Source organism: Echiichthys vipera (assembly GCF_963691815.1).
Source record: "Echiichthys vipera genome assembly, chromosome: 15".
In the NCBI taxonomy this organism is placed as follows: Eukaryota; Metazoa; Chordata; class Actinopteri; order Perciformes; family Trachinidae; genus Echiichthys; species Echiichthys vipera.
The window spans coordinates 1263279-1385414 of NC_139840.1; the positions used below are offsets into that span (position 1 = coordinate 1263279).

At 44.3% G+C, this 122136-nt stretch overlaps 9 protein-coding genes across 9 annotated transcripts; 4 read left to right on the plus strand and 5 right to left on the minus strand.

Annotated features, from left to right (window-relative positions):
- Nucleotides 1-15225: 15225 nt before the first annotated feature.
- Nucleotides 15226-23712, plus strand: vcpip1 (valosin containing protein (p97)/p47 complex interacting protein 1). Its single transcript, XM_083928145.1, has 3 exons — nucleotides 15226-18003; nucleotides 20428-20514; nucleotides 21084-23712. The coding sequence occupies exons 1-3, from the start codon at nucleotides 15342-15344 to the stop codon at nucleotides 21860-21862; spliced, it is 3528 nt and encodes a 1175-aa protein (XP_083784271.1). The 5' UTR covers nucleotides 15226-15341; the 3' UTR covers nucleotides 21863-23712.
- A 5566-nt stretch (nucleotides 23713-29278) lies between these two features.
- Nucleotides 29279-32368, plus strand: dusp28 (dual specificity phosphatase 28). The gene is made up of 3 exons (XM_083928165.1): nucleotides 29279-29359; nucleotides 30687-31100; nucleotides 32252-32368. Exons 2-3 carry the CDS (start codon nucleotides 30750-30752, stop codon nucleotides 32351-32353), a joined length of 453 nt encoding a protein of 150 aa, XP_083784291.1. The 5' UTR covers nucleotides 29279-29359; nucleotides 30687-30749; the 3' UTR covers nucleotides 32354-32368.
- A 4331-nt stretch (nucleotides 32369-36699) lies between these two features.
- On the minus strand, nucleotides 36700-43902 carry proca (protein C (inactivator of coagulation factors Va and VIIIa), a; the record flags this gene model as incomplete). Its single annotated transcript, XM_083928563.1, has 8 exons — nucleotides 36700-37283; nucleotides 39506-39623; nucleotides 39804-39922; nucleotides 40555-40692; nucleotides 40823-40933; nucleotides 41008-41032; nucleotides 41932-42089; nucleotides 43833-43902. 8 exons carry the CDS (start codon nucleotides 43900-43902, stop codon nucleotides 36700-36702), a joined length of 1323 nt encoding a protein of 440 aa, XP_083784689.1.
- A 6084-nt stretch (nucleotides 43903-49986) lies between these two features.
- Nucleotides 49987-54463, plus strand: LOC310957545 (uncharacterized protein). Its single transcript, XM_083928157.1, has 4 exons — nucleotides 49987-50447; nucleotides 51956-52036; nucleotides 52446-52526; nucleotides 53486-54463. The coding sequence occupies exons 1-4, from the start codon at nucleotides 50078-50080 to the stop codon at nucleotides 54433-54435; spliced, it is 1482 nt and encodes a 493-aa protein (XP_083784283.1). The 5' UTR covers nucleotides 49987-50077; the 3' UTR covers nucleotides 54436-54463.
- A 5152-nt stretch (nucleotides 54464-59615) lies between these two features.
- Nucleotides 59616-84119, minus strand: saga (S-antigen; retina and pineal gland (arrestin) a; the record flags this gene model as incomplete). Its single annotated transcript, XM_083928161.1, has 15 exons — nucleotides 59616-59733; nucleotides 61953-62015; nucleotides 62396-62410; nucleotides 63957-64034; nucleotides 64175-64312; nucleotides 76419-76491; nucleotides 76590-76674; nucleotides 77479-77614; nucleotides 77771-77838; nucleotides 77924-77983; nucleotides 78801-78851; nucleotides 80415-80563; nucleotides 82181-82225; nucleotides 83039-83099; nucleotides 84072-84119. 15 exons carry the CDS (start codon nucleotides 84117-84119, stop codon nucleotides 59616-59618), a joined length of 1188 nt encoding a protein of 395 aa, XP_083784287.1.
- On the minus strand, nucleotides 69212-70513 carry LOC310957798 (nuclear factor 7, ovary-like; the record flags this gene model as incomplete). Its single annotated transcript, XM_083928531.1, has 1 exon — nucleotides 69212-70513. One exon carries the CDS (start codon nucleotides 70511-70513, stop codon nucleotides 69212-69214), a length of 1302 nt encoding a protein of 433 aa, XP_083784657.1.
- A 5030-nt stretch (nucleotides 84120-89149) lies between the features above and the next one.
- Nucleotides 89150-96818, minus strand: cldn15la (claudin 15-like a; the record flags this gene model as incomplete). Its single annotated transcript, XM_083929198.1, has 5 exons — nucleotides 89150-89231; nucleotides 90623-90736; nucleotides 93333-93414; nucleotides 93566-93730; nucleotides 96602-96818. 5 exons carry the CDS (start codon nucleotides 96816-96818, stop codon nucleotides 89150-89152), a joined length of 660 nt encoding a protein of 219 aa, XP_083785324.1.
- A 2331-nt stretch (nucleotides 96819-99149) lies between these two features.
- Nucleotides 99150-114720, plus strand: crfb16 (cytokine receptor family member B16). The gene is made up of 7 exons (XM_083928738.1): nucleotides 99150-99417; nucleotides 100122-100248; nucleotides 109083-109273; nucleotides 110727-110851; nucleotides 110949-111096; nucleotides 112095-112246; nucleotides 113620-114720. The coding sequence occupies exons 1-7, from the start codon at nucleotides 99333-99335 to the stop codon at nucleotides 113707-113709; spliced, it is 918 nt and encodes a 305-aa protein (XP_083784864.1). The 5' UTR covers nucleotides 99150-99332; the 3' UTR covers nucleotides 113710-114720.
- Nucleotides 114721-118701: 3981 nt separating this feature from the next.
- LOC310957830 (uncharacterized protein) lies at nucleotides 118702-120171 on the minus strand (the record flags this gene model as incomplete). Its single annotated transcript, XM_083928564.1, has 1 exon — nucleotides 118702-120171. One exon carries the CDS (start codon nucleotides 120169-120171, stop codon nucleotides 118702-118704), a length of 1470 nt encoding a protein of 489 aa, XP_083784690.1.
- Nucleotides 120172-122136: the final 1965 nt, after the last annotated feature.

Sequence of the window (122136 nt, forward strand, 5' to 3'; positions counted from 1 at the left end):
CACATGAACGAACAGCAGAGCGAGCTGCTCGGACGCAACGACGGCTACAAGATGATGAGTCAGCGGCACTGAAGTCTGATTGTTAATAATGGAGACGTTTATTCCTTTTTTAATCAATAACAAATGTCAGGATCCAGGTCCTGTCGGTCTTAGAATAGGAAAATGACTGTTGGCGTTGCTGAACCTTCACAGTAACAGGTTTCAGGTGCAGCTCCAGGTGGGTCGTCGCTGTGGCTCTGTGGGCTCAGGGTGGAGAGACGAGGCTGTGGTCGGTGGTTATTTGGGCTCTGTCTGTGGGTTCGTGCTCTGCAGCCGTTCTCACAGAAACGACGCAGAGACGGTTACAACCAGAAGCGTTCCAGGAACTCGTGTTTGATTCCCGCGCTCACTTTCTCACTTTCTCACCTCTGATCTGATTAATCTGCTCAAAGCCTCAAAGTAAAGTGTTCAAACTGCTGCAGTCTGAGCTGATCCCACTTTATGAACTCACGCTGAAAACAAAATAATAATAATAATGAGAATAATACCTATAAGTGTTTATCTAATCGTTGTTTGTTGTATTAATCGTTGTTCTTTTTGTTTTCTCCGTAGTTTCCTGTGTTCCTGTTTCCTCGTCCTGTTCACTGATCGTCTAGTTTTGAGTATTTCTGTATTTCCCTGTCGTTATTTCACCTTTGTTTATCGTTTATATTAAACGTTTTGTTTGTACTTTTAACCCCGTGTCTGTTTCTGCATTATGGGTCCAGTTTCCCAGTGTTATTTCCCCGCACCGTTCATGACACAACTATAGCAAAAGAAACGATTAACACAAGACAAAGCAACGCGGAAAGGGAACCTGATCATAAAGAAGGTACCCAACCAAGCGAGAGGCACAAACCACGAAATAGCAATAACAGTCTGGCACCGGACGTGGGTCACATCCGGCTCTTTATCCATTTGCGTTAACGAGGAGACGAGCCACAGCTGGAGGAACCACGCCGACCAGCAACAACACACACACACACACACACACACTGGGAAAGACACAAGCAGGAGAAACAGACCGAGGGAGACAAACTTACACAAAAGGACAAGGGAAGAGGCCGACAGGACCTGGATCCTGACATTATTGATTAAAAAAGGAATAAACGTCTCCATTATCAGACTTCAGTGCCGCTGACTTGTCATCTTGTAGCCGTCGTTGCGTCCGAGCAGCTCGCTCTGCTGTTCGTTCATGTGTGTAAACAGCAGAGTCATCAGCGTAGAGTTTGACTTCCACACTGACACAGTTACGACCTGCTGCAACACACGCCTGCTGACTTTTATATCTGTGTTTGAATAACAGTGGATTTATGCAATGATTACATCTCATATTTGTATTTGTTTTAGTACATAAATGTGTAAATTTGTTATATTTGCTTTGTTTTTGTTTTACTGCAGTAACCACAGCAACTGCAGTAACCACAGCGGCCGGCCTACCCGTCCAGGAGGAAATAACAAAACGCAAAGTTAACAAATTAATCTCTAAACTATGACGCTCCGTGCAGGAGGAATGACAAAAGACTAAGTGAACAAAATAAGTAATTAAACAAGGAATACAAACACCTGAACGTGGAAACAAAGAACTCAAAGTCATGAACAAGACTGTGGAAAAACGCTGGATACATTCGACACAAGGTACGAAATAATCTGGTACGCAACGGGGGAAGACACGGACTATACACACATGAGGAGGAACCACAGGTGGAAACAATCAAGGATCAGGGGAGGACGTCAGACCGGTGACACAAGAGAAAGGGCAAGTGACCTGGAACCAGAGGAGAGTTACCTTTCAAAATAAAACAGGAAATTCACAAGACAGAAACCCAAAGACAGGACAGACCTCACCGCGGCGTGACAGTTGTCCCTGTTTATGCATCTGTTTATAACAAGAAGAAAAACACTCGTAGGTGTCTGAGGTGATTCTGTGTCTGAACATTTGCTGTGAAGCCGAACTGAAATCCATTAAAAACACTTTGATTTCTCACTTTATTGAGAATAAAATCATTTGACAAAGCTGCACCACTCTGCATCAGGTATTAAGAAAGAAACAGAAAGAATAAAATACATATAAACTATAAACAATAACACATCGAGCAGACACTTGATGATTCAGGTTAATTCTCTGTTATTGTGCAACTCCATTAAAAGAGGAAATAAGCTGCAGTTTTAAAAACATAGAATTTACACTTAGTAATATAAATGCACATAAAGTATTTATATGTTTAGAATGAAGGCGTCTCACCTGCACCATTTTACAGTTTACTTTCACTTTTCTTGACTTCTTGTCGGAGGTGGGATAAGTTTTGAACGTGAGCAGAAATCTTACTGAGACACATAAGATGTTAAAGTTCAGGGTTTTTGGTTGTTGGTAAATTAATTTAAAAATGAATTGTTCTCCCGTGTGTGCGTGGGTTTTCTCCGGGTTCTCCGGTTTCCTCCCACAGTCCAAAGACGTGCAGGTGTTCGGTTCATTGATGACTCTAAATCACCCGTAGGTGTGAATGGTTGTCTGTCTCTGTTCGTCTCTATGTGTCCTGTGATAGACTGGCGTCCTGTCCAGGGTGGACCCCGCCTCACGCCCGATGTCAGCTGGGATCGACCCCAGCCCCCCACGACCCCGACAGGGACAAGAGGATGAAGATGAATGAAAGAATGAATGAAAAGAATGATGTATGTGAGCAGTGCAACACCCACATTTAAAGAGGTTACTCCCAAACAAAAGACACAAAGAGGAGGATGTTGAAAATCGATCAATAGAGCAATATCAAGATCCTTACGTTATATATTTTTATATTATGTCAAAATTCTCAACTGTAAAGATAATTTATTATCCTTTGTTCTGTCAATTAACATCAATTGTGACCGTCTCCATATCGGGATGTAAAACATTTGGGGGCTCGTCCAGGATCTGATCCCAGGACCTCTCACAATTATAGGAGGATTTAAACTGAAGGAATGCAGGAAATGAAGCGTTTGATGCCCAAACTGTTCTGGTGGAGTAGCCGCAAAATGGGGATGAAGGACGTGGGTTGACCGTCGGGGATGAAGGACGTGGGTCGATCGTCGGGGATGAAGGACGTGGGTCGATCGTCGGGGATGAAGGACGTTGGTTGATCGTCGGGGATGAAGGACGTTGGTCGATCGTCGGGGATGAAGGACGTTGGTTGATCGTTGGGGATGAAGGACGTTGGTCGATCGTCGGGGATGAAGGACGTTGGTTGATCGTTGGGGATGAAGGACGTGGGTCGACCGTTGGGGATGAAGGACGTTGGTCGATCGTCGGGGATGAAGGACGTTGGTTGATCGTCGGGGATGAAGGACGTGGGTCGACCGTTGGGGATGAAGGACGTTGGTTGATCGTTGGGGATGAAGGACGCGGGTCGATCGTCGGTGATGAAGGACGTTGGTCGACCGTTGGGGATGAAGGACGTTGGTCGATCGTCGGGGATGAAGGACGTTGGTTGATCGTTGGGGATGAAGGACGTGGGTTGATCGTTGGGGATGAAGGAATGCTACGAAGCTGATTGAGATGTGTGTGGATGTCACACCTGCCCGGGGAGCGTGGCTCAGAGTGGGGTAACGCCTTGATGTGTGCTGCTTCATCAACCCCCCGGGTTCAGGAAATGAAACGTTTGATGCCCAAAATGTTCTGGTGGAGTAGCCCCCCAAAAAAAGTTGATCAGTTCAATTCAAATGACTTGAATGAGGTGAACTGATGAGACGTGACGGTGAGGAACAGTCAGTCAGCACGTGTGCAGCAGGTGGACGCTCCTTTGTTTCTGAGGATCATCAGCAGAGAGACTCCACAGCAGAACAGCAGACTCTTCACTATCAGCACCAAGTACAGCACACAGAGCAGCTTCACCCGGTACTCATACGACACAGGAGGAAAAGTGGAAACCACTGAAACCAAAACCAGTGAAATGATTGTTAGTATCAAGGAGAAGTGTCGGTCCTCGATGTGAGTGTTCAGTGTTACACGACAGCAACAGAGGAGCTTTTATTTAAACACACTGGAACTCAACTCCTACGGATCAACGCGCCTCTGGTGCAGTCGGTGTTGTCAGTACGCAACCTCAGAAACAAAGGTTGCAGTCGGCCATTAAACAGCAAGACGATGCTGCTCAGTTAAACCAGGAAACTTCCCCAGAGTCCAGGACAGTAACCTGTTAAACACCTCCCTGCTGCTGGATGAGGGTCAGGGACCAAACACACACTTCTGTGTGTTTCCTTTGAAAGGTGACATCCTGTGGTTCCTGAACATGTGCTAGTTTAGCATGTGGCTAACACACAAGCTAAACTGCGTCAGATCAAACGTGGCTAAAAACATGTCTGGGTCCAACTCTGAGCCGACCCATAGGTGGGTTTCAACGAGTCCCTGTGAACAGATTCTGCATAAGAAAGCAGAATCTGCAGCAACGACACGAGACTTTGGTGTGAAAGCGTTCTGGTTTGCGTTTGTAGTGCGAGTCGTATCGACCAATCACGCCTGAGCTTGCTTCGGTTGCAGGCAGGTAAAAAGTGCAATTACAGACGCACTGATCATCATCTGACTGATTTATCTTCCGTCAGCTTCCTGTTATTATTTATCTGCTTTCATATTCAGATATTTGTTTGAGACATCGTCTCTAAACGCCGTTCTCACGCCTCGGACCGTCAACACTGACCGCGGCTCTGAACAGGAAGTCCTGGCTCAGATATCCTCTGGCTACACCAGAGAGATGAAACATCAGCCGTTTGCTCCTGAGGAAGAATTTGTGACTTTAAGCAGCGACGGTTGAAGGGACGGCGACAGCGTCCCAGAAACAGGGTGCTGTTGTAGTCGATACGGCAGACCAGCCGTTCTGCCGTAGAGACAGTCGGGCAACAACGCCAAGAACCCGTTGGGATGTTTCTGGAAGTCCCTGTTGTCTTCAGACAGACGCTGATGGGTTCAGAGATTCAACAGTTTAGTATTTGATGTTCTTTGGGGGAGACCTCAGAATATTACCTTGCTCTGTTTGGGCCTCCACTGTGCCGCCCTCGTGCTGGACGCAGCAGAGGTATTTATATACGCTGTTCTCCGGCTGATGGGTCAACAAGATGGCGGCGCTGCGTCCCGACTCGCTGAGCTGCAGCTGCTCTCCCTCAGCAGGACGCAGCTCCTGCAGAGGACCGTTGTCCTTTCGTCGTTTCCAGGAGAACCGCACCACAGGAGGGAACATGGCTGAGGCCAGACACAGCAGGGAGCTCTTCCCCTCCCGGTGGTCTCTGGGTGCCGCTGGGTACACGCTCACCACGGGCGTCTCCACCGTCTCATCTGAGGTTCGACAGCAGCAACAAGCAGCACAGACACACATTCACACAGTGAACAGCAGCTCACAGCGCTGCATTCAGTGTGATCCTGAAACTACGTGATCACTGAACCTTCATCGACACAGCAACGTTCACTGAATACAGCGGAGTCGTCTGCATACGAACACACTTCAGCTCATGACGGCAGAACTAGATGATGAGTTTGGCTGTTCTTCATTTCAATCTCCACGTATTATTAGTACTTATAGAATAATATAATATAATAATATAATATAATAATATAATAGAATAATACAATAGAATAATATAATATAATAATACAATAGAATAATATAATAAGATAATATAATAGAATAATATAATAGAATAATATAATAGAATAACATAATATAATAACATATGATTTAATTTGTCATTCAGTCGGATTTCACAAAAATAAGTAAAATACTAATATTTTCATTTACAGAATGGATAATTTATATTTATATTATATATTTAGCATTGTATATTTTGCATGTAACCATAAAAAACAAACTAATAAATCAGTCAATCAAAGGGTTTTAACAGTTCATTGTGAGAGCGAGAGCCCGTTCATCGCTGCTTGCATCTTTAACTTGTTAAAAGTAAAAACTTATTCATAATTTAAATAATTATAAATGTTATTTACTTTATTATAATTAATAATAAACTTTCCCAAAACAATTCTATACACAATTCAAACGTGAATAAATGCTAGGCCTATATAATAAACATAATATTAAATTATATAAAATAAATAAATACACCGGAGTCGTCTGCATACAATCGCACCAAATCTCATTTCAGCGAGTTTGGCTGTTCTTTATTTCAATCTACACTAATTATTATTATTAATATTAATATAATATTTGTGTCCATATTTACCTTCACAATAAATACAATGGTCATTTTAATCATAACAATGTTTTATATTTTCTTTATTTACATCTTTATATTTTATACGTAACATTAAAAACTGATTAATCAGTAATTTCATCACTTTTTTCATTAAAGGTTTTAACTTAATTACTTTTTATAGTTTGTTGAAAATGAGTAAAAACTGATTTGTAATACAATTAATAAATATAATACAGTTTGTTATACTTTTATATAAACATGAAGTTTGCTTAAATTATTAATTTAACTTTTCCAAAACAGTTTTAAACACAATTCAAATATTAATAAATTCTAGTCCTAATTAATATAATATGTCTTTATACTGTGGAAAGTTGTTTTCCTATAATCTATTAGTGTTAATATACATATATATTATATTATATTAAACATATTATAATAAGTAACAGATTTTATATTTGCCGACGTATTTTTCACTCAAACTCAAAAGAAACAATAAGAAACGATTGAAACAAAAGAAAGACTGTTGTTTTTATGATTACACATATTTTATATTATGACCATTAACCTATTTATGTAAAACCATTTACAATATGTTTGGATATATTTATATGTTTTATGTAAAAAGGTGATAAGGTTAAAATAAATCCTTCCTTTTGTATGAAACATTATATTTGTTAAAATAACAACATGTGCAGTAAATAAAATATTTACCACAGTTTATAAATGTATTTTCCCGTAAGAGACAAATTTAATTTCATATAAATACAAATGTCATGAGGTGAATTTGACCATTTAAAGATTATTCATGCAGAAACGTGCTTTTCAAAATAAATGTACTGACAGATATTAGATCATATTAAATATCATTTATGAGACGGTGCAGAGTGACTGAGAGGATCAAATGCTGTATATTTGTAACATTTCTAATCTGTTGAATTTGCAGAAATAAAGAATAAAGTGAGTTTTAAACATCTTTGCAGGAATAATGAACATTTTTAACGTAACACTCTCTGCTAATTATCAACAAACTAACATGTAACTCTTCAATAACTTGTTTCTTTAAACGAATAAAGTAAATAAATGTTTATTCTTACCTGAAACAAACAGTTTAGTTCCAGAGCCAAAGATCTTGTAGCCTCGTCCGTCCACAGTGAAAAAGAGTGATACAAAAACCTGCGTGCTGCTCAAAGTGTCCGCTGAGGTGAACCAGCGTCTTCTTTCAGCTCCATGACGTTTTTCTATCATGTTTTTATTTATTCTCAGCATTTTGAAGCGATGTTCATGTAGCTTTCGTCTGTTGGAGAGCTGAAAAAAATAGACCATTTGTGTAACGGTGCTTACACACTGCAGGTGACCTCACTAACTATCAGCTCAAAGCATGCTGGGATACATGGCGAGCGGACCAAGCTGGCAATGCAACCAAGAAATGGACGCCACCACGTGAGTGAGTCTGCTCAGTTTTGTTCGGGCGGTATCGAAGTCTGGCTCACACACAAATCTGGAGTCAGTCACAGCTGTCAATCTTGACGTTTCAGCCCGTTTTCATAGTTTAAATTAACTGATTAAACCAAACGTGTCGGACAGGTAGTGCGTACGTGCTCAGTGGTCTGCTCCGGCTCCACACACTCACACACTGCTCTGTTCGCCAGACCCCGCATCCTCATTGATGCTTTGTAGCGTCCGACCCCAGTTCGCAGGCGGTTCAGCCGAGTCCTTCGCCGGCGTGGCAGGTCCTCTCCTTCAAGACCGCCTCCAGGGTCATGGATGTAACGGTGGGTTTGTGAAGTGCCCGCTGACTCCCACTCCTGCTTCCAGGCTGCCGCCAACCGCGCCTCTGTAGACAGGTCCTCAGGGATGGACCGGAGCAGCTCTTGTGCCGCCTTGTTGTACGGGGGGCGGGACTTCAGTCTATGAGGAGGCCGTGCTGTTGTGGTGGTTATGGTGCAGGATATGCCAGTTGTGTCTTTGGCAAGAGCAAGGGCAGCAGGCTCTCGTCGGAGGCTGGCCGGGGTAATTCCCGCTAGTGTTGGCAGATGGGACACAGGGGCAGGTTTCAGGCAGCCAGTTATGGTCCGAAGGGTGGTGTTTATGGCAGTGTGGACTTCCCTGCCGTGTGGGCTTCTGCACCAGGCTGGGACACAGTGTTCAGCTGTGGAGAAGACAAGAGCTTGTGTTGATATTCGAAGCACCTTGGCAGTTACACCCTAGCTAGTAGCAGCGAGACGTCGAATTAGTGCAACCCTTGATGACACTTTGGCCGTCACTTCTTCAAGGTGGTGTTTTGAATGATAGAGATCTATCCAGGCGCACGCCAAGGTACCGCGGGGCTCGCTGGGATTCAAGTTGCTTGTTAGCGAATGTGTCCAGTTCCCATCTGGCTTCACTGTGGTTCAAGTGGTAAGATGCTGAAACTGTCTTTGCCGATGCTGATCTGTAAACGCCGCTCACGCAGGGCGGCTGCCAGGGTGTCCATGTCCTGGTTTAGGCCGGCCTGCATCTGCTTCCATGTCGGTCGTCTCATCATAAGGGCCAGATTATCAGCGTAGCCATATTTCCGGGATGTTGTCTCTGGTATGTCGTGGATGTAAATGTTGAACAACATCGGTGCGAGGACAGACCCCTGCGGAACACCAGTCCTCAGCCTCCTAAGCCTGCTGCATCGACCGTCACTGGTCTTTTAAGTGAAGCTGCGGTTCGTCACCATCTCCATGATGAACTTCACCGTGTGCCGGTCGGGAATGATCTTTAACAGCTTTAGGTGGAGTCCACGGTGCCAGACGGTGTCGTAAGCAGCGGTGAGACCCAGCAACACTACGCCAGCCTTCTGTTTTTCCTGAAAGCTGTCCTCGATGTCTTGGGTGAGCAGTGTCTCCAGGACATTGAATGGGACGCAGAGCAGAGAGATGGGTCAGGTGGATCTGGGGTCTTCAGCAGGCTTGTTTAGTTTTGGAAGGGCTATGACGGCAGCGCGGTGCCATATCTTTGGGAGCTTGGACCTCCGGAGGCGTGCTGAGTAGAGCCATGCAGATGTTCTTGCACTCTGGTGAATCACAAACTCAGGGTGGATGTAATCACGGCCCGGTGCCTTCCCTGGTTTGATCTGACTCAGGGCAGTCTGGAGCTCAGCTGTTGTAAATTCCCCTGACAAGTTGGCGTCCACGCCAGCCGCTCTGCACGGGGAGGTCACCTGGTGTGATGTTGTATGGACACAGTTCTTCTCAGCATCAGGGAAACAGCCGTTCTTAAGGAGCTGGGATGTGATGGCATTTGCTGTTATTGGGCCCCGGGAGGTCGATGGTGTTCTGCCTGTCAGCTGGTTTAATTTCCGCCACGCCTCGAGGTTGGAGTGGTTGAAGTCAAATGACTGAAGTACTTCAGTCTACCTTGACCTTAGGGTAGCATCTAGCTTCTGCAGGAGCACCGTCACAGAGTCATGAACTTCCTACCTGGAGCTGCCTGCTGGTGGGAGTGCAGGAGGTGGCTGCATTCTTCATCCCAGCTCGGGATGTAGTGAGCGTTAAAGCCACGGGGGATGGTTTCCCCTGCTGCCCTGAGGAGGACTCTGCAGTAGGCTGCGTAGCCGGGGTCCACGTCGGCGTTGTCTGGGTCTGGGAGGCAGGATGATGTTCTTTCTGTCTCCTCAGTGAAGGACTGAGCCTTAGGAAAGTCCCATCTCCTGACAGGTCTCCTGCTGCTGGCTGCACCAGGGATGGGACCTTTATGATGGACGGTCGAAAGTGTGAGCAGGGGAACCTATCCAGGACATGTCTCTCTGGCTTTTGAGCCGCGTGACACACAGCGAAGGCCAAGTCCGGGTTGGTGTGGGTATTACAGCGTGCTGAAAAGAAGGTTGGAGGTTCTTTGGTTTCAAACAGCAGCAGCGCGTTAATGTCTCTCCATTTGGTGTAGTATGGCTTTAACCCTGGTCTATGTGTTGGCAGTTGAAGCCCCTGCGTCGATGGCGGGTGCAGGTGCCGATGGGAGTGATGCCATGGTCAGCATTGACGGTGGGGGCTTGTAGACATTGACAACCGATGTGGTCTGCACCTTAGTGGACAGCCACTCGATACTAGAGCCTGGTGGAGAGTGGCCAGTGGCTGTCCAACTAAGGTTGTTCCTTACAAAGGTTGCAGGTCCACGCTGTTTGCTGTGGGTGGACACAGCAAGCTGGAAACCGGGCACTTTGAGGATGTTGTCACTGTCACAGTAGCCTGGCGCAGCAGCTCCAGCTGGGCCAAGGCCGTTTAAGCAGCTCTGCTGGACATTGAGGGGACACTGGTCAAGTCCCTGGAAAAGACGCTGAGTTGGTACGACAAGGTCACAGATCATTTTCTTAAAGGAACAAAGGGAAGAATTTACATCTAAACAAACACATTTATGATGGAGGACGAAAAAATGAGCTTCTCCTTCAAAGAGCAGCAGCCGCCGCTGCTCAGATCTGCCTGATTCACGCTGTTTTATAATCATTAATAAATGCTGACACCAGTGAACACACTGAAGCTGTCAGTTCAGTGTGTTTGAGGTGAAACGTGAACCTGGGCTGTGGTTCACTGCTCTCTTCCTGTCACAAACACGGGCTCACATCTGCTCATGTGTTGGTTTTTGTTCAGGCTGCTCGGATCATTTCTCACTGTGGTGAATCCAACAGGAGCAGAAGTACGAGGCCGAATGGATGAGTCTGACTTTCTGGATCTCCAAGTCACAGCCGTTTGTTTTCATCACAGCTGAGAAATCAGCTTCCTGAGGATGATTGAACCTGTTATATATCTCCCCATCCCTCATATCTATAAGCAGGAACACTGTGAATGTTTCTGCGTCTTTCTTCTGGTACCAGTAAACAAAATCACACTGATCTGTGCCTCGACAGCTGAAGGAGACGCTCTCACCAACTCTCCTGGTCAGTGTTAAATCCTCCTGAGTCAGCTGTTTGGCCGTGGCAGCCGGCGCTGTAGAGAAACACACAGGTGGATGAAGGTGAGTGTGACAGTTGCTAAAGGTGGAGGATGCTGGCTCCTGATTGGCTGGAAACACTCACCTGAACACAGACAGCACAGAGCAGCAGCTGCGAGGAAAAGCATTTTGTGCAGCGGCGTTTCCTCTGGTGAACCCGGGGAGAAGTGGCGCTCTGATGCAGCTGAGGCCAAACAAGGACGAGCTGTGACATCAGACGAGGGCCACGTGGTTTCTAACAGGTCCTCAGATCTCCCATCAGCCCCTGCAGCAGACAGATCAGGTGGATTCATTGTTGTTAAGGCTTCAAAGCAGCGAACTCTGCTGTGTTTTCATGTGGATATGAAACAGTGTCGTCAGCATAGAGTCGGGTACTGAAGGATCTACGACGTTAACACTGAAACACTGAGTGGAGCGGGAACACGACCGTTAAGGTGACCACTAAGTTTAGGCAACAAAAGGCGACGGTTAGGTTTAGATGTCAAAAGGTGACGGTTAAGTTTAAGGAACAAAAGGTGACGGTTAAGTTTAGTCACTAAAGGAGACGGTTAAGTTTAGACGACTAAAGGAGACGGTTAAGTTTAGACTAAAGGAGACGGTTAAGTTTAGACGACTAAAGGAGACGGTTAAGTTTAGACACTAAAGGAGACGGTTAAGTTTAGACACTAAAGGAGACGGTTAAGTTTAGACTAAAGGAGACGGTTAAGTTTAGACGACTAAAGGAGACGGTTAAGTTTAGACTAAAGGAGACGGTTAAGTTTAGTCACTAAAGGAGACGGTTAAGTTTAGTCACTAAAGGAGACGGTTAAGTTTAGTCACTAAAGGAGACGGTTAAGTTTAGTCTCTAAAGGAGACGGTTAAGTTTAGACTAAAGGAGACGGTTAAGTTTAGACACTAAAGGAGACGGTTAAGTTTAGTCTCTAAAGGAGACGGTTAAGTTTAGTCACTAAAGGAGACGGTTAAGTTTAGTCACTAAAGGTGACGGTTAAGTTTAGTCACTAAAGGAGAGGGTTAAGTTTAGACACTAAAGGAGACGGTTAAGTTTAGACGACTAAAGGTGACGGTTAAGTTTAGACACTAAAGGAGACGGTTAAGTTTAGTCACTAAAGGAGACGGTTAAGTTTAGTTGACTAAAGGAGACGGTTAAGTTTAGTTGACTAAAGGAGACGGTTAAGTTTAGTTGACTAAAGGAGACGGTTAAGTTTAGACACTAAAGGAGACGGTTAAGTTTAGACACTAAAGGAGACGGTTAAGTTTAGACACTAAAGGAGACGGTTAAGTTTAGTCTCTAAAGGAGACGGTTAAGTTTAGACACTAAAGGAGACGGTTAAGTTTAGTCTCTAAAGGAGACGGTTAAGTTTAGACACTAAAGGAGACGGTTAAGTTTAGTCACTAAAGGAGACGGTTAAGTTTAGACACTAAAGGAGACGGTTAAGTTTAGACGACTAAAGGAGACGGTTAAGTTTAGACACTAAAGGAGACGGTTAAGTTTAGTTGACTAAAGGAGACGGTTAAGTTTAGACACTAAAGGAGACGGTTAAGTTTAGACACTAAAGGAGACGGTTAAGTTTAGACACTAAAGGAGACGGTTAAGTTTAGTCACTAAAGGTGACGGTTAAGTTTAGACACTAAAGGAGACGGTTAAGTTTAGTCACTAAAGGAGACGGTTAAGTTTAGACACTAAAGGAGACGGTTAAGTTTAGACACTAAAGGAGACGGTTAAGTTTAGACACTAAAGGAGACGGTTAAGTTTACATATTTAATTCAAACGAGGAAACAAAAATAAACTTTATCTTCTGGTTTTTTCACAAAGACCATTTATTTATTTAATGACTATTAAATAAAATAAATAATAAATAAAAGAAAATAATAAAGTTGTGTTTGCTCTTTAACACAAACATGTGTCTTTAAGGTGTTCGACAGACGTAATAAACACCACTAAATGAGCTCCTCTTCTTCACTTTAATGGTCTTTAGCTCACGCTGGATTTCTGTGTTTGCTGCCGTTGAACGCCACAGAGACAGAGCGCCACCGTGTGGTCGGCCACAGGAGGCGCAGGCTCGTCCACAGCATGAAGACGCTTCACGTTGTCGTCCAGTGACAAACATCTCCGGCTTTATTATTGTTTTTAAAACTTTTAAAAATAAGGAAAACACTTTTATTACTGTTACTAATAAAAAACAGTTAACAAATAAATAACTGTTTCTACAGAAACACAACATTATTTCTTTGTTTGGTCGTTATTTTAAAAAACTACTTTATTAATTTGAGATTAAAGACATTTGAGAAAATTTCTTATTATTTTTAGTTACTAATTTAAAATACTGAGTCTTTATTTTGAGATTTAAGATATGAATTTTGAAATGATCAGTAATTTAAGTCATTATTTTAAAAAACTACATTATTCATTTGAGATGAACAGTAGGTTAAATACTTATATTGGTTTATTATATTATATATATATATATGTGAACACTACATTATTAATTTGATGTCATGAGTTTTAGTCCTGATTGTATTTACGTATTTATTCCTGTATTTATGTTATTTAGACATTTATGTATTGATTTATTTATTTCTGTATATATTTTATCCAAACATGTATTTATTCCTGTATTCCTATATTTATTTATGGATTTATTTCTATATTTATTATTAATTTATGGATTTATTCCTATATTTATTTTATTAATTTATGGATTTATTCCTGTATTTATTCCTGTATTTAATTATTTATGTATTTATTCCTATATTGATTTATTAATTCATGGATTTATTCCTGTATTTATTGCTTTATTATTCGTGTATTTTTAAAACCATGTATTGAGACTTAAGTCATGTTTAACCCGTAAACTTCTGTTGTTCGTGTCGTTTATTTAAGAACCTGTTTGATGCACAAATCAGTCAAATTATTTGTTATTTTATTATAATTATAAAACTTTACGAGAACAAAAGGCAAAAAATACTTTTAATGCATTTTTTGGGACAAAATTTACAAAATACTTTGGAAAAACAAACTTTCGGTTCAGACCGTGTGTTATAAAATTTCAAGATATGAATAAATTAATAGTTTTAAATTTTATATCCTTTAAGAAAATATAGATTTAGATCTGATTTTTAAATTATTTATAATATTTGATATTTTTTAATTAATTTAATACTGTTGGATATGGATTTATTTATTTCAAAATAAATATTTTACATTTAAATATGTTGACTTCCTTACTCAAGGAAATGTCGCTTCGCTGTGTTGCATTCTGGGTAATGTAGTCAAATGAATGACGTTGCTGATTATAAAAACTTAACAAAAGATGATTTGTTTACATTAAATAAGTCACGTTTTCTTCCTTTAGTGATTGTGACACAAAGAAGTTGTGAAAAGTCGCCATTTTGATTTTCGTGTGTAAACATTTAAAGTGTTTAAAACAGCGGAACTACAACTCCCAGCCCTCTTACGTGATGACGTAGTTACGTTTAGCAACGGTCACTCAGTTGCTAACGGGAGAAAAACATTCACTTCCGTGTTGTTTTTTTGTTTTTATACATTTATTTTTATCCTATTTTTTTTAATTAACGGTTTTTTTAAATGCGCATTTAAATCAAAATTAATTTAAAATGTCGGAACAACAAATAAAAATAATAACAATAAAACTAAACACAACACAACCATGAACACACAGATCGATCTAATGTGTCATAAACTTATAATATTTAACGGTTAGTGTTTAATTAAGTTGTTTAAAATTGTGTATAGTTTCAAAAATATGTATTTAATTATTTTAATATACCGTGTTGACTTCCTTACACAACGAAACGTCGCTTTACCGCGTTGCATTCTGGGTAATGTCGTCAAATAACGTTGATGTCGCAAATTTAATTTAGTTAACAAAATATTATTGTTACATTAAATAAGTGAAGTTTTGTCTTTTGGCGATTTTGACGTAAAAAAGTCGTGAAAAGCCGCCATTTTGATTTTCGTGTGTAAACATTTAAAGTGTTTAAAACAGCGGAACTACAACTCCCAGCCCTCTGACGTGATGACGTAGTTACGTTTAGCAACGGTCACTCAGTTGCTAACGGGAGAAAAAAGCAGCCGCTTCCGTGTTGTTCTTGTGTTCTTGCGGTAAATAAGAGTGTTGTGAGGCGGGTACCATGGTCCTGTGAAGCGGACACACACTGCCACACTCCCGCCCGACGACATGTCGCTGCTGCAGGGCTCCAAGAAGAAAGACAAGCGGGTTTTGTCGGGGAGCTGCCCGGACCCGAGGTGTCAGGCGAGGCTGTTCTTCCCCGCTCACGGCTCCGGCAGCATCGAGTGCACCGAGTGCGGGCAGCGCCACGAACAGAAGAACCTGCTGAACGTGGAGGAGGTGACGGATCCAGATGTGGTGCTGCACAACCTGCTCCGGAACGCGCTGCTCGGCGTCACCGGGGCCCCGAAGAAAGGCACGGAGCTGGTGAAGGTGATGGGGCTCTCCAACTACCACTGCAAGCTCCTGTCCCCGGTGCTCACCAGGTACGGCATGGACAAGCAGACCGGCCGGGCCCAGCTGCTGAGGGACATGAACCAGGGCGAGATGTTCGACTGCTCGCTCCTGGGGGACCGGGCTTTCCTCATCGAGCCGGACCACGTCTCCACCGTGGGCTACGGCAAGGACCGGTCAGGGAGCCTCATCTACCTGCACGACACCCTGGACGAGGTGAAGAAAGCCAACGGCAACAGGGAGTGTCTCATCCCGGTCCACGTGGACGGGGACGGGCACTGCCTGGTCCACGCCGTGTCCAGGGCGCTGGTGGGCAGAGAACTGTTCTGGCACGCCCTGAGGGAGAACCTGAAACAGAACTTCAAGCAGAACCTGGACCGCTACAAGGCCCTCTTTCAGGACTTTATCGACGCCGCGGAGTGGGAGGACATCATCAACGAGTGCGACCCCCTGTTCATCCCGCCCGAAGGCGTGCCGCTCGGGCTGCGCAACATCCACATATTCGGTTTAGCCAACGTCCTGCACCGACCCATCATCCTGCTGGACTCGCTGAGCGGGATGAGGAGCTCCGGGGATTATTCCGCCACCTTCCTGCCCGGGCTGGTGGCGGAGGAGCAGTGCCGCGGGAAAGACGGGAAGCTCCACAAGCCCATCTGCATCGCCTGGAGCAGCTCCGGCAGGAACCACTACATCCCTCTGGTGGGGATCAAGAACGCCGTGCTGCCCAAGCTGCCGGCCCGCCTGCTGCCGAAGGCGTGGGGCGTCCCCCAGGAGCTCATCAGGAAGTACATCAAGCTGGAGCAAGACGGGAGCTGCGTGATCGGCGGCGACCGCAGCCTGCAGGACAAATACCTGATGCGGCTGGTGAACGCCATGGAGGAGGTGTTCATGGAGAAGCACAGCATCCACCCGTCGCTGGTGGCCGACGTGCACCAGTACGTCTACAGGAGGACCGGCGTGATCGGCATCCAGCCGGAGGAGGTGACCGAGGCGGCGAAGAAGTCGGTGATGGAGAACCGGCTACACCGCTGCCTGATCTGTGGCGCCCTCTCTGAGCTCCACGTCCCGCCGGAGTGGCTGGTGCCCGGCGGGAAACTCTACAACTTGGCGAAATCCACTCACGGGCAACTGAGGCCGGACAAGAACTACAGCTTCCCCCTCAACAACGTGGTCTGCTCCTACGACCCCCAGAGGGACGTCCTGGTCCCGGACTATAAACTGAGCTCCCTCAACACCTGCAACTGGTGCCACGGCACGTCGGTGCGCCACATCCGCGGCGACGGGTCGGTGGTTTACCTGGACGGGGACAGAACCAACGCTCGCTCCCAGGGCGGGAAGTGCGGGTGCGGCTTCAAGCATTACTGGGAGGCGAAGGAGTACGACAACCTCCCCGAGGCCTTCCCCATCACGCTGGAGTGGGGGGGCCGCGTGGTGAGGGAGACCGTGTACTGGTTCCAGTACGAGACCGAACCGGCGCTGAACAGCAACGTGTACGACGTCGCCATGAAGCTGGTCACCAAGCACTTCCCCGGGGAGTTTGGCAGCGAGATCCTGGTGCAGAAAGTGGTCAACACCATCCTGCACCACACCGCCAAGAAGAACCCGGACGAGTACAACCCGGTGTCCATCGACGGGGCGCACGTCCGGCGCCTCACCGACGCCGCCGAGACCACGCAGGCAGCGGACCCCCAGCCGCCCACGAAGATCATCCTGACGGGTCAGAAGGCGAAGACGCTCCACAAAGAGGAGCTGACGATGAGCCGGGCGGAGCGCGGCGTCCAGCAGAGCATCAGCGAGCAGGCCCTCGTCACGCAGAAGCGACGCACCGACAAGCTGAGGCAGGAGCAGAAGGGCGCCGTGCGGGCGTCTTCCCCCGGCGGCTCTCCGGAAACTTCCTCCTCCTCCGCTCCGGCCACGCCCACCAAGTCCTCCTCTCCTTCCTCCTCGTCCAATAAGGAGAAGAAGATCCGCGTGACCACGAGCGACGGGCGGCAGGCCATGCTGACGCTGCCGGCCCTCACCACCTTCTCAGAGCTGCAGAGGAGCATCGCCGGCCAGTTCGGCGTGGCGCCGGCGCAGCAGTGCATCCGCTACGGCTTCCCGCCCAAGGAGCTGGTCGCCCCGAAGGACGGCGAGGAGAACGAGCCGACGGCGCTGCAGCACGGCGACAGGGTGACGGTGGAGATACTGAGGGGCCCCGAGGACAAGAGCCCCGCCGCCGCCGCCGCCTCCGTGCCCCGGGCCTCCAGCTCGCACTCCGTCCTGCACTCGGCCAAGAGCGAGGACGCCGTGACGTCCGGCAGGGTGAGCGGCCGCGACCTCCAGGACAGCATCGACCTTGAGATGTCCTCCCTCTGTCTCCTAGCAACGCTGATGGGTAAGAGTCAGAATGTGGGACACGTAGGCCACGCCCCTCACCGTGTCCCCCGCCGTGTCCCCCGCGTCACGTCCCTCGCCCCCGCGTCACGTCCCTCGCCCCCGCGTCACGTCCCTCGCCGAAAATGAAGTTTCCAGTGAAACATTAATAAATAAATAAATCAAAAGTTCGTTAACGTGAAACAGAAAAAACCTGAATAATAATATTTAACGTTTATTTTTTATTCATAAATCAACATTTTTTTAGTCTAAAACTTCTTTAATGTTTAATTTTCACATTATTATTAATAATAATAATTATAATTTATTTAAAAAGCACCTTTTTAAAAACAAATGTTTACAAAAATGAGACTAAATTAATCTGTGAAAAGTTAAAAAGAATAAAAAATAAGAAATTAAATCTTTGTGTTAATATTTATTGAATTTTATTTAAAACTTGTATTTTTACATTTTCTTAAACTTTAAATTTAATTTAACTGAAAAACAAAAAAATGTAAATAAAATAAAAGATAAATCATAAATATATAAATATTTAAATAATATTATTAAATATTTAAAATTCACATGTTATTTGATAAATCACTTTTTTATGAAAATAATTATTTAATTGTTTCATTTTCACTTTAGTCTGAATATTTGTTTTATTCTGACTTTGGAAACATTTATTATTAATTATTTTGTTTTTTAAATTTGTATTTTGACATTTTCTTAAACTTTAAATTTAATTTAACTGAAAAAATATTTAAAAAAAGAAGAAAATAAAATAAGAGAAATAATAAATAACATAAATATAAAACAAAAACAATATTTAACATTTATGTTTGTAAACATAAATTTGACTTGATAACATTTAAATTAAAAACATAATTTAACTGAAAAACTTAAAAAAATAAAATGAGAATAAACAAATAAATGTTTAATTAAATAATTATTAAAAATAATAATCATCTCAGTTTGCAACGAGTGTGTGTGTGTGTGTGTGTGTGTGTGTGTGTGTGTGTGTGTGTGTGTGTGTGTGTGTGTGTGTGTGTGTGTGTGTGTGTGTGTGTGTGTGTGTGTGTGTGTGTGTGTGTGTGTGTGTGTGTGTGTGTGTGTGTGTGTGTGTGTGTGTGTGTGTGTGTGTGTACGTGTGTGTGTGTGTGTGTGTGTCTGTCCCTGTGTATGTGTGTGCGCGTGTTTGTGTGTCTGTGTGTGTGTGTACGTGTGTGTGTGTGTGTGTGTCTCTGCGTTTGTGTGTGTGTCTGTCCCTGTGTGTGTGTGTGTGTGTGTGTGTGTGTGTGTCTCTGCGTGTGTGTGTGTACGTGTGTGTGTCTGTCCCTGTGTATGTGTGTGCGCGTGTTTGTGTGTCTGTGTGTGTGTGTACGTGTGTGTGTGTGTGTGTGTCTCTGCGTTTGTGTGTGTGTGTGTGTGTGTGTGCTGACTCGGCGCCCTCTCACCTGGGTCAAAGGTCGCGGCTGCTGCAGAAAAACACTCGTCAGCGATTTTAAACTTCCTGTTTGTTCAGATCAGCTGTGAAAAGCACAAACACGGTCACTTCCTTTAGATTCTTCACAATAAAAGCCCTGCTGCTGTTTTATGGCGGTGAGCGTGAGGGTGAGCGTGGGGCTGAGCGTGGCGGTGAGCGTGGGGGTGAGCGTGGCGGTGAGCGTGGGGGTGGGCGTGGCGGTGAGCGTGGCGGTGAGCGTGGGGGTGAGCGTGGGGGGGGGGGTGAGCGTGGTGGTGAGCGTGGTGATGAGCGTGGTGATGGGAGTGAGCGTGGTGGTGAGCGTGGCGATGAGCGTGGTGATGGGAGTGAGCGTGGTGGTGAGCGTGGCGATGAGCGTGGTGATGGGAGTGAGCGTGGTGGTGAGCGTGAGGGTGAGCGTGGTGATGGGAGTGAGCGTGGTGGTAAGCGTGGTGGTGAGCGTGGTGGTAAGCGTGGTGGTGAGCGTGGGGGTGAGCGTGGTGGTGAGCGTGGTGATGGGAGTGAGCGTGGTGGTAAGCGTGGTGGTGAGCGTGGTGGTGAGCGTGGGGGTTAGCGTGGTGATGGGAGTGAGCGTGGTGGTAAGCGTGGTGGTGAGCGTGGGGGTGAGTGTGGTGATGAGCGTGGGGGTGAGCGTGGTGGTGAGCGTGGGGGTGGTGAGCGTGGGGGTGAGCGTGGTGGCAAGCGTGGTGGGGGTGAGCGTGGTGGTGAGCGTGGTGGCGAGCGTGGTGGGGGTGAGCGTGGTGGTGAGCGTGGGGGTGGTGAGCGTGGGGGTGAGCGTGGTGATGATGATGGGGGTGGTGATGAGCGTGGTGGTTGGGGTGGTGATGAGCGTGGTGGTGGGGGTGAGCGTGGCGGTGAGCGTGGTGGTGACCGTGGCGCCCCCTTTGTGTAACGGGAGGAAACAGAATGATCTTTAACGCCACAGGATTAAAAAAAGGCGTTTGTCTCCTTCTGCTCCAGGTGAGGACGTGTGGTCGTACGCCAGGAAGCTGCCGCACTTGTTCCAGCAGGGCGGCGTCTTCTACAACATCGTGAAGAAGGACATGGGTAAGTTTGGGTTCTCCCGACGCTCCGACACGCCCCTGAACGCCACACCTGAGATCACCTGAGGCGTTCAGGTGCTTAAACGCAAACGCTCTCGTGTCTGATCTCGTTTGTTCCGCAGTTTAATGCAGAAATACGCGACTGTTTGATCTTCGTTACATCGTTAAAGTGATATTTACGTTTACGTTCACACATCCGGAGGTCAGAGGTCAGAGGTCAGAGGTCGGCGTTCACGGGTTCCTGCGGCGTCGTTTCCAGACTTTCATCTCACTTTCTAAAATCAAACACATTAATAAAGAGGAATCAGCCGCAGTCACCTGTGGAAGACATGAAACTTATCCAGCTGCTGTGTAATGGTGTGGGGTTACCATGGTTACCGTTCACCGTGCATCACGTGTCGTTGAGTCAGTCGCCTTAAAATAAATAAAGACGGTTGATGAACGAACTACGCTTCAAGTCTTTCCACGTCTCAAACACGAGAGAGGCGGCAGTTTGAAGCCGAACGCGGCGTCAAAATACCTTTTTTTTTTTACATATTAAGCGTTTAATAAGTCGTGTTTCTCGTGTTTCAGGCCTGATGGACGGGAAACACTGCACGCTGCCTCACCTGACGGGGAAGACGTTCGTGTACAACGCCGCAGAGGAGCGTCTGGAGCTGTGCGTGGACGCCGCCGGTCACTTCCCCGTCGGCCCCGACGTGGAGGAGCTGGTGAAGGAGGCGCTGGTCCAGCTGCGCTCGGAGGCGGCCACCAGGGGCAGCAGAGAGGGCAGCCCGTCCCACGGCGTGCTGCGGCTGGGCAGCGGCGGCGTCGTCCGTAAGAAGGAGCAGCTGCAGAGCGTCACGGCCTTCCAGGGCAAAGGCCACTCTCTGGGCAGCGCCGGGGGCTCCTCCCCTCCGGAGCACCGGCCTATCACGCGCCAGCACAGCAGCGGCGTGGACCTGAGCGCCAGCGTGTCCAGAGGACCGCCCGACCTGTCCGACATCCCCGAGGACGCCACCAGGGAGCTGGTCCGCATGGCCCCGGGCTTCGTCACCACCAAGGACGGCCGCGGCCTGGACCCCGGCCTGATGGAGCAGCAGCGGAGGAAGCTGCAGGAGATGGTGTCCTCCATCCAGGCCTCCATGGAGCGCCACCTGAGGGAGCAGCAGGGCGCCGACGCCGCCGCAGGGGGCGGGGCCAGCAAGGAGCGGACAGGCGGGACAAAGACGGACGCCGGCCGACCGACGTCCACCGTCGACCACGAGCCTCCAGCCGCTGCCGGCAAACCCGACAGGAAGGCGGAGGAACAGGAGGCGATGGAGAGTCAGGACGCCGAGCAGAACGCCACCGAACCCATGGATCACTCCTGATCCCTCCTGACCCCCGGCACCGCCTCGCCCCCCCGCGCCGCCGCCATCTTGGGGTCGTCACGCCTCAGGTCGGATCTGAAAGCTTTTTGGTCTTCATCGTGTTTCGTCGTCTTTACCGCATGACTAAAGAGCGAGCCGAGCGTCCTCGCCTCTCCGCAGACGCCACAATCCCACGGGGCGAGATGTTGTGACGCCTTCTCTGCGACGCGTCATCGACACACGCCACCCTGAGGCCGCCGCCATGTGCGTGTCACATCCCGTCACCGAGTCCTGCTTTTTGAGTTCTTTCTCAGTCGATGACGCAACGTGTCGCAGAGTCGCCCGCAGACGTCTGAGAGGAAGGCGGCGCCCGAGGGTTCACGCGGAGACGCTTTCCTGTAGATAGAAGAACCCCGTGAGTCTTAATCCGCCGGCGGGAGGACGGTTGCTTGGCGCCGGCGGCGTCACGTCCCACAAACATGCTTCCGTCAAAAAGTGCACGCTCTGAAACGTGCACCAGCCTCCGTACGCATCAACGCCTTCATCGCCCTAATCTGCTTCCCCACCGTCCGTCCGTCTGAGGAGCGCGGAGAAACTCTGGACCCGTGTTCGCCTGAACTTTGACTCTTCGACCTCGTTTCCTCCCCGACGGACGCCACTTTAAGCTCCTTGTGTCAGAGGCGGCGCCGCTTCAGCCCGACCCGACGCACCTGCAGGTAAAACCAGAGTTGTGACGTGAGAGTGAATAAAAACACACTGAAGCTCGTTTATGACGTTTATTTTACGAATGTTTGAGAGGAAAAGGGATTTTGGTCGACGCGGCGCTCTAACGGCGCTCTAACGGCGCTCTAACGGCGCTCCAACGGCGCTCTAACGGCGTGAATGAGGCGTGAACCGCGCTCTCTGAGGCTCTCTGAGGCTCTCTGATGAATGTTTTTGACTCTGACAGAAAACGACTCGTGCAGATCAAACGGAGCTTAAAGGGGAGTTTCTGTGTTTTCTCACCTTCTAACAGGAAACTCTCCTTTAAAGCCGCGTTGGTCCGCAGGTCAAGTGCCTGAAGACGCTGCACGTGGCGCCGGCGTGCACGTGGCGCCGGCGTGCACGTGGCACCGGCGTGCACGTGGCACCGGCGTGCACGTGAAATAAATCTGTTCAAACGTCCGGATCGACTCTTTGTGACGAGTAAACGTTTAAAGAGGAGCTGAGGCCGAAGTTCAGCTGCAGACAAACAAACAAACAAACAAACAAACATTAAAACAAACAAACAAACATTTAAATAAACATATTTCTAAATAAATAAATTAATAAATTTAAATAAACAGTATATTTCTAACGAGGATCAGAAACACAAAGATAAACATCAGAGAATATCAGAAATAAACAGGTTTTATTGTTTATTATATAAATTATATTAATAAGGAGAAAGATTGTTAAAGATTTATTTATTTACTTTTGGTCGTTATTAAGAAACAAAATCCCCTAAAAATAAATAAATTAGACGGTAAATAAGGTAAAAAATTACAGATTAAAAACATTAAATGGAAACAAAAAAGGGGATAAAATAAAAAGATGTGCTCATAATTAATGAGTTTATGAGTTTTTGGTCGTTATTAAGAAACGAAAGTCCCAAAAAAGAAATAAAGTAAGTGGGTAAATAATAAATAATTAAAAAATATATGATGATAAAATAAAAAAACACTAATTAAAAACATTAAATGGAAACAGAAAAGGTCCGTTATCTCAATAAATAAACTTTATTCATAAACAAAATCCCCAAAAATAAATAAATAAGTTGTTAAATAAGGTAAAAAACAAGTGAATAAATCTATAATAAAAAAATATATAATAAAATAAATTAAATACATTAAATGGAAACAAAAAAAGGGATAAAAATAAAAAGATGTGCTCATAATTAATGAATTTATTTATCTCAATATTAATATTAATAATAATCAGCGTCTTCTGAGCACATGTTGAAGCCAACACTTTTATATTTTTACAGAAATAAATAAATAAAATATTAAAGCAAACTTTAACAGAGGTAAATAAATAATAAATAACAAATAAATAAATAATAAATAAATATTAAAATAATAAATAAATATTAAAGCAGACTTTAACAGAGGTAAATAAATATTAAATAAATAATAAATAAATAAATATTAAATAAATGTTAAAGTGAGTGACTCTGCGTTAACGTCTCGTGCGGAGGAACTGAAGCAGCTTCTTCTCGTTTACTCGCTGATGAAAAGTCGATCTGACGTTTTTAAATCACTGAATTATTTTAAAGGATGAAAAGTTTTGTTTTGTTTGAATAAGAATAAAATGAACCGTCGTCTGTTTCCTGCAGCGGCTCCACGTTCACACACTTCTGCTGCTGTTTGTTCATAAAACACTTAAAAAAACATTAAATTTAAGCTTTTAAACATGTTTTTTTTTAACGTGGAGGAAAAAGTGACGAGGCGTCACGTCTGAAACCAAAAACACGACAAACTGAAGCTGCTCACGAACACGAAACACGACATTTATTTTCTTATTTTTGCAGAAATCGACTTTTCTCTGAATCAGAAGTTTCACAAAAGCAGAAAAAGTCGGAGAAAGTTCGAAACTTCGTGACGTTTGTTGTCGTTGTTTTGCTCCGAAGCTGCGACGACACGACGACGAACGAGTCGAGATGAAAGAAATATCAAAGGACGTGATGTCATCGTGTCTTCGCTGTGATTGGTCCGTTTCTAAAAACACTTCATGGGTCTGATATTTGTTAAAGTGTCGGGAAACTTTTGTTTCTTTCTTACGCATCAAAACTTTACAAACTGCTGCAAAACTTCACACAAATCTAATTTAATGAAATATAAAGTTTTTGAGTTTTTTTTATTCAATAAAAAATCCCAAAAATATTAAACGGCCGGTGAACCGTCGACGCTCAGATGATTGTAAAGACTCCATTTCCCAGAATCCTTTGGGGCTTTTCTCACTTAATCCGGCTGTTAAGTCGTGACGTAACGCCCTTTCAAAATATGATTCCCGGGTCCAAGCCTTTTATTTCTCCAGCGCCGCAGCGCCGTGTTCCCCGTTGTTTGAACAGATCTGAGTTTTTAAAAAACAACGTAATTGTCATTTTACCTCTTTCTCATCATTTAAAAAGGTGTTTAACAGACGAAAGAGGTGATGTAATGGTTCACATGTTTGACCTTTGTGTCTGTTTGGTTTCAACGGAGCATTTGGACCCAGAAATCTTATTTTGAAAGGGTGTTACGTCAGACTTAACAGTCGGATTTGATCTAAACCCCAGAACACGCTCAAATCTGTTCTCACGTTAGCGTAGCGTAGCGTAGCTTAGCTTAGCATAAAGACTGGCAACAGGGGGAACAGCTAGCATTACGGAGTCTTAGGGGCGCAAAACAGAAATAATAAATCTGTAAAATAATAAGAAAATAAATATGGAAATACTTAAAATAGTAAATTTAAATAATAAATAAATTTAAATAATTGGAAAAATAAAGACAAAATAAAATAAGAAACATAAAAGAAAAAATAAGTGAATACAAAAATTATATAAAGAGAAATTAAGACATAAATATTTAGAGAAATAATAAATCTGTAAAATAAGAAAATATACGTGGAAATAAATAAAATATCACATTTAAATAATTGGAAAAATAAAGACAAAGATATAAAACTAAAAGAATAAATAAGTGAATACAAAAATTACATAAAGAGAAATAAAGACATAAATATTAAGAGAAATAATAAATCTGTAAAATAATAATAAAATAAAATAATACATTTAAATAATCGGAAATATCAAAATAAAATAGACATTTGTAAAAGTAATATTTAAAAGAATAAATGAATAAAAAAAGACACAGAGAGAAATAAAGAAATATAAATATTAAGATAAATAATAAAAAAACCAAAAGGGAAAAAATAAAATACTTTATATTAAATTAAATATAAATATAAAGAAATAAATTAATTTATAGGCGAAATACAAGTGAAAATAATTAAATACGTATAATTATTCTTTTCTATTTTGTTATTTCCACATTATTTCTTATTTATTCTCCGTATTTTCTGATTATTTAGTCTTTGTTCTGTTTTTGTGACTCCGTAAAAAAGACAAATCCCCACGGTTTGTTTTTAATCGTTACAAAAACAACACGTTTGCGTTTTACGGAGGTTTAGCGTGCCGGGTTGATGCTAAGCTAAGCTAAGCTAAGCTAACGGATGACGTCACAGCACAGAAACACCAAACTTCCCTTTTTTAAAACGACTGAAAGTCAAATTAAGCTTTTTGTTTTTCGACGTCGTCGTCGTTGGAGCCGAGCGTCCGCCTTAAAATCTGTTGATTCTACATTTGAATGAGGTTCTTTTGTGTTTTACTACAAAAACTTCATTTATTTTGATTTAATTCCATAAAAAAGAAACTCCACGCGTGAATCTTTATGTTTTTCGAGCTGAACAAACGTGAGAAGTGTTGGTCGGTCGGACGCCGCTGCTGTGACACGCTGCTGTGACGCGCCGCTGTGACGCGCCGCTGTGACGCGCCGCTGCTGTGACGCGCCGCTGCTGTGACGCGCCGCTGCTGTGACGCGCCGCTGCTGTGACACGCCGCTGCTGTGACACTGACAGGAAGTGTCCCCGCTGTATAAACGTATATAAACGTATATATTGTAGAATATTTGGAGCTGTACAGACAGACACACACACACACACACACACACACACACACACACACACACGGTTCTCTCTGGTTTGCTAATGAAATGTTGACGACGCGGCTTCGACGTCGCTGTTTGCATGTGATGAACTTTCAACCCCAACAATAAAAATCACTTCCTGCACTTTGTTTCTGGACTTTGTCGGATTTTTCTGTTTGTTTGTTTGTGTTAAAGTGTGAAAGCAGCGTCTTCTCCTGCACTCAGGGCGCCCTCCCACTGTTCCTCCGTACCGTGCCCCAGCACGTGTCACGGCTAAAGTCTGGTTCCTTTGACCAGTGTGAGTGCAACCGTACCACGTCTAGGAGCGGCACGCTTGCCGTCCACGGCCCGTTTGGGAGAGGTGGGCTTTAGTAAAGCACGTTTGCACGTGTACGAGCACGAGCGTGCGCACGTGTACGAGCACGAGGCCTACGGCGGCTCTGAGGTCATTTCCTGTGCGCCTGTTGGGACATAGAAAAAAGAAGGAGGGACCATGCGCGGACATTTCAAACAATGGCGGTGAAAGGTTCACGTTGGTGTGATGCGGAGGTGGAGTGTTTACTGCAGATTTGGTCGATGAAAAGATTCAAAAACAGTCGACAAGACGCACAAAAACTCCGAGGTCTACGGAAAGATCTGGAAACAAAGCCACGCATCGCCATGACGTCATCAATGCGTGTGACGTGTTACGGCGTGATGACGTATAGGCAGCAAGAAGCATTCTCCGAGGCCCAGGTAGTGTGAGTACAAACGGGCCTGGAGGGGGGGACAAGGACCCTAAAGCACGGGGCACGGGACGGAGGCACAGTGGGAGGGCGCCTTTACACTCATCAATAACCATGGAGACAGTTTTTCTATTAAGGTAGAAATCCTGGAGAGGCGCTAACAGCCGGACGTGGCTAACAGTGATTAGCTCGGGGCAGTACGGTGAAGGCATTCAAAGGTCTTTTTTAACCACTAATGCTGCTGAAAATAACAGCAAACCTCTGCAGCAGCATGATTTAAGAGACGAGGGATGAAAGCTTTTGAAAAAGGGTTCGTCTCACAGAACGGTGACGACCTGAGGGCGACACAGGAAATTCACTTAAGAGTCCCTAAAAAAAAGGTAGGAAGGAACTCTGTCCACAGCTTTGACGTGGAGGGTTGTTTCTACAGCTGTTGCATCTAAAATCATTTAGACGCTCCTTAGTTTTAGACCCGTTGAGGTGGAAGTTTCCCCGTCTCCTGCTTCAGATCCCTGAAGAAGGGTCAGCGGTGTGAGGGGGCCGCGTTTATGAGACGATGTCCGGGGAAAAACCTCAAAAACATGTTGATTTGTCTTTGAAAGATGAAAACGAGACGCTGCCCTTTCCACTCATGAAGCAGTTTCTCTCTCCACATTTCTGCTGAATGTCAAAGATGAACGATGAGTTTAGTTCCTCTGATGAAGCAGCTGAGATCAAGAAGATCCACGGGCATCAGCCAGACGGAGGCGGCGTCCTCCTCACTCCAGAGGGTCTGAAATGGAAAACGCCAAAGTTCACGTTGAACGAGGACTTTGGGTTCATGGTTTTAGCAAAGATCTGGTTTTAAAGTCTCTGTACGGACGTTAAAGTCTCTGTACGGACGTTAAAGTCTCTGTACGGACGTTAAAGTCTCTGTACGGACGTTATAGTCTCTGTATGGACGTTATAGTCTCTGTACGGACGTTATAGTCTCCGTATGGACGTTAAAGTCTCTGTACGGACGTTAAAGTCTCTGTACGGACGTTAGAGTCTCTGTACGGACGTTATAGTCTCTGTACGGACGTTAAAGTCTCCGTATGGACGTTAAAGTCTCTGTACGGACGTTAAAGTCTCTGTACGGACGTTAGAGTCTCTGTACGGACGTTATAGTCTCTGTACGGACGTTAAAGTCTCCGTATGGACGTTAAAGTCTCTGTACGGACGTTAAAGTCTCTGTACGGACGTTAGAGTCTCTGTACGGACGTTATAGTCTCTGTACGGACGTTATAGTCTCCGTACGGACGTTATAGTTTCTGTACGGACGTTAAAGTCTCCGTATGGACGTTAAAGTCTCTGTACGGACGTTAAAGTCTCTGTACGGACGTTAGAGTCTCTGTACGGACGTTAAAGTCTCCGTACGGACGTTAAAGTCTCTGTACGGACGTTAAAGTCTCTGTACGGACGTTAGAGTCTCTGTACGGACGTTAAAGTCTCCGTACGGACGACAAAGTCTCCGTACGGACGTTATAGTCTCCGTACGGACGTTATAGTCTCCGTACGGATGTTAAAGTCTCCGTACGGACGTTAAAGTCGCTAAAGATCTGGTTTGAAAGTGGTCTCGTCTTCACCGGAGCCGAACTGAGGACGTTTGAAAGTCCTGGTTCTGATCTGAACCGTCGTGACGCGGCCGGAGGCTGACGTCTCATCACAGCGCTCGTTTCTCCTACTTTACAGTTTCAGTCACAGTGAAAACGGGGACATTTCTGGGGACAGGTCGCTGAAACCGGGGTCGTCTGGTCGCCTACAGCAGCGTCCTCAGAGAATCTGACCACGTAGCTGCTTTGCCTCACGCTTCGTTTATGTGTTTAAAATAAAAAGTGATAACAACGAACTCCAGGGTTGATCAGAGTCCCGTCTCCTCACTTGGTCGTGAACGTGAGCAGCACTAGGACCCAGGGCGGCCGTCGCTCTGTGCACTAAATATATAAATATATAAATGTAGCAGCTGGAGGGCTGAGGAGAGCAGTTGGGGGTCATGAGGAGACCTGAACAGACCGGTTCGAGCACGGCCGTCCTCCCTCTGCAGGACCGAGCAGGACGCACTTCTGCAGGTGAGTCCACGCGTCCTCCTGTGACGCGTTCACTGCACGTTTGTTTGTCTCTATCGTTGTCTGAGGTCACTGTGTTTATTGTTTTATTTACTTTATTATTCACAAAACTTCTGAAACGTCATGTTTTGATGAGCCAGCGTGTGTTCAGGTTTATTTCACGGCTGCAAAAAATAATAATAACTCATTTAATCACGTTTCAGTGAAGGTTTGAAATCTGTATTTTGCACAAAAGTACAAAAACAGGCTTTTCCATGATTCATTAATTTATTCAATTACCAGAAAAATGATTCATATCAGGAGAGAAGAGTCAAATTTAAGCACATTCAAGCATTTAAAGGTGCTTTTTGAAGCTTTTCCAGCTCCTTCTCTGCTAAATTACACACGTTTACACAGTCAACACAGTTTAATGGTTATTGCACTTTAAATCTGATGTTAATCTGATTTAAACAACCAAGATGAACTTTCGTTGACAGCTACAGAAGTTAGTAAGTCGGTTTTGTTTCCTCACGTTTAAAACTTAAATTTCAAACCTTAAAAACACCAAAATTCAGGGCGCCCTCCCACTGTGCCTCCGTCCCGTGCCCCGTGCTTTAGGGTTCTTGTCCCCCCCCTCCAGGCCCGTTTGTACTCACACTACCTGGGCCTCGGAGAATGCTTCTTGCTGCCTATACGTCATCACGCCGTAACACGTCACACGCATTGATGACGTCATGGCGATGCGTGGCTTTGTTTCCAGATCTTTCCGTAGACCTCGGAGTTTTTGTGCGTCTTGTCGACTGTTTTTGAATCTTTTCATCGACCAAATCTGCAGTAAACACTCCACCTCTGCATCACACCAACGTGAACCTTTCACCGCCATTGTTTGAAATGTCCGCGCATGGTCCCTCCTTCTTTTTTCTACGTCCCAACAGGCGCACAGGAAATGACCTCAGAACCGCCGTAGGCCTCGTGCTCGTACACGTGCGCACGCTCGTGCTCGTACACGTGCGCACGCTCGTGCTCGTACACGTGCGCACGCTCGTGCTCGTACATGTGCAAACGTGCTTTACTAAAGCCCACCTCTCCCAGACGGGCCGTGGACGGCAAGCGTGCCGCTCCTAGACGTGGTACGGTTGCACTCACACTGGTCAAAGGAACCAGACTTTAACCGTGAAACCTGTTTGGGAACGGTACGGAGGCACAGTGGGAGTGCGCCCTAAGATTCAAAGATTCGGTTCAGTTGCAGACGACCAAAGAAATTCACTTTAATCGTCAGGCGGCAGGTCACATGACTGGTCACATGACTGGTCACATGACTGGTTTCTGTAATCCGTGACTCTCTGACCAGGTGGCAGTCACCCGTGAACCCCAGCGCCTGAGTACGGAGGCCTGCGAGGGTCACTTCTCCAGGATGCTGCAGCTGTGTAAAGTCACCAGCGCTCTGTTCATCAGTAACGCCCGTTCCGCCTGCAGCGACCAGCTCCTCCAGCAGGAGGCGGTGACGCTCTGCATCAACGTGTCCAAGCAGCAGCCGTTTCCCTCCGACGCCGCCGCCGTCACACAGTTGCGGATCCCCGTCTACGACGACCCCAACGAGGACCTGTACGCTCACTTCGACCGCTGCGCCGACGCCATCCAGAAGGAGGCGACCCGCGGAGGACGCAGCGTCGTGTACTGCAAGAACGGACGCAGCCGCTCGGCCACCGTCTGCATCGCCTACCTGATGAAACACCGCGGACTGACGCTGACCGCCGCCGTGCAGGTGGGTGAAGGGCGCACATGTCGGGTTCAAACGTCACAGCCTAGCGTCACTACTGTTGCTATGGTTACCAAGCCTGCCATTAAGCTCAGTTCTTTTAAGATTTCTAAGGTGCAGCCGACGGTGCGGAGCAAAATGTTCTGGACGTTCAACCAATCAGAGCGACGTGACCTCCAAAAGGGGCGTTCCCACCCCCCACGGTAAATACGGATACGAACCTTTACGTCCGGTCCCAGAGGTCGCTTCGTCCGTCAGTGGGTCCATCGCCTCTGAGCTCACAAACGTTCGGCTCTCTCATCGGCAAAACCAACAAAAAAAAACTCGCCATTAAGGCGTCGGTTCTCTCTAGTGGTCTCAGACGCCACCGCCGTGTTCGCTTTTTGCGCCTTTTTTGCCGATTTCGGACGACAAACGGCGAAATCTTCTCCTCTACAGGCGCCATGTTTGTGATTGGCGTTGCCGGTAGTTTGCGACACTGCTCTGCCCTTTAGAGGATGAGTTGGTAACCATAACAACGCCGAAACAGGACGTAGGTGTGAAGGGGAGAGCAGGAGACAAGGTTTGGAACAGACGGACAAGTTATGTCCCGATCCAGAGGGATGAATCCACCTGAAACCAAAATATGACCACTCACGCGGCTCCTCCTGCCATGAGACGCCTTAGACTCACCGTCTCGTGTCTTTGCGTTCTGCCGAACCACAACGCTCTCAAAGGCTGCTGTGAAAAATCTCTTTGTTCCAGCATAAAGGTGAAAGCATTGCTGCATAAATACAGAAAACGACATTAAAACAAACCCTGACTAAAGGTTGAAGTGAAATCTGAGCACCGTGGTGAAAAGAGAGAGGTCAGAAATATCACTGACGGGCAGAACTGCAGCAGAACGCGGCGTCCAAGGTGTCTGTGTCCAAGGTGTCTGTGTCCAAGGTGCCCCGGAGCAGGACGCTGACTGGACTCTGCTCCTGCTGTGCACGCTTCAGTTCACTGATGCAGAACAGTGTCGTCTTTGTTTAGTCCATGTGAACATTAATGCTCATCATTTAGAGTGACCTCCCCCTGTGGACAGAGTGTTTCCACCTCCTGTCGTAAAGATCAGAATTAAATATCTACGTTTATTTACATTTATATTTAAATCAAAACTTGTTTCTTTTCCCCAGAAAGTGAAGACGGCTCGTCACGAGATCGATCCGAACCCCGGCTTCATGTCTCAGCTGCAGAGATACGAGCAGGAGCTGAAGACGAGACAAGGACGGACCTGACGGACGCTTTCGTCTCCGTACGGACGTTATAGTGTCTGTACGGACGTTATAGTCTCTGTACGGACGTTATAGTTTCTGTACGGACGTTGTAGTTTCTGTACGGACGTTGTAGTGTCTGTACGGACGTTATAGTTTCTGTACGGACTTTATAGTCTCTGTACGGACGTTATAGTTTCTGTACGGACGTTATAGTCTCTGTACGGACGTTATAGTTTCTGTACGGACGTTATAGTTTCCGTACGGACGTTATAGTCTCTGTACGGACGTTATAGTGTCTGTACGGACGTTAAAGTCTCTGTACGGACGTTATAGTTTCTGTACGGACGTTAAAGTCTCTGTACGGACGTTATAGTCTCTGTACGGACGTTATAGTTTCCGTACGGACGTTATAGTTTCCGTACGGACGTTATAGTTTCTGTACGGACGTTATAGTCTCTGTACGGACGTTATAGTTTCCGTACGGACGTTATAGTTTCTGTACGGACGTTGTAGTTTCCGTACGGACGTTATAGTTTCCGTACGGACGTTATAGTTTCCGTACGGACGTTATAGTTTCTGTACGGACGTTATAGTTTCTGTACGGACGTTATAGTTTCTGTACGGACGTTAAAGTCTCTGTACGGACGTTGTAGTTTCTGTACGGACGTTGTAGTTTCTGTACGGATGTTATAGTTTCTGTACGGACGTTATAGTCTCTGTACGGACGTTATAGTTTCTGTACGGACGTTATAGTTTCCCGTACGGACGTTATAGTTTCTGTACGGACGTTATAGTTTCTGTACGGACGTTATAGTCTCTGTACGGACGTTAAAGTCTCTGTACGGACGTTAAAGTTTCCGTACGGATGTTATAGTTTCTGTACGGACGTTATAGTTTCTGTACGGACGTTATAGTTTCTGTACGGACGTTATAGTTTCTGTACAGACGTTATAGTTTCTGTACGGACGTTATAGTCTCTGTACGGACGTTATAGTTTCTGTACGGACGTTATAGTTTCTGTACGGACGTTAAAGTCTCTGTATTTAGTTTTTAACTTTACAAAACTGTAGAAAACAAACAGCAGTAGAGAGAAACAAAAGATAAAGAAAGAAGGGAAAGTTGTTAAAGTAAAGAAAGTGAAACCATGTGAAAGGTCGAGTCAGGACTCAAACCTGACACTGGGACAGGAAGGGGTTTACGTCTGTTCATGGGTTCGTGCAGACGCAGTTTCCCATTTGAATAACCGATTAAACCTCGCTGAGCGACGGAGGGAGGTTCGGTCGACCACCACCATCCCAGGTGAACCCTCAGTAATCTGACACTTCTGACGTTCAGGTGACACAGATGGGAAACTCTGGTGTTTGAACTCTTGATCTATAGAAAAGTGAGCGTTCAGAGTTCTTGGTGAACAGAAGTCGTAGATGGTTGAAACCTTTACTTGCCCGTGGTGGTGAATGTGGAGTCTGGCTGGGAACCGCAGCGAGTGACGACCCTCCTTCTCTCTCAGCAGCTGCAGCACCTCACGGAGTCTCCTCCGCGGTGCAGTCGGGGAAGATTAGGATTGGGTTTTTGAGCTCTGCCTCCTGAGCCGCAGGATCCTCGTCGTCCCCCAGCATTTTCTGGGACGCCAAACATTCTTATATTGTTGTGCCTGGAGGTGGGTGACGGGTGCAACTGTCGGGTTCAAACGTCACGGGCTAACACAGCCTGGAGCGTCACTACTGTTGCTATGGTTACCAAGTCTGCCATTAAGTTTGGTTCTTTTAAGTTTCTAAGGGGCAGTCAACGGTGCGGAGAAAAATGTTCTGGACGTGCAACCAATCACAGCGACGGAACGTGACCTCCGAAAGGGGCGTTCCCCTTTTCCCCTAGTTAGGTCCCGTGCGGATATCATGCGGAGTCGTCGTCCCCCAGCACTTTCTGGGACGCCAAGAATTCTTATTCTTGTGCCTGGATCTCCCTTCAAGATCCCAAAGCCCGGCCCGTAGCTTCTGATTCTCTTGCTGCAGTTCAGTGAGCGAAGTTTCCACTGCGTGGTTACGTTGCTCCTGGCTCTCGGTGGTACTCGTCTCTGTTAGCTCCCGCTGGACGCACAAAACTCTGCTCGAACTTGTCAAACCGCTAATTAAATGACTGCAAAAGCATATTTGACAGTTTACGCCAAGCAAGTGGAAGCTCGTCTTCATCTATAGCTGGTGACTTGCCTGGTGAATTCTTGCTAGCTTGATCGCGGCTAGCATAAGCTGCGGTGTCGGCTAGCTGGCGGCTTGCTCCATTTCCCGCCTTGTGCAGTTTTACTGGACATTTCGGCGTTCCACTAAGTGGAGGTGTAAACATGGAGTAAAGTCAGACAAAAACAGCGAGTTAAGCGGTTATGAACAGAAAGATTTGGCGTTCTGTGAGGAACCCGTCTACACCGCTACGTTAAGGACGGCCTTGAGAGTCTAGAGTTCAAAAGGACGACAGACGCTACAGTCTCACGTCACCTGATCAATAAAAGAGCAAAGCTTCTGAGAATTGTAGTCAAACGTGTAACGCCTTCTGCTTAACGCTCACAAGTCGGATTTAGCGCCACGCTAAACACGTCGTAATGACAAACGGCGGTTCAGCCAGTTAGCATAAAACCAAACCTGCTTCAGCTCGGACACGGGACCGGAGCAGAACTGGAGCCACTGTAGAAGAAAAGACAGCACAACGTTATAAAAGCCTTTAAAAGTGTTCGTTTGTAGTTTGAACTTAAATCTAACAGTTAAATGAACTCAGCTCAGGTTTAAGAAACACGTTATTTAGTTTGTTTAAACGCAGGAAACAGATCTGAGTGTTTATAGGAGCTCAGAGACGTGACTCAGAAACGTTCGTTTAAAGCTGTAGATAAATAAATATATTAAATATTCAGTGACACTGTGACAGATGTTGTGTTTCTGGTGACTGTGTGAATCTCAGGTGTGTCTTCTTCTGTTTGTGGTGCAGCATTAAAGCAATAACAGAGTCAGTATGTAAATAATATATAAATATAAATATATATAAACTGTATATAGATAACACAACTCCTCTGTTCCGTCATTATAAACATTATAAACTGTATTAAAGTTTTAACTCTGGAAAAATGAAATAAAGTTCATGTGTTCATCATTCAGTGATCAGCTCTGTGGGAGGTTTAATTATTAATAACAACAATAATAATAATAATAATAATAATGATACAAACCTTTATGGTGGAGGAGAAAACCTCTGCGTCATGTGCTCATTTGCATATTTGTGATGTCATCGTTGCGTTAAGCTTCGTGGTCGTACGATCGACAGAGACGTCGTACGGAGCGGAGGAAAACACGTGTTTGATCTTCAGGGACGGGAAAAAATATAAATAAAATAAAAGTTGACGGCGTAACGAGTAATCTGATTACTCCTGTTATCGTTACCGTCTGAAAACGGGGAGTGTTCCTGTGAATACGAGCTCGTTGAAGCTGCTTTCTTCAGACTAATTCGATTTCTAAGCGTTTCTGAGGCGAGACAAACAAATGATGGTGATTGGCCGAGGGAGAGCTTCATGATCAGCCAATCAAAAGCTGAGTTGGGCAAAATCGAAGCAGGCGTGGTTGCACCATAGACCATAGAGTCTCTGACCAAAAAAGGGCATGTATGTGACGTTGGGGGGAGGGGCGTACGTCCATCTGGCTGACTTTTGGGGTTGTGTGTGCAACCCAAGCCCCGCCCACAGACAGAGAGACTTCCTGTTTGATCCAATCAGGAAGCTCGGTCAGCGTCAGTTCTCTGAGTGTCCACTAGGGGCAGGTTTCATAACAGAGCAGTTTCTCATTGAGCCCCATGTTAAACAGGCCGTTTACACAGCATCATTAAACCTGTTTAAGGACAAAAGAACATTCTAGTCTGTGTGTTTAGCTCAGATCTCCATGACAACACTGAGGGGGAGGGGCTAGTTTTTATTTTATTAGAGGTTAAAGTGTATGAATAATTAGGGGCGTGGCCTCTTGAGTGACAGCTAGCCTCTGGCCCTCACTTCTCCTCAGAGGTAAACATCAGCCAGATGGACGGACGCCCCTCCCCCCAACGTCACATACATGCCCTTTTTTAGGTCAGAGGAAATGAGGCGGAGTCAAAGACAAGATGGAGACTCCTGTAGGCGAGGACGACTGGATCGAGTTAGAGAACGGACCTGACGGAGACGCTGCGTCTGTTTTTACACAGTTAGTAAGTCAGTAAAGTAAATTTAACGTTTTACAGCGGTTCGAGGTAAAGTCGGTCTCTGAGGTGAAAAAGGAAACCGAAGCGTCTTGAGACAGAATCAGTTTATTTAAAAAGGTTGTTACATCTCGACTGGTTCATCAGACGGATCAGCTGTTGTGGGTTCAGGGACTCGGGGGTCGGGGGTGGTGACCTCTGTCCCAGTCCTCGCGCACTCTGTCGATCCACTCGTTGTAGTTGGACACCTTGGTGTAGATGCCCAGCTTGTCCTCGCGGCCGCAGCCCTCGCCCCAGGACACCAGGCCGATCAGGAACCACGTGTCCCGGTACAGAGTGACCATCGGGCCGCCGCTGTCCCCCTCGCAGGCGTCCATCCTCTTCCCGAGCACTCCGGCGCAGAGGACGTTGTCGGAGATGTTGTTGGACATCTGGCGGGAGCAGATGGCGTGGTCCACCAGCGGGATGTGGATGATGTTGAGTGCGGAGCTGTACGCGGTGCTGTCCAGGTCCTCCTTCCCCCAGCCGGTCACCACGGTGGAGGTGCCGTTCAGGTGGAGCACGCGCTCGGCCATGGCGCGGCTCGGCAGACAAACGGGGACGATGTACTCGGAGAGCGGGGCGGGGGTCTCCAGGCGCAGCAGGGCGATGTCGTTGTCCACCGTCCGGCTGTTGTAGCTGGGGTGACTGAACGTCTTGACGACCTTCAGCGTCACCTCGGTGCCTTCGTCTCTGTGGCGCTCGTAGTCGCCTGAGGACACAGTTACAGGACGGCCGTGACTGTCTCACTTTACGAGGAGTGCTTTTCCTACGCGTCACAGGAGAACGAGTCTGTCGTACATTAAATACAGAGGAGTCAAAAGTATTCAAATTTATTACTCAGGTACTTACTAGAACTAGTAGATACTAGAGTTAAAAAAGACTAATGTAGAAGTAGAAATATAGATACTAGAGTTTAAAAAGACTAATGTAGAAGTAGAAATATAGATACTAGAAGCCTGTGGATGTTCTCATGTGTCCAGGTCGTCGTCCTCCTCAAAGCAATTTCAGTCCAAAGCAACTGGACTTGGTTCTTTGTCAGGAAGACGTTTCACCTCTGATCCAAGAGGCTTCATCAGTTCATGTACGCATCTGACCAGGACCAGGACCAGGACCAGGACCAGGCTGGGACTGGACCAGGACCAGGACCAGGACCAGGACCAGGACCAGGACCAGGACCAGGCAGGGACTGGACCAGGACCAGGACCAGGACCAGGACCTGGACCAGGACCAGGACCAGGACCAGGACCAGGCTGGGACTGGACCAACTAACTGGTGTGGAGATCAAGGTATTTTCGTTAGTGCTCTATTGAGTCTGAACGACAGTAGAGCACTAACAAAGTCGAAACGTACTGCCCACCAGTCCCAGCCTGGTCCTGGTCCTGGTCCTGGTCCTGGTCCAGTCCCAGCCTGGTCCTGGTCCTGGTCCTGGTCCTGGTCCTGGTCAGATGTGTACATGAACTGATGAAGCCTCTTGGATCAGAGGTGAAACGTCTTCCTGACAAACAACCAAGTCCAGTTGTTTTTGACTGAAATTGCTTTGAGGATAGATACTAGAGTTAAAAAAGACTTCTGTAGAAGTAGAAATATAGATACTAGAGTTTAAAAAGACTTCTGTAGAAGTAGAAATATAGATACTAGAGTTTAAAAGACTTCCCCCCCTTGAAAGTCAAGTAAATTTTATTTAATCGTGTTATTAAAGTGGCCGGTGAGTGTATATGTTCCAATGCAGGTTACTGTCACACAGGCAGAGGGCGCTCTTATGCCGCCCAGGCTCCGGTCTGTCCTGGACCAGGTCCCCCCCCCCCTCTCTACGACACACTGACCCAGCAGAGGACGCCTCGCACCACAGAGCGCCAACGTGGTCATTAACCTTTACAACTCATCCTCTAAGGGCAGCGGTGTCAAACTCACAGTGGCCAAATTTAAAAACTGGGACAAACTCAACATGAAATTAAAAACAGGCTGCAGATGATCATGTGTCCCTTCTCTCCAGATGTGTAACGCTGAACCTTTTGCTTGTTCTTGTCCTGGTGTTTCTTATGTTTCCTACAGATTGGACAGATTGGACAGAGTTCCCAATGCATTTGCATGTATGGAAATGTTATTTTCATGTTATTTTGAACTGTAATTTACTTTTTCCTTTAATGAAATGTCTGTTTTTGCTAAAAATGAGACTTAGGGCGCGCTCACACTATCCTCCCGGACCGAGACCCGCACTTTAGGGTACTTGTCCCCCCTCCCTCTCCCCCCGCGCCCCAGCCCCGTTTGTACTCACACTGCCAGGGCCGGCCAAGGCTTCTTGCTGTCCATACGCCTTCAAGCCGTAACACGTCACACGCATTGATCGCGTGTGTGGCTTTGTTTCCAGATCTTTCCGTAGACCTCGGAGTTTTTGTGCGTCTTGTCGACTGTTTTTGAATCTTTTCATCGACCAAATCTGCAGTAAACACTCCACCTCCGCATCACACCAACGTGAACCTTTCACCGCCATTGTTGTTGTTGTTAAATGTCCGCGCATGGTCCCTCCTTCTATTTACATGTCCGAACAGGCGGACATAACGCTACTGCCGTAGGGCTCGTGCTCGTGCTCGTACACGTGCGCACGCTCGTGCTCGTACATGTGCAAACGGCTCCGCTAAAGCCCACCTCTTTCAAGCGGGCCGTGGAGGGCCAGCTGGCCCCAGTTGAGCGCGGAGCGGGTGCGCTCACACTACTTAAAGGTACTAGGCTTTAGCTGAAAAAACGGTTTTGGCCGCGGCCAAAAGGACAGTGTGATCACGCTCTTAAATATGTGTTTGTATGCATTTTTCAGCTGGTGCGAATACGTCCCTCCAGTAAAGACACATTTCCACTGTAAGTGTTCGACCCCCTCTGCTTAAATGAAGTAATGAACGGCGTCCTGAGGCGTGGAGCTGCGGCGTGAACACTCACCCAGTCGCACTCTGAAGCGGAGGCTGTTGTGGAGGCAGTGAGCGGCCGTCAGGACCCAGCTCTCGTGGATCAGGACGCCGCCGCAGTGGAAACGCCCTCTGGCGTTCAGTAACAGCGCCTGCACAAGAACACGCTCTTTACTTTTGGAGATTATCGGAGATCACATTTGGAGATTTCTGCAAAAACTAATAAATAATGTTTTATATTCGTTAAATCGTTTGAGCTGCAGGAGAACAAGAACATTAAAGAGTAAAAGAGTTAAATGTGGAAACAACGTGACGCGGGTTCGATCCCTCACCTGCCACGGACTCTCCCCCTTCGTCCCCACCTCCCCCCCGACCATCCAGGGCAGGAGGCCGTCCATCGGTTTGGTGTAGGACGACCTGCCGATCAGCAGCTGCCCACAGGAAGAGTGGCCTGCAGTGAGAGCGCAGCTTTAAGTGGACGTTAGAGAGAATGCAGCTTTAAGTGGAGTCTCCTCCTGCTGGACATTAGAGAGAATGCAGCTTTAAGTGGAGTCTCCTCCTGCTGGACATTAAAGAGAATGCAGCTTTAAGTGGAGTCTCCTCCTGCTGGACATTAGAGAGAATGCAGCTTTAAGTGGAGTCTCCTCCTGCTGGACATTAGAGAGAATGCAGCTTTAAGTGGAGTCTCCTCCTGCTGGACATTAGAGAGAACGCAGCTTTAAGTGGAGTCTCCTCCTTCTGGACATTAGAGAGAATGCAGCTTTAAGTGGAGTCTCCTCCTGCTGGACATTAGAGAGAATGCAGCTTTAAGTGGAGTCTCCTCCTGCTGGACATTAGAGAGAATGCAGCTTTAAGTGGAGTCTCCTCCTGCTGGACATTAGAGAGAATGCAGCTTTAAGTGGAGTCTCCTCCTGCTGGACATTAGAGAGAATGCAGCTTTAAGTGGAGTCTCCTCCTGCTGGACATTAGAGAATGCAGCTTTAAGTGGACATTAGAGAGAATGCAGCTTTAAGTGGACATTAGAGCGAATGCAGCTTTAAGTGGACGTTAGAGAGAATGCAGCTTTAAGTGAGCATCCCTCACCTTTGGGGTCACATTTCTTGGCGTCCACGTTGAGTTTGTAGCCGGTGACGCAGCTGCAGCTCCTCGTGGCGCCGCCGGCGTCCGAACAGTCGTGGGCGCAGCCGCCGTTGTCCAGCGAGCAGTTCGTGGCCGTTTGAGCTGCTCGTCACAGAAACAGTGAATTAAAGGTCCTCTGGGAAACAAACTTAAAGCTCTCTGATGTTTTTAAACGTTTATTCGTATGTATCACATGTTGTCGTACGGAGGCCTGAATAAAAGTGTGACTCACGCTGGTCGCAGTATTTGCCCTCGTAACCACGGTGACAGCGGCAGGCGTAGTCCTGGTACAGGTCGACGCAGGCGCCGTGCACGCACACGTTGGACGAGCACTGGTTCCCGTCTGAAACACAGTCAGCGCACGTGAAAACACAACTTTCAACCGTTACAGCTTTGTTCGGCCCGGCGGCGTCTCACCTGCGTACACCGTCCAGAACTCCAGCTGCAAACACAGAGACGCACGTCAGCCGCGGGGTTCGAACACACGGCTCATTCATTCTGCACACATTTAAAACCATAAAGCATCTGTTTGTGGTGGTTTTGCATCTATTTTTAGTCATTTTGCATCTATTTTTAGTCATTTTGCATCATTTTGTGGTGGTTTTGCATCTATTTTTAGTCATTTTGCATCTTTTTGTGGTGGTTTTGCATCTATTTTTAGTCATTTTGCATCTTTTTGTGGTGGTTTTGCATCTATTTTTAGTCATTTTGCATCTTTTTGTGGTGGTTTTGCATCTATTTTTAATCATTTTGCATCTTTTTGTGGTGGTTTTGCATCTATTTTTAGTCATTTTGCCTCTTTTTGTGGTGGTTTTGCATCTATTTTTAGTCATTTTGCATCTTTTTGTGGTGGTTTTGCATCTATTTTTAGTCATTTTGCATCTTTTTGTGGTGTTTTTGCATCTATTTTTAGTAATTTTGCATCTTTTTGTGGTGGTTTTGCATCTATTTTTAGTCATTTTGCATCTTTTTGTGGTGGTTTTGCATCTATTTTTAGTAATTTTGCATCTTTTTGTGGTGGTTTTGCATCTATTTTTAGTCATTTTGCATCTTTTTGTGGTGCTTTTGCATCTATTTTTAGTCATTTTGCATATTTTTGTGGTGCTTTTGCATCTATTTTTAGTCATATTGCATCTTTTTGTGGTGGTTTTGCATCTTTTTTAGTCATTTTGCATCTTTTTGTGCTGGTTTTGCATCTATTTTTAGTCATTTTGCATCGTCCTGTGGTGTTCTGACTGTAACACTTTGCTTTAGACAGATTCCCGTCTGTGACCTTGAGTTTATTCTTATTTTTCTAACTCAAACTTGAATCCTCGTGGTGTTGGAACAGAAACTTCTTACCGTCGCTTCCCTGGTTTGGAAAATCTCTCGAGCTTCTTCAAAGTCACATCTCTCCTCCACGCACTCGCGCTCCTGTGACGGAGGCTTCAGCTCCTCCAGGAAGTGGTTGGCCCGGCGTGAGCGGAGCAGCATGTGGGCGTCCGGAGGGTCGGAGAACACTGCAGCGACAGAGACGACACGTGAACCACGATCCAACACGGATCAAAGCCGTTCAGTTATTTATCTAAAGATATAAATGTGAACTTTGAACTCTAAAGTCTTTATGGAAGATTTCAAAGCCTCATTTTTGTGACTTAAGTTTCAAATTCTTTTTCAAAAATTATTAAAAATTATTAAATATTTTTTTTAAATATGAAATAAAATAATTTGCATTAAATTAACGTGATTAAAATAAATCTAAATAATTATCCAAATTTAAAATGATAAAGAAAATACTCAAAATAATTAAAAATAAATTAAAATGATAAAGATTTAAATAATTAAACAGAAAAAAAAAAAATCTAGATATTAAACATAAATAAAAATAATACAAATCTAAATAATCAAATATAAATTAAAATGATAAAAAATAAATATGAATAATTAAATATGAAAATAATAAAAATCTAAATAATCACACAAAAAAATAATCAAAATTAAATCTACATAATTAAACTAATTTTAATAATTAATTTTAAATTATTAAAAGGAAAAGAATCAAATCTGGACCCTTGAAACAGTTTTACCTGAAAAAAACCATCAGAATATTTTCACATTCATTTTCTTTCATGTTCATTTTTAACATTCATTCATGATACAGGTGATGGTGTTACTGCCTGACGCACCTCCACCAGTGCCTTAGAGCAGCTGTGCTGTGACACCTCACAGAACACCTGTATGGGCCTAATCGGCTCATCAGCTGGGGACCACCAGTGATCAACGTTTCGCTCCTTTAACCCCAGAACGTCCACTGGTGGCGGAGCGACGCCCCGGCTGATGCCCTGGTGTTACTCGCCCCCCAACTCTTGTGCTTCCTCCTTAGCCACAGCCAGAAGCTGCCTTTCTCCGCCTCCTCAGCTCTTTCACGGCCTTCCGATGCCTTGCTCCTGTGCGTCCCATGTCGCGGAGAAGGTGAACAGTTGAGGAACCTATGTAGCCCCTGCACCCCACTTCCACAGGGCAGATAACAGCTTTCCAGCCCGCCTCCCTGCATTCTGCCGCCAGGTCGGCATACTTGGGGCTCGCTTCTGCTCGTTAGCAGCCTCCAAGCCCCCTTCCCATGGGGCCGTGAGTTCGACCAGAAGGACTGTCTTGCAAGCCTCCGACCACATGACGAGGTATGGTCGGAGCGATGTTTCCACTATCTCCCTGGGGAACTGGAGCTGCTTCCCCAGGTCGACCCTCATGGACCACTCTTTGCCTGATGAGGAGTCTTGCTGTGTCCTTCTGGCGGGAGGGTCTGACTCTCTGTCCAGCCCTGGCAAACTAGATGGGATGTCTGTCCGGGGCGGAAGCTGTTTGCCTCCCGTCTGCATACCTCGGTCACCTCTGCCAGCTTTTTCAGCACCAGGTCGTGTCGCCATGTGTAGCGACCTTGGGACAGTGCTATCTTGCAGCCGGACAGGATGTGCTGGAGGCTCGCATTGATGGTATTGCACAGGAGACAGGTCTCATCGGCACCGAACCATTGGTGGAGGTTTCGGGGGCACGGCAAGGTGTCATACGTTGCCCTGATCAGGAAGCTGAGCCTGGCTCGGGGGATCTTCCACACATCAGACCCCGACATAGATCTGCTTGTGAGACCTTCCCATGACGTCCAACGACCTTGCTGGCCCTGGGACACCGCTTCGATGTTAAGGCGTTCCTGCTCAGAAACAAAACTTTTCATAAACTTTCATTAGTAAATAAACGCGTCGACCCACCTGAGAGACTGAGCGCCGATGCCGACCACAGAGCGGCGAGGACGGACACGAGGACGGCGAGGCGCGTCATGAGCAACGCCGGCGAAGGACAGCAACTGGAAAACACAAACCCAATACACACATTCTGAGAAAAACTTGTTTATTATGCATCTATTTTAGTCATTTTGCATCTTTTTGTGCTGGTTTTGCATCTATTTTTAGTCATTTTGCATCTTTTTGTGCTGGTTTTGCATCTATTTTTAGTCATTTTGCATCTTTTTGTGGTGGTTTTGCATCTATTTTTAGTCATTTTGCATCTTTTTGTGTTGGTTTTGCATCTATTTTTAGTCATTATGCATCTTTTTGTGGTGGTTTTGCATCTTTTTTTAGTCATTTTGCATCTTTTTGTGGTGGTTTTGCATCTATTTTTAGTCATTTTGCATCTTTTTGTGGTGGTTTTGCATCTATTTTTAGTCATTTTGCATCTTTTTTAGTCATTTTGCATCTTTTTGTGGTGGTTTTGCATCTATTTTTAGTCATTTTGGATCTTTTTTAGTCATTTTGCATCTTTTTTAGTTATTTTGCATCTTTTTGTGGTGGTTTTGCATCTATTTTTAGTTATTTTGCATCTTTTTGTGCTGGTTTTGCATCTGTTTTTAGTCATTTTGCATCTTTTTGTGCTGGTTTTGCATCTATTTTTAGACATTTTGCGTCTTTTTGTGGTGGTTTTGCATCTATTTTTAGTCATTTTGCATCTTTTTGTGCTGGTTTTGCATCTATTTTTAGTCATTTTGCACTTTTTTGTGTTGGTTTTGCATCTATTTTTAGTCATTTTGCATCTTTTTGTGGTGGTTTTGCATCTATTTTTAGTCATTTTGCATCTTTTTATGCTGGTTTTGCATCTTTCTGTGCTGGTTTTACGCTACGTTGACCATAAAAGGTCGTATAAAGTTACATAAACTTGTTCAGAAATGATTATTCATAAGGACAGAAGTCGTCTCTGAACATCACGTTTGATTAAAAGCGTCCCGTGAATTCTTCAGGAGAACAAACAGAAAGATTTTCGAGCGCACGGAGAAAAGTTCATCATGTTTTTAGTTAATGAAGAGACTCAGAGTTCTGTCTGAGCGGAGCCGTAAAGGGTTAAATCACAGTATTGATCCTTTTCAGCTGTGGCCTCAAAACACAGTCATCAGGAGACGGCTCCTGTTTGAACCTCCGTGACCTTTGACCCCCACCCCGACCTGGACGACAGGAGGGCTGCCGAGCGGAGACGGCGTCCTCGAACCGCCGCGGCTACGAAAGAATGAGTGTGTTTGAGTTTTTTCGGTACTTACGCGTGAAGACTGTGAGCCGTGGACGGAGACGATGGATCGCTCAGTTTGTGGCGTGTTAATGACTAACCGCCGTGTTTACTGAGAGTCCACAGTCTGCAGCTGAGCCCTGTCAACACACACACACACACACACACACACACACACACACACACACACACACACACACACACACACACACACACCTCCCCTTCAACCCCCACCCACTCACCCCCCAGCACCAGAGCCCCGTCCCCCTAAAGACCAGAGCTGAGTCTCACGACCCGCCCTTCCACCCGTCAGGCCTTTGCTCGTCTGCGTAGATTCACCCGGTGCTCGAACTGAGATCTGCAACAGTGACGCAGTCTGGGGCTTTTATTGTGAAAGGGCAGAAGAAGGAGTCGACCTGGTGCGGAGTAAAGTTTAGACCACTAAAGGAGACGGTTAAGTTTAGTCACTAAAGGAGACGGTTAAGTTTAGACACTAAAGGAGACGGTTAAGTTTAGACACTAAAGGAGACGGTTAAGTTTAGACCACTAAAGGAGACGGTTAAGTTTAGTCTCTAAAGGAGACGGTTAAGTTTAGACGACTAAAGGAGACGGTTAAGTTTAGACGACTAAAGGAGACGGTTAAGTTTAGACGACTAAAGGAGACGGTTAAGTTTAGTCACTAAAGGAGACGGTTAAGTTTAGTCTCTAAAGGAGACGGTTAAGTTTAGACGACTAAAGGAGACGGTTAAGTTTAGACCACTAAAGGAGACGGTTAAGTTTAGTCTCTAAAGGAGACGGTTAAGTTTAGACGACTAAAGGAGACGGTTAAGTTTAGACGACTAAAGGAGACGGTTAAGTTTAGTCTCTAAAGGAGACGGTTAAGTTTAGACACTAAAGGAGACGGTTAAGTTTAGACACTAAAGCAGACGGTTAAGTTTAGTCTCTAAAGGAGACGGTTAAGTTTAGTCTCTAAAAGGAGACGGTTAAGTTTAGACACTAAAGGAGACGGTTAAGTTTAGACACTAAAGCAGACGGTTAAGTTTAGTCTCTAAAGGAGACGGTTAAGTTTAGTCTCTAAAGGAGACGGTTAAGTTTAGACACTAAAGCAGACGGTTAAGTTTAGTCACTAAAGGAGACGGTTAAGTTTAGTCACTAAAGGAGACGGTTAAGTTTAGACGACTAAAGGAGACGGTTAAGTTTAGACACTAAAGGAGACGGTTAAGTTTAGACACTAAAGGAGACGGTTAAGTTTAGACGACTAAAGGAGACGGTTAAGTTTAGACACTAAAGGAGACGGTTAAGTTTAGACACTAAAGGTGACGGTTAAGTTTAGTCACTAAAGGAGACGGTTAAGTTTAGACGACTAAAGGAGACGGTTAAGTTTAGACACTAAAGGAGACGGTTAAGTTTAGACGACTAAAGGAGACGGTTAAGTTTAGACGACTAAAGGAGACTGTTAAGTAATCACGCGTAAACGCGTCACAGTGGTCCCTCTATAAACGTGACCTTTCCCTCAGTCCCACAGAGCCTCAGCTGACCTGCAAGCAACGCACAGGAAGTCCTGCAGGAACGCCAGCCTTGTTGTTGACTGTGAACGGGCAGAGGTGTGAAACCCGCGCCGGCCTCCGGGGTGTCGCTGAGCGCCGCCGGCCGTGGAAACCAGGACACTTATTAAGGTTAACTATTCATCTCCTTGTCTTCTTTTGTTCCTCAGCCCCGTTCCCTCGGCTCGCTTTACCTTTGTGTCCTCTTCTGTTTTGATTTTTTCAGAATAAAAGCTCGCCTGGGGACATAAAGGAGCGGTCTCTGGTTCCACAGGCGACGGTGTTTTGGGAGAGCGTCCCGAGTGAGGGCGCGGTCTTCCCAAGCACGCCTTTTCTTGTGATGGAGGTCCGAGAGCTGGCTCTCCGCCCGCTGCTTTGAGCTCCCGTCTGCGCCCCTCACTCCCCATCAACTGCTTTAAAGACGGGATCTGTGCTTTCGTCTGCAGAGCGCCGTTTGCTCGCTGCACGTTTGGAGGCTCAGATTATTCGTGTGTGTGATGAAGTTCCTGGTTCAGCTCGAGCTGCAAACATCCCGTACCCCGAGGATCCCGTGAGACGCTGCTAAATGTGCTAAAATAACAAAAGTAGGTCGTTATTGTGACGGCGTGCAGAGTCTCAGGTTACTGCATTGTTGAGCCGTTAATGTGCCAACGGACTCATTCTTCTTCTTATCTGTTCTGGAGTCAAAAGTGTCTCATTGAGTTAAAGCAGATTGTGTTTTTATGAGAAAACAGACAAAAATGAATGTTCTTTAAAACAAAACTCAGGTTATACAAAATAACTTGATTATTCTCTGATATTAAAGGTTCTAGATATAATTTGTATCGCAGCGATTTCTTGATCAATAACAATCATAGGTAATGAGCACCGTGGGGTTCGAACGCTGCTGTGTGTGTTTGAATAGACGATGGGATGGGTCTCCTCATTCTTCATTAAACAACTACAAAGAGACACAACAACCACAAAGAGACACAGAACAACTACAAAGAGACACAAAACAACTACAAAGAGACACAAAACAACTACAAAGAGACACAAAACAACCACAAAGAGACACAAACAACCACAAAGAGACACAAAACAACTACAAAGAGACACAAAACAACCACAAAGAGACACAAAACAACCACAAAGAGACACAAACAACCACAAAGAGACAAAACAACCACAAAGAGACACAAAACAACTACAAAGACACATAAAAACTACAAAGAGACACAAAACAACTTCAAACAGACACAAAATGACACAAAGAGACAGAAAACAACCACAAACAGACACAAAACAACCACAAAGAGACACAAAACAACCACAAAGAGACACAAAACAACTACAAAGAGACACAAAACAACCACAAAGAGACACAAAACAACTACAAAGAGACAAAACAAGCACAAAGAGACACAAAACAACTACAAAGAGACACAAAACAACTACAAAGAGACACAAAACATCTACAAAGAGACACAAATTAAACACAAAGAGACACAAAACAACTACAAAGAGACACAAAACAACCACAAAGAGACACAAAACAACTACAAAGAGACAAAACAACTACAAAGAGACAGGAAACAACTACAAAGAGACACAAAACAACTACAAAGAGACAGGAAACAACTACAAAGAGACACAAAACAACTACAAAGAGACATAAAACAACCACAAAGAGACACAAAACAACTACAAACAGACACAAAACAACTACAAACAGACACAAAACAACTACAAACAGACACAAAACAACCACAAAGAGACAGGAAACAGCGATAAAGTGTGTGTTGGGCCCTCCTCGTGTCTGAGCCCGGGGCCCGTTGGACCCGAATGATGAACTCTGCGGTGAATAAAGAGCTGAATCTTATTTTCTTCTTAAAGAATCATGAGAAAATAAAACGCGGGGTTGAGAACGATGGGGCGATAAACGCAGAGGCGTCTCTTCTTTCGGCTCCATAACAAACCGAGCGTCTGCTGTTTCACGCTGAAGGAGGTCACGGCGCAGGCACGAGGCCCAGTTCCTCCTGCAGCACAATGAGGACGCACCCGCCCTCCTCCTCCTCCTCCTCCTCCTCCTCCTCCTCGCTCCCGGGCCTCCGCCTTTGTCCCCGGCGGGGCTGGCAGGTGTGTTCGGGGCGAGGTTTATAAAAGGATCAAAGCGTCCTCCGTGCTGCTCATCCTCTCACTGACGCTGATCAAGACGATGCTGCGCGACGCAAACGGAGCGGTGAGTCGGGATTTTGTGTGTTTCCAACTCTGCAGCAGCTCAGTTCAGTTCAGCTGGAATAGTTTTATTTTGTTTTTAACTCCAGGTTGTTTGAGCGTTTCTGCAAAAGTTAAATCAGTAAATAAGACAGAAAATAAATGTTTTAAAAGGCGATATAGGATGTGTTTATTAAAATATGAATATTAACAGTCTTGAGCTCGTTGAAGCGAAGATCAGGTGCAAACTGGAAAGTTCATTTAATTAAAAAGTCTAATTAAAATATTTATTATATTAACGATCTGGGATAAAAGTTAGGAACTATGTGAGGAGGAGAAAGTCTCAGCTGCACTATTTAAACAAAATGATGTTAATGTTTTATTTGCACATATTTAAAAAGTAAATATAAATAAAATACCACAACCTAAAATACGTCTGAATAAAATTAATTAAAATAAAATAAAATGAACAACACATTTCTATATATTATCTCTATTTATCATCGTGCCTTGCTATTGAATTATTCATTTCTAATTCTAGAAAGTCTAATTATAGCATTTATTATATTTGATATATATAAATATATATATTTATATATATGTTTGCTCCGCTTCACTGCACTTTACTGTCACTTAGTTCTGTGGGAAACGCTGCTGCACTTTAACACTGTTCTCACTTCTTTAGTTTGTTCTTATTTTATTTAACATGCTGCTAAACTTCCTTTGTATGAGGTGTAAAAAACAGTTTTCCCAGAGTAATCATCTCAGTGGTAGAGTGGGTCGTCCTCCATTTGAGAGATCGGCGGTTCGATCCCCAGCTCCCCCTGTCCGCATGTCGAAGTGTCCTTGGGCGAGACACTGAACCCTGAATTGCTCCCAGTGCTGCGCATGGGTGTGTGAAAGTGTGTGAACGTGTGTGAATGGTTACATTAGTGTGAATGTGACGCGTGTGAAAGCGGCGTGAGTCGCCAGAAAACTAGAAAGGTGCTTTGTAAGTACAAGTCCATTTCCCATCTCACCTTCCTCCTCTCCGCTCCACTCTCCTCCTCTTCCTCTTCCTCCAGATGTTGTGGAGGCTGCTGGGACTCCTCGTCCTCGCCTCCCTCTGCTCAGCCATGCTGCTCCCAAACAACACCGCCCGTGAGGCCGGTGGACACGACCCCAACACCCACTACTGGAAGAGCAGCTCCGTGAAGAACGAATCGTCTAATTCTACGGACAAAATGTCGATGGACAAAATGGCGCACAAATGGGTACCTGTCGCCCGCAGCGGAGGAATGCCGATGTACCCCGAAACGTCCTCCGAAATGTCGTCCGAAGAGCAGACGTCCTCCCATGAACAGATGCCACATTGGCGGCAGATGGCCCCCAATTTCAACATGACCGATATGGCCCGTATGACCGGGGACACCGATGACCCGATGATGCCCCCAATGTTCCCGATGCCGCCCATGTCCGATGAGGCAATGTGCGACATGCTGATGAACTCACCGGTTCCTCCACCTCTGGACCAGATTCCTGTCGCCTGCATCTGTTGGCGCTGTAAAGGCACCGTGGGGCCCAAAGGAGACCGCGGAGACCGGGGCCTTCCAGGTATGTAAAATTAACCCGGTGCAGGATTTGGGTTTCCCGTTGTTCCATGGTGATGTGGTGGTCAGCACTGTCGCCTCACAATAAGAGGGTTCCCGGTTTGAACCCTTGGCTGGGGCCCTTCTGTGTGGAGTTTGCATGTTGTCCCCGTGTCTGCGTGGGTTTGAATCCCGGCTGGGGCCCTTCTGTGTGGAGTTTGCATGTTGTCCCCGTGTCTGCGTGGGTTTTCTCCGGGTTCTCCGGTTTCCTCCCACAGTCCAAAGACGTGCAGGTGTTGGGTTCATTGATGACTCTAAATCACCCGTAGGTGTGAATGGTTGTCTGTCTCTGTTTGTCTCTATGTGTCCTGTGATAGACTGGCGTCCTGTCCAGGGTGGACCCCGCCTCACGCCCAATGTCAGCTGGATTTGTCCAGGCGACGTTCAACAGCGGTCCAAAGTTGTAATCAAATGCCACGACAGAGCAAACTGTTCTCTCCTCCGTCAGGAATCTTATCAGAAGAATCCATCGCAGACCAAACTTTCCTTCTTTTTCCCCAGAAAAAATAAAACAACGCAAAAGACGCGCGTTTGAAAAAGAAAAGGTATTAGTGTGGATGTAGCCTTCGTCTCCCTGGGTCATGGAGGATCGCAGAAGGGCACACGTGACCAGGGGGAAACGGTGATATGCACCTAAAACGTTCTCAAGCCTTTTGTCTTTAACCTCAAGAATCAACTGAGAAACATGCTTGAAAAACAGAAATGCAGCTCATGAAGTAGATTTTGTTTCAATAAAGTTTTGTTTTTAAAGTTTCTGTAAAAATGTGAATGATCAAATTAAATCAGTTCACATGGGGGGGGGGGGGGGGGGGGGGGGGTTAATAGCACTACTACTACTGTCAGACCAAAATCTACGATTGTACGTTGGTCTGGGAGGGATGATGGCATTGTCTTCAGCACAAGAGGCGGGCGGGGTTCAAATGGCTGCACGCAATTGGACAGTCCTTCAACCAATCACACCAACGATCCAGATGAAGTGCTCCATTCGATTGGCCACCAGCGGGGCTAACTGGTAGATTCGACTTTTACCAAAACCAGTAAAGCAAATGCATCCTTTCTTTGGAGGATTTGCTCCAGGCAAAGTTTCAGTTCAGTTTTCACAGTAAACCTGCCGCTGAAATCATTTAAAACTGCATTGACAGGTGCATCAACGGGTGGCGGTTGCTGAGCTTCAGTGGCCGCCATGTTGAATGTAAATTGTTTAACCAGCCTTTAGCCCACGAGGTGAAAGAAAGCCAGCTTGGTGATTGGATCCAGTAGAAAGGGGAAGGAAACAGGAGGAAAACACCGGCTCGTTTCTAAACCCAGGGGCAGAGTGAATTTGAAACGCCGGCAGACGGGGTGGGGGGGGGGGGGGGTACACAGTCGAGGGAATTGAAGACGTAAAAGATGTTTCAGAACCAGGAAAGTGAGGACTGTGATGTAAGCAATGACAGTAATAACACAACTGACCTGACGGTGATCTTTGATCAGGTTCACCCGGGAGTCCTGGGAGAAGAGGAATGACGGGGTTCCGTGGTGTTCAAGGATTCACGGGCGGTCAGGGGATAAAGGGTGAGTTACACATCAACAACTCTCCGACGTGGATCTGGTAACAACAACAACACAACATTGGTTTGGGCCTGCAGGGAAGAACGGGGTAACACTTTTACATTTGAGGATTTAATGCAATAGTTAACCTTAGGCTGTTGTTTACCCATGGGTATTAAAACAAGTCATCTAATTATCATAGTTTTTAAAATATGAGCCATCAAAAAGGTCAGTCTTATGGCACGACTTGCCCCAAAGCAGGTGTAAAGTTAGCGTAAGTACAGGGTAAATAGTGCAAAGGCAAACATGCATACTTTAAAGTTGAACCATATGTTTTGTCCTGTTTGTCGCAATGTAACCTAAACATTTTCAGTAAACTGTGAAGTCACCGCATTTCTTTTGTCATGATGTCGGTCTTTGTCTGTGGTTACAGGTCAAAAGGGAGACATGGGGGAGAAGGGGCAGCTCGGACCTACCGGTTTCACGGGGATGAAGGGCGGACGAGGCTTCAAAGGTCTGTTGAACGCCGTTATCACCAGAACTACATCATTTGTTGTTTTATGATCAGGCACTTAGGGCGTTTCCATGCACATCAGTTCCCCAAAGCGTTCTTCCCCCGGTTCAGGGAACAACCAGCTGACTGAAGCTCCCTGGTGTCCATGTGCGGGGGTTGAATGGTAAAATGAGGGAGTAACTCTTCCTCCGGTACAGTAGGTGGAGCTCCACCAACATCCAGCTGCTCTGAACACGCCTTTATTTCCACCTTTGTCACAATCACAAGCGTGGGGAAAATGGCCGACTTTTGAACACAACCAGGACACAAACGGCTCTTCTTGGTCGTGATGCTGGTTGCCATGGTGAAGTCCTCCCTCGGCTTAAAGGGAACGCTCTATTGTTGTTGTTTTTTACCTTGTTTTCGGCGCCGTTGCTTCCTGGTTTCCTGGATCTAAAGCCACTGCCGCGGAGTGAGGAGGGGGAGTTCTAACCCACGGAGCATTCGTAGACACAAAACCCCCGGGAACGCTGTTTACATGCACGAATACCCCGTTTACTAAAGGAGTTATCCAGGTCCGTTAACCGGGGTATGAGAACTTTACATGGTGTTTGAGAACCGCAGTATGCCCTTAACCCGAATATACTCAGGTTTTAAAATTGCTTGTAAAGGACTGATTGTAATACTTACGGTCTGATTGGGTTCAGGTAGAAAAAGGACATTGAGTAAAGATGATGGTTTGAGTTCAGACGTCTTTAATGTCCGGGACATTCCTCATCATGGCTAAGGTTAGGGGATAATCGTGGTCATGGTTAAAAGCAATGCCTGGTTCCACTCAGACCTCTCTTCACATGATATCCTCCTTTACTACCAACAGACAACAGTCATAGTTCCTCTGACCATTGCAGGACTTCGTCACTTGAGTGTAAACATATTTTGTGTCAAAATGTAACGCAATTGTTCATCATGTGTGTCTCCAGGAGATAAAGGGGACATGGGAATGGAAGGGCCCCCAGGCTCACAGGGCCCCCAAGGAGAAACTGGTACATGCCCTGCCTGCAAGAGTGTCCAGGGTCCACAGGGAATACAAGGACTGCCTGGACCAGCCGGACCCCGGGGATTGACAGGGGTGCCAGGACCTATGGGACCCAAAGGTTTAATGGGGTATAAGGGTGACCAGGGTAAACCCGGCGACCCCGGGATGAATGGCCTGAAGGGAGATCAAGGAGAGGAGGGGATGTGTGAGTGCACAAACGGGACGGACGGCGCTGATGGGCTTCCAGGAAAAATGGGGGCAAAAGGGGACAAAGGTGACACTGGTGCTCAGGGTATACAGGGCCCCATGGGGCTAAAAGGTGACATGGGCATGATGGGTCACATGGGGGTGCCTGGGCCCTGCTCCCCGACCATCCAATCAGCATTCACCGTAGCTACCACCCAGCCGTTTCCTGAACCAGACTTCCCCATTCCTTTCCCACGCGTTATCACCAACCTCATGGGGAACTTCAACCCACAAATGGGCATGTACATGGCCCCCATCAATGGGACCTACGTCTTCACCTTCAACTTGGCGGTTGCCGGAAAGCCTCTGAAGGTTGGTCTGATCCTCAACTTCCAACCTGTAGTCATAATAACAGAAGCGACCCACCAGTCCACTGCCAGCCAGACTGTCGTCCTCCACCTCAGCATGGGGGACCTTCTGTGGCTGCAGGTGAAGGACGAATTCACCAACGGTGCGTTCACCGGCCATGAGAGCACCAGCACATTTTCCGGGTATCTGCTGTACCAAGACTCCTGCGAAATCCCCATAGGACGAGATTTCCTGACCATGCCGTCTATTGAAAAGGAGGCCTTCAAGTGGAAAGATTTTCCACCCTCTAACACCACCACCACCGCTGCCACCACCACCACCACCACCGCTCAACCGTAGTTGCCTCGAGTCAGTCAGTCAGTTGCACAGTTATAGACGCACACACACACACAATCAAACAATCTGTGTATTTATACCTGCACGTTTTAAAGGAGGGGTATTCTGTCACGCAGAACATTTAGGTGATATCAAACATTAATATCTTCCATTTGTGGAGTGGATCGGAGTTCATGGTCATTGAAAAACAAAGTTGGTCAGCAGAAAAGCCAGTAAAAAAGTCCTGTTCTCTTAGTCATGCTAGTGATCGATGTCTGCGGTTTCATCATGTGTGCGTTAATAAACTCAAAACACACGGTTGTTCTGGACTTTAGACATCTTGGAGAAACTTTAAGATACTTAAATCTCATCTCATCTCATCTTCAGCCTCTTATCGGGTCGCGGGGGCACCAGCTTTAGCAGGGGACCCCAAACTTCCCTTTCCCGGGCCACATTAACCAGCTCTAACTGGGGGATCCTGAGGCGTTCCCAGGCCAGTGTGGAGATCTAATCTCTCCACCTGGTCCTGGGTCTTCCCCGAGGCCTCCTCCCAGCTGGACGTGCCTGGAACACCTCCCTAGGGAGGCGCCCAGGGTTCATCCTTACCAGATGATCCTGAACCACCTCAACTGGCTCCTTTCAACACAAAGGAGCAGCGGCTCTACTCCGAGTTCCTCACGGATGCTGAACTTCTCCCCCTCTCTCTAAGGGAGACTCCAGACCCCCTCCTGAGGAAACACAGTTCACACGCTTAAATAATACTTAAATAAATTCAGATGACTTCATAAAGAAGTGTGACAGAGAAGTAAAGCAGGAAAATACCCCCCCTTTAAATGTGGAGATGAATCCACTCTTATGATTTAACACTGAAAGATGAAAATGCATGTAGGCTTACACGTGCCAGCTTAACAAATGCATTTGATCATGCACTTACTTTATTAAACGTCTGGGCCACTGAGCTGGTTGCAGACCTTTCTTCAGTCGCCTGTAGAGGTTGAGACCTGCTCCTATGGTACATGTTTGAAAAGCACTTTGTGATGTATTTTTAATTAAAGAGTTCAGCTTGCTGCGACTCAGTTTCAGAGCCTTTATTTTTCCTTTTCAAATGTTGATAATGCATTAAGTTTGACGCTTGCGGGAAGAAAGTAATTGTATTAAATTGCAACCAAAGCGGCTGCTTCCATTACCTAGATTTAACAGAAACATTCAGTTTTTCATGTGGATGGTAAGATCAGTAAAACATATGGATATTCACTTTTCCGACACCGTGGATGGGGGTAATGTTGGCTTATAAATCCTTAATTTTACTCTGCTAGAAACAGCTTCACCAGCATAAACACAGCTCTTCAAAGGACCAACGTGCAGGTTTTAGTGACATCTAGTGGTGAGACTGCAGAATGCAACCAACTGAATAACCAGCACCTCAGCCCTCCCTTTAGCGTTTAGTAGAAACTACGGTGGCCTTCAGGTAACGTGAAAATGCAAAGGCCCTCTCTAGAGCCAGTTTTGTTTGAACATGGCAGTGCAACATGTCGGGTGGTGGCTATATGGTAACCTAAAAGTCTCGGAAGGTGGTTCATTTTTTTGGCATTGTCCTTAAATGGTTAAGATTAAATGGTTAAGGTTAGATGGTTAAGGTTAGATGGTTAAGTTTGGTATCGAGCTCGATGGTTAAGGTTAGGCGTTGACCTTGATGGTTAAGGTTAGGCATTGATCTTGATGGTTAAGGTTAGGCATTGACCTCCATGGTTAAGGTTAGATGGTTAAGGTTAGGCGTTGGCCTCCATGGTTAAGGTTAGATGGTTAAGGTTAGGCGTTGGCCTCCATGGTTAAGGTTAGATGGTTAAGGTTAGGCATTGACCTCCATGGTTAAGGTTAGATGGTTAAGGTTAGGCGTTGGCCTCCATGGTTAAGGTTGGATGGTTAAGGTTAGGCAGTGACCTCCATGGTTAAGGTTAGGCGTTGGCCTCCATGGTTAAGGTTAGATGGTTAAGGTTAGGCGTTGACCTCCATGGTTAAGGTTAGATGGTTAAGGTTAGGCGTTGGCCTCCATGGTTAAGGTTGGATGGTTAAGGTTAGGCAGTGACCTCCATGGTTAAGGTTAGGCGTTGGCCTCCATGGTTAAGGTTGGATGGTTAAGGTTAGGCATTGACCTCCATGGTTAAGGTTAGATGGTTAAGGTTAGGCGTTGGCCTCCATGGTTAAGGTTGGATGGTTAAGGTTAGGCGTTGACCTCCATGGTTAAGGTTAGGCGTTGGCCTCCATGGTTAAGGTTAGGCGTTGACCTCCATGGTTAAGGTTAGGCGTTGGCCTCCATGGTTAAGGTTAGGCGTTGGCCTTAGTGGTTAGGGTAAGTATAGGTCAATCCTTGCAAGTGTATATTTACGGTTACACACAATCAGGATGTTGATATTTGGACTCATTCTAAACTAAACGAAAACGCAACATTTCCTAGTTTCAGAGGATTATCCATTCATCTTCAGCCTCTTGTCCCTGTCGGGGTCACGGGGCGTTGGAGCCGATCCCAGCTGACATCTGGCGTGAGGCGGGTCCACCCTGGACAGGACGCCAGTCTATCACAGGACACATAGAGACGAACAGAGACAGACAACCATTCACACCTACGGGTGATTTAGAGTCATCAATGAACCCAACACCTGCACGTCTTTGGACTGTGGGAGGAAACCGGAGAACCCGGAGAAAACCCACGCAGACACGGGGACAACATGCACACTCCACACAGAAGGGCCCCAGCCGGGATTCAAACCAGGAACCCTCCTGTATGCAAGTGCAGAAAAAGACCGTGGGATGATTTTACCCCTGAAACTTTAAGTGACCCCCCCACGTGTAAAACTGCATTACACCAAGAAAGAGCAGCTAATGGAAGAACGGATCAATGAGCTTTTATTGTCACAGAGTTCAAACTGCACAGTTTCACAGAGCGTCACGTCGCCTTCAACTGCAAAATAAAGTTTAGCCTTTTACATAAATGTTGCTACGGTAAATCTGAACCCAGCAGCGGCAAGTTTAGCGACACAAGCGCAAGCAAACAAAACTTCACATATTAGCGATGAGGGCTTGAGACTTAGGAAAGCCAGGAGACTTAGACAACCACTGCTCGAGTTCAGGTCAAATACAATTAAACTCACACGGTCCACTTATGGAAAACTACCGACGCTGTCTAAAGTTACTTCACATCTAAAAATGCAGTGAAAGAGTCAGAAATTAGCCGCATTACTGAAAAAGCACAAAAATCTTTCTTACACATCACAAAGACTCATCTGAGGACCATATCGGTGGATTTGCAAGTTAAGAGATAAGAGTACGACGCTACTCGGTGTTAGCTCGGGTGCTTGGAAAAGAACCATGTTTCATAAATAATTTCTCACATATAGCAAGTAAAATCATCATTTTGCACATTATAAAAGATACAAATATAATAAAATTTAAGTTATTCTCCTGTAATGTTTTTTAATTACCGTATTTTCTGCACTATAAGTTGCACCTAAAAACCTTCACATGTCTCCAAAGCCGACAGTGCTCCTTATAACCCGGTGCTCCTTATATATGGACCAATATTGAGCCACAACAGGTCTCCAACTACGGTGAGCAGCCGCCGACTCTATTTCCCCCGTAGAAGAAGTAACGCGCGGTGCATGTTGAGATATACGACTGCGTGAAGCGTGCCGTTTCATTTCCATGTGTGTGTTTGTGTAAAGAGCCCAAAATGGCTCCTGTTAAGAGACACGCTTACGACGCAGAGTTTACACTCAAGGCCATTAGTCACGCAGTAGAACACGGGAACAGAGCAGCAGCCAGAGAGTTGAACATGAACCAATCAATGGTGCCGAAGTGGAGGAAGCAACAAGACGACCTCCCCTGACTGTTGTGTTGACGTTCCCTTTAGAGCAGCTCCATCTAATGGATGCAGAACGTGACCCCAGCCTCCACTGTAGCGTCTGTTCTATGCTCCTTATAATGAGGTGCTCCTTATATATGAACAAAGTTTCAAAATAAGACGTTCGTTGAAGGTGCACCTGATAATGAGGAAGAGTAGAAGGAAGAGGAGGAAGAAGAAGAGGAGGAGGAGGAGGAAGAGGAGGGAGGAGGAAGAAGAGGAGGAGGAGGAGGAGGAAGATTAGAAGGAAGAGGAGGGAGGAGGAAGAGGAGGAGGAGGAGGAGGAAGAGGAGGAGGAAGAGGAGGGAGGAGGAAGAGGAGGAGGAAGAGGAGGAGGAGGAGGAGGAAGAGGAGGAGGAAGAGGAGGAAGAATAGGAGGAAGAGGAGGAGGAAGAGGAGGAGGAAGAGGAGGAGGAGGAGGAGGAAGAGGAGGAGGAGGAGGAGGAGGAAGAAGCCTTATAGAGCGGAAAATACAGGAGAGGTCTTAAGTTACAGGAAGTTTCCACTGATTGTGTCTTCAACAAATATTTTATTTTGAAAAGAAAAATTCAGAATTGCTAATTTCCTTGTATTTTGTTTTGCTTTTTGAAATAAATAAATCGTTAAACATGACTTAAATAATTTTAAAATCATTTTTTAAGGGGACAGCGTTAAATGCAGCTGCTCTGATATAATTCATAAAGTAAATTATAAACACGTTAGGGCGAACGGAAAGACTTTGTTAAGCTTTGGGAAATTAATATAATTAAAGATGGAAGAGTGGGCCCTACGGAAATGATGACTACTACGGCGACGGGGGTGAGTGTGTGCGGGAGTGTGAGTGTGTGCAGGTGTGTGAGGATGTGTAGTTGTAATGTTGTGTTGTTCTCAGAAAAATGAAATATTATAAACACGTTGACACTGTTTGGATGAATTCTTCCTTTGCAAACAGAATGAAAAAAGTAAATTAGAGTATTTTCTTTTACCCAGACCAGTGACTTTTGTGTTTGGAAAAGTGGAAATAGAATTTAATTTGTCTGCATAAGAAGTAACTACAGTGATAAATGTTATTTTTTATAATATAAACGTACTATTTTTAAGCTTCCAGCCTCAATATTATTACCAAGACGACGCGTTCAGACTCTGCAGGCTGCAGGTTAAGTCCGTATGTAGTTGAGTGACTTATTGATACAGCGCCGTATCAAAAATCCTTCCTTTTAACACGCAAAAACACAGATACGGTCCTTTAACTCTTTCTAGAACAAACTGTGAGGCGACTGAAACTCCCAGCGGTCTCCGTTTCAGTCGTCGTCACTGACGGAGCCGTTTATTTCTCTTTGGGCTCGTCGCCGCCCGACACGTTTCCTTCCTCGTCCTCGTCGTCGATCATCCCCTTCAGGTAGGAGCGCTTGAACTCCTGGAACTCCATCTCCTCCTCCACCTCGCTGCAGACGACACAAGAGGGGGAAAGTGTTGGAGAAGAGCCGCTGGCGTTTACACGATACGGGGCTTTATCACGGGGCTTTATCACTTTATCACGTGTGCAGACGGCCGGGTAGAGCCGACAACAACTAGAGATGCACTGATCCAATACCCGGATCAGATACTGGCTGAATGAGGCCGATCCAGTCATTTCTTTTTTATTGATATCATACGCAACAATACACTTACACCGATTTAGTAACTTCAGTTCTGTTTGGAGTGAATTAGGCTGTTTGAAAATATCTGCTTGCACTTTACATCATGGGTGTCAAAGTCAAGGCCCGCGGGCCAGATCCGGCCCGCGAATGAATTATCTTGGTCCCCGGGATGATATTTGATTAGTATTAAAACCGGCCCGCAAGCCACAGCTGCTGCGATAGACTGGCGTCCTGTCCAGGGTGGACCCCGCCTCACGCCCGATGTCAGCTGGGATCGGCTCCAGCCCCCCCGCAACCCCGACCCCGGGATAAGCGGTTGAAGATGAATGAATGAATGAACAAAACTACATTACCCACAAGGCAACGGTAGCCCGCAAACTCACTGCAGCGCCGCAAGTGGGCCACCTCGGCTTCATTACTCATCAGCATTCAGGGCAGATGTCAACGTTCAGCCCCCCGCCCCCAATAACGGCTAAAGGGAAGGTGGACGACGAGAGCAGGGTGGTTGAAGGCTCGGTGGGAGGCAGAGCACATGTTCACACAGCTGTGCGTCTTTATCTTGATATTAAGGAACATGTTTTATTTCTTTTTTGCTGTTTGCCTGTTGAAAGTGTTTTCACATGGAATTACTAAAGTTATAAGAAAATATTGGATTATTCATTTAATCATTAAATAAAATACGGTTCACTGTGTCAGGTCTTGGTTCAACAGGTTAAATGCATCATTTTAATAAACTTTGAACCAGTCCGGGCCTCGGCTCGCCTCTGATGTATTTGACTTTGACTTCCCTGCTTTACATGGAAGTGTTATTGATTTCTTTTTGCTGCTAATGTTCTAATATACGCTTCATTCATTCAACAGGAGGATCAGATCGGTAACGGCCGACACGCTCAGCCCAGGTATCTGGATCGTTAACGTCTCTAGTTAACGTAACCAGAATCCTCGGTCCAGCGCTGTCAAACTAGATTCTGTTACGGTTTAATCTGTTTCTCTCCTCAAAGGTTCAAATGTTCAGCTGTAATTTGATGAAGTCTGTGACCAGGACGCCGTTTTCACCTGCATTAAAAAAGGACCAAGCGCTACCGCCTCGTTACTCCGATTGATTGTAGGTGTCAAATTGTGTCCAGAGACATTTTGCTCTGCATCCTTAATAACGTCCCTTGCAAGGTTTCATATTAATAAGCGTTTGAGGTTATAGTTTGGTGATGCCAGGTTAGAAAACGGTGGCTGGAAATTACACTGTTAAACTGAAAAACAGTCTGCAGCTAAAATAAATTTAAAAAACGTTGATCCTCATGCAGAGAGTCGCCCAAACAGTGAGTCCTGATCTTTTATTCACACAGGACTGACGCTTCGTTGAGTCAAGCTAAATAAATGTCAGGATCCAGGTCCTGTCGGTCTCTTCCCTCGTCCTTTTGTGTGAGTTTGTCTCCCTCTGTCTGTTTCTCCTGCTTGTGTCTTTCCCTGTGTGTTTTGTTTGTATAAGAAGCCGAATGTGTGCCAGATCCGGCGCCAGAGCGTCTCATTTACGTGGTAACTTCTCGTCGGTTGGCTCCCGTTTCTCGTTTGATTGCATTTTCGCTTCGTGTTGGTTGTTCACTTATTGTTTCCTCGTTCTTTCCCTCCGTAGATCCCGTTCCCTTGTCCAGATCCCCGTATGCTACCCTGTTCCTGTTCCCCTCGACCGCCTCGTGTAATTGCATCCCTTTGTTTTCGTTATTAAATATTTCTTTAGTATCATTGTGTCCTTGTCTGCATTTGGGTCCGGTTACATTGTGTTATTCCCCGCACCGTTCACGACATAAAGACTATTGTTCTTAACTCACCTCTCCTTCACTGTTGGCAGCGATAAAGAAAACAAAAGACAGGAAAAACAGAAGGTTTGTAGTTGGTTGAAAATCACGCCTAAACACATTTATGTAAGTTAATAAATACACCCATAATCTAGTTTTTCTGGGGTAAAAAATGCTGTTAAATACGGATGATTTTGGAGACGCTAACAAAGAACCAACCAAATAAAACACGTCTGCGTACCTGCATCAGGTTTAGGATGCATCAGCTTGAAGGGGACTTCCAGACCGACCTCACTGCAACAAAAGCAAACGTTTCTCACTCTGTTCATGAACTAATTCACATTAAATGACGTCAACAAAGTGCGTTACACAAACAGTCTGCGTAGATTAAAGCGTGCTACTGTTAAAAACGACAGCAAGGATTAAAAAAAGCTTTAAAATGTGAATATTTTACTAAAATAACATTTAAATCCTGATTTCCGAAGCAGGAAAAAGCTTCAGAATTAAAAAAAAACGTCACTATTAAAGATTTCCGTGAGTAGAACTTGAAAGATGACGCAAGATTTCTCGTTACAATAGCGCGCAACAATTAATGACGACTCTTTTGTTTCTACCTCGAGACATTTTCTACTTTTTACTCTACAACTGAGGAGAACAAGAAGACATGAACTCACCTTGATCCCATCATCCTGTGAGCGCAGCAGAGACAAAGATGAAAAGAAAATGCATGTTGAGTGTTTTATTTGAACTGAACACAAACCAACAGAAAAGCATGTATGAGTTTGCAGCAGCAGGTGATATTTGCGGGGAAGACGAACTAAGACGGGTGAGTTTTGATGAGTTTCCGTCCAGTTTGAATAAAATGTGTGTTTTCATGAGTTGACGAGGTTTTTACCTTAAAAGAAACTTGAATTCTGAATGTTTATGACTGGATAAGAATAATAAGAGTGCAAATACGTCCGTTCATGACAAATTGTGAGTTTATTTTGTTTATTTCTTCTTCTAAAAATGAAAGATTGCCTGTGGAACGATGAGGGAGTGTAACTCCCCTTACATTGACACATAAAACTACAGAAAAGTCATGTTTTCATCATGTTTTCCCCAACGTTTGAGCTTTGACTGAAGCTCTTCTTATAACAGCGCCTGTAACCCGACTCCCTCAGATGAGTCTCATGGTCTCAGCAGATCCATCTGAACTCTGGTTTAAAGATCTTTTGTGAAGGGGTGAAAATCCTGGTTTCTGATTGGATAAACCATCTGTCTGTCACCAACATACGGGCCAAACCAACCAATCAGATCACTGAAGCGTGTGACGTGCTAACAGCTAACTTGCTGATAGCTGTTCTCATCTCATCCATAGAAGCCGGAACAGTCTCTTCTCAATGCGTCAAACTTAAATCCACCTCAATCCGCATTTCTCTGATGACTTCAGTCACTTGTTCTTTCCCAGGCTGACGAGCTCATAGGAAACATGAGTTTATTCATAAAAACTGGGCCGATACACATGAACGTAACATAAATGCAGAGTAGCATGATTTTTCTCAGCTTCTCCTCTTTACACTCAGATGTGGCTGCAGAGGAAACTCAGGCTTCACAGAGACAGAAACAAAAACTTCTCTGAGTAAAAAGAGACATCGATGTGGTGATTTAACCTCAGATATAACCATACTGAAACAAGACTTAGCGAGCTGTTGCCAAGAGGATTCAGAAACCCACGAAGAAGAGTGGAGCAGGAGCGTGCGGAGCGTTGTGGCCGCGCATACAGGGAGCGCATGGAGCAAGTCTCCGAGCACGCCGATATTTGACGCACTGAGACAGTTGAGCTGAGTTACGAGGGAGGACAGCGTCAATGAATCGCTTTTTAACACAGGCTTCTACTCAAAGGGCTGGAAATATTCCCTCACGGGGCGGATCAGGCCCGTGGGGCGGCAACTGAATAGTTCTGGGTTAGAGCAACAGCGCCACCTACTGCTGATCCCAATGAACCAACTGACAATGGTTTGCAAACCAGTAGGTTTACATTTTGTTTGGACGATTTTCAGAAAAATTTGGTGAGAAATTGCAGTTTGGATGGAAACCTGGACACACACACACACACACACACACACACACACACACACACACACACACACACACACACACACACACACACACACACACACACACACACACACACACACACACACACACACACACACACACACACACACACACACACACACACACGAGACTCACCCTCCGATGATGAGCTTCACCATGACTCTGTATGAAACCATGATCCCCATGACTTCCTTCAGCACACCTTCCTTGATACTGAAAGAAAAACAGTATTTAAATGAATGATTTATGTTGTAAAGTGAGGACGTTTATTATCTCTGAGCTGTCATTCAGTGGCGTGCAGGATGCATCCGTCCGTCCACCGTTGGATCCATCTAAGGTTTGTGTTCGCTCACATGCTCGATGACGCCAGGTTGGTGTCCTCGTGCTTTAGTTTGCCGTCCAGAGCGATGCCCCTCCTCTCCCGGTTGTACGCCAGCAGAGGCAGCAGCGTGTAGACTTTCTGCAGCGATGCTCCGGGAGACACCGAATCCCTGAGACGAGAACACACAAACAAACATTTAAACTCCGGTAGAACGCAGAGAACACAGCAGTCAGGTAAACCAACAACACACAGCAACAACGCACGAGTATTATATTATTACAGAGCCTCCAAACTCCGCAAATGAGCTTCAGCCACGGCTCACGTTTGTATTTGGTGAGTGCAGCTTTAAGTGGAGTCTCCTCCTGCTGGACATTAGAGAGAATGCAGCTTTAAGTGGAGTCTCCTCCTGCTGGACATTAGAGAGAATGCAGCTTTAAGTGGAGTCTCCTCCTGCTGGACATTAGAGAGAATGCAGCTTTAAGTGGAGTCTCCCCCTGCTGGACATTAGAGAGAATGCAGCTTTAAGTGGAGTCTCCCCCTGCTGGACATTAGAGAGAATGCAGCTTTAAGTGGAGTCTCCTCCTGCTGGACATTAGAGAGAATGCAGCTTTAAGTGGAGTCTCCTCCTGCTGGACATTAGAGAGAATGCAGCTTTAAGTGGAGTCTCCTCCTGCTGGACATTAGAGAGAATGCAGCTTTAAGTGGAGTCTCCTCCTGCTGGACATTAGAGAGAATGCAGCTTTAAGTGGAGTCTCCCCCTGCTGGACATTAGAGAGAATGCAGCTTTAAGTGGAGTCTCCCCCTGCTGGACATTAGAGAGAATGCAGCTTTAAGTGGAGTCTCCTCCTGCTGGACATTAGAGAGAATGCAGCTTTAAGTGGAGTCTCCTCCTGCTGGACATTAGAGAGAATGCAGCTTTAAGTGGAGTCTCCTCCTGCTGGACATTAGAGAGAATGCAGCTTTAAGTGGAGTCTCCTCCTGCTGGACATTAGAGAGGATGCAGCTTTAAGTGGAGTCTCCTCCTGCTGGACATTAGACAGAATGCAGCTTTAAGTGGAGTCTCCTCCTGCTGGACATTAGAGAGAATGCAGCTTTAAGTGGAGTCTCCTCCTGCTGGACATTAGAGAGAACGCAGCTTTAAGTGGAGTCTCCTCCTGCTGGACATTAGAGAGAATGCAGCTTTAAGTGGACTCTCCTCCTGCTGGACATTAGAGAGAATGCAGCTTTAAGTGGACTCTCCTCCTGCTGGACATTAGAGAGAATGCAGCTTTAAGTGGAGTCTCCTCCTGCTGGACATTAGAGAGAATGCATCTTTAAGTGGAGTCTCCTCCTGCTGGACATTAGAGAGAATGCAGCTTTAAGTGGAGTCTCCTCCTGCTGGACATTAGAGAGAATGCAGCTTTAAGTGGACTCTCCTGCTGGACATTAGAGAGAATGCAGCTTTAAGTGGAGTCTCCTCCTGCTGGACATTAGAGAGAATGCAGCTTTAAGTGGAGTCTCCTCCTGCTGGACATTAGAGAGAATGCAGCTTTAAGTGGAGTCTCCTCCTGCTGGACATTAGAGAGAATGCAGCTTTAAGTGGACTCTCCTCCTGCTGGACATTAGAGAGAATGCAGCTTTAAGTGGAGTCTCCTCCTGCTGGACATTAGAGAGAACGCATCTTTAAGTGGAGTCTCCTCCTGCTGGACATTAGAGAGGATGCAGCTTTAAGTGGAGTCTCCTCCTGCTGGACATTAGAGAGAATGCAGCTTTAAGTGGAGTCTCCCCCTGCTGGACATTAGAGAGAATGCAGCTTTAAGTGGAGTCTCCTCCTGCTGGACATTAGAGAGAATGCAGCTTTAAGTGGAGTCTCCTCCTGCTGGACATTAGAGAGAATGCAGCTTTAAGTGGAGTCTCCTCCTGCTGGACATTAGAGAGGATGCAGCTTTAAGTGCATTTTCTTCTGATTGTGCTTCACAGGAACATTTAAATGTATTTCATGCACACAAAACAACACATGAACTAAAGACACAAACGTTTGCAGAACATTTTGTTTTATAAAGAAAACATCGTAGATTAAATGAAAACATAAAATCACTGGAGCTGCAGTTGTGAAAATCGATTAAACCAGCTTCTCTAATGTGTATATTTCCTGATTTTTAAGAGCCCACTCACACTGTCCTTCTGGCCGGGGCCAAAACCGGTTTTTCAGCTAAAGCCTGGTACCTTTAAGCAGTGTGAGTGCACCCGCTCCGCGCACAACTGCGGCCAGCGGGCCGTGGACCTTGAAAGAGGTGGGCTTCAGCGGAGCCGTTTGCACATGTACGAGCACCAGCGTGCGCACGTGTACGAGCACGAGCCCTACAGCAGTAGCGTTATGTCCGCCTGTTGGGACGTAGAAAAAAGAAGGAGGGACCATGCGCGGACATTTAACAACAACAATGGCGGTGAAAGGTTCACGTTGGTGTGATGCGGAGGTGGAGTGTTTACTGCAGATTTGGTCGATGAAAAGATTCAAAAACAGTCGACAAGACGCACAAAAACTCTGAGGTCTACGGAAAGATCTGGAAACAAAGCCACACACACGCGATCAATGCGTGTGACGTGTTACGGCTTGAAGGCGTATGGACAGCAAGAAGTATTGGCCGTGGCCCTGGCAGTGTGAGTACAAACGGGGCTGGGGCGTGGGGGGGAGAGGGAGGGGGGACAAGTACCCTAAAGCCCGGGTCGCGGTACCCAAGGACAGTGTGAGCACGCTCTTAGACTTAGATCCTTTGAGATTCCAGCAGCTTACAAAAGACACAAGGGAGGATTTAAAAAATACAGTATGAGATAAACAATGAACTCTTCATTTAATAAATACAGAAAGTTTATTTCCTCCTCTGTGACAAACTGAATATCTTTAAATCGTGGGTAAAACAAGACATTTGAGGACGTCATCTTTGAATCTGGAAAACACTGATGGCTTTTATTTTACTCATTTTTTCACATGTTATACCAAACAAACAAAGTTTTATCCAGTTTCATCAACAATGAAATGAATCGTGAGTAGCAGCTCTAAAAATCACCTTTAGTTTAACCTCAAACAGACGAGTTATAGTATGAACATGGAGAACAGACATACCGTAATTTCCGGACTATAAAGCGCACCTGACTATAAGCCTCACCAGCTAAATTTAGGGTAAAATACAGATTGCTCCATATAAAAGCCGCACTCGACTATAAGCCGCAGGCGTTTTGATGTGTAATTACCGTAGTATATAGGGGTTCCTGCTACCACGGAGGGGATTGTCGGGACAGAGATGACTGTTTGGGAACGCAAAGCGTCCCATTTATTAACAATAAATCTTTCAATCATTCAATCAAACTTTCACATCTTTGACATGGCGAACAGCATTCGTGCAGAGTACAAATAATACAACGGTGCAAAGTAATACAAAGTGCTCGCCTGTAACACGGCAGTAAAAGTGCAGTCCCGCGGCCGTTTACGTTATCAAAATAACCAGCCATTCATTGATGTCAAGGGTACGTGCAGCAGCTCTGTTTCCTTCTTTGACAGCCAGATCGATTGCCTTTAACTTAAAAGCAGCATCATATGCACTTCTCCGTGTGTTTTCCATGTTGAGGGTGTTTGCATGAACACTTTCTTCGCGCAAACTGTCGCTGACGCTCTCCTACTCTTTGTTTTGCTCTCGTTACCTGGCGCCAGATGTCTGCCTCGGTCTCGCGCATCCTCGGTAGTGCGTGCCCCTGGTTACGGTAAGCCGTAGAAAAGCCGCACCGTTGAATAAGCCGCAGGGACCAGAACGAGGGAAAAAAGTAGCGGCTTATAGTCCGGAAATTATGGTACATAAAGTTTATATTCTAGATCAGGAAAGTCGAGTGAAACGTCAAAGTGCAAAGTCTCATCGAATATCAAATCTGAAGATTATGAACACGAACATACACAAAGATTATGCAAGAAAACAAAAACCCTGAGGCGTAACTGAAACTGTGTTAATTTAAACAGTGTTGTAATAAATGTGTAGGAGCCATTTTTAACCTTTTTGTTTCAATTATGAATTAATTCTAATAATAAGTGCTCTATGTCCTATATTCTGGAGAATCTGTGCCCTCTACAGGTCAAAGGAGCATTAAACAGGAAGGTGACCTGGTGGAGGTGTGGCTGACTGGGAGCACACAGCTGTTTGCCTGCTGCTCACTACCCGCTGGATTGACTTTGTGCTCAGATTTAACAAATATCCAGTCTGCCTTATACCCTACTTACCAGTTAAACTGTGGTTTTTGTTACAATAAAATACCATCTATTTTTCAACTATACTCCTTCGATACCTTTTTGGATTTTCTACAAACACAAGCGTCAAAAGATTCCCCCAGTCAACATCATTGTGACAAAGAAACAAACTAAGGACAAATAGTCACTACAAAATGTGTTTTCACAAAATCACATTTATTTCAACTCAGACATGATGACTGAAGGAAATTAAATAAGAAACAACAACATTGACTGTGCTCAGAGTTATTTATGGTTATAAAGTTTATGAAACTTGCAGAATTCATCATTCGTGCCAGTGTGTCTGTGACAGAGCGCTATCTTTAGCTCAAGCTAACCCGACATGTTCACAGACGGAGAAGCTAAATCTGTCCAAGGAATTTTTACTTACAGCAGAAAAATAAGTTATAACAAAATTAAGCTAGAAAAGCAGTTTAGTGTTTATTTGTGTGGTATTTATTAAGTTTGAGAAACGTCACAATCATTCAAACGCACGCCCACATGGCTACGCTGCTCCTTGATGCTAACATCACTTTCATCTGCACTTAGCTGGAACGGCTAACGCTAACAGCTAAGGCTAACTGTCAGTCAAACTCCTCTAATCCTTGTTTTGATGCTGTGGTTTTCTGGAGGGGACGGGTTCAAACAGGCTCAAACAGACTCCGCTCTCCTGGAGTTACTGGGCCGGGTCTGACCAACCTGGCAACCCCACTGCTGGACTTCTTTTTTGTTGTTGCGACGATGATCTGGAGACTCTAGATGGAGCTGATCGTTCTACACGTTCAACCTTTAACTCATGTTCACAAAATGAATTAATCATCTACCGTATTTCTGTTCCACAGCCACAGAGACCTTCACGGGTGAAACCTTCACTGGGAGATTACTCCAACTTCTTATGAATGGAAACATCTTCTCAGTGAAAGTGTGTGTGAAGGTGTGTATGTGTGTGTCAGTATCAGCGTCACAGAACGACAGTTTTCCTGCGTCCCAGTCCAGATCCACTCTGATCCTCTGGAGGTTGGTCTGCACAGAGAGATCAGTGTCTGGATGTGATGGAGAACAGGCTCTGAATCGACCACCTAACAACAACTCGATCCTCCATAGTTCAGACCAGATGTCTCCCTTCCTCTGGACAGACTCTGCCAACACTCCCAGTCTCCAGCTTGTGCTGTCTCCAACCTCGACCTCCCAGCTGTGAGTCCCCGAGTCAAAGCCCTCGGAGCCCAGGACGGAGAAGCAGTGATAATCGATCCTCTCTGGATTATCAGGAAGCTGCTGTTTCTCTCCTAGTCTCAGACTGGTCAGATCAGAGGACAGCACCAGATACGACCCGGCCGTGTTTGGGTCCAGAACCACAGGAGTGTAGGAGACCATGTCCTTCATCTTGTTCCAGATGTTGAAGGTCAGGTTGCCCAGGTGTTTGGCCTCGTCTATCAGAGCTCCTGAGAGCAGCGGTGGATCCTCCAGCAGGGGGCGCTGCTGGACTCGCTCCACTGCAGCCTTGTAGTTGTGCAGGAATGAGACGTCTCCAGCTCTCAGCTCCTCCTCTGTGGCTCTGACTGTGTCTGAAAGAGCTGCTATCTCTCTGCTCACAGCCTCTGTCTCCTCCTTCATCCTCCGACTCTTCTGCTCCTCTTCCTCCCTCAGTGCAGCCATCCTGGCCTCCTCTTCCTCTTCTAGAAACTGGTGAAGCTTCTTAAACTGCTCCTTAATCTGCGTCTCTGTGCGTCGGGCCTGGACCTTCATGTGTTCTGCTGTTCGATCGCACTCGTCTTTAACTTGTTCAAAAACCTTTAACTTCTCCTTTAAGGGCTCAAGAGTTTCCTTAAGTCGTCCCACAGCTTCATCAAGTTTGAGTTTCTCAAAGTCCAGACTAGAGAGAGCCTCTGAAGATCTCTGATCACTCTCCTGTGTGGAAAACTTCTTTAAAGCCAAGCTGAGAGGATCTTCCTTTGATTGTCGTCTCTTACAAAGTGGACACTCTTGGATTTGTTTCTCTGCCCACCAGCTCTGCAGACAAGCTCTACAGAAGCTGTGGCTGCACGACAGCGTGACAGGATCTTTAAAAACGTCATTGCAGACCAGACAGCGGAGATCTTCCTTTAATCTAGAAGCCATTAAGTCTCTGAATGAAGCAGAAAAAATATCTACCGGCCGTCCTCCCTTAATCGTCTTCTTGTAACACTTCAGTGAGTCGTCAGCAGGCTGAAGAGGCAGAATCCCTCCTATTAGTTGTCCTTTCTTAGTGGAAAAGGTGAATTTGTTATCAGGGTGAAATTGTCCTCGTGTCTCTTCTCAGTGAGGCACAATAGTTAGATCCAATACTGGTTTGTCTCAGGGTAGATGGAACTTGATCAGTCCAAAGGTCAGTTGTAAATCTTATATAACAAAGCAATAAAACTGACGGTCTGAAGGTGTTTCCGAGTCTGTTAACGTTCACCAGAATCATGGTCATCTATGAGCATAATTCCCCTCATTACTCAGTGGTTAAAAGCAGAATCCAAATCAGATTATTGGCACAATTAACCTCTAGCAAAGAGTAACTTGGGCGTGTTCAAGCTGTTGGGGAGAAACGCTGAACCTTTAACTGTGTTTAACTTCACTGCAGTATTCTCCACGTTTCCCTCACTTCCCCAAATGCCGTATAAGATCATGCATTTGTTTTGATCTTTCTTAAAACATTATCAACTCTTCATAAACTCAGGAACCACAGATCTTCCTTCAGTCGCTTCATGTAAACCCAGACAGACTGGATGATGTTGAGATTAGGGCTCTGTGGGGTCCATACCATCACTTCCAGGACTTCTTGTTCCTTTATGCTGAAGATAGTTCTTAATGACATTGGCTGTATGTTTGAAGTTCTGCTGCAGAATCAATTTAAGGCCAATCACACTCCCTCTCACAGTCCAAAGACATGCAGGTGTTAGGTTAATTGATGCCTCTAAATTCCCCGTAGGTGTGAATCTGAGTGTGAATGGTTGTCTGTGCCCTGTGATAAACTGTCGTCCTGGAGACAAGGCTCAATTACAGGTAGCAGCACCTTGTCAAGCAACTATTGCAGGTTAATAGTTATATGGCATAAACTGCTATTAAACGATACAAAAATGAATCATCAGCCGGCATCATGGGACAACCTATGGCTAGATAACAAGTGAGTGAACCTTGTACACTCTTTGGAAATTTGAATCTGTGAGTCAATAAAACAGTGCGTTCTACACAGCATTTCAGAAGTGACAGCATTAACAACAAGTCTGTCGCTGTGTTTCATGGTGAAAGCTCGAGTCTATCAAAGGAGTATGATAATCATTTTAACTTTCAAAGTTCAAATTCAGACTGAGCCAAAAAAATCATTTCATTCACTGATTGTTTGAATAAAAACAAACAGCCAAAGTGCTCTGCTGTTGCCTAGCAGCGGCGGCTTTGATGTTGAGGGGGCGGAGCTTAAAGAACTGCCTTTGATCATAATTCTATGTAAATGAGATCTCACTCAGAGTTCCGTCACATTCTGGATCTGCCTCCAGACCTGAACGGCTGCTGCACACGAGCTCACGTGGCTCCGACCAGGAAGGACAATAACTCGGTTATTCACTGGGATTCTTCGACGGACATTCAGGACAGAAAGCATTCAGAAGGAACAACAGCCACGATGGCCCTCTCAAGACCAGCATCGCCACAGACGGACGAGTCAGGAGCCGTGGATTTGTGCAATTATCTGATCAAATCCTACTTCAAAAGGATAACCCCCGAACAGCTGGAGCTGTTGAAAACAGGCACCGCAGATGACCCCACTAAAATCGTGCTGGCCGAACTGCTGCTGGACATCATACGGTCCTTGTCCAAAGCCGTGCTGAGAGCTCTCCAGGGCCAAACTAAAGTGTCTGAGGAGGACATTCAGTCCTGTGTGGGGGACGCTGTCTCACGCAGTTTTTCCGACGTTCTGGACATCAAGAACCCGATCCAGGGTATCAGCTCAAACCGCTTGTCGAGTTTGCTCAGCAGAGACATTTCAGAACACGTCAACTCTTCTCTGGCGAGCACGCACCGCATCACTCCCCCCCGCAGGCTGAACACTATGATTGAATACGTCTGCAAACTGTTAAAGGCCCTCACAGCCAGAGTCAAAACACCTCTAATAAAGAGGAGAAGACCAAATCCGACCACCTCCCCCGAAAAACTCAAGTCATCAGACCACAGGCAGGCATCAGCTTCACCTGTGGATCTGGACAACCCCAAGGATCAGGAGCGCTGGCAGACACCAGTCATACCTTTTGATCCAGAAGACCCAGACAGAGACGACAACAGGCACAGGGCGGTTACACCGTTGGAACTAGAAGACCCAGAAGACCTAGAAGACCCAGAAGACCTAGAAGACCCAGAAGACCTAGAAGACGATGACCACGGACACACAGAAGCCCCGGTGGAGGCCACACCAGAGGACAGGATTAGAGACATGATCCAAGAGGAGGTGACTCAGATCTTTGAACCTCTTTTGGATGAAGAGTCGCGTTCTGAGTTGACGCTGCGATCCCAAAGCTCCTCTGACATCGAGGCTGTCGTAGAAGACATTGCTGATGACGTGAGGAGTTTGAAAGACGTCCCAAGTCCGATAACTGAAAAGGAGGACCTTCGGTTTAGGAAGAGAGCAGAGAAGAGGATCAAGGCCTTTTTTGCAAAGTATTTTACCAAACAGTGGATCACTCGTAATGCGAGAGAAGTGGTGGACAAATTCGACCTGGACCCCAAAGAAGAAAGCAGGAAATCACCGCAGCAGATCACAGACCTGGTTCCCTCTCTGCTGGCCGAGGAGGGTGAAACACTAAAGGATGGAAATGAAGGTTGGGAGATGACAAAATTCAAGAACATCTCCCCTCTCAAAGTCCAGACGTTCACACAGGAATTCAGTGATCTCCTCTACGGACACATTGCAAATGGAACAGAACCAGAGATGAATCCAGGAACGTCAGGAACAGTCTCTTCCTGCAGGACAGTTTGTGTTCCTCAGTCAGATGCTGACATGTACGCTGAGATCCAGGACAGAGCGTGGAGTTTCCTGGCACTGATGAGTTGGTGGATGAACACTCAGCTCAACACCCACAGTGACAGATTGATCGCAGGTATAACGGCCAGTGAGTTGATGCCACCTACAGAGTCACTGGAGTGCTCCATGGGGCACTTGCCTGCGTTGACCGGTGCAACGAGTAAAGCATCGACCGGTGGAGCGACCGTCTCAGTCACTAAAGAGACACTTGCCAAACTTGCGGCGCAGCAGGAGAAAAACAAGCAGTTCATCGAGGCGTTTGTGGAGCAGCTGGTCGGGCGGGCATACAGGAAAAACAAAGTGACCTTTACCTGCTCAGACCCCGAGGCCATCATGAAGCACCTGTTTGAAGTCATATGGGCAAAGGTCCAGGGTGTAGACTTCCACGCCACCCAGAAGACCTTCAAGAACCTCGACAAGACCATCTTCCGGGACCTGTGCAAGAAGTGGGGCAACGAACAGATGGTGCTGATCTCCCTAAAACTAGGGGAACCAGCACTTGAGAAGTTCATTGCCTCCTCGGTCAGACGTCACCTGAAGACACCACCGGAGTCCAACGTCATCCGCAGACTCTTCTCCGCTGTGGGCAGCGCCGTCTCCAAGTTCTGCGGATGTCACCGCGGGAATCTGGATTCCTCCGAGTGGTCCGACAGGGCCACATTCAATGCCGAGTGACTCGGTTGTTGTGCATTAATGCCGAGTGCATCGGTTTTTCTGCACACAATGCTGAGTGATTCGGTCGTTGTGCGTTCAATGCCGAGTGATTTGGTTGTTCTACAAACGCCGAGCGAGTCGGTTGTTGTGCATTAAATGCCGACTGAATCGGTTTTTCTGCACACGATGCCGGTGAGCCGGTTAAAAACACAAAAAAGAAAAGAAAACCAAAAATAAAGTCTGTTTATCTCCCTCATCATTCGCTGTAACGTCTGCTGATTCAGTCTCATTCATACATTTGGGTTTTGTTTGTGTTTTTTGAAAACAGCGGGGTTCAAAATATTTACCTGCTGAAATTCACGAGGAAACAAACATTTTGGTTTCACTAAAACTCCAACAGTCAATAGAGAAGCAGGTGCTCAAATAGAGTTTTTCAGACAGAAGGTGAAGTCAGAAATATTTACACAGACATTGTGTGGAAAAATATTTTTTTTTGGACATAAGAGCAAAATAAATATGCTCTAAATTCAGGCATGAACCTGGAAATGAGCAGAACTTGGGAGCTTTTAATAGAGTTTGATCAAGTTTAGAAAACAGAAGGAGACGGTTAAGTTTAAACCACTAAAGGTGACGGTTAAGTTTAGTCAGGTATAACGGCCAGTGATTGGCCGATGGTTAATGCCGCCCACACAGGCACCAGAGTTCATGGTGGAGCTCGTGCCTTTGGTGACTGGTTCATCTCTCTCAAGTTCTGCTGATTCAATTTCACCTTGTTTCATAAAATGAATCGTAACTTTATTTAGCGTCTTCCAAAGAATCCAAGTTCACTTTGCATACGTGGGAAATACAGTTACACACACAGAACACATGTTGATGCAGGGGTTTGGGGATCGGTGTGTGACGACGGTCTCAAGGAATTAACTTGAGACTTGAGACACTGGAGTCAGGTTAAAGCGCGCTGCGTCACATACAGACGAACAAATGGTGCCAAAAATGTTAAAAGCCAACGCTTTCTGCCAACAGGGCTGCACCCGAGCACACGCCCTGGAAGTCTTTTTATAACCGCACACGTTCGCTCATGAAACAGACGAGTTCAGCACATTTAGTTTGCATCAGAACGATCCACGGGAACAACAAACAAGGCAACAGACGAAGGGATAAACTGCACCGTCTCACTTCCTCCTCCTCCTCCTCCTCCTCCTCCTCCTCCTCCTCCTCCTCCTCCTCCTCCTCCTCCTCCTCCTCCTCCTCCTCCTCCTCCTCCTGCTCCTGCTCCTGCTCCTGCTCCTCCTCCTCCTCCTCCTCCTCCTCCTCCTCCTGCTGCTGCTGCTGCTGCTCTCTGTTTGACACCTTCACTGATGCCTTGACAGCTGGATTACTTACTTTATTTATTAATTTCGGACAGAGTTCACGCAGCCTGTCAGGAGTCTGCTGTAATTTTTCCCTTCCTTTCTCTCGGGGGACACTGAGGGCGACCTCGACATGAAGGGCGACCTCGACATGAAGGGCGACCTCGACATGAAGGTCGGAGTTGCTGCCGTTTGCGGCGACCCCCCCCGGCAGGAGGGCGTGTTGGATTTCTCCTCCCTCCCTAGCGTTAACGTTAAACAGCGATTAATTATTACTTATTATTGAAACTATCACTTGTTGGTTATTTCAAATGTGATGTTTAAACGCTCTCTGGTGGACAGAATGTATTTTATATAGGGCGACACGGTGGTGTGGCGGTCCTCACTGTCGCCTCACAGCGAGAGGGTTCCTGGTTTGAATCCTTTCTGTGTGGAGTTTGCATGTTGTCCCCGTGTCTGCGTGGGTTTTCTCCGGGTTCTCCGGTTTCCTCCCACAGTCCAAAGACGTGCAGGTGTTCGGTTCATTGATGACTCTAAATCACCCGTAGGTGTGAATGGTTGTCTGTCTCTGTTCGTCTCTATGTGTCCTGTGATAGACTGGCGTCCTGTCCAGGGTGGACCCCGCCTCACGCCCGATGTCAGCTGGGATCGACTCCAGCCCCCCACGACCCCGACAGGGACGAGAGGATGAAGATGAATGAATGATTATATGAATTTTAAAAATGATTAGGATTTACAGAGAAAGACGGTCAGAACTCGAACTTTGGCGTAGAGACGTTTGTTTGTTTGACGAGTTTATTGAACCAGAAAACTCGTGGAAATAAATATTTTCCCTATTTTGATTTCAACATGACTTGACTGAACTGTTCCCGTGAAGCTCGGTTGTTTGTTTTGAACAAACGTGGAAATTCTGATTTCAATTCTCGTATCTGTGACGTTGAAAGCGTCGTTTCTGTCAGATGGACTGTGAGCGGTGCATTACCCCGGTTCCTCGATGGCCACGGATTTGACGTAGCTGTCGTTGGAGTACAACACCACGGTGGCGACCTGATCCACTGAGGAGGAGGAGAAGAAGAAGAAAGTTACGCTCACGCCTCCACTTTACAGCGGGAACATGAACGCCACGCCTCTGACGCTGAGCGCTCGTCTTTACCTGAGACGATGATGTTCTTGATGGTTTTGCTGGAGTCGTTTTGGACGTTGACGTGAACTTTGACGGGTTCACCGTGGTAATACATCTGGAAACAACAGCAAAGAGAGACCGTTAAGTTTAGACAGCTAAAGGTGACGGTTAAGTTCAGACCACTAAAAGAGACGGTTAAGTTTAGACCACTAAAGGAGACGGTTAAGTTTAGACGACTAAAGGAGACGGTTAAGTTTAGTCACTAAAGGAGACGGTTAAGTTTAGACACTAAAGGAGACGGTTAAGTTTAGTCTCTAAAGGAGACGGTTAAGTTTAGACACTAAAGGAGACGGTTAAGTTTAGACCACTAAAGGAGACGGTTAAGTTTAGACCACTAAAGGAGACGGTTAAGTTTAGACGACTAAAGGAGACGGTTAAGTTTAGTCACTAAAGGAGACGGTTAAGTTTAGTCACTAAAGGAGACGGTTAAGTTTAGACCACTAAAGGAGACGGTTAAGTTTAGACGACTAAAGGAGACGGTTAAGTTTAGACGACTAAAGGAGACGGTTAAGTTTAGACACTAAAGGAGACGGTTAAGTTTAGTCTCTAAAGGAGACGGTTAAGTTTAGACACTAAAGGAGACGGTTAAGTTTAGACCACTAAAGGAGACGGTTAAGTTTAGACCACTAAAGGAGACGGTTAAGTTTAGACGACTAAAGGAGACGGTTAAGTTTAGTCACTAAAGGAGACGGTTAAGTTTAGTCACTAAAGGAGACGGTTAAGTTTAGACGACTAAAGGAGACGGTTAAGTTTAGACGACTAAAGGAGACGGTTAAGTTTAGACACTAAAGGAGACGGTTAAGTTTAGACGACTAAAGGAGACGGTTAAGTTTAGAGGGTCAGAGTGGAGCAGCCCCACCTCTTTGTCCAGACTGGCCTTGACGTGCAGCGGTTTCTCCGACATGACGAAGTCCCTGGTGGTTTCAACAGAGGGCGCCGCTCCCTCGCCCTCCGGAGCGTACTGGACCTTCCTGAGCATCAGCTTCACTGTGCTCCTGTTGGACAACGCAGGGAAAACATGACAACTAAAAACCAAGACATCTTCTTCTTCACATTAAAGAAGATGCACGCAGAGAGACGCACGCTCCTGAGCGCTTTACTAACCCTGAAAACACCACGTCAGGAGTTCCAGCACCTGTTCAGCGACTCACCGTTTGCGTATTTTAGCGTCCTGGCTCTCCGCGCTGAACGCTTTGATCTCAAACTCCACGGCACATTGCTGCAGAAGAAGAAGAAGAAGAGAGGAGGCGTCACCACCCTGTGGCGTGTTCGCTCCATCAGTACCGGGGGGGTCAGGTTCTTACCTTGCCGACATCATGGGGCGCCGGCTGCAGAGCCACTGAGCAAGGCAGGTTGTCAGGAAACTGAGGAGACAGAAACAGTGAGTGAGGTCATAGCTTAAGTCGTTAATTTAATATAAATATGCAGCGCACTGTGTTTCCTAACGTATGATTATTACAGTCACACAACAGGCTTACACTGCGGACACAACATCCATGGTGGACAGGTGGCGTGAAGAAGATTACAAAGAGGAAGACGAGAAGAAATATGGAGGGATGAGGGGAAGAGACGGGTCGGAGAAAACAACAAAGTTTGGGATCATTTCAAGCTGAAACTAAAGGAAACTTGTGTCTCCATTTCAGCACTCGGTGAAACACGTGAGCGGGGAATATTAACACCTGTAATTTTAGCAGTGCTCGTCAGCACCGGCGCTGCAAAATGAACGTAAAGGCCCGTCCACACGGAGACACGTTTTCCTGTAACCGCTCATCTTCAGTCTGGTTCAGTCTGGTTTAGTCTGGTTCAGTCTGGTTCGTTATAAACAGGATCTTTAGAAACCGGTTCCCAGAGTGTGCAGATTGTAAACGCCCCCCCATGGCGTTGTGGTCTGGACGGTGAAAGCTCAGACTTTGTTAAAGGACGGCGTCACGGCCCCACCTCCGGCCTCTGACCCCGCGGCGTCACATCACAACAACAGTGCTGCTGCGTGAGAGGACAGAGACGGACCCAGAGACTGTTTACTGAACTGGACTCTGAGCCACATGCATGGGACTGAATGAGGCCCAGCACAGATGTCTCCCTTTTCCCCTGGTGTGTGTGTGTGTGTGTGTGTGTGTGTGTGTGTGTGTGTGTGTGTGTGTGTGTGTGTGTGTGTGTGTGTACCCTGACAGTGCAGCTCACCTCAAAGAAGAACGGGTAGGCGTTGTCTCCCAGCTTACGCAGCAGCTTGGCCTGCAAGTGAAGTCAGTAACGTTTACTCGTGAAGCGCTTTCCACAAAAACATCAACAAGTGAAACACGATACGTTTCTTCACTAAAGATCAACAAACAGGATCAGATTTTTCTCCGTGGTTTATTTTGACAAAGTTTTTTTCCTCTGCAGACAAAAACACATTCACCCCTGCTTCCTCACAAAGCTCAGAGTTTAGCAGGAACGACCCCGAGCCCACTGGGGCTCAGCCTTTTAGAGGAGGGTCCCCCCATCCAGACAGACCGGGTCACAGGGTCACAGACAGGGTCACAGGGTCACAGACAGGGTCACATGGTCACAGACAGGGTCACATGGTCACAGACCGGGACACAAGGTCACAGACAGGGTCACAAGGTCACAGACAGGGTCACATGGTCACAGACAAGGTCACAGACCGGGACACAAGGTCACAGACAGGGGTCACATGGTCACAGACAGGGGTCACATGGTCACAGACAGGGTCACAAGGTCACAGACAGGGTCACAAGGTCACAGACAGGGTCACAAGGTCACAGACAGGGTCACAGACAGGGTCACAAGGTCACACACAGGGTCACAGACAGGGACACAAGGTCACAGACCGGGTCACAAGGTCACAGACCGGGTCACAAGGTCACAGACAGGGTCACAAGGTCATAGACAGGGACACAGACAGGGACACAAGGTCACAGACCGGGTCACAAGGTCACAGACCGGGTCACAAGGTCACAGACCGGGTCACAAGGTCACAGACAGGGTCACAAGGTCACAGACAGGGTCACAAGGTCACAGACAAGGTCACAGACAAGGTCACAGACAAGGTCACAGACAGGGACACAAGGTCACAGACAGGGTCACAGACAGGGTCACAAGGTCACAGACAGGGTCACATGGTCACAGACAGAACCAGCTAGGCCTTAGTTGGGTGACGTCTTTAGACCGTCCACGGCCCGTTTGGGAGAGGTGGGCTTTAGTAAAGCACGTTTGCACGTGTACGAGCACGAGCGTGCGCATGTGAACGAGCACGAGGCCTACGGCGGTTCTGAGGTCATTTCCTGTGCGCCTGTTGGGACGTAGAAAAAAGAAGGAGGGACCATGCGCGGACATTTCAAACAATGGCGGTGAAAGGTTCACGTTGGTGTGATGCGGAGGTGGAGTGTTTACTGCAGATTTGGTCGATGAAAAGATTCAAAAACAGTCGACAAGACGCACAAAAACTCCGAGGTCTACGGAAAGATCTGGAAACAAAGCCACGCATCGCCATGACGTCATCAATGCGTGTGACGTGTTACGGCGTGATGACGTATAGGCAGCAAGAAGCATTCTCCGAGGCCCAGGTAGTGTGAGTACAAACGGGCCTGGAGGGGGGGACGAGGACCCTAAAGCACGGGGCACGGCACGGAGGCACAGTGGGAGGGCGCCCTAGTTGTAATTAATACGATGTGTTGTAAATTGTTCTGCTTTTGTTTGTTTTTTTATTCTGTTCTATTGAATTAAGGTTTAATAATAATATTAATAATAATAATAATAATGATGACGATGATGATGATGAGATGGAAACCTCACCTGCGTCCTGGTGTGGATCCCCTTCTCGCGGTCCTGCAGAGGCGGGTACACCTGGCGCGTGGACAGGTAGAGCTCCCTGCGGAAGGCGATGCCCATCACGTCCATGTCGTCTCTGCCGTAGCGGAAGATGCAGGAGAGGGTGACGAACACTGGGGGGCACAGACACTTCGGTTCATACGTTTACAAACATTCATCCTTATTCCTGTTGTTTTTGGGGGTTTTGTGATTATTTTGGATGTTTTAGAGTTTGTGGCGTAAATTTTGGTAAGAAAGGGACTTTACCTACTTTACAAAACGCATGATTTTATAATTTAAAGGCTTAAAATGACTTAAATAATGTGGTTATAATGGAAGTCAATGGGAACCAGAGTCAGTATCTTGAAATGCATAAAACATATTCATGCAATCACTGATTTTATTGCTAAACTTTGACAAATCCAGCAAAGTTTCCTCAACAAACGTTTTATTAAACGGAAAATAATTCATCTTTTGTGTTTTTTTGTAATAATTAAAACTTAAAATAAATAAACTGATATTAAAAAAAGGGACAAAATCCTGAAAATGGCTGAATTAAAGGTGATTAAAGGATTTAAGCAAAAATATTGATGCATGAGGATTTCAGTCGTGACGTAACACCCTTTCAAAATAAGATTTCCTGTCCGAGCCTCGTATTACTCCAGCGCTGCCCCCCGTTGTTTGAACAGTTTTTAAAAACATCATAATTGACCTTTGACCTTTTTCTTCTGGATGAAAAAGAGTCAAACTGAGCACAGAGCTGATCCTGATCGTTCACATGTTCAGACGTTGGTTCTGTTTTGTTTCAACGGAGTGTTTGGACCCGGAAGTCTTATTTTGAAAGGGTGTTACGTCGAGACTGAACAGGACATTTTCATTTCCCACGAGGGGGAACCAGAGTCAGTATCATTTTGCATCTGTTTTTAGTCATTTTGCTTCTGTTTTTAGTCATTTTGCTTCTGTTTTTAGTCATTTTGCTTCTGTTTTTAGTCATTTTGCTTCTGTTTTTAGTCATTTTGCTTCTGTTTTTAGTCATTTTGCTTCTGTTTTAGTCATTTTGCTTCTGTTTTTAGTCATTTTGCTTCTGTTTTTAGTCATTTTGCTTCTGTTTTAGTCATTTTGCTTCTGTTTTTAGTCATTTTGCTTCTGTTTTTAGTCATTTTGCATCAGTTTTTAGTCATTTTGCTTCTGTTTTCAGTCATTTTGCTTCTGTTTTCAGTCATTTTGCTTCTGTTTTTAGTCATTTTGCTTCTGTTTTTAGTCATTTTGCTTCTGTTTTTAGTCATTTTGCATCTGTTTTAAGTAATTTGCATCTGTTTTTAGTCATTTTGCTTAAATTTTTTTGTCATTTTGCTTAAGTTTCTTGTCATTTTAAGTTTAAGTCGTTTTGCTAAACTTTGACAAATCCAAGACTCTAATCACCAACAAAATTTCATCAACAAACTTTTTATTAAACGGAAAATAATTAATCTTCTGTGTTTTTTGTGATAAATAATTAAAACTCTGAACAATAAACCTGTCGTTCAAAAGGTTAAAATCCTGGTAATGATTGAATGTTTGGTGGTTTTGAGCAGGTTTGAAGTTGTTTAAGAGATTTATGAACAAACACTTTTGATATTTGATGATTTTAAAGCAGAGTTTTGTGCGTGGACGCGTTTGTGTATTAAAATAAACACTGATATCTGTTTGGATCACAACAGTAAAGGTTAGAAAACAAAGTCTGTGACGATGCTGAGGTGAAAGAAACGGACCTTTCCTGCCCTGCAGAGCCTCAGGGTCGATGATGATGACGCCGTCTGGTGGGGAAAAGAAAATACAACAATTTATTAATTCATTAATTAATTAATAAATAAATAAATACATCTGTGTAACAATGGGGGGGGGGGGGGGGTAATGCAAAGGTAAGAAGATACATCATTAAATGTGTTTTAAATTAAGTGTAAAAAAATATTAAGAGAAAGAAATAAGAATTAAAAGTATTTAAATTGTCACATATTAAAAATTTAAATTTAAATTTAAAAATTAAACACACAAACACACAGATCTAAAAGATTTTAAATGTAGAGACATTTAAATAGAAACAATATGAATTATTAAAATATATATATATTATCAAGCAATGGGAATTAATAAAAGTTTTTTAAATCGTCATAAATTAAAAATGTTTTTGTTTTTTTAGAAAATTTGACAAAATTAACACACAAACACACGGATCCAAAAGATGTTTAAATGTAGAGACATTTAAATATATTTAAAATTAAATGTTATTAAACTAAATTTTATCAAGCAAAAATAATTAATATATTTATTTAAAATGGTCATAAATTAAAAATGTTTATATCAGAAAATTTGACGAATTAAAGACAATTAAAATAATTTTCTCATAAAAACATTTTTAATTTATGTCAATTTTAAACAAATGTATTAAATACTTGTGGTTGATAATTTAATTTTAAATATATTTAATGTGCTGAGTTCTCACCTTTTTACTCTCTTTGTGTATTAAATGTTGTTTATTTATTTATTTAATATGTTGTTGTGTGACAAACGTCAGCGTTGAGAACAATAAAGTAAAGATTAAAGATGAAAAGATGCGTTTGGACTCTCACCGACTGGGTCCACAGAGTCCACGCGGTCCACGAAGTCTCTCCTCCCCATGTAGACGCCGACCTGAGGCGGCGTAAAGACACAGTCGTCATGACAACAGAGGACAGGAACGGCGTGCATTTATCTACTGTAAGTAATTTACAGGACACATCAGATAACACTGGGGGGGGGGTACATGTGGTCAGGGGGGGTTCGTCACATTTGGCTTAAGTTTTAGTCATTTTCCACTCCTAATGCGGAAAACGAAACTGAAACTTATCAGAGATCCTTTATTATTTAGTTTGAGGAGATCTGTGAAGGGAACACGACGCTGTTCGGACGCTTCACACGATTTGGAGGCATATTTCAGAGGCATACGAGGTGCGTGCGTGCGTGCGTGCGTGTTAAATGCCTTCTGCAGAGATGCGAGACTGGAGTTGATGACTAAAAACAGATGCAAAATGACTGAAAACAGATGCAAAATGACTGAAAACAGATGCAAAATGACTGAAAACAGATGCAAAATGACTGAAAACAGATGCAAAATGACTGAAAACAGATGCAAAATGAATGAAAACAGATGCAAAATGGTGGTTCGATCACCAGCTCCTAAAGTCCATTTACCATTTACCTGTCCAACTACGGCCCCCACACACACACACACACACACATTTAAGATTAAACAGACACCTGGTGTTTATTATTATTATCATTATTACGTCATATATAGTGTTTAATAATGTAGTGCAGGTGTAGCAGCTCGAGTTTAAAGAAATCGTTTAGTGATTAAACTCTGACACAGAGCGTGACCCGGACTCGACCCGCTGAGCGTCAGACGAGCATCAGACGAGCGACTCCGCGGCTTTCACAGATTTAAACTCAGTGAGATGGAAAATAAAGATAAACATGAAGCGTCCGAGGTTTTTAATCAAACGACACCAGGAATGATAACACCCGGAGAGACCTTCGACAGTCACATGTCAAATCTCTTACTTTGTCTGTTGTTCTGCACTAAAACAGCGAAGCACATTTATTTATTTTTAACGTCTCACTCACCGAATTGTCCTTGCAAATCTTCTTGTAAACAACATTTTTTGGACTCATGTTGGTGCAGATCGATGATCAGCGGCGCCTGAAAGAGCGAGAACGAGACACAAAAGAAACTTTATCTTTATCTGTTTAGTGACAAAATCAAATGGTTCAACCACAGAAGAAGCTGAGACGATGCACAATAACAAAAAACTTAAGTAATGCATGTTTTCCTGTGTTTCCACTGCAGCGTTGTTGCCTGAATGCTCTTTTGTGTTTAATCAGACACTTTAATGGTCGGGTTCGTATTAAAGGAGAAAAGAATCGGTGTTAAAAGTGTTAAAATCACAGTTCTACAGCAATAATCAGCCACAATGCAAACTCAGCTTAAATCAGTGTTTGACACAATGAGCTGACTCAGCATCAGAACCTGTCTTTAAATGATTAAAGTCCAAAAGGTCCAAATAAAGTTCTCCAACAGAACCAGAACACAGTTACATCAAACATCAACATGTAAAGAAAGAATTTCAGTTTGTTTCTTTCAGTTTTAGTTGTTTTTTGTTCTCAAACTAAATAATAAAGAATCTGTGAGAAGTTTCAGTTTCTTTTTCCCCGTTAGGAGTGGAAACTTAAGCAAAATGACCTAAAACTTAAGCAAAATGACTAAAAACAAGTGAAAAATTACAAGAAATTTAAGCAAAATGACTAAAAACTTAAGCAAAATGACTAAAACTTAAGGAAAATGGCTTAAAACTTAAGCAAAATGACTAAAACTTCATCAAAATGACTAAAAACTTAAGGAAAATGACTTAAAACTGATTCAAAATGACTTAAACTTAAGCAAAATTACTTAAAACTTAAGCAAAATGACTAAAACTGAAGCAAAATGACTTAAAACTTAAGAAAATGACAAGAAACTTAATTACAAGTGGAAAAGCAGCATAATCCCTTATATTTATTTGTATATCTATGACTTTTAATGTTTATTCCATTAATAAATAGTAAAGGTTCAGGTGCTGTGACTCTTGTCTCTCAGTTTGACACTTAATGAGTTGAATAATTCCACTTTTAAACACTTTTAATAATAAAAAATAAAGGATTTCTCGGTTTGACGGGATTTTACCGCGTCAAAATGGCCGCCGCTCAGTGCCGAGTCACTGCCGAGGCTACTAGCTAACGTTAGCTTGGCAGTAGCGGCACTGAAAGTGTTATAAAACGTAAACTTTATGGATGTTTGTGAAATAAATATATAAACATGTATGAATATTGTTTTGCAGCGGTGTTACCTGTGAGTCTGGACCTCCGTCGCGGTCAAATCCGCGCTTTAAAAACAACAAAACCGACATTTTGATACAGAATCAACGTCCCTGAAGACCCGCGGACTGATATCACTGGGACTACTTTCTTTCCTGATTAAATAGTCCCTGAGAAAACGGGGTGAAGCGGGTTTTAAAGGATTATTCACAGTAACTATGGTTACCGTTTATGTAAATAATGCAGCTATTTAATTTTTAAAACAAGTAATATTTTGTTTTTGTCGCCCCTTCTTTGTTTCCTGTGCCCTGGAGGACGGAATCTCACCTGTGTATTAATGGGCATCAGGTGGTGCTTCGGCTCTGTTACATTATGAATAAATACAGATAAAAAAATACATTATTTTTATTTAAATGTTCATTATTTGTTTATTATTTAACCCTCCTGTTATTATATATCATTCAATGTTTAACATCTAAAAACATATTTAATTTTTTAAAGAATAAAATATTGATAATATCACACTTTTGTCTTAAAGTGTGTGCGTGTGTGTGTGTGTGTGTGTGTGTGTGTGTGTGTGTGTGTGTGTGTGTGCGTTTATGTGTGTGTGTGTCAGTGAAAGGTGTGTGTGTATGTGTTCTTGTGTGTGTGTATGTGTTCTTGTGTGTGTGTGTGTGTGTGTGTGTCTGTGTGTGTGTCAGTGAAAGGTGTGTGTGTATGTGTTCTTGTGTGTGTGCGTGTGCGTGTGTGTGTGCGTGTGTGTGAGGGTCTCACCTGTGCTGCAGCAGTGAAAGGTGTGTGTGTGTGTGTGTGTGTGTGTGTGCGTGTGTTTCTTTGTGTGTATGCGTGTGTGTGTGTGTGTGTGTGCGTGTGTGTGTGTGTGTGTGTGTGCGTGTGTGTGTGTGTGTGTGTGTGAGGGTCTCACCTGTGCTGCAGCAGTGAAAGGTGTGTGTGTGTGTGTGCGTGTGTAGGTGTGCGTGTGTGTGCGTGTGTGTGTGTGTGTGCGTGTGTGTGTGTGCGTGTGTGCGTGTGTGTGTGTGTGTGTGTGTGTGTGTGTGAGGGTCTCACCTGTGCTGCAGCAGTGAAGTGTGTGTGTGTGTGTGTGTGTGTGTGTGTGTGTGAGGGTCTCACCTGTGCTGCAGCAGTGAAGTGTGTGTGTCGTTGGAGCAGAGGGGGAGACTGCGTCGGTCAGAACAGCTCTATATGGAAACACCTGCTGTCCGTCACAGCCTCCCTCCGCCTCCGTCAGCCAATCAGGCGACCCCGGGCCGTGACCTCATCACCACGCCGTCAGAGCCAGGACGGACGGAGGGACGGACGGACGGAGGGACTTCCTGTGAGTGAGCCGACTGAGAGGATTGAGGCTGTTCCCCTCCGTCAGCACAGCCTCAGATTAGAGAGAGAGAGAAATCACTTTTCCCCCGTCGCTTTAATCCGCCGCAAAATCTGCAAAACAGGAAGTCGAGAAACGACAACGACGACAAAATGACGAGTTCATAAATTTATATCAATGTTAACGTTTGTTAAAGTCCACAAAAAACAGACTTTTACGGAAAAATACCTCCGTCCACGAGAATCTGCCTCAAACAATGACGTTTTGTGTCTCTTTGTGGTTGTTTTGTGTCTCTTTGTAGTTGTTTTGTGTCTTTGTGGTTGTTTTGTGTCTCTTTGTAGTTGTTTGTGTCTCTTTGTAGTTGTTTTGTGTCTTTGTGGTTGTTTTGTGTCTCTTTGTGGTTGTTTTGTGTCTCTTTGTAGTTGTTTTGTCTCTTTGTAGTTGTTTTGTGTCTTTGTGGTTGTTTTGTGTCTCTTTGTAGTTGTTTTGTGTCTTTGTGGTTGTTTTGTGTCTTTGTGGTTGTTTTGTGTCTCTTTGTGGTTGTTTTGTGTCTCTTTGATGTTGTTTTGTGTTTCTTTGTGGTTGTTTTGTGTCTTTTTGTAGTTGTTTTGTGTTTCTTTGTAGTTGTTGTGTGTCTCTTTGTAGTTGTTTTGTGTGTCTTTGTGGTTGTTTTGTGTCTCTTTGTGGTTGTTTTGTGTCTCTTTGTAGTTGTTTTGTGTCTCTTTGTGGTTGTTTTGTGTCTCTTTGTAGTTGTTTTGTGTCTCTTTGTAGTTGTTTTGTGTCTCTTTGTGGTTGTTTTGTGTCTCTTTGTAGTTGTTTTGTGTCTCTTTGTAGTTGTTTTGTGTCTCTTTGTAGTTGTTTTGTGTCTCTTTGTGGTTGTTTTGTGTCTCTTTGTAGTTGTTTTGTGTCTCTTTGTAGTTGTTTTGTGTCTCTTTGTGGTTGTTTTGTGTCTCTTTGTAGTTGTTTTGTGTCTCTTTGTAGTTGTTTTGTGTCTCTTTGTAGTTGTTTTGTGTCTCTTTGTGGTTGTTTTGTGTCTCTTTGTGGTTGCTTTGTGTCTCTTTGTGGTTGTTTTGTGTCTCTGTGTGGTTGTTTTGTGTCTCTTTGCAGTTGTTTTGTGTCTCTTTGCGGTTGTTTGGTGCCTCTTTGTAGTTGTTTTGTGTCTCTTTGTGGTTGTTTGGTGTCCTTTTGTGGTCGTTTTGTGTCACTTTGTAGTTGTTTTGTGTCTCTTTGTGGTTGTTTTGTCTCTTTGTGGTTGTTTTGTGTCTCTTTGTAGTTGTTGTGTGTCTCTTTGTAGTTGTTTTGTGTCTCTTTGTGGTTGTTTTGTCTCTTTGTGGTTGTTTTGTGTCTCTTTGTAGTTGTTTTGTGTCTCTTTGTGGTTGTTTTGTGTCTCTTTGTAGTTGTTTTGTGTCTCTTTGTAGTTGTTTTGTGTCTCTTTGTGGTTGTTTTGTGTCTCTGCGGTTGTTTTGTGTCTCTTTGTTGTTGTTGTGTGTCTCTTTGCAGAAGTTGTGTGTCTCTTTGCAGCAGTTGTGTGTCTCTTTGCAGCAGTTGTGTGTCTCTTTGCAGCAGTTGTGTGTCTCTTTGCAGCAGTTGTGTGTCTCTTTGCAGCAGTTGTGTGTCTCTTTGCAGCAGTGTGAACAGGCAGAGCCTCAGTTGTGTTGCTGTTGTCGTCCTGAAGGTTGATCAGCTCTAAAGATAAACACACATTTAATCCAGTGTTCTGCTCGTCAGCAGGTGAACACACACACGGATTACTGCCCTGCAGCGCACTCATCATCATTATTACACAGAGATTACTGCACACACACACACACACGCACACACACGCACGCGCACACACACACGCACACAGACACGCACGCACACACACACGCACACAGACACACACAGACACACACGCACAAAGACACACACAGACACACGCACACACACGCTCACACATACACACACACGCACGCACACACAGACACGCACGCACACGCACACACACGCACGCACGCACACACAGACACACACGCACACACACACACACACACACACACAGAGACACACACACGCACACACACACACACAGACGACTGAGAGGACATTTAAGGGTTAAAAAACAACAACAACAACACAAATTGTGTGTTGTTGTAAAAAACCACAGCCTCGTTTATTACGTAACACAAACTTTATTGAGACAATAATAAACTCCAAACACAGAGACACAACAACACGTCAGTCTTTGTGTTCCAGAGATTTGGATTCAAGATTTCACGTCAAAAGGTTTTTAAAAAAATAAGCAAACATTTCAAAAACAAGAAGCACACGTTGACATTTCACCGGTGTGTTTACAGGAACCATGGTGTTGTGGGGACCGCCCTCCCGTCTGGGGCCGAACAGCTGCTGGAACAGAAAAAATGGCTTTTTTTTAGGGTGAAACTTGATTCTGGTCGTTTCCGTGTCTCCGTTTGGCGTCGGGGTCGTCAGCGGATGAACGCGGAGCTCTGTAATGTCCTTTAAATGAAGCCCGGAGCGCTCAGACGTAAGCTCTGGCCGAGTCGGGGTCGGACTTGGCTGTGGCCGTGTAGACCTTCTGCTGCTGGTTTCCATAGTAACCGCTGCAAAACAAGAGAGACGGCGTCAGAAAGAGTCACGGAGATGAAAGCACGAGTTTTTGATTATGAGTCTGCGGGGCCGACGCTGCCGCCACACAACGGGGCGCGATCCGAGTCTCAGGGGCCACTTTGAGTCACTTTTACAGTTACTTGGTTGTTTTGTGTCTGTTTGTAGTTGTTTTGTATCTGTTTGTAGTTGTTTTGTAGTTGTTTGTAGTTGTTTTGTATCTGTTTGCAGTTGTTTTGTATCTGTTTGTAGTTGTTTTGTAGTTGTTTGTAGTTGTTTGCAGTTGTTTTGTATCTGTTTGTAGTTGTTTTGTGTCTGTTTGTAGTTGTTTTGTAGTTGTTTGTAGTTGTTTTGTATCCGTTTGTAGTTGTTTTGTATCTGTTTGTAGTTGTTTTGTAGTTGTTTTGTAGTTGTTTTGCATCTGTTTGTAGTTGTTTTGTATCTGTTTGTAGTTGTTTGTAGTTGTTTTGTATCTGTTTGTAGTTGTTTTGCATCTGTTTGTAGCTGTTTTGCATCTGTTTGTAGTTGTTTTGTATCTGTTTGTAGTTGTTTTGTAGTTGTTTGTATCTGTTTGTAGTTGTTTTGTGTCTGTTTGTAGTTGTTTTGTAGTTGTTTGTAGTTGTTTTGTAGTTGTTTTGTAGTTGTTTTGTAGTTGTTTGTAGTTGTTTTGTATCTGTTTGTAGTTGTTTTGTAGTTGTTTGTAGTTGTTTTGTAGTTGTTTGTAGTTGTTTTGTAGTTGTTTTGTATCTGTTTGTAGTTGTTTTGTAGTTGTTTTGTATCTGTTTGTAGTTGTTTTGTAGTTGTTTTGTATCTGTTTGTAGTTGTTTGTAGTTGTTTTGTAGTTGTTTTGTATCTGTTTGTAGTTGTTTTGTATCTGTTTGTAGTTGTTTGTAGTTGTTTTGTAGTTGTTTGTAGTTGTTTTGTAGTTGTTTTGTATCTGTTTGTAGTTGTTTGTAGTTGTTTGTAGTTGTTTTGTAGTTGTTTTGTAGTTGTTTGTAGTTATTTTGTAGTTGTTTTGTATCTGTTTGTAGTTGTTTTGTAGTTGTTTGTAGTTGTTTTGTAGTTGTTTTGTATCTGTTTGTAGTTGTTTGTAGTTGTTTTGTAGTTGTTTGTAGTTGTTTTGTAGTTGTTTTGTATCTGTTTGTAGTTGTTTTGTAGTTGTTTTGTAGTTGTTTGTAGTTGTTTTGTAGTTGTTTTGTAGTTGTTTGTAGTTGTTTTGTAGTTGTTTGTAGTTGTTTTGTAGTTGTTTGTAGTTGTTTTGTAGTTGTTTTGTATCTGTTTGTAGTTGTTTTGTAGTTGTTTTGTAGTTGTTTTGTAGTTGTTTGTAGTTGTTTTGATCAAAGCAGACGATCGAACTCAGATCGAAGGTGACGTGTGCAGCTCTTACCCCTTCTTGCCTCCAGGTGACGCTCTCTTACAGGCGGAGCAGAGGAAAGCTCCGCCCAGCACGAACAGACTGGCCCCGCCCCAACCAATGTAGAGCCCGGTGCTCAGCTCGAACCTGCCCACACACAACAGACTGTCAGACACCCACAACGATACACACACAACCACGATACACACACAACCACCACGATACACAACCACCACGATACACACACAACCACCACGATACACACACACCACCATACACACACAACCACAACGATACACACACAACCACCACGATACACAACCACCACGATACACACACAACCACCACGGTACACACACAACCACAACGATACACACACAACCACCACGATACACACACAACCACCACGGTACACACACAACCACAACGATACACACACAACCACCACGATACACACACAACCACCACGATACACACACAACCACGATACACACACAACCACCACGATACACACACAACCACCACGATACACACACAACCACCACGATACACACACAACCACCACGATACACACACAACCACAACGATACACACACAACCACCACGATACACACACAACCACCACGATACACACACAACCACAACGATACACACACAACCACCACGATACACAACCACCACGATACACAACCACCACGATACAAACACAACCACCACGATACACACACAACCACCACGATACAAACACAACCACCACGATACAAACACAACCACCACGATATACAACCACAACGATACACAACCACCACGATACACACACAACCACAACGATACAAACACAACCACCACGATACACAACCACCACGATACAAACACAACCACCACGATACAAACACAACCACAACGATACACAACCACCACGATACACACACAACCACCACGATACACACACAACCACAACGATACACACACAACCACCACGATATACAACCACAACGATACACAACCACCACGATACAAACACAACCACCACGATACACACACAACCACAACGATACACAACCACAACGATACACACACAACCACAACGATACACAACCACCACGATACACACACAACCACAACGATACACACACAACCACCACGATACACACACAACCACCACGATACACAACCACCACGATACACACACAACCACAACGATACACACACAACCACCACGATACACACACAACCACCACGATACACAACCACCACGATACACAACCGCCACGATACACAACCACCACGATACACACACAACCACAACGATACAAACACAACCACCACGATACAAACACAACCACCACGATACACACACAACCACCACGATACACACACAACCACAACGATACACAACCACCACGATACACACACAACCACAACGATACACACACAACCACCACGATACACACACAACCACCACGATACACACACAACCACCACGATACACACACAACCACAACGATACACAACCACCACGATACACACACAACCACCACGATACACAACCACCACGATACTCACACAACCACCACGATACACAACCACCACGATACACAACCACCACGATACACAACCACGATACAAACACTAGCACACGTTTATGCTCCTAGAGGACACTTTAGCACACGTTTATGCTCCTAGAGGACACTTTAGCACACGTTTATGCTCCTAGAGGACACTTTAGCACACGTTTATGCTCCTAGAGGACACTTTAACACACATTTATGCTCCTAGAGGACACTTTAGCACACGTTTATGCTCCTAGAGGACACTTTAACACACGTTTATGCTCCTAGAGGACACTTTAACACACGTTTATGCTCCTAGAGGACACTTTAACACACGTTTATGCTCCTAGAGGACACTTTAGCACACGTTTATGCTCCTAGAGGACACTTTAACACACGTTTATGCTCCTAGAGGACACTTTAGCACACGTTTATGCTCCTAGAGGACACTTTAACACACGTTTATGCTCCTAGAGGACACTTTAACACACGTTTATGCTCCTAGAGGACACTTTAACACACGTTTATGCTCCTAGAGGACACTTTAGCACACGTTTATGCTCCTAGAGGACACTTTAACACACGTTTATGCTCCTAGAGGACACTTTAACACACGTTTATGCTCCTAGAGGACACTTTAACACACGTTTATGCTCCTAGAGGACACTTTAGCACACGTTTATGCTCCTAGAGGACACTTTAACACACGTTTATGCTCCTAGAGGACACTTTAGCACACGTTTATGCTCCTAGAGGACACTTTAACACACGTTTATGCTCCTAGAGGACACTTTAACACACGTTTATGCTCCTAGAGGACACTTTAACACACGTTTATGCTCCTAGAGGACACTTTAGCACACGTTTATGCTCCTAGAGGACACTTTAACACACGTTTATGCTCCTAGAGGACACTTTAGCACACGTTTATACTCCTAGAGGACACTTTAGCACACGTTTATGCTCCTAGAGGACACTTTAGCACACGTTTATGCTCCTAGAGGACACTTTAGCACACGCTTTTCAAACCTCACCCGTGTACTCTACTGGTGTTATTCTAATTCTTCATTAATGTCTAATTTCAACGCTTGAACAAACACTATGGATCTTTTCCTGTCTTAAAGAAGTGTTATTAATTATAATTTAATGCCGTCAGTCCTCGTGTCAGAGGCGTGTTGGGGTCAACTCACTTCACGCCACCGAAGAACGGGTTGTGGAAGTCCTGCACCACTTGGTAGGCGTACCAGGAAACTGCTATCATGGAGCACAGACCTGCAACACAAACACCAACACAACACGTTTTTAAATCCTCTTTTTCTTTCGTTCTTCTGTGACGGATAAATGTAGACCTTAACCGTTAAAGTCTGTCTTTGTGAAACCAGCCCCTGACCTTCTGTTCCACTCTATACGGCCGTGGACTCACCAGCGAGCATGCTCAGGATTCCTCCGATGACGGCGATCTTGGCCTTGGATTCGTCGGTGGCCGATCCGATCTTGATGCACTTCAGTCCGAGCAGAGACACGATCATGGAGCCGAGGCCGAGCAGCAGAGAGACGATCATCAGAGCGCGACACGCCTGGATGTGAGCTGCAGAGAGGGAAGGGTTCATACGTCGTTACAGCATCAGACTGGACCTTTTACGTACGGAGTCTCTGCTGCTCTGCTCGAGGAAACGCATTATTTATTTCATGTTTATCCTCCCCAGGTATGGAGCGACTTTAAGTCCTTTATCTTGTATCAGACAGAATCAAAGTTTGAGAGCACTGCTTTAAAAAAGTGTTTCATTACAAATCAAATAAACATGTGATCAAAAATCTGTTCTTGTGAATCCAGAACTTCAAAACTTGTTTTTAATGTATTTATGTTTTGCTTTAAAAAAAAAAAATTGTTTTTGGTTTAAAATACAACACTTTTGCTTTTGAAGACAGAATTTTTGTTTTAAAATATAGTTTTTTGGTTTAAAATACGACACTTTTGCTTTGGAAGACAAAATTTTGTTTGCAAATCCCAAAAATTTGCTTTGGAAAGCAAGAAAATTAGCGGCCGCAGGCTCAACTCCCCCTCTCTCTGTCTCTCTCCCCATTTCCTGTCTGTACTATTTAACAAAGGCTTGGAAAACGTAAACAAAATAATCTTTAAAATATATATATATATACTAATGTCTCTGCCTACAACGCTGGATCAGGTGTCGCTGAGTACTCGGGTTCTCGCACTGATCTGATGTCACGTGATTTAACGCAAAAAATTAGCTTTAAAGTCATTTCACCTGATAAAACTTCCATTTTCACAAACAATAAACTCTTCTTTGTTGCTAAAACAAGTTTCCACGACAGAACAAACGGATAAAGTTCACATTTGAACAGAACATGACGATGTTATCTGATTACACAGTAGTTAATTCTCGCTGATAGCGTCTTATTGCTAATGTGATATTTGAAAAATGAGCAAAACAGTCCAGTTGACAGAGATCAGCGCTAACAGCTGCTGAGCGCGTAAACAGGGAACCTTCAGAGAGTTGGTTGTGATAAAGTGCATTGAGAGTTTCCTCTGCTTTAAATCAACTTATTCTACAGACTGACGGCTCGTTGACGGCTCGTTGACGGCTCGTTGACAGAACGGAAACTTCTGATATTTATGTTTTTCCTCAGCTTTTGAAAAGAAATATCATAGAACAACAGTATGTTTTATACGTGACTTGAGTTTATGTCGACTGGATTCTGTTTTTTGTCTTCTTGTTTAATTGTTTTTGAGGTATTTTGTATTTTTGCTGTTTGTAAACCAGCGAATATGAGTTATGAAATTGGGATCTTAACAAATAAACATAAATATTTATTTTTATATTTTTTTTAATCTGCCGTACATTGACGTTCTTTGTTTGCTGTTTTGCTTAAAAGCAAAGTTTTTACATCTCTTCATAATCGTAACCGTAGAGACGCTTCGTCAGTCGTCGTCTGAGGTCGAATTAAAGAAAATCAAAAATACTCGAATGAGTTTGTATCGAAGAAGAAAAATGAGGAACTGGAAGTAACCTGTGTGTGTGTGTGTGTGTGTGTGTGTGTGTGTGTGTGTGTGCTGTAGTCATTTATTGACACGATGATCATAAAAACCTGCTGCGCCTCTTTATGAGCCGCACAGTTTCAGGGCAGAACAATGAATCCCACAGTTGAATGATCGCACGAACCAACGTGTGAACACTCAGTTTGTCCTTCGTTTAGAAAACGATGTCGAAGCAAAAGAAAGAAATCAGGTGAAGAAGCATAAGAGCGGTAAAATCTACGGAGCAACGCGGGACTTTTTACATTTCTGTCTCTAAGTGTGTGAGAAAGTCAGCGTTCATGAGCTTCATCGGTCGCTTCATCAGAAAAGCATCTGACATGAATTCAACAGAATAAGTCAAACTAAAGTGTGAGCTGCTCTTTCTGTGTCATAGCGGCCGGTGTTTCCCTCCATTTTATTATCAGTGGACGCTCAAAATGGCGCCCGAGAGACCATCGTATGTGACACGTCACAGGAGGAAAAGGGACAAACTGACTTCACTGTTATTTTCTATAAAAATGCAAAATCAAATTGTGTTTTAAGTGTTTTTTCTTTGTCACAAACGATCAAACAAATGATGTTCGCCGTGTTTCAGGCGGGAAACGTACGGCTGTAAACGGCGCCGACCTTTGGACGAGTCGTTCTGAAATGGTGCCACATCATGAGGTTCTGGCCTCGTCACCGTGCGACGGGTCTGACGAGCTTCAAACTACAATAAGTAGCTTTAAAAAGTCCATTTCATGAGAGGCAGCAGCTCCACGGATCAAAGGTTCATTTGATTTTTCCGGTGGATTCAAACGAGGAAGTCCACCTGCGTGTTTCTTCTGTATGCACAGAGTCAACGTTACAGGAAATCATTTAACTTAGCGACTCTCCAGCTCCGATGGACGACCAGCTCCTATTTCATGTTTCTTGATTCCTTTGTATCCTGTTTAATTTTATATCCTCCAACAACGACAGCGTCCACCTCATGTGTGGAGTCATATTAAAGACGTAAGAAGCAGAAATCAGACGTATCTTTGCTTTGCACAGCTACATCGTAACATTTAGAGCGTGTAAAGAACATTCATCTGTCCTCCATTTTGTTGCTGTATTACTCAACGTATCATTGGAAATTAGAAATAAGGATCTTTTGAATTAGGCCTTCTAACCACGTGTTCGTGTAGGTGCGTTAACTTCTGAGCACCAACGGACCCAATGGACCCAATGAACCCACCGGACCCAATAGACTCAATGGACCCAATGGACCCAATAGACTCAATGGACCCAATAGACCCAATGGGTTAGAGGATACAGGAAGCAGCCATGGTGCGTTCACACTCGTAGTTTAAAGTAAACCTAGTGTATCCGTACATTCCCTGTTTTAGTAAACACATAAGGTGTCAGAGCTGAGAGGGTCTGTGTTCTGTGTTCTGGTCTTACCGGGGAGGGCGAGCAGCGATTCAAAGTCCCTACACTCTGCGATGCCGGCGCTGTTCTCTGCACACGAGTGCCACAAGTTCTCAAACTGCCTCTGGGAGATGATGACGCTGCCGGACACGGTGGAAATCTTCCAGTAGTCGTTTGCCAGCGACGCGCCGGTGATCAGCCAGGCGATGATGCACATGATGAAGCCGGTCGCTTCCACAGCCGTCGACATGATGGCAGCGATTTCTCAGACTCTCGGAAGAAAAATCCAACTGGTCTCAACACAAGGAAGCGATCGCACGGCCTCGTCTGCCTCAGAGGGTGAAGTCGGACTCAGGCTGCGGCGTCTCTCCTGCAGTTGATAATCTGACGTCTGTGGCTCTAACGGGAGACTTTACCCTCTGTCAGGGGCCATAAACCGCTGGAGCCGCTCCCTGTAGTTCCCCTCCACCCACTCAGTATTGATCATGACGACAACGACCATGACAGCGAGTCCTCCGCCACACCTGAAACAACCCTGGAACCCATCCACAGGTGTTACTGAACACAGGTCCACGTTCCCAAGAGGTCAGCGGCCCTGACTCATCCCAAAGAGACGCTAGAGGACTGAAAATAGACACAAAACAACAAAAAACATACACAAACCGACTGCAAACGACTCAAATTACAACAAAGAGATGCTAAACAACCACATGAACACGTAAAATATGACCACAAAGAGACATCGAGTGCCTAAAATTGGATGCCAAACAACCACAGCGATGCAAAACGGTCACAAAGAGACGCTTAATTACTGAAAATAGACACGAAACAACCAAAAACATACAAACCGCAAATGACTCAAATTAAATAAAGACAAAAAAGAGCAAAAATAGATGCAAAACAACTACAAAATGACTATAAACTAAAATAAATGACCACAAAGAGACTAAAAGTTAGTGTGAGACACTAAAGTTGGATGCAAAACAACCACAGTGATGAAAAAATACAAACAAAGAGAAACAAAATTACGACAAAGGGACAGGAAACGACACAAAAACGTCTTTTTTAACCACTAATGCTGCTGAAAATAACAGCAAACCTCTGCAGCAGCATGAGAAGAGTCCCTACACACACAACAAAGCACCAATGGGCTCCTTCCACTGTAATGGACTTTACTATGAGAGGAGCTGGTACAGGGGCCAGTAGGTAAGTCTTTAAAACACTCTTTAATAAACTCTGGCTTCACTAACTACGCTGATGACGCTTTGTTTTGTGTGTAGGGACTCTTCTCATGTGTGTGTGTGTGTGTGTGTGTGTGTGTGTGTGTGTGTGTGTGTGTGTGTGTGTGTGTGTGTGTGTGTGTGTGTGTAGGGACTCTTCTCATGCTGCTGCAGAGGTTTGGCTGTACTGCCCCGGTCAGGACCTAAAGAGGGAGGTCGCGCGTAGTTAGTGAAGCCAGAGCCAGGAGGACGTGTCAGCTCTGTGTGTTTTATGTCTTTATGGTCAGAGACGGTTAATGTTTGATCACCACGAGTCCAAAGTCCGTCCGTCCGTCCTCTCTGAACAGAAACAGCATCATCATCATCATCACCATCATCACCATCATCATCATCACCATCACCATCATCCCCATCTCTTTGTGGTTGTTTTGTGTCTCTTTGTAGTCGTTTTGTGTCTCTTTGTAGTCATTTTGTGTCTCTTTGTAGTCGTTTTGTGTCTCTTTGTAGTCGTTTTGTGTATCTTTGCGGTTATGTGTCTTTTTGTAGTTAGTTTGTGTCTCTGTTGTTTTTTTGTCTCTTTGTGGTTGTTTTGTGTGTCTTTGTATTTAGTTTGTGTCTCTTTGTGGTTGTCTTGTGTCTCTTTGTAGCTGTTTTGTGTCTCTTTGTGGTTGTTTTGTGTCTCTTTGTAGTTGTTTTGTGTCTCTTTGTAGTCGTTTTGTGTGTCTTTGTAGTTGTTTTGTGTCTCTTTGTAGTTGTCTTGTGTCTCTTTGTAGTTAGTTTGTGTCTCTTTGTGGTTGTTTTGTGTCTCTTTGTAGTTGTCTTGTGTCTCTTTGTAGTTAGTTTGTGTCTCTTTGTTGTTGTTTTGTGTCTCTTTGTGGTTGTTTTGTGTCTCTTTGTATTTAGTTTGTGTCTGTGGTTGTTTTGTGTCTCTTTGTACTCATTTTGTGTCTCTTTGTAGTTGTTTTGTGTCTCTTTGTACTCATTTTGTGTCTCTTTGTAGATGTTTTGTGTCTTTGAGGTTGTTTTGTGTCTCTTTGTAGATGTTTTGTGTCTCTTTGTGGTTGTTTTGTGTCTCTTTGTGGTTGTTTTGTGTCTCTGTAGTTGTTTAATGTCTCTTTGTTGTTGTATTTTGCATCTGTTGCTGGTCTGTATCTTTGACACCAGGAGAAACAGAGTTCAGAGGAATCATCCTCTCGTGAGCTCAGCCTGTGATTTACAGCTGACGCCTCGAGGCGGCTGAGAACAAGAGAACAGGTCTGACCGGACCTGCAGCCCAGAACCTGCTCTCAGGATCCGCACGCACCGGCTCCGGGACACATCGCTCACACGGCGTCTGCTGCTCAGCTCTGAACAGAGTTCTCTCAGACTATAAGAACATAAACAGGATATTTACGTCCTCTCCACAGACGATTCACAGCTTCTTTCCTGTGATGAGCTGAAGGTCCAGAAAAGTGCCCTGCACGAGACACAGGAGGAGGATCCGGGGCTTTCTGCACGTTAATCTGGATTATTGTAACCTGGATCAGTTTGTATGCAGACGGTGGATGAACTCTGAGAGTCTGCAGGTGATGAAGGTGATGAAGATGATGGTGGTGATGATGGTGATGCTCGTGCTGGACGTTACAAACCGTGAGTTCACTTTCACTCAGTTTCCACTCGTTTTACACGCAAAAGAGAGAAAATCCTGCAGAACAAATGAGACTTTTGGGTTCTTTGACTTGTTTTCTGTCACTCTGTAAAGAAAACTTTGATTTTACTTTGGTTTCTCTTAAAGTTAGAGTCAGATTAAGCTCATTTACGGTTCAGAAAACCTCTAATAAACTAAAAAACTGACTTTTTGGTAAAGTGAAATGTATCAAATGAATCTAATTTATAGTGAAATTCAAATTCAGTGGGAACCAGAATATTTCAGATGAACATTTTTAATATTTACACATTTTATTCATGTGATAAGAGAGTTTGATGATCGCAAATATGAACTATACATTAGCTTAGCTTAGCATACAGAAGTGCTAGCGTAGCAACACTTTTAAAGCTCGATGATAAACTTTTGTTTCATTTCTTTGTTTTCACTTTAATCAGTTCTCCAGACTTTTAGACTTTATATATATTTATATAAATAAAGTTTATAAATATTAGCTTAGCTTAGCATACAGTCGTGTTAGCCGAGCAACACGTCTATATCTCACTGATAAACTTTTGTTTCATGTTTTTGTTTTCACTTTAATCAGTTCTCCAGACTTTTTTTTAGACTTTAAACTTTATATATATTTATATAAATAAAGTTTATATATATGTTTAAGCTGTGGTTTTGGTTTTGTTTTCATTTGCAGAGGTTTGGACGCTGCCGGCTCCCGCTGCAGTTTCCATGGACTCTGTGAACATGAGACACGTGCTGAGGTGGCGCCCCCCGCAGGCGCCCTGCAGCGCCGCAGTCCTGTACTCGGTCCAGTTCCAGGGGTCAGTGACACACGACAAACACAATTAACACAATAAGTGTTTTCAGTCAACTAACAAACGAACCACAAAAAGACACAAAACAACTACAAACCAAATACAAAGAGACACAAAACAACAACAAAGAGACACAAAACAACAACAAAGAGACACTAAATAAACACAAAGAGACACAAAACGACCACAAAGAGACACAAAACAACCACAAAGAGACACAAAACAACACAAAGAGACACAAAACAACCACAAAGAGACACAAAACAACACAAAGAGACACAAAGAGACACAAAACAACAACAAAGAGACACAAAACAACCACAAAGAGACACAAAACAACTACAAAGAGACAAAACAACCACAAAGAGACACAAAACAACCACAAAGAGACACAAAACAACTACAAAGACACAAAAACAACCACAAAGAGACAACAACCACAAAGAGACACAAAACAACAACAAAAGACACAAAACAACCACAAAGAGACACAAAACAACAACAAAGACACACAAAACAACAACAAAAGACACAAAACAACCACAAAGAGACACAAAACAACAACAAAGACACAAAACAACCACAAAGAGACACAAAACAACCACAAAGAGACACAAAACAACCACAAAGACACAAAACAACCACAAAGAGACACAAAACAACAACAAAAGACACAAAACAACCACAAAGAGACACAAAACAACTACAAAGAGACACAAAACCACAAAGAGACACAAAACAACCACAAAGAGAAAAAAATTATATTTATGTTCTTGTTCCTGAACCTCAGTTAAATTAACTACATTTTAAATAAATACATTTAAAAATAAACAGTAACAAATGAAAGAAGCTTCTGGTTTTTGGGGTGAAACCTCTTCAGAGATTGTTCCTGTATGAACATCTAAGAACAACTCTACAGAGGCTGTTATTATCATTATTATTAATATATTATTATTATTATTAATATATTATTATTATGAAGCACAGTGAGACGTGTTGTGATGGATCAGATCTGGGGAAGGAGAGGCAAACGCTAAAACACTGAATGTCTGATTATTAATGTGAGTATTTCTGTATTTACTCGATATCTTCAGGGTATTTTAGAGGAAATAGGAAGTTTATTCTTTCCCCGTTGTTTGATGTGTTGCTAAAACAACAACACAGGAAGTCACTTTATCTCTATATCCATTTTTAGTGAAACCAAAATGTTTGTTTCCTCGTGAATTTCCGGAGGTAAATATTTTGAACCCCGCCGTTTTCACAAAACACAAACAAACAAAACCCAAATTTATGAATGAGACTGAATCAGCGGACGTTACAGCGAATGATGAGGGAGATAAAGAGACTTTATTTTTGGTTTTCTTTTCTTTTTAGTGTTTTTAACCGGCTCACCGGCATCGTGTGCAGAAAAAACGATTCAGTCGGCATTTAATGCACAACAACCGACTCGCTCGGCGTTTGTAGAACAACCAAATCACTCGGCATTGAACGCACAACGACCGAATCACTCGGCATTGCGTGCAGAAAAACCGATGCACTCGGCATTAATGCACAACAACCGAATCACTCGGCATTGAATGTGGCCCTGTCGGACCACTCGGAGGAATCCAGATTCCCACGGTTACATCCGCAGAACTTGGAGATGGCGCTGCCCACAGCGGAGAAGAGTCTGCGGATGACGTTGGACTCCGGTGGTGTCTTCAGGTGACGTCTGACAGAGGAGGCAATGAACTTCTCAAGTGCTGGTTCCCCTAGTTTTAGGGAGATCAGCACCATTTGTTCGTTGCCCCACTTCTTGCACAGGTCCTGGAAGATGGTCTTGTCGAGGTTCTTGAAGGTCTTCTGGGTGGCGTGGAAGTCTAGACCCTGGACCTTTGCCCAGATGACTTCAAACAGGTGCTTCATGATGGCCTCGGGGTTTGAGCAGGTAAAGGCCACTTTGTTTTTCCTGTATGCCCGCCCGACCAGCTGCTCCACAAACGCCTCGATGAACTGCTTGTTTTTTTCCTGCTGCGCCGCAAGTTTGGCAAGTGTCTCTTTAGTGACTGAGACGGTCGCTCCACCGGTCGATGCTTTACTCGATGCACCAGTCAACGCAGGCAAGTGCCCCATGGGGCACTCTAGTGACTCTGTAGGTGGCATCAACTCACTGGCCGTTATACCTGTGATCAATCTGTCACTGTGGGTGTTGAGCTGAGTGTTCATCCACCAACTCATCAGTGCCAGGAAACTCCACGCTCTGTCCTGGATCTCAGCGTACATGTCAGCATCTGACTGAGGAACACAAACTGTCCTGCAGGAAGAGATTGTTCCTGCCGTTCCTGGATTCATCTCTGGTTCTGTTCCATTTGCGATGTGTCCGTAGAGGAGATCACTGAATTCCTGTGTGAACGTCTGGACTTTTTGAGGGGAGATGTTCTTGAATTTTGTCATCTCCCAACCTTCATTTCCATCCTTTAGTGTTTCACCCTCCTCGGCCAGCAGAGAGGGAACCAGGTCTGTGATCTGCTGCTGTGATTTCCTGCTTTCTTCTTTGGGGTCCAGGTCGAATTTGTCCACCACTTCTCTCGCGTTACGAGTGATCCACTGTTTGGTAAAATACTTAGCAAAAAAGGCCTTGATCCTCTTCTCTGCTCTCTTCCTAAACCGAAGGTCCTCCTTTTCAGTTATCGGACTTGGGACGTCTTTCAAACTCCTCACGTCGTCAGCAATGTCTTCTACGACAGCCTCGATGTCTGAGGAGCTTTGGGATCGCAGCGTCAACTCAGAACGCGACTCTTCGTCCAAAAGAGGTTCAAAGATCTGAGTCACCTCCTCTTGGATCATGTCTCTAATCCTGTCCTCTGGTGTGGCTTCTGGTTCCAACAGTGTAACCGGCGTGTGTCCGTGATCATCGTCTTCTAGGTCTTCTGGGTCTTCTAGGTCTTCTGGGTCTTCTAGGTCTTCTAGTTCCAACGGTGTAACCGCCGTGTGCCTGTTGTCGTCTCTGTCTGGGTCTTCTGGATCAAAAGGTATAACTGGTGTCTGCCAGCGCTCCTGATCCTTGGGGTTGTCCAGGTCCACAGGTGAAGCTGATGCCTGCCTGTGGTCTGATGACTTGAGTTTTTCAGGGGAGGTGGTCGGATTCGGTCTTCTCCTCTTTATTAGAGGTGTTTTGACTCTGGCTGTGAGGGCCTTCAACAGTTTGCAGACGTATTCAATCATAGTGTTCAGCCTGCGGGGGGGAGTGATGCGGTGTGTGCTCGCCAGAGAAGAGTTGACGTGTTCTGAAATGTCTCTGCTGAGCAAACTCGACAAGCGGTTTGAGCTGATACCCTGGATCGGGTTCTTGATGTCCAGAACGTCGGAAAAACTCCGTGAGACGGCGTCCCCCACACAGGACTGAATGTCCTCCTCAGACACTTTAGTTTGGCCCTGGAGAGCTCTCAGCACGGCTTTGGACAAGGACCGTATTATGTCCAGCAGCAGTTCGGCCAGCACGATTTTAGTGGGGTCATCTGCGGTGCCTGTTTTCAACAGCTCCAGCTGTTCGGGGGTTATCCTTTTGAAGTAGGATTTGATCAGATAATTGCACAAATCCACGGCTCCTGACTCGTCCGTCTGTGGCGATGCTGGTCTTGAGAGGGCCATCGTGGCTGTTGTTCCTTCTGAATGCTTTCTGTCCTGAATGTCCGTCGAAGAATCCCTGTGAATAACCGAGTTATTGTCCTTCCTGGTCGGAGCCACGTGAGCTCGTGTGCAGCAGCCGTTCAGGTCTGGAGGCAGATCCAGAATGTGACGGAACTCTGAGTGAGATCTCATTTACATAGAATTATGATCAAAGGCAGTTCTTTAAGCTCCGCCCCCTCAACATCAAAGCCACCGCTGCTAGGCAACAGCAGAGCACTTTGGCTGTTTGTTTGTTTTCAAATTATCAGCAAATGAAATGATTTTAATTTGTGTTATTGTTATTGTTATTATTTAAAATAAAAGGCAGCTTAAGCTCGCTGTTTCCATTGTTGTTGGAATTTTGTATATTTGTAATTCATAATCCTGGTTTTGTCAGGTCAGACGCAGTTCAGTGTCTCCTCTGTTGAACATGTCCGGTGCAGATCTTGTTTGTGCTAAATGGAAAACGTAAATAACGGCCTCACGACGGTATAACGGCAGATCTGTGCTTCTGTACATCCTGTTTCTACAGAGAACTCAGGACTGGTTTTATGGCCTATGTGGACCCTGTGTTAGAGCGCACTCACACTGTCCTCCCGGGCCGCGACCCCGGACTTTAGGGTACTTGTCCCCCCTCCCTCTCCCCCCCGCGCCCCAGCCCCGTTTGTACTCACACTGCCAGGGCCTCGGCCAATGCTTCTTGCTGTCCATACGCCATCACGCCGTAACACGTCACATGCATTGATCGCGTGTGTGTGGCTTTGTTTACAAATCTTTCCATAGACCTCAGAGTTTTTGTGCGTCTTGTCGACTGTTTTTGAATCTTTTCATCGACCAAATCTGCAGTAAACACTCCACCTCCGCATCACACCAACGTGAACCTTTCACCGCCATTGTTGTTGTTGTTAAATGTCCGCGCATGGTCCCTCCTTCTATTTACATGTCCGAACAGGCGGACGCTACTGCCGTAGGGCTCGTGCTCGTACAAGTGCGCACGCTCGTGCTCGTACATGTGCAAACGGCTCCGCTAAAGCCCACCTCTTTCAAGCGGGCCGTGGACGGCCCGCTGGCCGCAGTTGTGCGCGGAACGGGTGCACTCACACTGCTTAAAGGTACTAGGCTTTAGCTGAAAAAACGGGTTTGGCCGCAGCCAAAAGGACAGTGTGATCACGCTCTTAGAGACCTTGGCCTATGTGGACCCTGTGTTAGAGACCTTGGCCTGTGTGGACCCTGTTTTAGAGACCTTGGCCTATGTGGACCCTGTTTTAGAGACCTTGGCCTATGTGGACCCTGTGTTAGAGACCTTGGCCTGTGTGGACCCTGTTTTAGAGACCTTGGCCTATGTGGACCCTGTTTTAGAGACCTTGATCTGTGTGGACCCTGTTATAGAGACCTTGGCCTGTGTGGACCCTGTTTTAGAGACCTTGGCCTGTGTGGACCCTGTTTTAGAGACTTTGGCCTGTGTGGACCCTGTGTTAGAGACCTTGGCCTGTGTGGACCCTGTGTTAGAGACCTTGGCCTGTGTGGACCCTGTTTTAGAGACCTTGGCCTGTGTGGACCCTGTTTTAGAGACCTTGGCCTGTGTGGACCCTGTTTTAGAGACCTTGTTTGTTGATCTTTGTTGAAGAAATCCATTTCCACCACAGCGTATTGTAGAAAAGCACACCGACAATCGTCTCGTTAGCATTTAAAAATGTTTGTTACAAAAGAAAAACAACCAGCGTCTTCAAGTCTCTAGAAACGTTGAACGGCCTCCAGCCAAGATGGAAGAACCCAGTTTGTGACGTCAGATTTTAAAGAGAGACAAAGAGAGGACAGGAAAGACAAGAAAAGGGGGATCTGGTGAAAGGGGGGAGACCCGGGGGCTCCCCACCCCGAGGCCCAAACAGAGAGAAACACACCATCCACGAGGCCCTGTTCTCCCAAAACTGGACATTTGAAACCAAACCATGTTTGTGTTTAGAGAGTAAGAAGAGGAGATCAGTGCAAACGTCATAATGGGCCCGTCCCTGTTGTTACTGTGTGATTACAGATTAATAACTCTGTAATAATCTGTAATAATCTGTAATTATTCTGCACATTCAATGGAGAGACGTCACTGAAGAGAACTGTAAAAACATGTTTTAATTCTGCATTTCATTTCCTGTTTTATTTGTTTACGGCTCCTCAAAGTGTCACAAAAGGAAAACACTATTTAAACGATAGAACATTTTTCAAAAATGCACCTGACCTGAGCTAACAACTACAAAGAGACACATAACTACAAAGAGACACACGACAACTACAAAGAGACACATGACAACTACAAAGAGACACACAACAACTACAAAGAGACACACGACAACTACAAAGAGACACACGACAACTACAAAAGAGACACATAACTACAAAGAGACACAAAACAACTACAAAGAGACACAAAACAACTACAAAGAGACACAAAACAACTACAAAGAGACACAAAACAACTACAAAGAGACACATAACAACTACAAAGAGACAAAACAACTACAAAGAGACACACGACAACTACAAAGAGACACACGACAACTACAAAGAGACACACGACAACTACAAAGAGACACACGACAACTACAAAGAGACACACGACAACTACAAAGAGACACACGACAACTACAAAGAGACACACGACAACTACAAAGAGACACACGACAACTACAAAGAGACACACGACAACTACAAAGAGACACACGACAACTACAAAGAGACACACGACAACTACAAAGAGACACACGACAACTACAAAGAGACACACAACAACTACAAAGAGACACAAAACAACTACAAAGAGACACATAACAACTACAAAGAGACACATAACACCTACAAAGAGACACAAAACAACTACAAAAGAGACACATAACTACAAAGAGACACACAACAACTACAGAGACACACAAAAACTACAAAGAGACACACAACAACTACAAAGAGACACAAAACAACTACAAAGAGACACACAACAACCACAAAGAGACACAAAACAACTACAGAGACACAAAACAACTACAAAGACAAACTAAATACAAAGAGACACAAAACAACAACAAAGACACAAAACAACTACTAAGAGACACAAAACAACTACAAAGAAACACAAAATAACAACAAAGACACACACAACAACTACAGAGAGACACAAAACAACTACAAAGAGACACAAAACAACCACAAAGAGACACAAAACAACCACAAAGAGACAGACAACAACAACAAAGAGACACAAAAAAAACTACAAAGAGACACAAACTAACTACAAAGAGACACAAACTAACTACAAAGAGACACAAACTAACTACAAAGAGACACAAACTAACTACAAAGAGACACTTCTGCTGAAGAACACCAGTCATGAATCGTGACGTATTTGTATTTGTGGAGTGTTGGGCTGTAAACGCGTGACTCTGCTGATGTGGGAAAACAGCACGCGGGGTGAAATCATCGAGCTGCTCACTCAGGAATGATGGACACACCTGTTGTTGTGTTGACTCATAATGAACAGGTGCGTCTCTGAGTCATGTCAGCTGTCACTCACTCAGGAGACACTTTAATTAAACGTCAGCAACATTCCTGCGGCACCTTTGAAGTCTTCAGGAGTCGCTGCGGTTTGAATCAAACACAAACACACAGAGAGGAAGCACAGGAGCCGACTTAACCACACACAACTGGAGACACACAACAACTACAGAGAGACACACAACAACTACAGAGAGACACACAGCAGCTACAGAGACACACAACAGCTACAGAGAGACACACAACAACTACAGAGAGACACACAACAGCTACAGAGAGACACACAACAACTACAGAGAGACACACAACAGCTACAGAGAGACACACAACAACCACAGAGAGACACACAACAACCACAGAGAGACACACAACAACTACAGAGAGACACACAGCAACTACAGAGAGACACACAGCAGCTACAGAGAGACACATCACAACTACAGAGAGACACACAACAACTACAGAGAGACACACAACAACTACAGAGAGACACACAACAGCTACAGAGAGACACACAACAACCACAGAGAGACACACAACAACCACAGAGAGACACACAACAACTACAGAGAGACACACAGCAGCTACAGAGAGACACACAACAACTACAGAGAGACACACAACAGCTACAGAGAGACACACAACAACTACAGAGAGACACACAACAACCACAAAGAGACACACAACAACTACAGAGAGACACACGACAACTACAGAGAGACACACAACAACTACAGAGAGACACACAACAACCACAAAGAGACACACAACAACTACAGAGAGACACACAACAACCACAGAGAGACACAACATCTACAGAGAGACACACAACTACAAAGAGACACAAACTAACAACAAAGAGACAAAACAACTTCAACGAGACACAAAACAACTACAAAGAGACACAAAACAACCACAAAGACACACAAAACGACTACAAATGGACACAAAACAACTAGGGGACACACAAAAACTACAGAGAGACACAGCAACTACAGAGAGACACACAACTACAGAGAGACACACAACAACTACAGAGACACACAACAACTACAGAGAGACACAACAACTACAGAGAGACACACAACAACTACAGAGAGACACACAACAACTACAGAGAGACACACAACAACCACAGAGAGACAAAACAACTACAGACAGACACACAACTACAAAGAGACACAAAACAACCACAAAGAGACACAAAACAACTACAAAGAGACACAAACTAACAACAAAGAGACACAAAACAACTTCAACGAGACACAAAACCACTACAAAGAGACACAAAACAACTTCAAAGAGACACCAAACAACAACCACAGAGAGACAAAACAACTACAGAGAGACACACAACTACAAAGAGACACAAAACAACTACAAAGAGACACAAACTAACAACAAAGAGACACAAAACAACTTCAACGAGACACAAAACAACTACAAAGAGACACAAAGCAACTTCAAAGAGACACAAAACAACTTCAAAGAGACACAAAACAACTTCAAAGAGACACCAAACAACTTCAAAGAAACACAAACCGACAACAAAGAGACACAAACTTAACACATAGACACAAAATGGCGGCACAGTCGCCTGCAGCGGGGTCTTTATGGGTCCGTGTGTAAAGCCGGATGTTTCTCTGCGTCTTCAGGGACTTTGAGCTGACGCTGCTGAACGGCAGCTGGGTGGACGCCCCCGACTGTCAGCGGGTTCCTCACGCTCACTGCGACCTGACCTTTGACCTGGGCTCAGACTCCGACTACAGCGTCCGCGTCAGAGCGCAGTGCGGCGCCGAGCTGTCGCCCTGGAGTGACCTCAGACCGCCATTCAACCGCAGACACAGTGAGACGCCACGGGGACAGGGTTTCAGTCCTGCAACCCATTTTATTCTCACTTATGACGAATACTTATATATTTATATATTTATATATATAAATACATGAATATAAGCTATATTTATATACTTTAGAATACTGCATCATCTAATGTTTGTTCTGTGTCTCTTTGTAGTTGTTTTGTGTCTCTTTGTGGTTGTTTTGTGACTCTTTGTGGTTGTTTTGTGTCTCTTTGTAGTTGTTTTGTGTCTCTTTGTGGTTGTTTTGTGTCTCTTTGTGGTTGTTTTGTGTCTCTTTGTGGTTGTTTTGTGTCTCTTTGTGGTTGTTTTGTGTCTCTTTGTGGTTGTTTTGTGTCTCTTTGTGGTTGTTTTGTGTCTCTTTGTAGTTGTTTTGTGTCTCTTTGTGGTTGTTTTGTGGTTGTTTTGTGACTCTTTGTGGTTGTTTTGTGTCTCTTTGTGGTTGTTTTGTGTATATTTGTAGTTGTTTTGTGTCTCTTTGTGGTTGTTTTGTGACTCTTTGTGGTTGTTTTGTGTCTCTTTGTGGTTGTTTTGTGACTCTGTGGTTGTTTTGTGACTCTTTGTGGTTGTTTTGTGTCTCTTTGTAGTTGTTTTGTGTCTCTTTGTAGTTGTTTTGTGTCTTTTGTAGTTGTTTTGTGTCTCTTTGTAGTTGTTTGTGTCTCTTTGTAGTTGTTTGTGTCTCTTTGTGGTTGTTTTGTGTCTCTTTGTGGTTGTTTTGTGTCTCTGTGGTTGTTTTGTGTCTCTTTGCGGTTGTTTTGTGTCTCTTTGCGGTTGTTTTGTCTCTTTGCGGTTGTTTTGTCTCTTTGCGGTTGTTTTGTCTCTTTGCGGTTGTTTTGTCTCTTTGCGGTTGTTTTGTCTCTTTGCGGTTGTTTTGTGTCTCTTTGTAGTTGTTTGTGTCTCTTTGTAGTTGTTTGTGTCTCTTTGTGGTTGTTTTGTGTCTCTTTGTGGTTGTTTTGTGTCTCTTTGTGGTTGTTTGTGTCTCTTTGTAGTCGTTTTGTGTCTCTTTGTGGTTGTTTTGTGTCTCTTTGTAGTTGTTTTGTGTCTCTTTGTAGCTGTTTGTGTCTCTTTGTAGCTGTTTGTGTCTCTTTGTAGCTGTTTGTGTCTCTTTGTAGCTGTGTGTGTCTCTTTGTGGTTGTTGTGTGTCTCTTTGTGGTTGTTTTGTGTCTCTTTGTGGTTGTTTTGTGTCTCTTTGTGGTTGTTTTGTGTCTCTTTGTGGTTGTTTTGTGACTCTTTGTGGTTGTTTTGTGCCTCTTTGTGGTTGTTTTGTGCCTCTTTGTGGTTGTTTTGTGTCTCTTTGTGGTCTGTATGTGTCTCTGTCCCTGGTCGTTCAGTCACTGAGGCCCAGGTTCAGATGTTCGGAGTTTAAAGTTCTCTGGAAACATGCATAAACAGCAGGTTTGTCTGTTTCTAATGAATGACTGAATATGAATCTGGTGTCGGCAGCGGTCCTGATGGCCCCGGAGATGACGGTGATGTCGACGGGCGACGCCCTTCAGGTGTCGTTCGACCGACTTCCTCTCACGGCTGAAGTCAGAGTGACGGTGTGGAGGAGAGGAGACGAGCTGCAGGTCAGACGTCTCTTTGTGTTCCTTCTTTCTTTCCTGATGCTTCCCCTCATCTTTTGTCTCATCTCTCTCTCTCTCTCTCTCTCTCTCTGCGGTCCAGCCTGAGGTGCACATGGTGCCAGCTGAGCAGACGATGCTGCAGCTCGGCGCCCTGCAGGAGGGAGCTGTGTACTGCGTCAGAGCTCAGACCGTCCTGGACTCAGGGCTCCACAGCAGCAGCACCGACGCCCAGTGTGTCTCCATCACAGGTACGTCTGCACTGAATGACACAGGTAAAGGCTGAACATGTAGCATGAGCAGAACAGCTCCATCTAGAGTCTCCAGATCATCGTTCCAACAACAAAAAAGAAGTCCAGCAGTGGGGTTGCTAGGTTGGTCAGACCCGGCCCAGTAGCTCCAGGAGACCGGAGTCTGTTTGAGCCTGTTTGAACCCGTCCCCTCCAGAAAACCACAGCATCAAAACAAGGATTAGAGGAGTTTGACTGACAGTTAGCGTTAGCTGTTAGCGTTAGCCGTTCCAGCTAAGTGCAGATGAAAGTGATGTTAGCATCAAGGAGCAGCGTAGCCATGTGGGCGTGCGTTTGAATGGCGTTCCTCTCCTTTCTCTCAGTCCATGGAGTGAATGCTCGGCCTATAGTGACTCTGGTTGTTGCCCGTCTCCGCTCACTCAGCTGCTGGGACAAAGAACGCCCCCTTCACTGAGGCTCCCAAGCAGCTGCACGATTGGCTAACTCCATTTCACCCAGTGCCAGCCTACAGTAGCTGCACCCAACAACAGACAACCCTGGCAACCAGCCTACAGTAGCTGCACCCAACAACAGACAACCCTGGCAACCAGCAACGCCCAACGCTATTGGCTGCTGCCATGGAAACACAACGGGACAGGAAGTCTCTTCCCTCAAAACGCCCCGTGGGTGTAAAATAAAGCTTTCAATAAAGATTCTACAGATTCAACCTTTAACCTTTATATTCACACTAAATGTTTGCATTTCCAAAAAACATATTTAGAACCTTTGTAATAAAAATATTCCTCATTACCAAAAGTTTAATAACGTTCTAAGAATTTCATCATAAAGAAAGAAAAATATTCGCAGCAAATTAAAAGTTTTATTCCTTTCAGAAAAGAATGAACGCGACCTTTTATGTTTTACATTCATCCGTATTATTATTATTATTATTATTATGATCATTATTAATGTTATCCGTTGATGAATAAAGGGTTGATAAGGCGATGACTCACCTGCAGGTCCGGGCGCCGCCTGGAGGACGCCGACCACGGTGACTGTGACCGTCATCGCCGCGGTCGGGCTCTTGTTCGCCGTCTTCTGGGGCGTCGTCCACTGTCGTCCAGACGCCTGTCACACGTACTTCCACAAGGAGCCACTGCCCCGCTCACTGGTCAGTAAACACGTCAGCACATATTAAACTAAACACATAAATCAAAAACAACAGAACACCAAATATGACGTTATGACTGTTGTGTTCATTTTTAAACGTATATTTTGACGTTTTCGCTCGTTGTTTTGTCTGTTGGACGTCATTTGCATCTTTAAATCCAGTGATTTGATGTTTTTTATGAAGTGAAAGTAACTTTTTTTAAAGGTGTGATGTGGAAAATGAAACATGAACACCAGGGGGCAGCATCTCACCCTGATTGTGTTGAGGACAGTGTTATTGTGCTCGGAGTCACACATAAAACCACGATCTGAAGTGTTTGAATGTGACTTCAGTTAAAGCTGCAGGAACCTCTTTGGTTTAATTTGTGTCTATTAACTTATGCCTTTATTTATTTTTTATATGTATTTATTTTAAAGTTTTCAAGAAAAAATGGTCAGAAAAAGTTGTTTTCAGCCTCTGAAACCTGAAATCTCTCATTTTCTCTGTTTGATTTCACACTAAACTGAATATTTTTAACATTTAAAGACGTTTTTCACCATGTTGAGACATTTAATAATAAACTAAACAAATATCTCTGATATCTGAGGATGAAAATTATGAATTATCTGCAGACGTTTGTGACGTCGTCAGGAAACTTTGAGCTCATTTTGTTTGGACGTCGTCTCATTTTTAACCAGAAAACAAAGCGTCATCAGCGTAGTTAGTGAATATAAGTCTATTTTTAGTCGTTTTGATCCATATTTATTCATCTTACATCAATTTTTACTCATTTATATCAATTTATACAAATTTTTTATCAATTTTTACTCATTTTGTACTTGTTCTGTAACAATTTTTACTCATTTTGTATCAATTTTTACTTGTTTTGTATCAATTTTTAGTCATTTTGTATCAATTTGTTACTCATTTTGTATCAATTTTTACTAATTCATATCAATTTTTACTAGTTTTGTATACATTTTTACTCATTTTTATCAATTTTTACTCATTTTTAATCAATTTTTACTCATTTTTAATCAATTTTTACTCATTTTGTATCAATTTTTACTCATTTTGTATCAATTTTTACTTGTTTTGTATCAATTTTTACTCATTTTATATCAACTTTTACTGATATATATGAATTTCTATTAATTTTGTATAAATTTTTACTCATTTTGCATCATTTTAACCATTAAACAAAGCAGCAACAGCGTAGTTAGTGAAGCCAGAGTTTATTAAAGAGTGTTTTAAAGACTTACCTACTGGCCCCTGCACCAGCTCCTCTCATAGTAAAGTCCATCACAGTGGATTAAATAAAGTATATTGATGCTTGTTTGTGTTATGAATGTGAATATTTAACGTGACTAAACAGAACCCGTCGTCTGTTGCAGAAACCTGACTGGGACATTCAAGTCCCGTTGCGCCCTGAGGAGGAGGCGGAGCTTTGTGAGCGGGTCCGTGTGAGCGCCCACCCCCGCTAACACTGGCGAGCCGAGGATCCCAAACACCCGAGGAGCGACACGTGGAAGTGCTGAGCTCCCATTCGTCCGGGGTTTTCTGGCGTACGTTAATGTTTCAGGAAGATGCCGCTGACACTGACGGCGCCGGACGAAATCGCAAAAACGAGAACGTCCAGGACCTGGCAGTTAGATTCCAGGGGGCGCCGTCGACGGTGCGGACCAAAATGCTTCTGGACGCGACTGGATTGACCGGCGACCAATCAGAGCAACGAAACACGATGCAGCGCAAGAGGCGAGCTTCAGCACGTCAGTGAACGCTGAGCTCCGCGGTAAAAACGCTTTTACACGCTGTGCCATTCATTCACTACGGGGGAAGTGGTCTCAAAAGCTCGACCAATGAGAGAGAAGCTTTGAGTGTGACGTTTACGTTTCCTAGGCAACCAAAGAGCGACATCACGCCGGTTAGAAAGACGGAGGAAAAACTTCTCGTTTGTGTGTCGGAGTTTCCCGAACTATTTAAAGTTTCAGGATCAGAAGAAAACGTAAAGATGGAAGTTTATCAGCGTCACAGCAGGTTTACAAGCTAACGGTTGCTACTATGCTAACGCCGACTTAGCCGTTTGTGTAGCGCACTATGCCAGGCTTTATATAACAATATAACATGAGCTGAGAAACGTTACATGTTAATGTAGTTTATTGTATTTTTAGTGTATGCACGCAAACTCCACCACTGTCGAACACGAACAGCGAGCACAGAGACTTCCTGTCAGAAGAAATCCGTCTCTACCCGCACGTCTGCGATTCATCTTTAAAAAAAGATGAAGGCAATCAGCTGTAAAAGATCCACGAACTTTGATCAAATGAAGAGAATGAACGGACTGTATTGAATTAATTTGCTTTTTATCTTTGCTAAATTTGAAAATGATGCATTTAAATATCTCAGAACTTTTTTAGAAAAATCAGATTTAAATCTAAAACGTTTTCATCGAAAACAAACCAAAACGATTAATTTATGCAAATATTATTTTATAACAATGAGGTAAATCCTTGTGTGTTCATGATTGTGTTCTAATAAATGTATTTGTTACTTTTTTAAATGGTTTTGTAATATTGTACTAATTAAATATTTTTCTTTCTCCTTTGTTTATGAATCCTGTTGTTTCTTGTTCCATTATTTAAACATTTGAATGTTTTTGACAAATAACAGAGAAAACACACACACACACACACACATATATACAGTATATTGGTACACAAATATATATAAATATACATACATATATAAATCTAAACATATATTCACAAATATACATGTGTAAACAAACAATTATATATATATACATATATATACATACACACACACATATATATATATACATATATACACACACACACATATATATACATACACATATATATATATATATATATACACATATATATATATCCATATATACACACATATATATACATATATGTACACACACACATATATATATACACACACACATATATACATATATATACACACATATATATATATACACATATATACATATACATACATATATACACATATATACACATACACATATATATACATACATATATACACATATATACATATATACACACACATATATACATATATATATGTGTGTGTATATATACATATATATATGTATATATACACATATATACATATATATATACACACATATATATATACACATATATACATATATATATATACACATATATATATATATACATACATATATACACATATATATATACACACACATATATATATATATATATACACATATACACATATATATACATATATATATATATAAGAAAATCACATCTATTTTCTGCAGTAAGAATTTGGTTGTTAACAATAATGTATTAAACACTTTAAATGTAGAATAACCACCAACTTTGTGATATGAACCTTATTTAAGGAAAACCTGTTTGAGTGAAAACATCACGGAGAAGAACTACACTACCCACAATCCTACGCGCACCAGCGACGTCTCTGATTGGCGGAGCTCGCTGTTACCACGGGAACGTTAGCCCGCGAACGGCCATTTTACTGCTCCCTTTGAACTCCGCGTCTTTTCTGCGTCTTTAAACGTGTTTAAATCGGAGTTTGAATGTGTTTTTAGCAGCAGAGGCAAATGTTTTACCTGCAGGGTTCTTCTCTCGGCTCGTTGACCCGGTTCCGGACTCAAAAACTCTTGAAATGAGGACTTTCTGAAACGTTAATGGAGGAAATGAAGCGTAACGGACGGAGAGGCGGTGGCCGCGCCTGAACAGGTTCATCACGGTTTCAACAACAACAGTTCGGAGGAAACAGCGATTAAAAAAGGTACGTGGCTGCTTTTTAAACATGTAAAAAGTCGGTGGTGATAAACTTACAGAGTTCTTGAAGTCACCAGCTGTGTTCGCAACGATTCCCCATCACAGAAGCAGTTGACTTTAGTGTGGCCGCCATTTTGTAGCGGTGTTCCAAATCTCCTGGTTCATTGAATTCACTAGAAAACACCCACAATGCATTGCGAATTTGAGGTTATGTGATGTAACTGTTAAGGCTGATATTTGGATATTTCTACTTTTGCTCCCTCGGTTTACATCATAAACAATAAAAAAAATCATTAAACAACAAGTTAAAAGTTAAAAAAAACTTTATTGAACCTTTTGAATGACAAAAAACATTAAAGTAATGCATGTTTTCCTGTGTTTCCACTGCAGCGTTGTTGCCTGAATGCTCTTTGGTGTTTAATCAGACACTTTAATGGTCGGGTTCGTATTAAAGGAGAAATGAATCAGTGTTAAAAGTGTTAAAATCACAGTTCTACAGCAATAATCAGCCACAATGCAAACTCAGTTTAAATCAGTGTTTGACACAATGAACTGACTCAGCATCAGAACCTGTCTTTAAAGAGTTAAAGTCCAAAAGGTCCAAATAAAGTTCTCCAACAGAACCAGAACATAGTTACATCAAACATCCACAAATAAAGAAAGAATTTCAGTTTTTTCCTTTCTGTTTTAGTTGTTTTTTGTTCTCAAACTAAATAATAAAGGATCTCTGAGAAGTTTCAGTTTCCTTTTCCTCGTTAGGAGTGGAAACTTAAGCAAAATGACTAAAAACTGAAGCAAAATGACTAAAAACAGATGCAAAATGACTAAAACTTAAGCAAAATGACAAGAAACTTAAGTAAAATGACTTTAAACTGAAGCAAAATGACTAAAACTTAAGAAAAATTACAAGAAACTTAAGTAAAATGACTTTAAACTGAAGCAAAATGACTAAAACTTAAGAAAAATTACAAGAAACTTAAGTAAAATGACTAAAACTGAAGCAAAATGACTAAAACTGAAGCAAAATGACTAAAAACAAGTGCAAAATGACTAAAACTGAAGCAAAATGACTAAAACTTAAGCAAAATGACTAAAACTTAAGCATAATGACTAAAAACAAGTGCAAAATGACTAAAACTTAAGCAAAATGACTAAAACGTAAGCATAATGACTAAAAACAAGTGCAAAATGACTAAAACTGAAGCAAAATGACTAAAACTTAAGCAAAATGACTAAAAACTGAAGCAAAATGACTAAAAACAGATGCAAAATGACTAAAACTTAAGCAAAATGACAAGAAACTTAAGTAAAATGACTTTAAACTGAAGCAAAATGACTAAAACTTAAGAAAAATTACAAGAAACTTAAGTAAAATGACTTTAAACTGAAGCAAAATGACTAAAACTTAAGAAAAATTACAAGAAACTTAAGTAAAATGACTAAAACTGAAGCAAAATGACTAAAACTGAAGCAAAATGACTAAAAACAAGTGCAAAATGACTAAAACTGAAGCAAAATGACTAAAACTTAAGCAAAATGACTAAAACTTAAGCATAATGACTAAAAACAAGTGCAAAATGACTAAAACTTAAGCAAAATGACTAAAACGTAAGCATAATGACTAAAAACAAGTGCAAAATGACTAAAACTTAAGCAAAATGACTAAAACGTAAGCATTATTACTAAAAACAAGTGCAAAATGACTAAAACTTAAGCATAATGACTAAAACTTAAGCATAATGACTAAAAACAAGTGCAAAATGACTAAAACGTAAGCATTATTACTAAAAACAAGTGCAAAATGACTAAAACTGAAGCAAAATGACTAAAACTTAAGCATAATGACTAAAAACAAGTGCAAAATGACTAAAACTGAAGCAAAATGACTAAAACTTAAGCATAATGACTAAAAACAAGTGCAAAATGACTAAAACGTAAGCATAATTACTAAAAACTCACGCAAAATGACTAAAACTTAAGCAAAATGACTAAAACTTAAGCAAAATGACTAAAACTTAACGCTTAAGCTCGTTGCAGGTTTACAGCGTTGGGGGGGCAGTGAGTTTCAGTTTCGTTTGCCCCGTTATGAGCGGAGCCTCTTCAAACACTTGAACAAAGGAACTTTGAACGAGTGAATCTCCCACGCTGTCGGAGTTTCCTGAGAGTTGGAAACACGCGACCGTGTTGAGACAGAATTTACACTCCGATAAAAACAGGAGGAAACATCATTTCCTGCCTGTTGTCATGGAAACACACAACCATGTAGAGACAGAATTTACACTCCGATAAAAACAGGAGAAAACATCATTTCCTGCCTGTTGTCATGGAAACACACAACCGTGTAGAGACAGAATTTACACAGCGATAAAAACAGGAGAAAACATCATTTCCTGCCTGTTGTCATGGAAACACACGGGAGGCTGTTTAGTTTGTTAAGTAAAAGGACAAAGTATAGAGCTGTTCTACAGGAAAGGTAGCGCAGCGCCCCCCTAATATAATTGTTAAAGAACGTTGTTAGTTTTATTAAGAATATGAATTTATAATTTCCATGATGCTATTTATTCAGAAAGTGACAGAATCACGACGTTACAACAAAAAAAAATGGACCTCCTTGAAATGACTTAAAACGCCGATCCGGCGTCGGCCCTAGACTACGGAGTCTTGACGATGGAGGAGTTTCTCTTTTCTGCTCACTTTATCCAGGATCTCTGCGTTTTCTCTCATGGTCATCAGGCTCTGGACGCGCTCCTTCCAGCCTAACTTGGCCTCGAATTTCTCCCCCTCGATAAGCATGTCGATGTACTCGGGCGTGGAGAGGGGGTTCGGCTTCAGTGCGATCTCCTTCAGTCTGTTCAAGCACTCGGCAGACTTCTCCATCAGCTTCACCACCTCCGCCTGCACGCTACGATAGTCGGCGTTCAGCTTGTCCACCAGCTCCTGAACAGTCATCTTAGACTTCGTGGCTTCTTGGTACTTTGTCTGCAGCTTTTGCAGCGTTCGTTTTTCTTTCACCTCCACGTACTCCCACTTGTATTTCTGGTTAAAATGTAGATTCCAGTAACATTTGTTTGGGCATTGTGTGCAGTATCCATCTGATCCCATTGCCCCGCAGTTTATTTTATCGGCATCATTTGCAAAGGCACAGTTACCGTGACAGGTGAAATGGCACTGCTGACAGTTGGTGATGTAAATCCCAGAACCGGCAATACTTGTTTGAACAGGCTTTTTGACCGTGACCTCAAACTCAAATTCCTCATTTCTGCTGATCTCAGCCTCGTGCTGTTTCAGTATCCCGGCCGTCTCTCTTATCTCCTCGAGCTTCGCTATCCCGAGTTTAACCTGCTTCTGCAAGTTTTCAATCGAATTCTCGAGCTGCTTTCTCTCGCGGAGGACCTCCTTTGTCATGGTCAAGCTTTTGGTTTCTATGACGTTCAAAGCAGCGAAGAACTTCTTCATGCTTTTTGTTCCCATGTTCCAAAACATCCGATCGAAGCCTCCTTCTTCTTCATCCTCGTCATCCCCGCTCATGCCGTCTGCTGCGGAGGATTTGTTGTCCGCAAACAACGCTGAATTATTGAATTTGAAGTGAACCGGCAGCCCAGCTTTGGTTTTAGGACACGGGACGCCCGAAGCATTGATTCCGTCTAGAACCGGCGGTTGCTGGCCGTCTGCGAACGTCACCAGAATCCGGATGTTTTCTGCCACGTCTTTGCCAAAGATGGAGAGCACAGAATCAAACACGTATTTCTGTGTTGGTGTGAGTCGCGCTAAAGCAGCCTGAGCTACAAAACACACCGCGTCGATTTCACTGACCCCGTGCTCAGCGGAGAAGAGATTGCGTAGCTGTTCTGTGATCTCCAGGTCTCTTTCTATGCCTCTTGTGTCTCCAAAACCCGGAGTGTCAACGATGGTGAGCGAGCTGTCGATTCTGAAACCTTCCTGGTGGTTGAGTTTGTACACGGTGACCTCAGAAGTCTGGCTGTGAGCTTGTGACGTCGACTGACCCTCATCTACCAACTTAAATCGATACGAATCCTCCCATTCGACACCAAGGATGTAGTTGATCATCCCGTTGATGAGAGTTGTCTTCCCGGCACCGGTTGCTCCCAGAACCATTATGGTGCGATTAGATGTACCCGCTTTGGGCTCTTTCCCAAAACTGAACCGGTTGCAACCAGAAACGTCCATTTTAACTTCTTTCAGGGGAATTTTGTAAACCGAGAGAGGGCCTGTCTGGGGCTTTACCTGTTCACTCTTTGCTTTTACAGCATCAGGGAGCCGTTTGGGGCCTTTAAAGAAATTCATTTTGAATCAGATGACCGGGACCAACACAAACAGGAAGTCGCTACTTGTGATCAGAAAACAACATTTGAGTCTGTGTAGTAAAAGTTTGCGTTTTGCGTTTGAAGATCTCGGGTCGAAATCTGCAAAAAAAAGAAAAGAAATACAAATTTAATTGTGTATTTCCCACTGCTACTACTCCAGAATTTATAATAAAACACGCTCCAGTACAGACGATTGAGATAAATTAGCATTTGAGTGCATTTATTCTGATTGTATCGACTGTTCCAGAAAGAATTAGAGCTACTGAGCGACTTTACAGTTTCCAGAACCGGAAAAACAGGCGATACTCAAGCATCCGCGTGCACATTGTGTCTTAATAAACTACAAAATAATGGAGTGAATTCAAATAATCACAACAACAATCTCCCTTCTGTAATCTCAATGGGCCTCACCTGGTTAAATAAAGTTATAATAGAATAAAAAAAATGCTTTAAAAGCAAATAGTTGCACAGTGAGAAATAACAAAGGTTGATAATCTTTTCATAATCACGTCGTAGCTCTGAAAAGTTTTAAAGTCTCCAGGAAAAATAAACAACAACAAACCTCCGGTCCCGTTAAACGGCTGTGGATCCAGCTGCTGATGTTCCTAAACGCTGCTGCGGACGAACACCTTGTTCTCCAAACTCCTAAAATGAAATTAAATAAAAACAAAGAAAACATGTAGTCGTCCTTTTATACAATAAAAAATGACATCAATGCGTGTAAATGCTCTCTTTTCCTTTCAGCAGGTGGGAAGTAAACTACAACAACTTCCAAGCAGAGTGTGTCACGTTTACGTTCACGGTGTTTACGGTGTTTGTGGTGTTTACGATGTTTGTGGTGTTTGCGGTGTTTATGGTGTTTGTGGTGTTTACGATGTTTGTGGTGTTTGCGGTGTTTACGATGTTTGTGGTGTTTACGTGTTTGTGGTGTTTACGGTGTTTGTGGTGTTTACGTGTTTGTCGTGTTTGCGGTGTTTACGGTGTTTATGGTGTTTGTGGTGTTTACGATGTTTGTGGTGTTTGCGGTGTTTACGGTGTTTGTGGTGTTTGCGGTGTTTACGATGTTTGTGGTGTTTGCGGTGTTTACGATGTTTGTGGTGTTTGCGGTGTTTATGGTGTTTGTTGTGTTTACGGTGTTTACGGTGTTTGCAGTGCCTACGGTGTTTGTGGTCTTTACGGTGTTTGCGGTGTTTACGGTGTTTGTGGTCTTTACGGTGTTTACGGTGTTTGTGGTGTTTACGTTGTTTGTGGTGTTAACCGTGTTTGCCGTGTTTACGGTGTTAACCGTGTTTGTGGTGTTTGCCGTGTTTACGGTGTTTGTGGTGTTTACGGTGTTTGTGGTGTTTGCGGTGTTTACAATGTTTGTGGTGTTTGCAGCGTTTATGGTGTTTGTTGTGTTTACGGTGTTTACGGTGTTAACGGTGTTTACGGTGTTTGTGGTGTTTACGGTGTTTATGGTGTTTGCAGTGCCTACGGTGTTTGTGGTCTTTACGGTGTTTGCGGTGTTTGTGGTGTTTACGTGTTTGTGGTGTTAACGGTGTTTACGGTGTTTGTGGTGTTTACGGTGTTTACGGTGTTTGTGGTGTTAACCGTGTTTGCCGTGTTTACGGTGTTAACCGTGTTTGCGGTGTTTGTGGTGTTTACGGTGTTTGTGGTGTTTACGGTGTTTACGGTGTTTGTGGTGTTAACCGTGTTTGCCGTGTTTACGGTGTTAACCGTGTTTGCGGTGTTTGTGGTGTTTACGGTGTTTGTGGTG

Bases quoted from the DNA above. Each gene is read 5' to 3' on its own strand.
- LOC310957545 (XM_083928157.1), top strand. From the start codon at position 50,078: ATGTCGATGGACAAAATGGCGCACAAATGGGTACCTGTCGCCCGCAGC. The intron at 52,037-52,445 runs GTGAGTTACACA...CTGTGGTTACAG, and splicing joins GGGCGGTCAGGGGATAAAGG to GTCAAAAGGGAGACATGGGG. The intron at 52,527-53,485 runs GTCTGTTGAACG...GTGTGTCTCCAG, and splicing joins GGGCGGACGAGGCTTCAAAG to GAGATAAAGGGGACATGGGA.
- crfb16 (XM_083928738.1), top strand. From the start codon at position 99,333: ATGAACTCTGAGAGTCTGCAGGTGATGAAGGTGATGAAGATGATGGTG. The intron at 110,852-110,948 runs GTCAGACGTCTC...TCTGCGGTCCAG, and splicing joins GGAGAGGAGACGAGCTGCAG to CCTGAGGTGCACATGGTGCC. The intron at 112,247-113,619 runs GTCAGTAAACAC...CGTCTGTTGCAG, and splicing joins AGCCACTGCCCCGCTCACTG to AAACCTGACTGGGACATTCA.
- dusp28 (XM_083928165.1), top strand. From the start codon at position 30,750: ATGCTGCAGCTGTGTAAAGTCACCAGCGCTCTGTTCATCAGTAACGCC. The intron at 31,101-32,251 runs GTGGGTGAAGGG...TCTTTTCCCCAG, and splicing joins CGCTGACCGCCGCCGTGCAG to AAAGTGAAGACGGCTCGTCA.
- vcpip1 (XM_083928145.1), top strand. From the start codon at position 15,342: ATGTCGCTGCTGCAGGGCTCCAAGAAGAAAGACAAGCGGGTTTTGTCG. The intron at 18,004-20,427 runs GTAAGAGTCAGA...CTTCTGCTCCAG, and splicing joins TCTCCTAGCAACGCTGATGG to GTGAGGACGTGTGGTCGTAC. The intron at 20,515-21,083 runs GTAAGTTTGGGT...CTCGTGTTTCAG, and splicing joins CATCGTGAAGAAGGACATGG to GCCTGATGGACGGGAAACAC.